The sequence below is a fragment of the Anopheles arabiensis genome, chromosome 2, assembly GCF_016920715.1.
Source record: "Anopheles arabiensis isolate DONGOLA chromosome 2, AaraD3, whole genome shotgun sequence".
Taxonomy (NCBI): Eukaryota; Metazoa; Arthropoda; class Insecta; order Diptera; family Culicidae; genus Anopheles; species Anopheles arabiensis.
In genome coordinates this window covers 23,393,258-23,531,128 of record NC_053517.1, presented here as the reverse complement: position 1 = coordinate 23,531,128, position 137,871 = coordinate 23,393,258, and the positions used below count along the sequence as shown (strand labels likewise).

Genomic DNA, 137,871 nt, shown 5'->3' with positions numbered 1-137,871 from the left:
TTGCGTTCTGGAATCTGCAGACGGTGTCCGTTTTCGTGCTGACCAACGACTGCAATGGTGACTCTCACGGTTGCTCGCTACCACGCCGAGTCAGCAGATTCCCGACGATGGTCACCGCGTCTGTGGCCAAATTACTTATACATTAAAATGGGTAGAGTAGTCCTGTGAGGGACAACTTCATAGACTTCCCCTCATCCCCGTTAATAACAAAAAATGGTATCATTTTTACGGATAAGCAAGGCCGGATGCAATCGTTTCAACCTCCAAACACCGCCTTCCCCCCCCCCATTTCCTCTTCATCCATGGCTTGTTGTGTGCGGTTCTTATTCACAATAATGGAATTGTCTATCTTATGCTTCTTTCATTAGAATAAAAATCAACACTTTTAGTACATGTTTAATGCTTTTTTTCTAATTTATTCAGCGGTGTATATTCCAGCTAGTCTGCTGAGTTATTTTGGCACAAAAGAAAATGCTTTCGTGAGCATGGAAGTAACCATCGGAATTTGTTTTACCACTTTACCTTGCTTAGTTTGGCCCGATCGGATGGACACAAGGTAGGATACATGAGTCAGCAAAGCCAGAAGTTCCGTCTTGGCAATGTTGGCACCCAGCACTTGGCAAAGCGACTGTATGAACCAGGATCCGTTAGGGAAACGCATCGAAACGTGATGTTCGTAGCATGAGTACATCACTAAAAGATCGGCATACATTGGTATTTTGACATCAACCGGTTCCTCCAGACCGGGCCTCGCATCTGCTGTGGCTGTCGATGCTCCGTAGACATGTTTTCCACCGCGGCACGCTTGAATGAACACAAGTTTCGGTTTTCCAATCAGCGAAGGACACTTGTTTCCAACAAAATTTGTCCACAGTTCGTCAATATGCAAATAACCGTCGTCGAAATCGATCCTATCATTGCATCCGTGCGCCATCGCAATAATTGCCAGACAATCGTTGTTGGAGTGGTCCTCTTCGGACACATCTTTAAGAGCTTGTCTGATTTCAACGGTCGTTTTATCGCTTAAGAGACGCACATCAAACTGTAGGTGCTTGAATACGGCCTGTAATGCTTCCACATCTTTTTCTGAGCCTTTTCGATTCCTGTTATTATTGATAATCACTGCAATGCCGCGCTTCGGATGCGCCATGTTGTACGACTGCAGTTCCAGCTCTAGTGTTGACTCCATTGTTTCCAATGAGCTGTGGTTATTGTTGATATATGTGGTGTCTGTCACTTTATCACTTTATCTTACTGGCTTTTGCTTCCGCTCTTCTCGGCTTCTGGAACAATTCTGCAAGCTCTCGATCGAGCTACGCACTGTCGATGCTCGATGGATTTAGAGTGTTAGGGGCCCTAAGCGGTAAAAGGAGTTGAGGCTCCCTTTGCCTTAATCCGGTGTCCGGTGAAATGAATAAAATATTCTCTTTAAATGCGTCGGTCGTTAACTCGTTAATAAATTAAAATCAAAGTGATTAGACCATGTATTGAATTGCCTTGTCATAGCGAGCAATGGCTCATTGTATCCATATAAAGTACGCCTGCTCTCATTAACAAGCAAGTTACGAGAGCGAAGAGGACTCGAAGGCACGTAGAAGAAGAACAAATACACATTTGTTTACCTTAAAACGGTGCTCGATCGTCTGTAGGCCAAGCAGAAGGTAATGTGAGCGATAACTTGGCATGGTTGTGAGTCCTTTGAATTGGTCGCATTTTAAAGCAAGTCTTGTAAACTTCCGTTGTATTGCCTCCATTGTGTTAATCATCGTAGTGCAATTCGGGAACCAAAGTACTGAGCAGTACTTCACCCCCGTGCGCACAAGACCAGTAAACAACGACATAAGACTTAAGACATGACTTCTTCTTCATTGGCACAACAACCGTTGTCGGTCAAGGCCTGCCTGTACCCACTAGTGAAGTGAGCTTGGCTTTCAGTGACCATAGCAGGATAGTCAGACCTACGTGTGGGAGCACGGTCTATTCGAGGCTTGAACCCATGACGGGCATGTTGTTAATTCGTACGAGTTGACGACTGTACCACCAGACCGGCCCATGACTACATTATCGGAATTATCGAAAGATAAAACCTAGCATCTTATATGCCTTGTTAACAGTGTTGTCAACGTGTAAACGGAAATTTAAACTAGAGTCCAGTGTAACGCCTAGATCACAAACTTCTTGACGACGATCTAAAGACGTCTTTACTGATTGAAGGTTTTATTGCAACTAACCAATCCTTAACTACGTTCATAGACTACTGTGATCTACAACGATTGCTAGATTACAACACGATCTAACACACTGCCTAACAACGAATTACGAATTATACTTGATCGTTTTCTTTGAAACGATATAGTAAAAAAGCAAGGGCTAGCTCGATATCATTTTTAGACACCATGTACCAAACACCAAGTATGAGTTTCTTCGTCCATGGATCACAAAAGTTCTCGATGAGACTATTGTACACATTGTTGTATATGCTGGAATTACCATCCACGGGGCCCCTAAATAGACGGGGCCCTCCGTGGCCGCTCAGTCTGCGTACCGTTAAATCCGCCACTGCAGGGGTCTGAGGCAAGATGACGGACTTTCCTGTCTGCTCATTAATATCGCCCTGGAAGGTGTCATTCGAGGCGCAGGCTAGACAACGACATCCGTGACACGATCCTCTACCGGTCTCTCCAATTTATTGGCTTCGCGGATGACATCGATATCATCGGCAGGACAACAGCGAAGGTGTGTGAGGCGTACACCCTTCGAACAACGACATCAGCAGCGAAATCCGGAGACGCATTCTGTAGGGGAATCGTGCATACTATGTACTTCACAGGCTGGTGAGATCTAGAAGACTTGGAGCCCGCGATGGTCCTCTATCGACACGAGTCCGGAACCATCCGAGCGGAGGATGTAAACGCTCTGGGCGTGTTTGAACGATGCATCCTCCGGATCATCTTTCGCAGCGTGTTCGAGCATACGGAGCGTGCAGGGCAAGGATGAACCACGAGTTTGCTGAGCTGTACGCCTAACCGAGCATCCTAACGGAGGCGATGGCTGGGGCATGTCATGAAGATGCCGGACTCATGCCCCACCAAGAAGGTGTTCGACAGCAATCGCCAGTTCGGCATGCGACTTATGCGCAGCACAGCTAATTCGATGCCTGGATCAGGCAAAGCGAGACCTGTCGGTGATCGTGTGAAGTCTACATGGATAGGAGGCTGCAACCGGGGACCGAGCATCATGGAGAATGATTGTTGACCGGGCCATGTCACACCGACGTGCTCTATCGTAAGCAGGCCAACAACAGACAGAGAGTGCGAGCGAGAGAGAAAAGTTAGGCATTACGCTTTAAAATACCTAATCAATCGACACCTTCGAATGGAAACTGAATGATAGTGGGAAATGAAAGATGGTACCACGTAGTGTAAGATAAAACAATCCAATTGGAAGGTGCTTTTCGAGAAAAATAATAATCTTTAGAACAATATTTCGCTTTTCTGGATGATTATAACATTATTGTTGTTCGACAGGATTATTGTATCGAACCAACTGAATTCCTTTCTTTCTGTTCACTCCTGAACATATGAATGCAGTTCAGTTGAATTATAATTTCGAGACGAGGAACTCATACATTTTTATCTCTGACGCTGGATTTGTTTCAAGAAACTACAACTCAAATCTAACATCTTCTTGTTTGATTTAGACCTACCCATCCAACAGCACCGAAAGAGTAGATATCGCCTATGGTTGTCTTCCCAAAAGGATATTCATCGACACTCTCCTAAGCAGGCTGCAAGGAGCACAATTATCTACAAAGCTTCACAACACGGCTGCCGACTATTCTGCAGAACTACATCTGAGTTTGCGAGATTTAACTAATGCTAAAGGGGTGCTAATGCAATAGAATACACCATAAAACTTGAACAATGTTATCGCTCTTGGAACGCTGAATGCTCTTGGAAACTAGGAAGAGTGGTTATTTGAAGTATAATAGCGTAAACTTTTAGGCAAGATGGCGTGGAGGTGTCCGCCATTATTAGGCCGGGATAACCGACTGGCAGACGAATGCGCTAGACCGCGAGCGGTTTCAGACACTCCTGAGGCAGGCCAAGACCGTAAAGTAGTTGTAGCGCCGGATAAGTAAGTAGAAGTAGTGTAAACATTTAGGAGTTACATTGAACGTGGAATAAGAATAGAATAGAAAAACAAATCATATCCAACCGATAAAAAACTGCAATTCACTAAGACTTTTAGAATGCATGGAGCAAAGTTGCTGGAGAGTTTATTCCGAATCTATCCTCTCGAACGGAAGCATTGGTATGCTTTGTCAGAGAAGAAGTAGATTGGAATGAGGCGTTTGATGAAAATTAGAAGAAAGAAGACGGTTACGGAAAGAGTTAACAGAGGAGTCGAAGTCAAAGAGATAGTAAAAGTAGTTAAACAACCTGAAACAGGATAGGAGAGAATCATTGAAAGTATAGAGAGTATGAGGTGTTTCAATTGACAGAGGATCACGTGGACGAAGAGAATGAGAGGGAACATACAGCGAGATGGAAGAGAGTAAATCAGGAGCATCAGTAGCAGAAAGTAACAAGCCACCAATAAAACATGCCTGAAACACTTGGCGGCGGAAGCTTAAAGAGTGAAGATTGAATAACTGCAATCGCATTTCATAGGGAGGTAGTGAGACAGAACCAAACAAACGACGAAAAGCAATCCTGGTAAAGAGGCGCTGAATGCTTTCAATTCCCGAACAGCCATCGTTAGTGGGAGGATTCTAAATGATGCTAACATATTCAAGAAGAGGCCTTACCAAAGCACAGTAAATGTTTCTAGGCAGCTTTAATCTCCAAAAATAGAGGTAAAACGTAAAATAAACCCAAGGGTAACGTAACGATTAGCTTTTAGTAGAACCTCACCAAGCTGCAGTTTAAAGTTAAGACGGCTGTCAAGTATAACAGCAAGGGCACAGATAGACATAACACGAGAGAGGGACGAGTTAGAAACAGTATAGTTAAATAAAATTGGAGAAAGAGAGTGAGAGAAAGAAGTAACAGAACACTTTTCAGGACACAGGCGAAGTAAATTGGATAAACACCAATGCACAAATGCATTGAGGTAATGCTGAAGTCTCAAACAATCAGAAGAAGAAGACACAGGTAAAAAGATTTTGATATCATCCGCATAAAGGAGATGACCATCAGGAGGTAAGACATTACAAACATTATTGATGAACAAAGAAAACAGAAGTGGATTTGGCACACAACCCTGAGGGACACCTGACGTACAAAAAAACTCTTCAGCTAAGTACGACCCGGTTTTAACCCTGCAAGATCAATTACTTAAGTATGAGAACAGCCAGCTAATAATGCCATCATCAAAACCAAGTTTAGACAATTTAGCTAATAATAAAAAGTGAGGTAAACTATCAAAATGCAGCATGAAAGTCAGTGTATGTTGCATCAAGTTGGGTACCGGCCTCAAAAGGTCTAAAAATATTGGAAACAAAAGACAAGAGATTAGTTGAAGTAGACCTACCAGGCATAAACCCATGATGTTTTGGGCTAATAGCGGAACTACAAGTATGAAATATTGTTGGAAACATACATAGCTCGAAAGCTTTAGCTGTGGCGCAAGTTTGGGTTATCGCACGATAGTTAGAAACAACGCTACGGCATCCCTTTTTGTGCACTGGAAAAAGCCAACAGGATTTCCCAAAAGCAGGAAAGACCCCGACAGCAAGTGAAAGGTTGAAAATTTTAGCAAGGTGTGGAGCAAGAACGTCCTTTCAGTTTACTAAAAGTGAGGCAGGAATTCTATCTGGACCAGGAGTAACGTTTCAACCTAAATAACACCTATACGACTTTTTCAACGCTAACCGAAATATTAGAGAGATTAATTAAATTATCTAGCAGGTGGCTCAAACATTTGGGAAAAATGAGTAGAGAAGAGATCACAAATCTCTACAGGAGTAGAGGCAGTTTGAGAATCAAGTACCATTTCATTAGGTAACGGATTGCACCCTCTTCGTGACCTAACAAATTGCCAGAATGCTGGATCTGAACGGAAACGCAATTGCAGTCTACTCATATTGGCCTGAAAACGAGCACTGTTATATAATCGATGCACAGGAAACCACGTATTGGAATAAACATATTGTTTATGTATGGATCTGTCATCGAAAATCATCGAATGTAATCGAATTTGGCTTCACGTTTCACGGTGCGACGCTATTTGGCGGAATGTCTCGTTGCACGGTAACAAACAGACAAACTTTTACAGTGTTCGAACAATTCATAACACGCATATCCCAATTAATCTCCTACAGACAATATTGTCCTTTTTGAATTTGATCATCCGCCATGATTGTTTAAATTTATTTCATACACGTTGACATTCCAACTCACACATTCAAATTAGCCAACGGTAAACCGCTAGCGTACATTCGCACAACAGCCACTCACGATCACTCGCGAGAAAAAGATCGAGAGCGATGCATAGTGGTGGTGATCGAGACACCACAATGAAATATTTCAATTTTTTATGGACGGTATGTGTTTTTTGCGATTGGGAGGCCATTATTTCGATGGTTCAGATCCTCTGGGGAAGCGAGGACGCCGTCTGCTTTGGTGGAGTACGATGCCGTCTTCGTAATCCGGCAATAGTGTCACCATCAGAAAAACCATCCCATAAATAAGATACACTGTTCAGTGTTAATACAAGCACAGACGCATTTGAAAAAATAAACCGCTTGGTTTCTTCAAACGAAATAGTATGTAATCTTCCCCGTCGCACACCCTTCCACTATTTATTTATTTATTAGTCAAATTCAATCGACCATTAAAAGGTCACCTTCAAGAAACGAGGATGATCGCTCAGCACGAACCTATTAAAAAAAATATAGAAGAATGCAGAACGCAGAACGTGCTAGGTTCGTAACGATCTCATTAAACTCACCCCACATAGCAAAAATGAATTAGTGGAACCAAAAGAAAGGTGGCTAACCGCGATCCGCTGATCGAACCGGATCCTCTGCCAATTCTTCGATTCTTCTGCTTGTTTTGCGTAATTTGCGACAGTTTGCGTAATTACGTATTCACGACCGCGCAATGGTGGGCAATGCGATGCAGTATGGTTGTGAACCTGCAAAACCAAAAATCTTTTTATTAATGATCACCTTTGTGATTTAATGTGTCAAAGAAAGGAACAAACAAATATAACGTTTTTCCAAAGTTATATGAAAGTTTTTTTTGTGTTCTTAAAACCATGTCATTAAAGTTATTTTCAGTTCTTTTTTTACCTAGTTTTAGTTGTTAGGAAAAAATGTGCAAAAATTTATATTTTTCTCAGCTGCAATCAAAGCGGGCGTCGCGCACTCCTAACCACAAAATGTCATTTACAGTCCGAGCTCACTGGTTGAACTTCGATTCCCCGCCAACTATTGAATATGTGCTTTTTAGTTGGCACGTTTTTCCATACAAGAAATTACTGAAACTTTTCTCAGCAGGCCATGGGATTTTTCAAAAATCGGGTTTTCCATACAAACGCATGCTTTTTAATTGAACTGTCAGCCAACTATCGAGCGTTCAACTCAAAGTCTATATCAAAGTCTATATAATACAGAGGTCGAGTCGTCCAGAACATTTGATCAAAAAGCGTGGGAAAGTTTTGACAGCTGGATGAAAAAGCTTCAATAGTTTAATCGTAGCATACATTGAGGTTTTAGTTGTTGTGCATGCATTGATCTGATTGCATTTTCGGTCATTTTTACATCGTTTGTTCGTAATATTGTACATAAAAAACTTGATGAATATCAAGAAAAGATAGAATTTAGACAATTATTGATTATAACAAGATTAGTGCCCAAAATTAGGACGAAATCATGTGCAGCTCAAGAGAACCAAAGCTAATAGGTTTGTTTCCTGATTTTATTCGTTTTAAAGTGATGAATTAGTGAAAAACTTCTCCATGCCACGTAAATGAGAAGGAAATGTATAGTTCGACTAGATTTTGTGCAGAAAAAGCACAATTGGCCCTAAAAAGTGTTTGGTTGTGTGGAATCGTTCACAAACTTTTTCATCTAACTGTCAAAAACAAGCTTTCAAAATGGTGGACCAAAATCGAGCTATGCATCGACCTCTGTATTATATAGACTTTGCTCTGTATTATATAGACTTTGATATAGACTTTGAGTTGAACGCTCGATAGTTGGCTGACAGTTCAATTAAAAAGCATGCGTTTGTATGGAAAACCCGGTTTTTGAAAAATCCCATGGCCTGCTGAGAAAAGTTTCAGTAATTTCTTGTATGGAAAAACGTGCCAACTAAAAAGCACATATTCAATAGTTGGCGGGGAATCGAAGTTCAACCAGTGAGTTCAGACTGTATTGAATATGTGCTTTTTAGTTGGCACGTTCTTCCATAGAAAATGTTTCAAAATTTTGAGATTTTTGTGAATTTGTCAAAAGCCGGTATTTCCATACAAACGCATGCTTTTTAATTGAACTTTCAGCCAATTATCGAGCGTTCAACTAAAAAGTACTTCCTTATCCGGCGCTACAACCGCTTTGCGGTCTTGGCCTGCCTCAGGAGTGTCCGAAACCGCTCACGGTCTCGCGCCTTCGTCTTCCAGTCCGTTATCCCGGCCTTAATGGCGGACGCCTCCACGCCATCTTGCCACCTCAATTTGGGCCTACCACGCCTCCCCTGTCCTAGTGGACGGCCTAAAAAGACTTTACGGGCTGGGTCGTCCGTTTCCATGCGTACAACATGGCCAGCCCACCGGAGCCTGGCGAGCTTAATACGCTGTACGACAGTGAGGTCACCGTACATCTCGTACAGCTCGTCATTATAGCAGCTCCTCCATTGTCCATTGTCCAACTAAAAAGTATGCCAACTAAAAAGCGTTCAACTATTGAATTCTGACTATATACATAGCCTAGAAAACGTCAAAAGTTCTCTGTCATGTCATGTCATGTGTCAACGTTTACCACGTGCCTGCAAACTCTGATTATGGCTCCGTATAACGGAAACCATAGGAAAAAATCCTATCAAACCTACTAAGAAGATGAACAAAATTTGGTATTGAAAGTGAAATCTTAAATGGCTGGCTTAACGGTACGCAAATTAGGCGGCCATCACAGGCCCCGTCAATTGGGTTGCGTTCTGGAATCTGCAGACGGTGTCCGTTTTCGTGCTGACCAACGACTGCAATGGTGACTCTCACGGTTGCTCGCCACCACGCCGAGTCAGCAGATTCCCGACGATGGTCACCGCGTCTGTGGCCAAATTACTTATACATTAAAATGGGTAGAGTAGTCCTGTGAGGGGCAACTTCATAGACTTCCCCTCATCCCTGTTAATAACAAAAATGGTATCATTTTTACGGATAAGCAAGGCCGGATGCAATCGTTTCAACCTCCAAACACCGCCTTCCCCCCCCCCCCCATTTCCTCTTCATCCATGGCTTGTTGTGTGCGGTTCTTATTCACAATAATGGAATTGTCTATCTTATGCTTCTTTCATTAGAATAAAAATCAACACTTTTAGTACATGTTTAATGCTTTTTTTCTAATTTATTCGGCGGTGTATATTCCAGCTAGTCTGCTGAGTTATTTTGGCACAAAAGAAAATGCTTTCGTGAGCATGGAAGTAACCATCGGAATTTGTTTTACCACTTTACCTTGCTTAGTTTGGCCCGATCGGATGGACACAAGGTAGGATACATGAGTCAGCAAAGCCAGAAGTTCCGTCTTGGCAATGTTGGCACCCAGCACTTGGCAAAGCGACTGTATGAACCAGGATCCGTTAGGGAAACGCATCGAAACGTGATGTTCGTAGCATGAGTACATCACTAAAAGATCGGCATACATTGGTATTTTAACATCAACCGGTTCCTCCAGACCGGGCCTCGCATCTGCTGTGGCTGTCGATGCTCCGTAGTCATGTTTTCCACCGCGGCACGCTTGAATGAACACAAGTTTCGGTTTTCCAATCAGCGAAGGACACTTGTTTCCAACAAAATTTGTCCACAGTTCGTCAATATGCAAATAACCGTCGTCGAAATCGATCCTATCATTGCATCCGTGCGCCATCGCAATAATTGCCAGACAATCGTTGTTGGAGTGGTCCTCTTCGGACACATCTTTAAGAGCTTGTCTGATTTCAACGGTCGTTTTATCGCTTAAGAGACGCACATCAAACTGTAGGTGCTTGAATACGGCCTGTAATGCTTCCACATCTTTTTCTGAGCCTTTTCGATTCCTGTTATTATTGATAATCACTGCAATGCCGCGCTTCGGATGCGCCATGTTGTACGACTGCAGTTCCAGCTCTAGTGTTGACTCCATTGTTTCTAATGAGCTGTGGTTATTGTTGATATATGTGGTGTCTGTCACTTTATCACTTTATCTTACTGGCTTTTGCTTCCGCTCTTCTCGGCTTCTGGAACAATTCTGCAAGCTCTCGATCGAGCTACGCACTGTCGATGCTCGATGGATTTAGGGTGTTAGGGGCCCTAAGCGGTAAAAGGAGTTGAGGCTCCCTTTGCCTTAATCCGGTGTCCGGTGAAATGAATAAAATATTCTCTTTAAATGCGTCGGTCGTTAACTCGTTAATAAATTAAAAGCAAAGTGATTAGACCATGTATTGAATTGCCTTGTCATAGCGAGCAATGGCTCATTGTATCCATATAAAGTACGCCTGCTCTCATTAACAAGCAAGTTACGAGAGCGAAGAGGACTCGAAGGCACGTAGAAGAAGAACAAATACACATTTGTTTACCTTAAAACGGTGCTCGATCGTCTGTAGGCCAAGCAGAAGGTAATGTGAGCGATAACTTGGCATGGTTGTGAGTCCTTTGAATTGGTCACATTTTAAAGCAAGTCTTGTAAACTTCCGTTGTATTGCCTCTATTGTGTTAATCATCGTAGTGCAATTCGGGAACCAAAGTACTGAGCAGTACTTCACCCCCGTGCGCACAAGACCAGTAAACAACGACATAAGACTTAAGACATGACTTCTTCTTCATTGGCACAACAACCGTTGTCGGTCAAGGCCTGCCTGTACCCACTAGTGAAGTGAGCTTGGCTTTCAGTGACCATAGCAGGATAGTCAGATCTACGTATGGGAGCACGGTCTATTCGAGGCTTGAACCCATGACGGGCATGTTGTTAAGTCGTACGAGTTGACGACTGTACTACGAGACCGTTCGAGAGGATAGATTCGGAATAAACTCTCCAGCAACTTTGCTCCATGCATTCTAAAAGTCTTAGTGAATTGCAGTATTTTATCGGTTGGGTATGTTTTTTTTTCTATTCTATTCTTATTCCACGTTCAATGTAACTCCTAAATGTTTACACTACTTCTACTTACTTATCCGGCGCTACAACTACTTTACGGTCTTGGCCTGCCTCAGGAGTGTCTGAAACCGCTCGCGGTCTCGCGCATTCGTCTGCCAGTCGGTTATCCCGGCCTAATAATGGCGGACGCCTCCACGCCATCTTGCCTAAAAGTTAACGCTATTATACTTCAAATAACCACTCTTCCTAGTTTCCAAGAGCATTCAGCGTTCCAAGAGCGATAACATTGTTCAAGTTTTATGGTGTATTCTATTACATTAGCACCCCTTTAGCATTAGTTAAATCTCGCAAACTCAGATGTAGTTCTGCAGAATAGTCGGCAGCCGTGTTGTCAAGCTTAGTAGATAATTGTGCTCCTTGCAGCCTGCTTAGGAGAGTGTCGATGAATATCCTTTTGGGAAGACAACCATAGGCGATATCTACTCTTTCGATGCTGTTGGATGGGTAGGTCTAAATCAAACAAGAAGATGTTAGATTTGAGTTGTAGTTTCTTGTAATATATTCAGCGTCAGATATAAAAATGTCTGTATATCCCCAAAAATGTCTGAATATTTCCAAATAGACCGCGCCGCCATACGTAGGACTGACTATCCTGCTATGGGAGGGGGGGGGGGGATATCAAGACACTATACACATTGGCATGAAACATCTACTATGCGATTTCAAAGTGATACATATTGCAGGAACGAGCGTCATTTCCGACATTTTGTTTGGATTATTTCCCCAATCTGATGAGTTCACCTTAAAAAAAGATGTAATCTTAAAGGGACTACATCTTAGAGAGATTTTACTGTATTACCATCGAGAAAATTTGGTGTCTGGCAGAACAAGACGATGCCTTGAAGCAATTAGTACAATCTATAGACATACAACAATGGTCACTAGAATTATATCCTTATCAAGCTTTCGCGAAATAACTGTCCGAAAAATGACTTGCTGAGATATTTCAAGTACCTCTGGAAGTCTTTGATGTTTCTGTGCAGGGTATTAATCGACACTAGGCGTACCACATAGACTTCCAAACATCCGAAAAAAGAATAGAAAGAAAGCTCTAATAGAATAGTCAATGCAAATAGCAAGAGAAAAAACAGGACTGTATTTATTCAAGATAGGAACAAGCAGGAATCTCACCAGGACCAGATGATAGTGGCTGTTTAATTTGCGATAATGCACAAACGGTGCTGGTACTAACTCCCATACAGTCAATTATTAATATGTTATCGGTTGTATAGACTAGCCCATGAGTATATGCGATAGCTAGATACGATGCCCTGGCTATCAATTCCTAGCAGTTATATCCTATACCCAAACTTATTTATGAATAGCATCTAGAAATGATCCAGTTTCTCGCAGTCATGTTATCGCAAACCGCAGTACCGAATATCGTCAACGTAGTCGAGCGTCATTCCGCAGTGTCATGGCATTGACTCACAACGAATCGCCTATGTGTCCCATGGTCTTGAGTATAATCGCGTGACGTTGTTAAGAACCTATACTGAATTTTATACTTATACTTATACTTTACTTTTTAGTAAAATATTAACTTTACTTGAGCCTCTTCTACATTTAGCAAATAATTGAATTAGATCCTACCATGAGCTTTAGCCAAGACATAATCCAAAGCTAGCACGAGCGAGGCGATCAGCGCCATCTAGTAGGAACGTGAAGGAAGCTTGCCTGGAATTTTGCATCTCTTAGCGGTTGGGTCTGTTTTTTTCACGATTTTGATTAACGAATCAGCACATGTACAAATAGTGAAAAGAATAAAGAAAAAATATCGTAGTTTGAAGGTTAGTGCATTGTACCTTGAAACTATAAAAGTTCTGTATTTGTTTGTAAAGTATAAACACCAACAATTACTTTCTCCTATCAGCATTTTAAGCAATATACAAAAACACATTTAGCACCTCGCGGCAGACGCAGAGGCAACCGGCTGACGAATAAATCAATGCGACCATCCCTTCGCGCGCAGCGCATTTCGGTGTAAAGCGATGCCGTAAGCATCTGCAATCGAACCCTAATCGAACACCTCGCGGGAGCAATAAACAATCACGAAGCATCCCACCGCGACACACACACACACACACGTGCTGCCCGCACAAGGTGTGCACGTTCATGCGCAGCCGAAACAACAACAAAAACAAAAGAAATAAACCAAAAGAAAACATTCCGCGTAACTTTCACTCCAATCGCTGACGTTCGACACACGAAAGTAATCAATAGAACCGGAAAATGGACGTGTTACTACTTTTACAGCCCTGCTCCCTCTTCCCCCCCCGCACTCACTCACATGCTGTGACAGGGCAGGGAAGGTCCTAACGCGGCCCCGATTAACTATTACGAAACGTGTAACGGTGTTAGCCCGTGGCCGTGGGGAAGAATAATTATCGAACGAACGAATATGCGTGAGAAATATGTGGTACACGCCGGGATCGTCCGATCGGGTTCGTCGCTGTTCGTCGGAAACGATTTTGCTCCCTCGGGGTCCGGGGTCGGTACGACAAAGTCAACAAACCTGCGCGACCCGGGTCCGTTTATCCTTCGGGCGGTCGGCATGATCGTAGGCAGATCTGTCCATCGGTTCGATGTGTGTATGTGTGTATGAGCATTTTAGTTTGACGCGCTCAAACAGTCATAGTCCAATTGCCAATGGCCTCGCGATCAGTCCGCTGCCGGCATCTCCCGTTTGATGGGCATGGGCGTTGAAAGGTGCTCATTAGTGGGAGCCGCCTTAGCGCGGTCGTAATGGGATTACTCGTTTCATTGCGGCACGAAAATGCAGCACGCGTTCGGAAAAATGCAACGGCACCACAAACGCGTCCTAAACGAAGCGTAAAGTCGGAATTGAACGATCAGCCGCAGGGTTCGCGCTCTGGCATTTTCCAACGAGGCGGCTCAAGCGTTTTAAGTAAATTATGTCAAAAATAACACCCGCGATGGATTCCCTGAGAGATTGTTTGTGTTTGTTTTTACGTACGATCATTACGTAGCTCACGGGCGACACATTTCCTAGGCGTTGATCTTAATGGAACACGCGCGCGCACACACAATGATGCAATTGTGCAGTGTGCAAAAACACAATAGCCTCGAGCAGCCCGTCCTGCAGGCATTATGTCGGTCACAGTCCTTTAACAGAAATGTCCCCTCTTCAACTCGAACAGCAGAGTGGCGGGTCCACGGAACACACCGACCCCGCGTGCGACATTATGCTTTATGCTTCGGATGGCACAGCGAGTGCAGCCAGATTTTTGCCACTGTTTTTGCTTACTGAAGGGTATCATAGCATCGTTTATGCCTTTATAAAATCCCTTGTAACGCAACTCGCTGCTCTTAATCGCAAAGTGACAGCGGCAGACACGGGAACGCGTATTGCAGTGCTTCACAGTGGAAATGTTCTAAAGGCAGTGGATTTGTGTGAAAATGACGCATAGTGTACTATCCTTGCCCGTGGCTTCCGTGCTGTTGGTGTGTGCGTGTTTGTTCGTGCCCTTCGTCCGAACGATTGAGGTGCACGAAGATGTCAACGAAGGTCCCACGATCGGTGCCCATCTGCGCGCGGTAAACGCGTCCATTCCGCATACCAACGCAACCGCTGGCCCGCCGGTTGTTGAACGCAATGTAAATGACCTACCGCCGCCGTCCGCGCCACCTCTGCTGCACCGGCCGCGCGAACAAATCGCCACCGCCAACGCCAGCCCCACCGCCAGTGAGCCAAGCGCGGGAGAGCAGCCAGCGCTGGTTGCAAATAATTTCACCGCATTTCCCAGCAATCATAAACAGCATTCCGGGGCGAGCACGGTGCACGGCCAAACGTCATCGCCATTAACGACGGAAGTGGCTGCAATCGCTGGCATAACTTCCGTCTTGTCGCCCGCCACCCCAACGCCCCCGGTCGCCGCCGCGGTCGGCGGGTTGTCGTCCTTTCGAGCAGCGTACGTATGCAAAACTAATACCCCGCGGAAAACAGAAATCCGCCCCAACAGCACAATGGTTGCCCATGCAGCAGGCGGCAGGTTAAAGTGTGTGAATTTTAAACAGGGTAGAAATAGAGGGTGAGAGATAGAGGGGGGGAAACACACACACACACGCATGCACATATCGCGCATTAATATGCGGATCTAACACGCGCACGGTTCGTCTATTATTACAACCATACGAGCTGCAGACGACGGACAGAGGGACTGGGGGAACACCTGCGGAGAGCTGTGATCCGGAATCCGGGATGTTTTGTGTTTTGTGCGATCAGTCGAGATTGATTTCGGCTCAATGTGTGTGACGCTTCACTTTGTTAATGTTGTTTCTTCACCGTTTTGTCTGCACTCTTACGGAACTAGAGATGGGTAACGCTGATTCAGATTCATTTGGATGAATCTTTAAAGTGAATCAATGAATCTAAAGCTCACATTTTGAGGTACAAAAATCTTTTATATTTTTTAGTTTCTGAAGATTTCTGAAATTCCTAATGATTTATGAGTATCAGAAGATTCGTAAATCTCTTAAAGATTGATGGATATATTCATTATCTATGTCACAACATTTTTGTTGCTCCAACTTTCCTAAACGATTTCTGAGTTCCACGTTATGGCAAACCTATCCTTGGTGTGAAGATCACACGTGAACATCCTTGTTCGTAGATCAAATGTAGTACACGATGTGTACTGACATTTTTATCATTTTTTCAAGATACTAGATTTAAAAAAATCATTTTCAAATCACGAATCTTTAAATATTAATCACAATTTAGAGATTCCTAACTCTTTGGACGTTCTTGAATGTCCTTGAAGATGTATGTAAGATATGAATCTTTAAAGATATATGTTTTTTTTTGCGAAATATTCCCGAAGCACAACCCTATACTGGACAATATTGCTGTGATCGTCTTGGAAGATCGCCAAACAAACAAAACAAAACAAAACAAAAAAAGCAGCAGAAGAAACCAAACACGTGATCGATTCGTGCACATGTTGCGAAACGGATGACCGAACAGGCAATCGAAGTTGTGGTAAATTACACTCACTGACCACCACCTTACAAAGCGGTAGAGAAAGGGGCGGTACAAGGGGAAAGACAATTCACTGCATGATCGCGGAAGATCCACCAAACCACAACCGGCCGGTGTTAAATGGATTGCGTGTACCAGTGCGTGTGTTGTACGTGGCTTTTGGCGATGGAGCGAGGGGACGAGTGTCGCGGTGCGCAAGGCAGGTACACAGCAGCGCACGGCCCGAAGAAAGACATCATCAAGCCGTAAAGAAAGTGATACACTTTCACTGTTATCGCAGCTCGGAGCCGCGGAGGGTGCGTCGACGTGCGGGCAGTGCCGTATTGCGGCCTGGCTGTTTGGCCGTTCGTTTGGACAGCCAGTAGCCGGTACGACGGTTTGCATGAAGCATGATTATGTCTTTAGGATCTCTTTTAATGCCGGTTCGTCCAGCTAAGCTAACTAATTTGTGACACATAACTTAAAAAAGGCTCAAGCTATTATCGCCAGCCATGAGGTGAAGTTTTGACCAGCTGGACGACTCAAACGACCCACAACTAGCACAGTGCAGGGGGGTTTTCGTAACACTTTCCTTAAAGCCTGGACGGTCATCAAGTCGTAAGGGGCTGCAATTTTATTTCCATATCCAAGCCTGGATCTTCACAGTCAAAACTGTTGCGTGCTGGAATGCAAAACTGTTGCCACGACCCGTGCCGCATTGATGCAAAAATGTATAACTTTTTTGTGTGCTTGTTTGTGTTTCTCTCCTCTTTCTTAACCGCTTCGCCGACGCAGCAACGGTCGTTTGTATCCAGCGCGGGGCACCTCGTCGATCGTGAACGATCGTACAGTGCAGCACCAGATCTCGAGCTACCGGAAGCGACAGCTTTACGCAAGTGCAGCACCGCGCCGAAATGTCACTGGCAGGTAGGTCGCACATAAATGGCATCACCATCGCGCCAGCCATTACGGCAGATCTAGATTTGCGTCCCTTACGCCCTGACTTTCTTTTTTCTTTCTTCCCAGCTCCTCCAAAGGACAGTTTACCAAGGAGTTCGTCCCATCGCCCGAGGTGGTGCCGTTTTTCAATGAAGACACCTCGGCACCGGGCAGTCCCGCAGCGGGCACAGTGGATGCACCCTACCCGACCGGACATTCCGACGCTGACTCACGCTGGTATGCCGGTGGGATTGGCCTATCCGGGCACGGGACGTACGCTAAAGCGGCTCCCGGTGGGGGTGGTGGCTCATCGGAAGAGTCGGGAAGGTGGCAGCATAAGTATGGTTGGACCACTCCTCAGACCCATCAGCGCCATCAGCCCACGGTGCAGATAAAGTTCCCGCAGGATCCAACGCCACACTTCCCCACGCCCAAGGGCAAGTGGAAGTGGATACCGGAGGAGGAGGAGGAGGAGACGGAATCAGCGCAAGCGGCCAAAGCGGAACGTCCACGTCCAGCAGAGACCCCGTTCTCGTCGCCGCTCGGTTCGTTCGAGGAGCAGCATTTCGGGCGCCCTCAGCTCGCGTATCCCGTACCGACTACGGTGAAAAGTCATCCGTACAGCTTCGATCGGTCCCCGCTAGAGGGTACCTTCAGCATTGAACCGGTGCTAATAGCCAACCATAGTAGTGCAGGTGGCGGTGTTGGTGGTGGCAGCAGTACCGGTGGAAGTGCTGCTGGGACGGAAATTAATGAAGCTGCCGGTGGAATCGGAGGCACGACCGACGTTAAGCTGGCGGGCAAGGAGGATGCACATCTCAAAGGGTAAACGCTTAGTAACCTGTCGCATTGTTTTTGTGCCGATTGTGCAAATGCCACACTAATTACTCGCTGTTTCTCTCTCTCTCTCTCTCTCTCTCTCTCTCTTCGCAGTGTTTCACCGTGGAAGAAAATCATACATGTTCTGAGTGCAGCCATTCCGATCGGGTTGCTAATATCGGCGCTCACGCCACAGGTCGTTTACATCAACCCGAATGCCACGCAGTAAGTGAGCGCGGGTTCGGGGGGCTTTAAACTTTTGAACCACGGCCGGTTCCAATGTCGTAATTGTCAGAGTCAGGGATCAGGGTTGGGGAAGGAGAGAATGAAACCCCCGCCACAAACCATTGTCTTGTTCCGTTGGGAGCGCCCTCTCTCCCTCCATCCCCGCTGTACTATTATTTTTGGCGTGCAACGAAAAATGGGCTCCAAGCCAATTTTCGCCAACTTTCGTGGCGTAATTTCCCTCCCGCGACCAGAGCACCAAATGAGCTGCGTACACACACACACACACACACGGGCGCGCGTTGGCGAATAAACCGAAAACGAGATTATGTAGCTGCATTGCTGCGTGAAAGAAGAAAGGTGAAAATTGTGAACACAACAACAATGCAGCAACGACGAAGCCAAAACGAGGCGAAGAAGCGAGCCGTGCAGTGCTAGAAGCCATCGCAGCAGCCTACTTTAAGACGTCCACACACACGCACGCTGTAGTACACACGTTGCCGGTGTGGGTCTCCGCGCGCGACAGCGCGTCTTTTGATGCCGCGGGCTAGTTAGGGGTGGTGGGGGCTCTTAGTTCGACGAAAGTGAAAACGTGTTTCCAAAGTGCTGCGTGCTGCGTGCTTGCTGCTGCTGCCGTTGTTGTTGCTGATGTTGTTGCTACTCCACATTTCTCTTCCTTCCTTCCTTCCGTTCGGAAGGGGGGCGTTTTTTTTCTGCATCACTGGCCCGAGAGAGGAACGGGGAGAAAGGTTTCAAGATTTTTCGCCTTTTTTCTCGTTTTACCTCACACACTGCCCGGTCGTGGTGGTGGTTTCTTCGTCTGCGTGCCCTGTCCGCCTTTGGCATGTTACATCAGTTATGAAAGATGAATGAACCGCGGTTAGAGTGGTGCGCGAGCGCGTACGGCCACCGCGCGGCGTGACGACGATGCGCTTCGATGCAATGGCGCGTGGAGACTGCCACCTGTTGGAGGGTCCCAGTTGGAGCTGCGATCCCACGATCCCACGTGTGGCTAATCGCAATTTGTGGCCCGCGTGTGGCGGTCAGGGCAAAGGAAGCTGAAGCGGTTAGCTGTTGTGCTGATGCTGCCTGTCCAAGCGTAGTAGGCCACGTAGGTTGTCGCTGAAGATACGGTGGGAGATTGATTACGGATCGAAGGGCAGCTACATTCAACGCAGCATCCGATGTTTGACAAAAATGCTCGAGAGACTCTGGCAACAAGAGACTAACCTTACCAATAAGTGTTTTTAATACAAAACACGCAAAAAGTTTACCAATGGCTGAAAATTTGCTTGGTAGATGCAAACTATTTCACCAATATTTCTCTCCCCCCCCCCCCGCCTGTCTAGACCTCCCATCCAGCTGCAAACGCCGACCCCGGTCGGTGGTAGCGCTCTGTCCAGCACGCCAACGCGTCAGCGCAGCCTCGGACAGGATGTGCCACGGTTTCTGCTAGCCCAGCGCGGTCTCGGTGCGGATCCGGAGGCGCTGGTCCGGCTGCTGCGCAAGCTGAACGCGCTCGAGCAGCGCGAAACGCCAGCGCACGACAATGACGACGGCAAGGGCACGAACCGCCTAAGTGACAGCACAGCTGCAAGGCTGCAGGGATGCGACTGGAAGCTGCTCTGCCAGCTCGCCCGCCAAGGAATGTCCGGCATGGGCACGGACGCACTGCACAAGACGCTGTGGAAGATTGTCAGCGAGTAAGTGTAGTTGTTCTCTCACGTTCCATTGGAAGAAGTCGGGGTTGTTGGGGGGGGGGGGGGAGGGAGGCTCATCGCATGCATCATCACTTTCACTGTCCGACACCTTTCCTCCAGGACCTCCCCATCGGAATGGCAGGCGGCGGACGGGCTCGGGCTGGACGAAACGTTCCGCCTCATACGGGACGGTGATTGCGATCGGCTGCAGCGCACCTGCGACCAGGACACTTGAGGACGCGGCTGCGAAGACGTGGTAAAACAAAGGCCCACCACCCAACACGAAGGAAGGAGAAGGCCCCGGAGCGAGCAGGGAGGACAGCAAGGGGTCATCGTTTTAACAAAGCGAAAGTCGATAAAGTGCATCTTCGGCCCCACCGGGTGGTTATACAGTGTGCAGCCCGCGGCGCAATAAAACGCGATGGATGGAGAAAATAATTGTTTATCTGTATGTAATTTGTTAAGCTACAATGCTTGCCTGTGTGTGCGTGTGTGTTTGCTTGTGGCTGCTGAAGATGCATTAACAGCTGCAGCATTGTTGGTTTTATCTGAGGAAATTTGTATGTTTACGATATAAATGCGTTTCCGTTTATGTTTCCAAAAAAAACCCCATTTTAACTGACAGCTGTCACAAAGTAGTAGGCGCTGCAAAATGAGGAAGATTGTAGGGTGCGGAAGTGCATCCGTGTAATTATTCAAAACATCCATCATCAGCACCACAACAAGAAGCAATAAATAATTAATTACACATTTGTTAATCGATAACAATCCACCCCGGCCCCTGTTCGTTTAGGGAAGCAGTTTTTCAAGAAAATTTATAACATTCACCCATTCCGAAATGGGGGGAGGGGGGTCCATTTTTCTTGGCTCATCTCACCCATAATTACTGCGTGAAATCTCGGCTTTAGCTCGCCCTAAAGCAGTCGAAATGATTTATACATTAAGGCCAAGCGCGCGAACAAATATGGAAACTACTTATCTTCTACTACTGCTGCCTCTGTCTGCCTGTCTGCCGGTGGATGCCACCTGAGTGTCCCCGATTAGGAAGTGTGATTTTTCGGCTGTTTTCCCCTCATCACACGCGCAACTTCTCGCTAATGGAGGGCGATAGGGGAGGGGGGGGACAGATGAGCGCGCGTGCCGCTTCCGGTACCGGTGCCGCGTTCGAAACATTCCAATCATTATGAAACCTGCTTTCGGGTTGTTTGAGCAGCAAACGCGTAAATGATATTACATTACCCAATGCAGTGGCAAAACCGTGTGCGCAGGCCGTTATCATCCGTTCGGACTGGGCATAGCTTTCTTCGCTGCCCAGAAAGCGGGGAGGGTAAACGGGGGCCCATCAATCGTCATCGAATGAACACGATGCGCCTTTTGCATTACAATGGCGTAACGTTGCATAATTCGATCAGGTGTGCAGAGCGGCCACCGATCGGTTTGTGGGCCGCCGGCGGAAGTGGACGGAACCACGGACCAGTGGTCGTGCGGAAGACACACACACAGGCACCGCGCACAAGATGTCGAAAGAGCAATAGAGCACACCGACCGATAGGCCGGATCGGAAATGGCAGTTTGTTGTGCGCTTTACTTTCAACACAATCTCCTCCGGTTTGGCCCGTGTATGTGTGCCCCCTTCCCCTCGAGCGAGGAAGGACGGTAGGAGGAGAAGGTAAGGCTTTTCGATGGCAGAAATGGCAACTTTCTTTCGCGCTCGCGCGCGCCACTCGATGCCACCGGGCCGCAACCGCCGGGTGCGCATGTGTGTGAAACAGGGAAGGCTTTCATCCGTCGTTCCACCGCGGGTCCGCTGCGGACGCGCTTTCTCCACCGCCCCGGCGGACGGCTGTTTCGGGCCAACAAGCACCAAAGCAGCAGCTTCCCTCCCCCCCCCTCTTCACCCCGTTTTCCCCACTCTCACACCCTTGATTTGGGAGGCTGGAGTTGCTGGGGTGCCACACGATCACACGATCACGCGGATCGCTCTCTCCTCTCTCTCGCTCTTTCGCTTGCGCTCACGCTTTCTTCCTGCAATCCGGCCCGTTCGACTCGCAAAGATGCACTTCCAGCGCGCTATTACGTTATTCAATCTTTGCGGCCCGGTTTCGCGCGGCCACGGGAGGCAGGAAGAGCGGCACGATCGGGTGCGCCGATCTCGGATCTTCGCGTTGCGACTTTTGAGACTTTTAATTTCCCTTCGCAGCCGTTGGAGAGGGAGAGAGAGGGAACAGTAGTGGAAGGGAGCTGGAAAGGTAGCAGCCACGGTATGGCTCCCCACTCCGAAAACAAGACACTCCGGTGAGGTGGCGAAACAAATCCCGTCGGGTCGGTCCGACCGGTGCGCACTACGAATCAGTATCAATCTGAGCGCTGAACGTGACGCACGCGACGAACCCGAAACAAACGCAATAGGAATTCCGGTCCGGATTCGATCCAGCCACATTCGAACGGATCTCCGACTCCTACAGTTTACAGTGTCAACTAATAAAGCAAAAAAGAAACCCCCATAGCTACACCCCGAACAGTGTTACCCGAAACAAAATAGTGTTATTTTTGTACCAGTGAAAAATACTCTACACCTATATTGGGCGGAAAACTTCTTAGTATATCTAATAGTACATCAGTTAAACAGTGAACAGAGGCAGCAAGTGTTTCTGCTTCACAACCAAAACTAACCAAACCGAGTTTGTTGTGTATGTGTGTGTGTGGTTGTTGGTGGCCGTAAAAAGAAGTATGTTTTATAGTTTTATTTCAGTAATCAAATGTAGTGGCTTGTCTAAGTGTTATTAGTGATAATGTGGGTCCTAATGTATGCCAAATGACACGTGATCGTGATCGATCGTGGAGACGTTCGGTCAGTCTTCTTCCAGCAAAGGAGAGATAGCGTTACGTAAAAAAGCCATTCAAACATTTGAAAAGACAACCGTTAATATCACGTGGTCCTTGCAGATCCTTGGGAGGGAACTGACTCAACCGTCCGTAATCTCAAGAGTGTGGGTGAGAGTAATGCGCGAATGCCCATTACAGCTGCATCTGACGCTCGTCTTATTCTTTGGTCGCCGTAACGGTCGAGCATGTGGCGTGAATGGAACGCCACAAACAGCACAAACAGCAGCAAAAATAGAGAAAGTGAAATAATACCCAACCGAGGGACCGAGAACAACGCCGAACGGACTCCAAAATGACGGGGGCGCTTCCCACTTCCACTCTTCCCCAACATTCCCATCTCGGGAGTGAATAATTACGGCATCGAATCGTGCCCCGTGGTGGAAAGGAAATGCTCAATCGATCGCATTTCACGTTCGAGCGGCATCATTGGATGCAGATTACAGTCGTTTTGGTTGCTGTTGTTGATGCTATTGCTGAATGGGAAAGGAATGTGCTTTTTTTCAACGTTTTCTGTGTCTGTGTGTTTGTGTGTGCCCAAGGGGAGGTTTGTGTCGAATATTGAAATGCACAGCGAGCGATGGCGCAATAGGGGTTAGCTCTTTTTTTGTTGTTTTGTTTATTACAGACAGACGGTTCGAAATCAGGGAGTGTTGGTGAAATGGCACTTTAAACGAGATGCAACTTGGGCGTGCGCGCGCACGCTCGCTCAGGCTAGACGGACGGTGCACGAATGCCAGGAGCGTATTGGAATGGGGTGGGAAAGTTTGGCTCGTTAGCTTCCGACCAGACCGACCGGAGACCGGCGTATGTGTGTGTGTACCTGTGTGTGTGTATGTGTGTGCACGACTCCAATACGGGAAAGTACATTTAAAAGGCAGATCACTCGAGCCGCGGTGTGAGGTGAATTGGGAATTTTCGGTTTGCAGAGTGATTAATTTGCTGCACTTACGAAGGTTCCGTTTCCGCGTCAACGTTGACGCAGCACAAGTCCACTAGCAAACAAATGCATATTTTATGCGTTTTAGAAAATCGGCTTTCATATGTCTTTGCGGTCTGTTTGATCACAATGTTAACGAACGCCGATTCCATAAATGAATTCATTTTCACCCGACTCGAGAGTGGGTTTGTTATCATGGTTTGATAAAGAGCGAAATTTGCAACCGATGAATTAAGCAATTTCGCTCTGCAAATCGGTTGTTGTCGCCCTGTTTGGGGGACTTAAGCCAACTCCGTCGTAAAGTTCGTCGCCTTTACCACCACGCAGGTCACCGGCGTTGAAGTTGCTCCACTTTAGTTAAAAGGATCCGCAGTGACCACCACTCAACGCGCTTATCACTGCGCAAATGTTATGCATCCCCCTGTACGCCTCTCGCTTGCTTACCCCCTTCCTTTCCCTTCCCGTTTGTGGGTCAGTGTCTGGCGTAGTAATGCGCGACGCAATAGCGGCCTCCGGGGGGTGCTGGTGAGTGGACATTGCAGAGGCTAAAAGAAAGCCCCCGAGGCACATTCCCCAAATGCACACACACGCACACATACGCGCTCCGGTGGGCTCTACACACATGGGGCAGCGAAAAATGTCTCGCAGAAGAAAAGGAGTAAAGGAAGGAAGAGGGGGGATGGGGGGAGTCCGTCAGGTTCATCACTTTCACGTGCCCGCACCATGTGTGTGTGCGCGTGTGTCAGTGTGTGGATCGAAGGTGCCGAAGATAGCTGCATAACGTAACAGTTGAGTGGCGGTGTCGGTAAAGTAGATATTACATGGTCAGCGACAGCGAAGAAGCACAGCAAGAAGAGGGAAAAAAGAGCCACACACACATACACGTATGGCTGGTGAATCGGTTGGTGGAGAAATGCCGGCTCCAATCAGCCTTTGCCAAACGAGATGACGGGCTTGGGAAGGGGTAATCGAGAAAGGGGTGCTAGGTAAGGGAGAGGGAGGGGGGCAGTTTGGAACGCGACCCAGCGCGCGCGCGCAGCACACACTACAACACACTGCGCCGCGCTGGAATGCGCTGGAAAACGGTGCGCTTGGAAAAGCAAAATAAGATAAATAAATGAATTCAAGGCGATACTTTCCAAATAAAAGTGAAATTCAACAAAACCTCGGCACGAGCGTCTCGGCATCGTTTGCGCATTTGCGCAATGGATGCTTCTCAGTGCGCGAAGAGGGGGGGGGGGGTAAAGGGAGAAAAGAAGAGAGAGAGAGATTTTGCACCGACTAAAACACTAGGCTGGATGATCGTTGAAGGATAAGGGAGGAATGGAGATGGAAGTTGACGTTTTGCGAAAGCACCTCCAGTACACCACCCACCCGCTCCATCGGGAGGGCAAAACCGATAACAATTAGATTGTAACGGTAACGGGAGATTGGCAATGTGGCGCGCGCCAGCGCCCGCACACGCTTTATCGAATCGCTTTCCCTCTTCTTACCGCTTAGCTTATCCGTTGTTTTTTTCTTTTTCATTCCTCCTACCCCCCATGATCGGACCGGACCAACCACCCACCCAGAAGGAAGGAAGGAACCCCCCGCCCGCTTTGCCAGCGCAAACATGCCGTCGGTTTTCCAGCCTCTGCAAAGATGACCATTTCGCCGGGGAACTGGAGAAGAGATCCGATTACAGCAAGGCGCCTGTAGTAACCTCCCCACATCTACGAGTGTGCGTGTGAGTGTGTGTGTCCGTATGTGTGGTTTTATCAGTGACGAGTAGAGGGAGCAGAGCAGCCCAGTGTACGTGTGCATAGTTTAGACGAAATTAGAAATCGAACATCGAGGAGCCGGACCGAAGAAAAGCCCTGTTCACTCTCTCGCTCTCTCACACTCCCTGTGCCACCTGCCTCGTCTCCGGTGTGCCGAAGGAGTGGAAAAGCCCGAAAAAAGCAGCATTCGTACGTAGGCTATCAGCGCTACCAATAATTAACCAAGCGAAGCTGAAACTGGAGCTGTGGTGCGGGCGCGAAGCCAACCGAAACCGGTGACAAGCGAGGAAACAATCAATCCCCGTGTGTTGTTGCCCAGTGTGTGTGTTTTATCGAACAATCAGAGCTTGACGTTTTATCTTCACCGGTAACGACTAAGAAGCGACACTCGACGACGACCGACCGGCGAAGTTCGTTTTCACCCGTTGATTTCTAAAAACGATCGTGCGAGGAAAAGCAAACGCGAAATTTCACCAAACCCTCTGGAAGACACTGTCGATTTTCACCGTTCTGCCTGGCTGCCTTCTGTTAGCATTTCCACCATCACGCACACATAGAAATGGTAAGTTCAAGCCCCTTCCTACGTCCTAGGTGTACCCCAGTAAAGCTCCACTCTGGACATTCTTTCATCACCAATTTCAATTAACGTTCTAAACCAACACATTGAACACAGCTGCATAACATGCCGGAAACGATAAGGGGATTTGTGACCATTGACGATCGATCAACAGCGGGCGCACGAATACAGAGCACACTCGATGACAGTTGGGCCGGAAACCGCCGAACAGATCTCGATCGTGGCTCGTCGAATCGATCATCGCTCAAATTGCGGCCGTCGCCAGTGGCGATTGACTTTATCGCAATCGGGAGAAAATTCATCGAATTGCGTAAGACCCGCTACCGTTGCCGGAAAGTGGCGGTGGTGGTCGGGTCCACCCGCCCGACCCCCTTCCCGTTCACTTTGATCGGAATTCGCGGCCACCGATCGGTCGGTGACGGTGGTAGCTCGGCAGTAACTGGCCTAGGCCGAGGAAGGCAACACAACTTTCACGTAAAAGCCATTGCCACGGGCATACAAACACTAGCCAGTGCGCGCGAGCTGAGGTTCGACCGGCAGTTGCGCTGCAGCTGATTAGTGATTATTTTCGCTCGCCTCCGTTCGACGTCTGTTTTCCGTTTGTTCGCCTTCGAGGGCCGGCCGGTCCGGTCGGAGTCCGGTTGGTCCAACCGAAAGGAGGCGGTGGCGGTACATCAACCCGCTCCGGCTCTGTGCGGCGTGGGTAAATAACATCGACCGGCATTGCTCGAAATAAGACATTATCGGTAAAATGATAGGGATGGAAAATGCCGGACCTGCTTCAGCCACCAGTCTACCATGCTTTCGTAGCGCTTTCGGTATCGGAGCTCACAGTTGTACCGGGGGGCAGGATGAATGGATTTGCAGGGGAAAAGTATGTGTTTTTCCCGAAACAGTTGTATGCTGTGTTACGTTAGTTAATTGGATTTATTGTTTTGAATTTCTCAACAAATGCAGCTAATTGGAGGGGTTTAAGATGTGATTTCTTTGCTTTTTTTGTTGTTGGCCGTATTAGGAACGACCCTTTTTAATGCAAAACAGTTGAATGGTTAATGCAATAATGAAGTAAGACAGTTTTGATAATCCAGAAAACAAAAGAGGCATATTTAGAGGCGATTATTTGGTGCCATGACCAGGATTACTAATCATTCGCTATTCAAGTTCGACATTGTCTAGGATACAGACAACAATCCTTTGCATGCAGGCCTTTCTTTCCGTCATAACAATCTCGTTGGCTGGCATATAGCCATGAGCTACCAAATTATCGTACAACACAACTAAAACAAACTCAACCAAATAAGGTTGAACTGTAGTACATTCTATGTGTATAGTGACCTAATAGAAAATAAAAATAAATAATAACTTCCAGTTTATGGAAGTTTTTATTATGGCTTATGGAAAGGACACTGTCACTACCGATTCAATTGTTCTTTATGAAGGGAAAAAGAGCTCCTTTATAAAACAAACGTAATAAATTGAATTAAAATACATCAATAATACTATCAATCACCTTTACTTACTTTTTCGAATTGCAAGAGAGATACAGTTTTAACCGTTATTGATCGATTTATTTGATAGAAAGGAACTTCCAAATTAGAGGGAAATTTATAGATCCATCCATCGCACACCTTAAATACATGTTCCCTACTGCGAAATAATAGCGGAAACATACACGTAAACTGATCAGTGCCCTTTCCGTCTCTCTCTGTCTCCTTCTCTCTCTTCCAGACGTCCTACCTGTTAACCCTGGCCACCGTTGGCCTTCTGCTTGCCGCCACGCTGGCAAACAGTGACACACAATCGAGCGGTGTGGGAACGGCTGTCTTTACCAAGCTCGACCCAGCACCGCCAACGGCCCGCAATGCATCCGCTCCGGCGGAGCGAACCAATCGCACCACCCCGGAGGAAGTGGCGAAAGTGCGCCCGGCCTACACCCGAACCGAGCTGAAGGTTTCCCGCAGCCTCAACCCGGACCGCGTCCAGAAGCTGAACGTGCGCTCCAACAACGGGCGCATGGTGCAGATCATCGTTAAGAAGCGCAACGGAATGGAGTTACCGGCCAGCGGAAGCGTGACATCCACCCCGAGCTCTACCACCGGCACCACCGGCCAGTGGGTTTCCCATTCCTTCTCACCGTCGCCCGCCCACAGCCCGCAGGTGACGCCGGCCCGGATCGCCGGTAACTACCGTCTGTCGGCTGACTCAGCGCCCGAATCGGTGGACATCATCAACGCTTTCCTCGAGCACGTCAACCGTATCGAGCGGCCGCCCCGATCCTCGTTCTACGACGAGGAGCACGGTGCGATGAAGAACGATCGCCGCCCGGTGCGCATTAAGGTGAGCGACGAGACGGTGCAGGAGAGTCGTGTACCGCCGCCCGTTGTCATCAGCTCGGATCCGGTGTACATGAAGGACGGTGGAGCGGTCAAGACGACGCACAAGCGCGGTCGATCGATGCAGGAGATTGGGGCGGACGGAATTCCGGTGGTGCACGGGATCCGCGTGCCGGACGACGAGTCGGACAAGCGGCAGGTGTGGCGCAATGCTCGCGTCATCAACGGGGAGCTGGTACCGTACGAGAAGGGGCACGTGCCGACGAGGCTGGAAAACAATGGAGACATCTACGGACAGCTGATCTTTGCCAAACCGATCGGCAGTGGGGGAGCTCGATCAAGCCCAGGCGCCCGTCAGCGTAGCATCGGCCCGTTCACGACCGCCGACAACTTCCAGCCGAACGATGGGCTGGCCAAGAGCTTCGGACCATTCAGTGTGGAGGACAACCTACACTCGGGCGCCTCGATTGCGGTGAACTCGGCCCCACCCAGAGTGACGGGCAACATTGGACCGTTCTCGCGAGCGGACAATGGACGTCCCGTACCGAACGGGCGGCTGGTGGAGTATCTGCGCAAAATCAACGAGGAGGAAAGTCGCAAACACTATCCGCAGATTGTGAGCCGCGCCAACTTCAAGGAGGACGCGCTGGCCGACCAACCACCCAAGATTCAGCGCCGAATGCTGCAGAACCCGGGCAATCCGACCTATCCCGTGTCGCAGCTGTACTCGATCAATGGACCAGCGGCCGCGACAAACCAGGAAACCCAAGAGCTGGAAGACACTCGACAGCCGGTTCTTCAGTACGCCCATCCCGAGCTCGGTGTGCAGCCGGCCAAATCCATCCCGCCGGAGCGCAAACCGACGAAAGCGATGAAGAAGATCATGAACGTGCAGGACTACTACAGCAAGGCGGCCCACAACGACCACTCGCCGTACGCGATCGAGCCGGCCATGGGCAGCAAGGACTACTACGATCCGCCCCAGCCTCAGCATGTCAAGATGCCGCGCCCGCCACAGTACGAAAACTTCAAAGGCCCATCCACCTACCCGTACAACTACGGGTACATCCGGCGCGTCAAGCACGAGCGGCCATTTTGGGCCAAAATCACCGACCAGATGCGGGAGGGACTCCAGAGTGGGATCTCCACCGTGCAGGAGTTCACCAAGCCCGTCCTGGAGCCCATCGTCGAGGCCGGACAGAAAATCTCCAAAAACCTCGGACTGGTACGAAAGGCTGACGAGGCTCAGGACAAGGTTGGCGTGGTGGTGGCACCAGCTACAAATTCAATTATACTCCCGGCTCTAGGGCTGATGGCGGGCGGAGCAGCGCTCGGGCTCGGGGCCGTAGCCGTGGGCCGTTTTTTCGACATGGGCCTGCTGCGCCGATCCGGCAGTGAGCTGTTGCCGTTCGATCTGGATGATCTCGAGCACAAGCGGGCACTGGAAGCGATCCACCAGCAGCAGCAATATTACGAGCAGTACGACGCCATGCGCATGAACACCGGCGATGACTACGCGAGACGCTCGAAGCGTTCGATTGCGCGGAACCCGTTCGAGGAGCAGGGCCTGCAGGATGTGGGCCGTGAGTCGACCAGCTCGTCCCGGGCCCGGTTCGAGCAGCAGCTGCGCGAAACTGACTGGAAGAATCCTTCCTGTGCCAAGCTCACCTTCTGCCGGGTGATGATCCAGCAGGGCGCCGACGATATCGTGCTGATGGAGAAGAAGATGTACACCATGCTGGATATGTAAGTAACGTTTCTTTGGCGATTTCATGAGTGAGCAACCTCTATATTGTGGTTTGTTTGTGATTCGTATCTTTATAGGATGCACCCAGCACTAGCTGCCACTCTTACCGATCATCTGTCGGAGGTGACTGACGCCATCAGACAGAACGACTGCACACGGTTTGTGTGCCAGCAGCAAACCCGATCGTAAAGCACTTCAAACAACCCCCTTCCGGACCGAAACTGACACACGGATGCGGCATGGTTCTTGCATTTCGACACTAGTTGATGTTTAGTAAAATTTTCGGCCCGAGTGTATGCGAGTGACATAGAAAGAGGTAGAGAGAGAGAGAGAGCGCGAGAAAGAGTAGTACATGGAAACTCCATCCAATGCAAAATCCTATTAGTTGTAACATAAAGAAGGCCAAGGAGGATGTGCCTGCCTGGTGGACACGGGATCTTTCGGAGCATCCAGGCAGGCCACCGCCTCCCGCTCTAAACGGAATGATTATGTGTGTTTTAGACCATGTCTGTATTTTATATTAAAATAGTAAGCATCGATAGTAGGCGATAGCGACATATTTACAGTGCAACCCCTGTGCTGATCCCGACGGTGACTGGCTCAGCGCACCGAGGGAGTAGTACGAAGAAGCCGCACTTTAGTGAAAGTGAAAATTATGTTACCCTTATCTGTCTGTGGCACTGCGCCAAACGGTGCACAGTGGAAAGAGAGGAAGAGGAAGCTAGTATAGACACGAATTACCCTTCTAGCCAGAATCTTGTTTAAAGAAATCTCGGTTTTACTGCTACTAACATTATAACTAATATTACTACTACTACGACACACCCAACACTCAAATTCCCCCCCCCCTCCCTCCCCAATATATCTTACGTAGGAACGCTAGGAAGAGATTCGATTTCGTGTTTGTGTCTAAACTTGTACATACACAAGAGCATCATATGCCAAAGGAGAAAGGGAAATACTAGGAAGTAACAGCAATCGATCATCGGTTCGAAAAAATCGAGCAAACACACGATGTCAATCGTTGGTCGAGCAGATTTCGTTCGAGCAAATCGCGCAAACAATTCTACGGTGCGCCAATGTACCGTGGACGAGATTCTATTGATTTTTTGTTGTTGATGTAGTTGATTCTATTGACATTAAGGTAGGAAGACGCGGATAGGTGAATAGTGAAAGTATGTTATCGTTTGCATTGGAGAGGATTTTATTGTATGCAAGAATTTATTTAATAAATTATTTACTTTATGAGTTTGATAAAACAAAGATCGTGAACTCTTCAGTCATACAAGGTTTTGCCATTTGAATCGTAATTTGTGGTAAGTTCAAAAGTTTAAAGTCTAGCAGATAGACAAAAATGGAGATTGCACCTTGTGTTCAATACTTGTTCCGTGGTACCTAAACAACTACAGAGTAATATTACCTTTATATCAAATAGATACATAGTCATGGAATGAAATGAAATCTTAACCTACTTTAAGTAAGTAACTTTTTTGTGTGCAAGATTCTGACGAAGGTTTCCAATTTCTCTTATCCACTATATAAACATTACTTCAAAACTTTAAGTCACCCAATTTACAGCAAAGACAACTCTCACATAACAATATCACCCCGAAACCCACTTCTTTCGCCGTTTGATCGGGAAGATTGAAAGCGAAACCCTAGCAACAGCCACTCTTAAGATCATCACTCCAAAACTTTCTACCCATCGTCTCGGCGCACAAGATCACGATCTCGTTCGGCTCATTTAACGTGCGCATTATGCAATCATTGTATCTGTGGAGTGTGCTTCACTCTTCAGGCTTCTCACTGGGAGCAATTTGTACTAAATTGTCATTGTCTTGTAGCCCCTTAAGCACATCACTTATCGGATAAATGATTTAATGCCAAAAGCGGTGAAATTTACTTCACCGAACGATAACGTCTCCTCACGGAGAGGTGGATCGTTTTTCCTTACTGATATGAAACCTTTGCTATTACATGATCTTCTTACCCTTTTTTTGAAAAATATGGTTTCTGTTTAAAGCAAAAAAAAAACCTGCCTAATCCAACCAGTGTATGACAGTTCTTGGCAAGCAGCGGCGAAGGTCAAGATGTAACAAAAGGAATTAACGGAAGTTAACTCCGATAAGAGGTGCTGCCATTGGACACTCACATCCAGGGAATGCGACAGCGAGAGGTTCGCCAGGAGACGCTTCGCCCAAATACCCTCGGCCCGCTTGCTGGACAGTAAGGCTGAAAGCTGAAACTATTGCCACTGCCATTGTTACAAGGTTTTTCCATTGTGAGCTTCAAAATCGTTTCCAGCGTGTTCACCGCACCGATGAGCGTACAAGGAAGTACGGGGATGGAACAGATCGGTACACAGGCTAGAGGAAGGTTGAATCATGAAGACATGTAAGCAAAGAAGAGACAAAAAATAATAACAAAAACATGACAAACTCAGCTCCAGTGTACCAGAGGGCTTCCTTCGGGTGCCGTCGACGTTTAGGATGAAGCGTAGCGAGGAAAATTGTGTCTCATTGTCTTTCTACCTGGCCTAGCTGTGGTGCCGCACCAGCGACCCACACCCTTGGTCCTCAGCTTAGCTTACCTGCGTCGCCAGAGGATATTTATGTTAGTTCGACAGCGGCCCAAGGCTCAGTGTTTCGTGCAACCTGTGCACAGTGTGGTCTTCTGCTCCGCCCGTAAGGATCCTGCTGTCTGTTAGTGAAACGTGCCAGTGTCAGTACCTCTAGCGTGCTCAACTAAAGCGTGTGTGTAACAGAGTTTTTGACATTTTGCAACCATGAAATCGGCACTACTGCTCGGTACTGCATTTCTGGTGCTGATACTGGTGCTTGTGATACCGGAAACGTACGGCAATGTGCACGATTTCGATGGGAATGAGCTGCACACGCCACCGTACGATCGGCGTCGTCCAACAGGCCGCGAACAGGCCCCGGTTGGACGTGGGTTTACCGACAGTGCGCGCGATATTCTGGCCAGCCCGGCCGGTCAGCTAGCAGCGTACGTTGCCAAAGAGATGATCAGCCGCTCGGCAGGCAATAGTCAGGTGTGTACAGACGTGTGTTTGTTGCTGTGTTTATGTCCTACCTGCAAGTGAAAAATGATACAAGTTTTCCGTACTACATCACATTTTATGTAATGAAATTATTCGCATTTAGTGTTTAATTGAAGTAATAATGTCGTTACGAAACATGAGAACTGCAACTATTGACATACACCGCCCTCATCGCCCGTTCTGAAACAATCCAATCGCCTGCGTCAACTCGCCAAACGTTTAACTTTTGCTTTTGAACTTTTACTTTCGCACTCGCGCAGTGAAAGTGGGAAAACTTCTTTCCACCGACCGCAGTCGAAAAGTAAAACTAACTAATTAATCGTTCCATAATGGATGCGTTTTTCTTTCTCGCTCTCTCTCTATCCCACTTTTCACCTCGTTCCCGCTTCCATATTCGCTCCTCATCCGTACAGGTGCTCAGCTTGAACTTGACGAATCTGCTGATTCTGTTTCTACTGAAGGCGCTCATCTTTGCCGCTGGTCTGATCGGTGCCGGCAACTGGAGCCAGTATGCGCGAGGCCGCAGCGAAGAAGGTAAGAAAGAGTATACCACCACCACCACCATCATCATCATCATTACTGGACGCATCGCCCCGGAACACCCCAGTGTTTGCTTCATGCAGCGATTGTCCTCTCCGCTCCCTGATGCGCGAACAAAACACCGGAAACGGCACATAAACCCAGGGGCCCGCACACCCGTACCCGAAATAGTGTGTTGCCTCTGCCGCAACTACTGCGACAATAGCAACAATAGACTCCCTGGCGCAACGCGCTAATGAGTTCTCCTCTTTGCACCTTCTAAGCAAACGGGCTAAATGTATTTTTCCTTCTTTTCCACGCGTTCGACGCAATTGTAGGTGCTGGCAGTGGAGGCTTTTTGCTGCCAGGTGAAGCGAACCTCATCATCGGCTATCTGGCGGCGGAAGGTTCCGGCCAGGACGGGTGCCTGATGCGTTCGGCCTGCCGGGCGCCTCGCACCGCCGACGAGTACGCCCGGGCGGCCCATGCCCTCGTCAAGGGAGCGGAAATGTTCAGCCCGGAGGTGGCGGAAAACTACAACTACAAGCGCCTGCTGACCAACCTGGATCGGGCGGCCATGGAGGGGCTGCAGGGAGCGCCGTGCGAAATGATTTATCCCTGTCATATTTGAGCCCGCCGATCGATCGCGGCTTCTGCCACCTTAGATAAGTGTTTAGAGCTGTGCCGAGTCGGAGCAGCAGTTTAGCTGACAGTGACGTTTTGATGAATGAAAACCACCCTCTTTTACAAATAAATAAAATACATAAACTGAGCAGTGCACGTTTTAAGTGGAATGATGCAAAACAACAGCAATAAAGGTAGTTAATAAATCTGTACAATATTGCTATTTAATGGGCAAATTTGATAATTGACAATATAAAAACATAAAAGAAACGAAAACCAATCCACAAACCAAGATATCCCCCACTAAAAGAGCGGTTTGCTTTGGTTGGGTGAATTAATTCGTATCTCATCGGAATCGAGTGCGAGAGCTTTTAAGGTAAGATAATCAGCATCATGTTACAGCATCATCCACCCTTTTTCAACCCTTTTTGTTCGCTCAAGCAAAGATCTCACGTCTAAGATAGTGAATGATATAGGAGTGAGAGCCTCTGGCGCACAGATCTATCAACGCTCAACTGTTGCTCTGTTGCGGCCAGCACAAAACATCACAAGGAGAGGAAAGCCTCATCCCGAAGCTGTCATCAAGCAGTTCTACGCCTCCGTAATCTGTTTCGTACGCAAAGGGCAAGACTCTATTCCCTCTAATGATGCTGAATAGAAGCAGCAACAGCAGCAGCAGCAGCAGCAGCAGGTACCCTTCTATTAGGACCCGTTTCCATCTTCCCTCCCTGCTGCATATCGCTGCTGGCATTACAATTGATCAATTCAAAGCCTACTGCGCGCCGTGTCCGAGGGTGCGATTGGTAGGACGAGACAATAATAATCATTCGGGGACATTTGAGCATTGTAACTCAACACCCATATGCTGTCGGAATAGTGTGCCAGGCAAGTGGAAAATGTATAATGCACATGCTGAGCTATGAAAGAGAGAGAGAGAGAGAGAGAGAGAGAGAGAGAACGGGAGAAAAAACCCATGGAGGAAAATACTCATTCAAAATCGAACAACCCTGTGGAGAATACGGGATGCCCTAGCCGTACCAGTGCCGTACCCGGTGGGTGGGTTGCCGACGGGATCCGGGCACCCGGCTGTGAAAAACAACTGTTTAAATCCACTTTGGATTTCCGAGCAATTTACATTCAAAAGCACTTACGCTTCACGTTTACCTAACGCTACAGTTGAGCTTCGGGCTGCTGGAGAGGGTGTCGGCGATACGCAAAAAAAGGGGGAAACACAGGGGAAAAATGGACACCCCCGCATGGTCGTGGGTTGACTTTCGATGGGTTGAGTTTTTCTCCATGCAGACCGATAAGACATGAATGGCGGGATCCGGCGTGGAGCTTGCATGTATCATTGTTTGGCCTGGCTTGTTCGCTTCCCGGAATGCCGGATGAAATGGAAAAGAATGTAAATGCATAGAACATCGCTTGGATGACAATTGATCTCTGTTGGTAAAAGAGAGCACAGTTTAGGGGAAGGATAGGAAAAACAAAAAGAACGCCCATCATCATTCCTTCGTTCGAATCGAAGGGAAAAACTGACGAAAGAGCCACTGACGTCACAGTACGGTTCCCTGAATTCTTTCCGCCCTAGAATTCCTCTTCGCGTCTGTCCTATTAAGTGAGATTAATTTAAATTAGGAATGACAAGCGACACACTTCGAACTATGTCTATGTCACGCCCAGCGCAGGCGATGGGGCCAAAATGTCACCAAGACGGTGTTGGTGGCCAGTCGGTGACCTTTCTGCAACTCTCTAGTGGGACGAGCCGAGTTTTGTGACTAATTGTGAGCGAATCCATTGACCACTTTCGGGGTCACTTGGTTGCGATGTAACCCAGGTTGAAGGGTTGGAGCAAAGCATAGCAACAGCACTTGACTTGAATGGCAAAAAATTGCATTTTTTGCTAAAACATGGAAAGTTCTTAAGTGTTGAAGAAGTTATGTTTGGTAAATTCAAAATTCTTCTATTCATATTCCGTGAAGCATTGATAAACGACAAAAAGATAGAGACAGACACTCAATCTGTGGCAAATGACAAATTGTACAAGATACAATTATACAATTTCAGATAAAAACTAGCAAAATATCCAAAACCAACCCAATCAACCCCTCGTCCGTGCAGAATCATCCTCCAGTGGGCTGCAGTTGAACGAATGAGGAATTATCAGGACCACTTCCCGCTTCCGATGCATCAAGTGCGCCTTCCTGGGCCGTACAATTATCCGTACATCGTCCACCCATCTACCGGCCACCCCGACCACCTCCACAAAGCTGAATTCGAAACGAAGTGGCCAGGTGGTACCGGCCATCCCGAACAGGCTATCCCAGAGCGCCAGCCACCAGCGTCCAGGCAGACGAGAGATGGAAAAGTGTCGTGCGGCTAGGAAACCTGCTCTTCGGGCCCACCTCCCAGCGTGTTGGATGCCCTCGGGGCATACATATGTCGGAATTGAAATAGAATTCAATTCCCGACCCCGACTCACGCACTCTCTCAGAATGTCGGCCCCTTTTTCTCCGCATCCGCAGCACCACCCGGTTTAGCTATTGTTTGAGCCTGCCGAGCCGCATAGACGAAATGTTGCGACCAGGCCCGGGTTCACTATCACTGCTGCGTGAATGCGGCTGCGTATGAAAATTACTAATTCACCCAGGACGCAATCGTAGCGACGTGTGTGTCCGGGTCGAAACAAAAACCCGATAATTATGCTCCTGCTATTATCGGCAACCTGATCAAACGGTACCATACAGGCCGTTGGGCCATCGGGAGACAGTTCCGTTTTCGGAATGGCTCTTGCCGTACCGTTTCCGTTTGATGTTTGAAGGACGGGGCGAAGGCGGATGGCGGACACAGGACACAATCGCATTGCTAAATGAACGATCTCGTTCGAAATAGTTGCATCGAGTGCTGCTGGGGCGGAGGTTTTGCTGCAGAATCGTAATTAATATTTCGATAGGACACGCAAATCCACAAAGTATGGTACATTGTTCGGGCAAAGCCGATCTTCATCACCAGTTCATCACATTGGAACCATATAAATCTCCTCTCCCACACAGAACATCCGGACACCGAGGCAACACCCCGCACGGTGGAAGCGAAATATATCCCCCACACTCTCAAACACCAAAACGCCTAAAGCTATGCCGCACTACAAACCGAGACGGACCGACAACGGAGCAGAGAACCAAGCGTGGTGGCAGCTATTCGCTTCGGCACAAGAAATTATGCTCATCATCATGGCCGGAGCGCGCCAGGAGTTGCTTCGAACGTTGCGCACCCTGCTGGGACGATAAGAAACGCTATCGACGATGCGATCCGTCTCCGCCGCTGACGCTGGTGACCGCCGCCTGTGCCGCGTATCGCTTCGGGCGCTCACGGTGTCCGGGTCCCGCTCAGAACGGTGTTTGGTCCTGTGCCGGGGAAAAAGTCACGTCACACATCACAGGCGAAGCGCAAAATTGGAAAAAAGAAATCGCACCCACACGGGCCGCGCAAGATGCCGTGCGGACGGAGCCACGGCGATGTTTTGCTCCGGGTTTTCCTCCAGTCAGCTCTTTCGTTCTGTTACTTTAAGTTGTTCCTTTTCTTTCTTTTTTTCGAAAGAGAAACCACTCTACTGTGAACTCCGTGTTTCGTTTCCCTGTTCCGTGGAATGGATTATTGGAAACGAAATGGAAAACCCACACATAGTGCCTCCCAGCTCCCTATCACGCCTAGGGAAGATGGTGAAATCGGTCCAGCGTGACCTTAGCCGTGTGTGGAAGTTTGCACTGGCTTCGCCCTGCAGAAAAAGGGATCAGCTTGATGGGAGGAATACGCAGATATGCCAACAAACATCGGCACCGAAACGGCCCGGCAAACGCCAATCCCGGGGGCAGACGGGAGATACTTGACGGGGAGTGACGAGGGACATCAAGAAAATGAGAATTTCGTTCCTGCACACCCCAACGAAATGGTAGAGGTTGATCGTTGTTGTGGCAAGTTGATTCCTTGCGCCCTGTCCTTACCTACCCTCGGCTATAGTTCCACCCCAAGGAGGGAAAAGCAAAAAAAGGCCAGTGGGAATGGGATGAGGAAAACCCGGCCATCATCAAGCCCCACCATGCACCCCAGATGCCAGAGTTTGGAAACGCTTTTCCCAAAGCCGAGCAAACTTCCCCTTGTTCCTTCGTATTCGCACAACAGACACACACACACACGCATAACGCCACAGCACCGGTATCTCATCCAGTTATCTATCTAAATAGAAAACATGCGCTTTTTTGCTCGCTTCCATTAAAAAGTCATTAAACATCCTCTTCTCTGTTGCGAAAATTATTAAACACGCTCTCGCATCAAAGTTTGTGTAAGTGTGTATGTGTGTGTGTGTGCTGTGTTGTGTTAGAGAGCAATGGGGAGCAAGGGGATGTCGGGGAAACATTTTCACATCAATTCCCTCCACCTTCCCCTTTTCTGCACCATCCCTAACCAGCCTTTTCAGCGTGTGCTTTATTTTTATATCGCGTTGTTTTTCCGGTCTCCATCCCTCTCCATTGTCCCGGTAGTAGTCCGCGATGCTAGAAGAAGGCTTATTGTTGTAGTTTCAGTCTGTTATCTAGCCCCCGCTTTGTTTCGGCGTACGATGGGACAGATATTTCCCCGCTGCCCCGTGCCGCACCGGAGCCGGGTGAAGCAAATTGAGCTAGCGGATGTGGTATTTTCCGTTGCTTGGGTGAGATGAACAATATGCCCCCGGAATGATACTGCCAGCACTTCCGAGAAGTTCCGACGAAGCGGACGGCAGTCGAGGATTTAAAGCTTTAATCGCCACGGTTTCAGGTGGTAAGGATTTGTTGTATGTACTAGGATAAACTACTCTATTTTACTAGTACACTAGTACATAAACTAATGCCCTTTGTCAGTTTGCAGTTTCTTTAATCGAAGGAGGCGTTGAAGTTCTTTATTTGTATCGCACGATCAACACTTTTGATATTGCTTTTGATTTATTTACGAACATTAACTATAAAAACTTAAATAAAAATTAGAGAAAATGTTATCTGTTCTTCTTCTTCTTTTTGGCAAAACAACCGCTGCCGGTCAAGGCCTGCCTCTGTACCCACCCACTAGTGAAGTGGGCTTAGCTTTCAGTGACTTTTTGTTACCGTAGCAGGATAGTCAGTCCTACGTATGGGGGCACGGTCTATTCGAGGCTTGAACCCATGAACGGGCATGTTGTTGTTAAGTCGTTCGAGTTGACGACTGTACCACCAGACCGGCCCCAGTTGTCAGTTACTTCATCAATAAGTATTAAATAACCTAATTTCTCCTCGTTTCATTACTTATGGCAAATTAATAATGCGGAAGCTATCACATTTGTTACATTTGTTGTCTATTTTAAGGAATGTGGAATATTTTAGCCCTGATAAAGTGTGAAAAGATTATTTATTTTTGGACATTTAAAATATCATCTATTGTCATAAGTGTCGCAAGTAGACACGATAAAATGTTGAAAATAATATTTAAAACAATCCTTGACTTTCAGAGTTTTCCTCTTGAAACCCTGGCTGGGAGTGCGCTATGTGTTGTCCCAAAAAAAAGCTTCCCCAATTTCCAGGCATCTCTAGTTGTGACGCGCAAGGCAACGAATAAGGCGAACACTTTTGAGATGAAATTTTCCTTTTTTTGGTAAGAAATAAGAGCTCTATTTCCATGCGTTTCTCAACGCGACTTTGGGCAGAATATTGATCGGCATGTAGACATGGGAACATGCTTCGCAGAACGACGAACAATGTACGGGATATGTGGCTTTAAAGCAAAGAATTTAGCAGCGAACACACACACACGCAAACTCACAGAAATCGAGCCAAATACGCCACACAACAAAAAAAAGTGCAGGAATATAATCCCTCCCGCTTCAAACGCCATCCATCCGAGAATAAAAAGGCCAGAATCAACGAAAAGTGGAAGCAACAACTCGAAAAAAAATAAGGAAAGGTTCGCTTCCACTCTCCACCATTTTTCGGTTTCAGCTCTTATTAGTGTTTATCCTGCCGAAAATGAGACAAAAACGGTTTCGCCTTTTTAATGCTTATTGAAAATACATTTAAATGCCTTTTTGGTCCGTTGGAGCAGCAACAAAAAAAAACAACAACAGCAACAACATGGAACGCAAAACCGTACCGGGGTACGCATGTGAGCCATGTGTTTCCCGAGGCTCGTTTCGTAATAATTTACCGTCGTCGTCGGATGGGGTACGGGAAAATGAATGGATGCTGACGAGTTGGGGCGCGGAAAATTGAACGGAATGGGGGCCAGCAAAGGAGGGGTTTTTGGTAGGGGATTTTGGCTTACGGCTGAAATCGAAAATTGAACGATGGAAAGCTGAAGCGGGTGGGTCCGTTCGTGGGCGCATGAAAATCATCATCAACCGTCAGCAACATCGATATCCCCCGCAACGCGGGCACCGTGCAAACGCTTTCGGCTGCGTCCGGAGGGATACGCAGCAGCACCCGCACCTGGCTGCTGGCTGCGTTCTTTCCTCCAAGCGCCATAAATCGTGGCCACTATCGGGACCCGTGAGGGGGATGATTTTGAAATTGAGCAGCAATGAAAGAAACCCGCGCAAACGGAACCGACACGAGAGAGGCAGTGGCAGAGAGGATGGCAAAGCGCTGCATACACATGAAGGGAAGCCGAGCGAGAGAGAGAGGGAAAGAGAGAGAGATAAATGAAGAGACAGACAGGACTATTTCATCCCAAGGGCGAGCCTGGAAGGAGCAGCGAAACGAAAGTGTGCACGTACATTAAGCTTTTTATGCTTGCCGTAGATAAAAGGAATCATGTTTTTTTAATTACGATCGTTTACGCTTTTTTCTGTATTGCTCTCGTCGTCCTCGTCCTCGTCGTCGTTGTTGTTGTTGTTGCTACAGCACGTTTTCCATTTGCACCGTCCCACAGCCACCCACTACCCCGGCCGCCTCGTTGCCCTTCCCATAGCCGCGACTACCTTTTTTCGCCTCGAAGGCACGGGAAAAACGTTTTAGTAACTGTCCGTAAAACGGTTTTCGCGAAATTGGCTAATGTATCCCGCATAAAATATACAATCTCTTGCTATCATCGCTGCCAGCGACCGGCCGCCGATTGGTGGGCGTGTGGGTCGGTGGTAGGATGATGCTTCTGGATGTATGTGCGATCGGGAGGGGGGATTGCATGCTGGTTGGCGCTCTTCGGTAAAGAAAAACCGTGCGATGGCGGTTAAAATGGACGCCAGCCGGCGGTGCGTGGATGGTGAAACAGAGAGTCTGGCGATACTGGCGGCCTTCGTTACTTACAGGCGGAAGAGAGGGGAAAGCGATTTTCGAAAACTCATCATCGATTCGTGGCATTTTTGGCTTTCGGAGGGGTTTTTGGCGCTGGGAGTTGTTCCGGGGAACCGTGAGCAAATGCTATACGCTGAGCGATTTGATTATGCGTTTCGTGCAGCTTGCTTGGTTCGCGTTAGCATAATTTTCGTTCTACAACGCACAAATAACGCGATTGTGAATGTGGTTTCTGCTGTTAGACGGTCGCGTATGTAGTGATGGACTTTTAACGATACCCGCTCAGCGACGGCTTCACAGTGGTTGAGGTAAATGCTCAGTTTTAGTATACCAAGAACCATGGGTTCAATTCTCGTCCCGTGCGGTCCCGGGAGAAACTTTGATGGTGTGCTTGTGCTTGTGTTGTTATAATAAAAAAGACCTCAAAATCTCTAAGCAAAACCATTTTTAAAATGGAAATGTGTAAAGAAAAGTACACAAAAGCTCACTCACAGTAGAGAGGTGAAAATGAAAAAAAAAACTGTGTAAAAGCCCCTGTTTTTTAGAATGTTGTAGAGAAACTAAGGACTAGCAGGGAAAAACAACTTGGCGGTTCGATTTTTAATAAAAGCGTACGTACCATTCACTGGAAAACTACAATATTCCTCTCTTTTTTTGTATCACACACACAGCGCACAGCGATCGTTTCTCAAAACGCCAAGGGAACGATCCAAAGGATGCACTGATGCCGTCGTCAAAAAACACAAAAAAAAAAACACTGGAAGACTCATCGTGCTTCCTTTGAAGTAAGTTTACTTCCACTTTGCCATCGACTGTTGTGGGCTAGTGCTTTCCGGTAACTCGTGATGTGTTTCCTTACTGTCAACATGTCGTTCTCGGTGGCACAGTGCACAGGCACTACACAAGGACAGGAAACCCACAAACCGTTCAAAAAATGAGTGAGATTGAACACATGAGCACATGACACACACACACACACAAAAAAAACGCCCGTTTGATGGTTTTGTTTTATGTTTAAGTAATTTGGCCAAAGTTTATTTCCCAATTTTTGGACAAACCACCACCACCACCACTCCGCAACACATGGCGGGGGAGGTGGGGTCACGATTCCGAGACACCATCTGCCGTGCTGCCCTCCCTTCCCCCTGGTACGCAAAAGTGTGTCCACTCCACGTCGTTTGATCCGCCACGGAAGAAGAGAGTTCAGCAATTAGATTTGGTTTAGTGCATTACCGTGCATTACCAGCCGGAATCGCTGGTTCTTACGTCTCTCTTTGTGTGTGTGTGTGTTCCTTCACTTGGTTGCTTCTGCTGCTGTTGTTTCTTTTCCATTTAGTCGAGTGGATGTGTGTATGTCTCCTCCATCTCTCCCTGCTTATCGTTGTTGTTGGCACGTTCTATTTTACTTCTTCTCGAGCACTCGCACGAAAAATGCTTTCTATTTCCAGCATTTCCAACCCACCCATTTACCTCTCCGGTGGTGTCGCGGCTTATCGTTTGCCTCGCCGCGGTGTATGTGTGTGAGTGTGAGTGTGTGTGTGTCAAGCTGTCCCTAATGCATTTCGGGGCTTTGCTACTTGACACTTTGGGCAACTCGTCCTGCTGGCGTACGCCTTTTTACAAGAATGTGTCCCTTTTATTTTCTTTCGCCCAAGCCAAGCTGGTGACTTCTTCGTGGCCCTATGCTCATACGTGTGCGTGTGTTTGTGGCCTAAATAAAGAACGGTCACCAAGGCGTGCCCACCGAGGCCACGTGTCAGAACAATTCGCCCGAGATTGGTGAGGCAAACAATCTCGGAGCACCCTTTTCTCGAGTGAGAGTGTGTATAAAAATGTATAAAGCTTATTTTCGCCCTATGTGGCCTCGGCACACTCCGGCTTTGTGTATGATTAATTCTGGACTATTTAAAAAAAACCCAACTGCGAAACTGCGAACCGTCCTACCGCTGCTGTTTCCATTCTAGTTCAGAGGGGAAGGACAGTCGAGCGCGAAAGTGGTCGGTGCCACCCGATAATTAGCGGAAACGGTACCGACCGGAAGTGTAAATATTGTGACACAGTAAGTGAGGCCACGTGTTGTTACTTTGGCTTTCCCGTACGCCCGTGCGTAACCTAACGCCCCCCAATTAAGAGTCGAATTATTTCTGTACCAGTACGGGTCAGAAGGGTATTTAAAAAAAATAAACCACTTTTCAATAAAGTTCTATTTTCGAGCAAGGTGAGAAAAAAAACAACTCCCAACAATATTTCACCACAACAGCTCAAGTTTCGTGTGACCAGCTCGATTAGGTTCGACATTAAAGCAGCAAAATCGAACGTCGCTTCCCATGCCAACGATCACGGTTCTATTCGATGGACCGTTGCCTTCCTCCCCATTCGCAGGCAGGATCATGTATCATGTATAAATTGATTCGCTGCCGGGGCCAGGGTGTAGAAGGAGAGCTTCCGACTCCGCTAGTTCCTCCATTCCCGGGACCCTAGAGCCCTCTGCTTGCGGTACCGCTCCAACCGTAAGCAGCAGTAGTAGTAGTATTGGTAGTATGGCGAAAACATAATTACATTTGCTAAACTTTATTTCCACAAATGTCATCCACCCGCTGGGGTAAAGATAGCTTTAAAGCGAAACAGATCTGCCAACAACGGGGGCATGGAGGCACCGGCAAAAAAGAAGAAGGTTCAATCGATTACCGTTTATCGAGTAATCATTATCCAGCAGAGACCGACCAACGCGGAATTGACCGGATTGATACTGAGCGAGGTTTTACTGCTTTAATGTTGGTCCGAGTTGAGGGAAAAATTGAATTGTCAAAAATCCAGCAACGTATGTGAATATTTGCTTTATTTAGCGCTCCTCTTCGTTCTTAAAAACCCATTATCGTATCGTAAGGACTCCACCAAGCATTTCTAACAGTCACACGGACAGTATCATAAACCTGCTGCTGTCGTGAGTTTATTTTCAATCTATTTAAATACATCCACACAGCAACACAGGAAAAAAGGAAACCCACAACCAGCGCCAAGTATCTGGCCAGCTGGGTGGAAAAGTGCAAAAAAAGACCTCTCCGCCAAAACCAAAATTCCCTCTCGCCCTCCGACGGATGTTGTTCTTTTCCAATCAACTACGGTACGGACCTCCCACACCCTTCCCATGCCCGATTCCCCGATGGCCAGATGGCCGACTGTCGGGGCACGCCACTATGCATGATAGGTGTATCCCGAGATATCCCGGACACTCCAAAACAAAGACATCTTTGCAGTACGACGGCATGAGCGTGAAATAAAAAATAAATAAAGCTGTACAAGGAAAATGAAACTACAACTTCATCTCAGCTGACCCCAATCCATCCAATGCCCCGCCACAGAACATCGGTTCGTCGCAGGATCTAATCCGACGGGGGACAACCATTTTGTAGCGGCTCTCAGTGCCCCGTGCGCACTGCCCAAGTGCTGTGCCATGCGACGCACAATACCAAAAGTCGCCGTCGACCAAACACAGCTTTGCGTACAGTCGCAAACCCACACACTGACGAGCTCGGACGCAAACGGAAAAACGGGACAGCCAGGATAGCACCCATCACTAGCGCAACGGCGCTAGTTATCCTTGTTGCACCACCAGCACTGTACGGCGTTGCCGTAGAAACGTGCACCGAAAACATTAGCTCGAAATGATTGGTCAATTTTTTTTGCCCATCTTGCGTGGGAGCGAAGCAATGCGGCTGGTCGCTGCTGCCGTCCCGCTTCATCCAGTCGGGCGATGGCGCGTGTTCGTGCACCGAACACGCAAACATGGACATGCGCACATCCTTCGGTGAGGATGGTGGGTATCCCTCTACAGAAATTGGTAGCTTGCGGATCGGCAGGCCCGTTGTCTTGTTGTCTCGCTCGTGCAGCCATCTGCTGTGGCAGTCACAGTGGCCTTCTGTTTCTGTTCACCCCCGCCCTTAACGCACACCCTTCCCGAGCGTGCCTTTTTGTGTTCGTCCCCCTTGTTTCGGTAGGGCTACGTTTTTGGCAGCACTGTTTCTATCAAACACACACACTGACTACACTATGCGAAGTATCCGTGAAATTGCACAGTTGATAGAATCCTGAACTCCCTTTCCCTGTTTCACCCGCCCGGTCACACCGCCGCAGGGAAACGATTCCTTTGCTCGCGCGAAAAGGACCTTGTTACACGCGCGGGTACACGGTGCCGACAGAAGCGGGCCAAGAGGCAGAGCACACAGAAGGGAGCATCATCCGAACAACAACCAGCAACAAAAAAAGCCCTCTGTCGGGCCAGCCCCTGGATCCGGTCGAAGCGGGGACATCAGATGATATTAATTTTGTTACTTTCCAGCATTTCCATTTCGCAGTCCGAACGTCGCTGATGCACCGTTGCGGGCTCTGCACCCCACCTAGGACACTCGGGCTCGGAACTACCGACGAACGTACGGCACCGGTGGCGGACCCTGGCAGCGTGAGTAGCGTGTCGGTATCCCGCTGTAGCGCTGTACCGATTAGCGCGGTTTGCCAAGTTTTGCGGTTAACGGTGGCAATTGGACCTAGTGTGAACAGCATTTTGCAACCAGCAAACCCCCCACAGTGCGTCGAGAAGATGGTAAAAAGGTGATAGAAAAAGTGAAGTACTGGAGCGTGCGAGGTTGTCCAAGTTGTGTGATTTTATTGCCGAGAAAGCAGATGTAGGTAGTGTCGCAGTGTTCGTGCGTGTTTTGGGGCGAAGTTTGAGCGAAAAAACGATCCAGAAGTAAGCGTAAGCGTGAGTAGTAAGTGTTGTGTAGCGACGGAAGAACGGCAGAAGAACAACCGTGCTTAAGGAAGAATAGAAAGACGAAGAGTGTGATTAGTTACTCATGCATAGTTCATTCCACTTCGTTAAACCGTAAGGTTATGAAAATAATTTCAAGTTTAAGTGTATCGCAGTCTTGCTGGAAAAGGATTCAACACATACGTACGTAAAGTAGCAACGGATGTGTCGTGTGTAATAGTTTAATCTTCCCTCAGTTCGATATCAAACCCCATCCAAGAGTGCCAAGCGCCTAGAAGCAATAGTCCCCCAGTTGGCATGGAAATGTTCGATTCCCTTGCGAGCCGCGAAAGAAACGATTTGTCCTACCGTTTGTAGCTTCCGTTTGAAGTGTCCGCGCTTGAGTGTCTTTTTTGGCTAGTGTTCCGCCGCTAACTAAGACCGCCCCGGGGAATTTAGCGCCCACCCAGTTTGGTTTACGCGCAACTTCAAGCTGTATCTGCCGACGGATTACTGCTGCCTGCCTGCGCCGGTGGTGAATGCCGAGCTCGCCGATCCATCGCTGTCGAACGCCGGCCGCACCCGCTGCCAAGACAGCCACGGCCCCACGGTGGAGTTCAAAACCAACTGCGCGGCAACCGGCCCCGTCGGCGGTGTTCTAGGAGGAGCAGCATCGAGCGTACCGGGCAGCAGTGCGGGCGGCATCGGCGGTCTTGGTTGCCTCGGCGGCGGTGGAGGCGTCAGTGGAGCGGGACCGGACGGAGTAGCAGCGAACGGGACACCGCTCGGGCTCAGCCCGACCAGTGCGGCGGACTCGCAGCAGTTCAACATCTTTCCGGCCATCTTTAGCCGGCAGCTAAACTTCAACACCGCCACCGCCGGGTCCTGCAGCCAGTCGAAGCTGATGGACGATCTGCGGCCGAACCTGGTCGGCGGTCTGCTCGGCCTGCAGCAGGGCCTGCTGGACGATCATGCGGCCCTCGCGCACGGCGGCAACCTGGCCGCCCAGCACAATGCCGGCCAGGACAGCAAGTTCATGGCGCTGCAGGACAACCGGCTGATGGGCATCGGGGCGCACGAGAACCGGCTGCTCGGGCTGGGCGGCCAGGACCACGGCCGAGGCGGTCTAGGCGGCCCGGGCGGCGGTGCGAACGGGGACAAGTCCCTCGGTCAGCATCGGAAGTGTAGCAGCACACCGGAGGACTTCAGCGCACTGTACGGGGGACTGTCCGGTACGCCCATCAGTGACCATCACCATCACCACACGCCAGCCCACACCCCTCCGAACCGGCTGTCGGACAATGGGTCCGTTACGGGTAAGGTTCCATTCTCGTCCACACTACCACTCAAACCGCAGATGTCGTTTGTCCCGGGGTCTATTCGTACCACTGTTTTGACCACCGTCGGCACACGCTCACACACCGTTCAGAAGGGAACCCCTTTCTTAGGCAGAGACACACCTTCGTGTCAGTCCGTTGAATCGGTCCGTTCGCCACGTGGCCAGGATTAGCGCACTGTGAAAGGGATCGCTCAGGAGGATAATCCGGCCCATTATTGATGCGACGCTAAATGGCGCGGTGCAATAGCTTTCTAATGGGATTGTGTTGACGTTTCCGACACCCGACGGTGTCCGGCGGTAGTTGGTTGGGCCTTTTTTACGGCAGATCGAACATCCGACGGTGTTTGTCGTTCGATGTTGTGGTCTCACGGGTAAGAATAATTGCTCGCATGAGTTGAACGAACCGAAAATCGCACTCCATGTGGGATGCTAACGGTTGTGTTTGTTGCTGTCTCTTTGACAGCTGCGGCATCTTCTGCCGACGGGATTTCAACACAGACCGGTGCGGTGCCGTCGGGAGTTACTTTTCACGGACATCGTAGCTGGCGTTGCAAGGATATTTGGATTTAATTGCCTTATTGACAGCTGTTTTACTGTCCAATATCTGCAGAATATTGCTAGGAATGCACATTAATGCCTTATTTTGATTATTCGATTCGAGTAACACCATAACAATCGAATAGTACAGCAAGAATCAATGATGATTAGGAATCTGCAGTTTGTGTAGTGCTTGTATAACCAAACAACAATATTGGTATTGGCCACCGGCATCTATAAAGCAAATATTTTTCCACCAACTTCCCGGTTGACTTTCACTCCCCCCTTAAAACCGGAACCATCCATACCCGGGATTTGTAATCTCAAATCTGGTAAACACCTATCGATGGCAACGTGTAGCTAAAACCTAATGCACCCACCATCCCGTGACCACCAATATTGTACTCTAATGATGACAATAGTAATAGTAATAGCAGGTTGAATGCAAAATCCCAACGCCAAGGGCTGATACAACACACCCGGGGAAGACGGCCCTAGGCCGAGGGTGATCGTAGATAGAACTCGGGGACCATCCAGCGCCCGGTACGGGGGAGGAGAGTGCAAACAAATGGTTACATTTCTGGTAAGAGGACACCGGAACAAATGTTATTCCCGCTTAAGCTTCACACTTCACTCGCACCGCCGTTTCCCGGGGCAAACTGACTACGGCCGTAGGTGATTGTCGTTCCGGCGAGCGGTCATTAGCATTGAAAAGCCCGACAAATTCACCAAACTACACATACACACACACACACGCTGATTACAAAGCAATTGAGTCGGTTTCCGTACACGTCTGTACACGGAACTAGAACATCACCGGTTTTTTGCCCGGCAAACCTCCTCTCCTTTGTGGACTATAAACGCACCCCGCAAGGAGTGGATGGCAATCGCAACCCTCCTCGGATTTTGCATTATGTTGCTCGTGGCCCGTGGCTTTTCCCCCTTACACTGAGGTTTGTCGTACACCCGGGACATCAGAGCAAACCCGTCAATCTGCCAACGCGAGAGGACCCTCTCGCACCAGCGAGTGCATCAAATAAAATAATTGTCAAAAGGGGAATTAGAGAGCGAGAGCAATCGAAAGGTGTTGACATACTTGTCGTAAGCTGCACTTCATTATAGTTGCTTTCTTTCGTGAATGAACGTCAAACGCGGCACGGTGTAAAATCGCATCGTACGGGCAAAGCTGGTGTCCGGCCATATGGTTGGTGTAGAATTAGAGCCCAGCGTGACAGGGCTTTTAGCGTGACATGCACACATACACACAGAGACGATGCGCTCGGGATCGGCACTAAATAGGATTTCCATCAAAGGATAAACGAGACACGGGGTTGAGCCCCCGACGGTCCGGAGGTTGGAGGTAGATTGAGTGTTTGTTCCGCTCGAACGGAAAGACACAAGTACTTATCGGTTTGTGGTGGTTGATTAGTGAATCATCTTCTTCCCCCAAGAACGAGAATACCGCAGTGAAGTAGAGTTAGCACTGACCGCAAGCTGGATCTTCCCGCGAGAACATTCTACCGTGGTCCACGCCGTGAACCGAGGAGTGCCGACGGTACTTTCTTGCGGAATTAAAATAGCTCTTTGCACGAGGCCCCTACCTGGCCCAAAGGCTTCCCCAAAAACCGTTACGTAGCGTTGCTGCGGCACAGTATCAATTATGTAGATGGGCTAATTAAAGGTAAACGTGGGTGTCATTTAACTAATTAATCGCTTTTCCTTCCTTCCATCGGGAAGCCCTCGGGGAAGCACAGCAATGCCCCGGCCTGGGGAGTTGACCAGAACAAGGCACCGCAAGCCCTCCGGAACGGGGCAGATGGATGTGGATGGGGCTGAGAGGTCTTCTTTGCTTGGGACGTGGGCGACGGCGCGTGATTCGCGAAACCAACAACGGTTATTAATGAATTATTTATTTTTGTAAATTATGTTAATGCGCTAGTGACTGCGAACGATACCTTTGCCCCAGTGTCCTGACGATGCACTGCCTGGGACGGTACGCATCTTTCCACTGACCAGGGCTGGTTAAAATTCGTCCATCTTTACTATTACCAGTCAACGTCAAAGGATAGCACTGATAAACCTAGCGGCAAATTCTAAGCCACTTGGCACTAGCACATCCAGTCGTAGACGGGTTTAAAGGCTCAGCAGGCACAGAACACAACCAACTGAGGAGAAGTTGCTGTTGACGTGTTGTGTTTCCTGCAAACTGGGCATGAAATAGCACCGGCAGGTCACAACTTTACGGTAGTTACGGTTTGATAATTTACATTTTCTCCGTAGGTCGCACGGCGCATACAGCACAGCGACAGCACAATTATGCGCATCTATCATCATTACGTGTACTGATGACGTTGTGGACGGGCATGATGAAAGTGATGTCGGTAATGTTTTTTTCTGTCTCTTGATTTTCACACCTTTTGCTCACATTGATGGGCGCTACCGGCCGAATGCGTCACGAAGGACACGTGATGTGCAAGGCTCACTGTCAGCTCGGACTGACGGTCAGAAACTAGCAGCGCCCACGGGTTGGCAATGGGCAAACATCGAGCCACACATTCATCACACTTTGTCACCCAGGCCCACTGCATTCCGATCGGTGTCCAACGGCAAACGCGTTGCTGCCATTGCTTTGTGTGACACACGCCACTGGAACTGGAGGAGCTTTTTTAAGCGCCAGCCAACCAGGCTTGGGAGCCTTTGGCCAGCCCGAACCGAACCAGGCCGTCCCCATGCCATTTGGGCTGGGATTCCGTAGACATTGCGACATAATTTATTCATTTCCATCATGGAATTATACCATTTGCATACTAAAAAGCCTTTCGTCCCGGGCAATGAAAGGCCTCGTTTGCTGCATCGCCTCTGCGTGGCCACATCCGTTTCGCAACCGTGTTACTGGCAAACAGTTCTACATTCAGCAGTACCTACACGCTCGCACGTGCTGTGTGAAAGTCGAATGCCAACAACGAATCGTTAAAGGTGGAACTGCCAGCCTGTTGGCCAGCATCTGCTAATGAGCAAACTGCTTTGAGAGCAGCCAGTTGGGGAGAATGAGCCGGCGGAGGGTACATTGGAAAGTGGGAGGTTTTACTTGCCGGGTTTTGGTGGCCATAGACTGTGTGATATGGCGGGAAATTTGCTGTTGAATTTTCAAATGGCAAAACTAGTTTCTTGTCAGGGCTTAGAACGTAACATAGGCCTACGCCTTTAGTGATTATAACATTCAAATTTGAAGTGCTTTATGATGATTGTGCGTGAAATGCAAGGAGCCTAGAGAAGGGCTATTTTGTAAGGAGCTTCTTTGGATGAGCCTATAAAATCATCATCGAGGAACTAACAAAAATGCCATAAAAGGTCATTTTATACGTCTTATTATTATTTTAGGTTTTGCTTGGTTTGGGCGCTTGAATGCTTTATTTCTGTAGATATTTTGAACTTATTGATCTCATTGTGTTCTTCTGTGTTTCGCTCTTGAAATTAGTACCATTATATTTGTGCCACTAGTGCGCCTTAAAGTATGCAATCTTATATACAAAACGCATTCTTTAACCACAACGTTTGCATTTAAAAGCTTGTGACTCATTTGCAAGTCCTTCATTCATGTGTATTTTTTTTCAAATGACTTACTTGCTGCTTATCCGACGCTACAACCGCTTTGCGATCTTGGCCTCCCTCAGGAGTGTCCCAAACCGCTCACGGTCTCGTGCCTTCGTCTGCCCTTAGTAAATATTGTTAAAATTAGTACCTCCTAATTTTCATTAGTTTACCTCCTAAAGTTAGTGGCATGATGATTGATACACTATCGTGCCTTAAAGTATGCAATTTTCCATACAATTTTCCCGCTTTAACAGTTATGTTTACATTTAAAAGCATGTCGCTCACGTTGCAAGTCCTTCATTCATTTTTACATATTTTTATTAATATTAATACCTCTCAACTCATTAGTTTGTTTGTTACAGTTAGAACCACGGTGCTTGAAACACTAGAGCGCCTTAAAGTATGCAATTTTATGTACAAATTCCCCTCTTTAGCAGCCATGTGTGAATTTGGAGGGTTATCGCTCGCGTTGCGAGTCCTTCATCCATTTTTATTTATTTTTTATGAGCTGCAATGAAGTCTACATCATCGCTTCGCTTATTACTGCCATCACAAAGGCCCCTCAATATGTATCACCACCACCATTCAACAGTACAGTTCACTCTTCGGGGGACTGTTGCGTTTATTGCGCTAAAAAAACGACCGCACTCTTTGATGTGGACACTTGCTAGTCGATGCGATTGAACAACATCGTTTGACAGCTTAGCTGGTTTTTAACTAACAGAGCCGTTACAGGCTACATCCTTCAAGCGTTCATTACCAATCTAGCTGCAAACAACCGAGTATAGAGAGGGATAAAAAAAAGAATATCATCCTGCGATGGGACCGTGACACAATGTGTCCTCTATGCAAAATCAATATCCTGATCCGTTGACGACCGACGCCAACTTTGACGAGCTCATCATGCACGCGTGTGGAGGAGGTCCGTGTCTGTGTGTACGTGTGCATGGCTGTGTTTTTGCAGCAGTGTCAAAGGCACCCCGTGCTCACGGTATTGAATTTAGGTTTAGCCCATTACTTTGTAATTATCGGCTCTATAATTATCAATTTAATTACAATCAATTTATTAATTAGTATTATTTAAATGGATACCACCAATTTGTTGGCTCATTATATGGCTCGCTTTCGTCGACCGGGATACGTGAGTGTATATGTGTGTGTGTGCGTTCGAGTGCATTGTATGTGTGATTCGTGTCGATCGTGGTGAGCATCGCCGCTAAACTAAACGCCACATTGCCACCACTTGCCTTCTCGCACCGTTTCACCCTTACACCAGCAGTGCATTGTTTTTCGCCAGCAACCCCGTCAACAAATTTGCTGACGTCAGTGTTTAGTGGTGGTCTTTTTTATGTTTTTTGGCTGCTTATATGGTGATTATAATGGTGCTGCTGAGGTGATAGTGTGCGTCGTGTTGGTGTGTGCATAATGTTGGCTAGCGCGTTTATCGCCATCGAGGTTCGCCTCCCGTCGGCTCGAACGCCTCAAATCAAATTGTGATAAACCGCCACGCGACGGGACGCGCGGCACCACCACCCACCCGCCCATGATGCCCCCTATGTATTGGTGGGAAATTAGCACTTTTTGTTTCCAGTGTGTGTGTGTGTTTTTTTTCTCCAACAATTGCTAATTAAAATAATCGAAGGTACGTGCATCGTTTAGCGATCTCCATCTGGTGGACATTGGAGTAGATGACGCCCGCGACAAAGTGTGTTCGCGCACACTGGTCATATCCTTAGCGGCTAATAATGTTCTATCTCGTTCATCATCCAACACAATTGTTTAAAATTGAGCTAGTGATACTGCTAGCGAAAGAGAATGGGTTTTTTTCTGCCTGAAGTTTCTCAAATCAGTTCCATCTTATCAGCTTGAAATCTCCACCAGAATGCTGCTCTACAGCAGTGAGCAAATGCGTCTTCACTGTAGCAAAACCGTACCCTCCGGTGGCCCAGTTTTTCAATTTATTATTTATCGTACATATGGTAGCTCTATTATTAATCCATTTCCTGTGCCCTGTTGAGAGCCCTCCTGAGTTTTGATGACAGTTTCAAGCGTACCTTTCCCCTGGGGTGGTGTACCCCTGGCAGCTAAGAGTGGGATGTTGGCCGGCCGGGAACATGGTGCACACTTGACTCGTGCACACCACCTTTCCTCCCTTCCCTGGTTGGCTTTTCACTTATCGAGTCTTATCGTGGGGACGAATCAGCCCAGTAGCCCACGTATCAGTGTGATTGCATCTGCAAACCAACCCGACCGAAGCCAGCTTCCCTTCACAATCATCCCCAGTTCTCTTGCCAACTAAAAACCCGAGAGAGCGACAGGGAAGGACCGTGGGTATAAGGCAAAAAAGTGCATTCTAAATCTGATAATTTCCTTTACATTTTATTCTTTCCCACATCTGCCCATCTCGTGCGGCTTACGTCTCGGTACTACACAAAAAAAAAACCAGCGGAAGGTGCATTTAAAAAACTAAAACCCGAACCAAACAGCGGCCCGCTCGGTTCCTCCGTCCCGGGTGGCATTTCGTCGCCCGGAAGCGGCATCTCAGGGTTGCCCCAGCATGCTGGCCACACGCCCACCACAGCATCCTGCCCGACACCGGCCCGAAGGCGACACCGAACTACCTTCACTCAGGTGAGTAACGAAAAACGCAACGAAGCCGTCCGGCGCCCGATACATCCGTTACTAATTCCCACATACCCCCTCCTCCACCTCTTTTCCTCCCGCAGGAACAATTAGCAGAATTAGAGGCGGCCTTTGCGAAATCACACTATCCGGATATCTACTGCCGGGAGGAGCTAGCGCGTACCACTAAGCTGAACGAAGCCAGGATACAGGTAGGTTGACCGTAGTTGGGCTGTGGCCCATAGGAAACATCGTGTTGATGTGACACTGTGACGCGTCGGTATTGTGTTTTTTTTTCTTCTGGTGAGGACAATAACACCGTAACGCGTGCTACAACTTCACACACACACACACACAAACGTCATGGCTCTAGGCTCGACTCGGCACACAATTTGGTATGCTAATTGACGAAAGTGAAAATTGAAATTTTCATTCAAACTTGACGGCAACAATCGAAGACGTAGCGTACAGTGATACAGGAAAAACACACACAGACAGATGGGGAAAGCGTTGCAAAACGGCGTCTCCGGGTGGGAGGCTGGAACGGCACCGGAATTACGGTGCCATCTATTATGCTAATTTGCACGTCGTTCTACTTTCCACATTTACTTCCTTCTATTTTTATTCGCGCCTTCACACCCTTGGCACGGCATCAATGCCGCGGGTTTTTGTTTTGCTGGCGGCATATCTGCTGGCATTCTATCGTTGGCATCGTTCTCGCCGTACGGCTTTGTGTGTCCTTTTCGCCACTGTGTCGGCTGTCGAAGGATGATTAATATTCCACGATCGACGCGTTCGATCGACCGTCGGTATTAGAATATTGCCCTCCGCGGAACCCGTGTGTGCCCTTCGCAGGGTATCGGAATTTCTGTTCACGTGCTACGTTGCACATTTGATTTGGTTGTTAGGTGTATGGTGAGGATGAATGCAGAGTGGTGAAGTAGTACACAGTAATACGCTTATGTTGAATATTTGTAAAAAGGAACATGTTGGAAAGTGAAGCATATGAAGGACTCGTTGTTTTCTTGCTGTAAGGTTAATTTTTAAAGTTGCGACTGTTTGGTTCACATGAAAGCATTTGCTTGGAAAGAAATATCAGAAGATAAGGCAGCTTCTCTATGGCAGCTATCTGACTGAACCTAAGACTGGAACAAACGTTTAGAGCTCTATGGAGATGCACGATCAGACGTTGTTGAGCAAACAGAACGAACATCAGTTCGAGCAAACCCGTATGTTTTGGAATTTGAAGTTCGATATCCAGCTATGCTGTGCGTAGTCAATAGTACGCTACAATTTTTTGCAGGTTTTTTTTGTAAATATCGTAGCCAGTTCTCAAGCTAAACTAAAAAGGTTGATACCATTCTATACAGAATTTTTCTGAACATCGATGCGAATTTTAAAATGGAAGATTATCATACTTTTTCTGTCCTATTCTGGGCAGTGCTGCAAAATGTCATGAGTATCACGAGATTTTCACCAACGAAAACAATGAAAATATCCGTGGTAGCTTGATGCTCATTGCTGATAGTCAATAAAAGTGCGCCATGACATGCTGAACACGACATGTGAATACTTGAGTCCAACGCAATACTCTGACAGGCAAGCTTAGCTTAATGCCGGCGCAAGCATTATCATGATTTTTTTTTCTGGCTGTGAACAGTGCTGCCAAATGCCACTGTTTCAATCATCAACACTCATGACTGAAACGAAGCTCATATCAGATCACGTACACAACTGAGATGATCAGTGACTATACTCAAACAGTTGGAGAATCAATCACATGCTTGGTGACATTTAGTTTAGCACCCAACTTTTGATCACTCACTGGGTCACGACATTGTTGTCGGCGATAATCGCGACATTCTTGGAATATACTTGGCGCGTAGGCTCTAGCAACAAAATGAGCATGCTTTCTCCCTCTATCTGTTTTGATTATCTGTTGGGTCAAACAGAGCGAGAAAACATGCTCATTTTGTTTCTTGGAACCACTCGCACGCAATGCATATCTCCCGTGACCATCGCGATGATCACCGACTGCAAATGTCGCGACCAAGTGATTGAACACGAGTTGGTTGCACACAATGTCACCAAGCATGCGATGGTCGCACCAACTGTTTGAGGCTCGCCTCTGATGTTCGCAGTAGAGCTCGTGACGCTGAGATGATTTTGTTTCAGCCAGAATTTGTCATGGCTATGTCAGTGACATTTTGCAAAATTGATCACAGCAAAAAAAGTCGTGATATAGTGACTGACCAAGCGATGGTCGCAAACATGTCATGAGCATGTATTAGTCACACCAATCGTTCTGAGTATCACCTCTAATTGTCACGATTGAGTACATGACGCTGATATGGATTTTGTTTCAGTCAGATTTTGTTATGACATTGATAGTGACATTTTGCAGCACTGATTCTGGGTAATGTGTTCATAAGCACCGTAACTAGAAGTCAAACCATTGATCGTACACCAACGATGAAAGGGATAAAAGTGCAACAAATGTGATCATAATTTAGACAGAGACAGAGTCATAAGAAGACAGAGTACCTTTTCGAACAGAGCCTTGTCGGTTGATCCTGTTCAATAGCTGACAGAGCACAGCGCTAGAATAATCAACATCCCAAAACACACCACGCACAAACGAAATGCATGCTATCGTAAAAAGGAGAAACAAAACTGTTGCCAACACAACCTTCAAATGTCGAATTGTGCGAAAAGTGCTTGCCCCCCCCAGGTCAAACCCTACCGGAATGCCGATCCTCGACGCACCTCTGACGAACCGACGATACTCCATGCATGCTCGAGAGCGTGGCGCGCAAAATTTAGTCACGACCAGCCGGCGCTCAAATGACGAAATAATACTTATTGATTGCATCAATAATTCAATGAAGATCTCGCACGAGCACCGTGTGTGTGTGTGTGTGTGTGTGCCTTCTTCTCGCCAGCCGTTTCGGATCCAGGAGCCCCGGGAGTTCGGGTGGCGTCTGGTGGCGCAATCGTTTGCGGGCTAATGCTTGCCAGCCAGAGGCTCCACGGTGTAGGCTCATAAAACAGTCACAGTCCTCACCATCGGCGTCGGTCTTGTGTCGACAATGCGCTATGCTGTGCAATGTGCGTGAGCTGCATCGATTCCGGTTGTACGCGTTTGAACCAGTACGAGCCTGGTCTCATCGCGCAAAATACCTAAAAGGTGCCGTTCCTTGTGCGTTCTGAAACTTTCGAGCGATTTGTTTTTGCTGCTACTGCTTTGATCGATTTTTGGGCGGGCATGTTCGGGAATTTGTTTTCCGACGGACACACCAAATTCACCCGGACTGTCTCTCTCTCCCCCATCATCGGAGTACGGTAGGAATGATTGTGCAGTGAACATAAAGGACGTCCTTGTGCGCACACCGATGGGATTGATTCGCTCCACCGGTACTGGATTCACTCTTATCAAAGGCTGGAATGCCATTGCCGTGGATCTCGTGGTGAACAAAGATGAAAACCATTTTCAGCAAAAACTCTTTGCTCGGTTTTTGGGCCACCCCCTTCTGCCAACGGACGCTGTGAATTTATTATTATTCTCTACACACTGCACACCGTTTCATACGCGGAAGCAGTCGGTCCCCGGTCCGTGCAATTATTTTGGGATATTCGAACCCTGCGTTGTCCGACCCCGACCAACCCTCCTCCATTCCCCAGGTTTGGCGATTGTTTGGGACTGTTTCATCGTCGTTGTACAACAAAATAATCAATCTCCAGGGATGGAGAGAAAGGAGCTTGGGAGAGGAATAGCCAATAAAGCGAGCCAAACTAACTCATCGCATATTAACAGCTCGCGCCACTGATAGGCCGGCCAGGTAGACGGGGACCACTGTTATGGCAGGATTGGGGTTTGGGTCTTTTCTGGCACTGTCCTAGCCCCTTGGTGTTCGTGACTTGCAAGCAGCCCTAGTCCAGTGTGACGGATCGACATGAAAGCTACCGGACGGATCACGGACGACACGGAATCCACACTCATCATCATCAGCAGCAGGTTCGTCCTCGTCGTCGTCACCGGCCATCCACGTTTAGGCATCGAATCGGTACCAATTCTTCCCGCTCGCTAACGCCTAATCAGAAACATATTTTCAAACAACATCCCACCCGCTATGTGCTACATACACACATACACACTGCATGCGACTTTTTCTTCCCCACACAGCACATTAGCTTACGGCTCAGTGGATCATCATCCACAGGAAGGTAGCGGGAGTCGGTTCATCCTTTTATCTTTTAGCTGGACACTGTTGGTTCCGTTGATGGACTCCGGTGCGCTGAAATGAGCCTTCAGCGACGGCCACGGCAGGTGTATTGTCGCATTTCGTCGCAACCGGACACCGGCAAAGAAGCGGTGGTCCGTTTTAACGGTTTGGGGCTGAAGCTTCTCGCTGCATAATGCAATTGCGATAGCCATGCCAAGCTATCTGTTGTGGTTTTTGGGAAGGGTGGCCGATGCAGCATTCCGTGGCATGCTGCGACTGGTACGGGCTTGATTAGAAAGCTAAATTGTAATTTGTTTTAGAATGCTAGCTAGCTGCGCAAAATCGGAACCACTTCGAGTCACACATGTGACTCCAGCTAGCGCAAACTAACGCAAAACCATTAGAAGAAGCTAAACCATCCCCAACCATCACCACCACCACCACCAGCCAGCCAGCTGTATTTCCCTCCATAAATAATCCATCTCTTGACGTTGGCGCCCGCGTTCGAAGAAGGTTGCTCTCGAAAGAAAAACAAGCAAGCATTAGAAAAGAAACGTGCAAGAAAACTCCACAGCTCCAGCCAACAAAGCAGGCGCAGGCAGTGGGCAACCAAAAAAGAAAACGAACACGTTCAGCTGAACAGCAACTCAGTGGAGCGTTCGGGCGAGTTGAAGTTTAAAGTAACGCAAGAAACCCGTTTCCGTTCCCTTCGTTCGCTCTCTCTCTCTCTCCCTCTAAGCTGGTAAAACTTCGAACCCATCAAAGCATCGCCATCATCATCATCATCATCCTCGTCGTCGTTGCCGTCATCTTCATCTTAAGGACATCGTTCGCAAGGATGGTCTCGTCCGTCTTCTTGACTGACGGCAACTTTCACCCCAGCTTCATTCGATGCTAAAGCATGGCGCCCGCAGAGCGAGCAAGAAACGTGTATATCGTTTCGGGCAAAAGAACAGTGCCAAGAAAATTACCTACCCAAGCAAGGATATGAGGGGGGGGGTCGGATTGACGGACGGAATGGGAGCTGCGGAGGGGGGGGGAGGGTGCGCGGCACGCGGCATTCCCGTTTGCTGTTAGTGTGTAATCTACAACATCAAATGGATCCTTAATTCAATTACTCCGCCTTCTTGGAAATTCCTCCATTACGGTCCCCCCTTCGACCGGCGCCGGCGTCTTGCCTGCTGCCGCTCTCGGCTCGCTACAAAATTCCTCGCTTCCGAACCGGTCGCGGGCAAAACCCCAGCTAAACCAGAAAAGGGCCCAAAGCCATAAGACACACAGGAGAGCGTCCACCCCAACCCCCCCGTGGATGGTACACTCCCTCGAGGACACTTTTCCGTCCCGATGTTCCCCAGCTTCTCGCGTAGTTTATTTACGAGTTCAATTTCGACTCGACCACCGCTCCTCCGTCCTCCAACTCACCCACTCTGCCGCTGTTTGCTTCCCTTGTGTGTTTCCTCCCTTTGCCCTTACCCTTGACCCACGAGAACACGAAGCCATAAACTGTACACGTGAGTGTATGTGTGTGTGCTGGTGTGTGTGTATATGTGTGTGACTGTGGTGAAAGGAAAATGGCGGAACTAACCACCGCGCACGGTTTTCGTGTCCACGGTGCTACAGCAGTTCCTAAGAAATGACAGCACCAGATAAGACGGAGGGGAGGAGCACGAACGTGCCTCCCCCCTACCGTGTGCGTGTTTCTCCCTGTACGCGTACGTGTCGCGTACTTTTCTCCTCGGTTCGGCCCTACCAGCATTGCTAAACTACTGTGCTTGCTTGCTTGCTTGCTCAGGACGCTAAAAGGCAAGGACAAAACTTTGCCCTCCTCATTTCGCGCGACTTTGAACGAGAAACAGTTAGGGGCGGAAGAAGGAGCGATGCAAAAGGGACGGAGCTGACAGATGGGTACGTACAAAGGTACGGGAACAGCAGCGGGAGCGGAGCGGTAATGGAAAGGGGCGTTCCGGTGGAGGGAAGGCGGCGATGATTTCGAATAGCGGTATACACATTTAATTTAAATAGAAGACAGCAACACTCCACCCTCCGACAGTCCCATTCTAGAGGGTTGGGATGGTAGGGCAGCCCATCTTCTATCAGCATTCAAGGCGCAGAAGGGGAGACAAAGGGCTGGGGCAAGGAGAGAAAGAAAATAAGAAAGGCAACAACAACAAAAAAAAACAAGCAATAAATGAAATAAGGATAACGTCACCATCAGCGAAAGCAACCAGCAAGGGCACCATCGACAACGGCGGTATCGTTTTCGTCCCATTTTGTCCCATCGCCACTTGTGCTCGGAAACGTCGTTATTGCAAGTCAGTTGCTATTGCTGGAAGTTGCTCTCAGCATCTCAGCATTTCGCTTGATGCGGAAAGGTTTCTCAGGATGGTGAGTTCCGCCCGCGAGCTGCACACTATTAACACGGTCGATTCGTGCTGAAGTATTATAATCCGTTGTCAACTAAGGTTTCGAAGAAGACCAGTTTATATTTTCCATTTACTCCATATTGTCTTTGCTTACTGCGAAACAACAACACAACAGTAAGATACACAAGAAATAGTACGAGGCACGCATATGGCGAGGTGAAGAGTAGTAGCCATTGGGGATTGCCCTAGCGCACGCTCAACAAAGCCCGGTGACGGTGATGGTAGTAGTGGTGATGGAGCGTTCTAAAAGCGAACGTGAACGAACGGAACGACAGGCTCACACTAACACATGCTTAGCCACGTGCACGAACGCGTACGAAAAAGGGGGAAGAACCCGAACGTCCCCGGTAGGACGAGCGGACGCGGCGAATGGTGTATATGGCGAATCGAGAGCAATACACACGGGGTTCGATTCAATAACATCCCTTTTTCCTTTGCCTTTGCCTGCCTGCCTGCCTGCCTGGGGACCTACTTTCTCTAGGCCAGGCGCCGAACCACCATGATGCCGACATTTAAACCCCGGTCGAACGGTTGGTTCGCACAGCAAACGCATAGCAAATGCGCGTAACGTCCGCCATTTTACCGACGGCAGTAGAACACAGCAGAATAGAAATGGTAGCGATTAAAATGTTTTGGGTTAGGAAATGTATTGTGCAATCTCTTCTACACTATTCTACGCTTTTAAAATCAATGAAATAAAACCGTGAACATGGGGCACAGGTACAACAAAAACGAGCCAATCAAATTGCCCAATAACTACTCCAACAGCGACGCGACAGGCCAACCGTTGGCGGTTCAAACACGCCAAAACGCTCGAAACACAGTTTTCTCCTCCTCTTGCTCACCGCCACTGTTTTCCCACCTTTTCCCACCCAAACAGGTTTGGTTTCAGAATCGAAGAGCAAAGTACCGAAAGCAGGAGAAGCAGCTACAGAAGGCGCTCGCCCCCTCGGTCATACCGTCCTGCAATGGCATGATGCGCAACATCCAGGGCTACAGCGTTTCGAGAGGTTATCAACCGTATCCACATCCAAATTCAATCAACCGGTATCCCCAGGTATGCGAATGCGAGCAACGCGAGTAGCAAGAGCAAGAAGAAAAAAAACAGGAAACATCCAGCGCCACACACACACACACACACAAACACACAGCAAGAGGCACATGCATAAGGACCATTTTCCCATCAGCCTGCCCATGGCCTGCCTTGTTTGCGCGTTTGGGGTTGTGTGAGCGGCGCTCGATGGAAGATTGAGAGTATTGATTTGTACTTTACCATTATTTTTTTCCTCCCTGCACCTGCTCTTCTCTTCCCTTCCGGTTGCGTTCCTGCTGCTGCTCCTGCTGCCGTCTTCTTCTTCTCCCTCCCGTTTGTACTCCGTCAACCATCGCACCAGGACCTGTTCCAAATGGGAGCCTCATCCTATCCGGGCATGACGCAGCCATTCTCGATGACGCACGGTTCCAATATGGGTGCCGTTGGCGTTCGCCAGGACTCGATGGGTAAGTGTTTTTTTTTGCACAGTGTTTCATTTTTTCTCTCTCGCGCACGATCCACCCCTCACTCTGCCCTATCTTCACCCAATTTCCCAACCGGAAAACGCGTGACAGCGTGTTGCTGCTTCGCTGGAGAACGGGTAGTAAGCGCAGGGACGGCAGGACGAAATAGTAAACTGAAGTCGGAAATGGTTCGACACTGTTCTGTAAACGTTGGACAAGCAAAATATAGCCACACACACACATACACAGCTGCTCGCTAGCTAGCTCGTGGCACGGTTGGAGGCGTTAAACGAATCGCAGCAACCACAGCACGGCCCTTTGACAGCGCCCTCGCATGCTTTGATATTTAGATATAAATAAATAAATGCCCACCACATGCCCGGTGGGGTCGCCTCCCACTCCCGGAGAAGCGTGCTCAGCGGGAAAAGCAACGGAAAAGCCTGCATCTTGCAAGGAAATTTGCTATTTTCACCTCGCAAATGGTGAAAGCGATTTGGTGAAGGTGTTCTGGGCCGAAGCAGGGCATCGAGCACACGCCGGCAACATCCGGCAGCAAAAGTGAGCCTGTTTGGAAAGGCGTGAAAAAGCGCACAAACACACACACACACACATGCGACCGTTTCGTCTTCGCTCACGGGGCGCACGTCTTTGGAAAATTTGTCATTTCCGCCGGGCGGTAATGATCAATAATGTTTCATCGTGTTTCTTCGTTTTTTTTTTCTGTGTTGCCGTTGCTGCAAGTTCTTTGCACAGCACGCCCGGGTTGTTTCTTGAAGACGTTTTTTTTTGCATTCCGACATGAAAAGTGGAACTGTGAAGCAATACACAACAACTGTAACGTTCTGCGCTTACGGTTTTTGCACCATCGATGCTCTAGATTCGTTTTAGGTTGTATACATCCGCCTCGTATTTAAGTGTTGTCGCATTTGAACCTTTTTCTTGCATTGCATTTTAATTCACAAACTCTTTTCTTATCTCTTCCCACCCACATCGCACCCACAGGAATGACGGCCGAGGACGAATGGTACAACAAAAGCTTATCGGCACTGCGAATGAACAGCTCCCATCATCCGAATCTGTCCGCACCGATGCTGCAATACCAAACATAATTAATGTAGATCAAATGAATACCAAACAGTAGAACACACCCACAGGCACACACCCACACACATCCAGCCACAAACTTCCGCTCTGCGCTGCGTCGAGCCATCAAACCCCTCCCACCCATAAGGAAACAGGACAACAGCACATCGGAACCAGGCGGGGTGGTGGTGGGTGCATCAGAAACCTGCCCCGTTTAACCGAGTGTCATCATGCTGCAACGAGCAGCGAAAATGCATCGAACTGCAACGGGACAATGCAGTTGCTCACCAACCCACCATTCTTGCCTAAACCCCATCATTCCCGGGGCTCGAGTTTTGTGGGTAAGCCCCCAGCGCCATGTTGCCGAACGCCATCTACCCTTCCTCATTCGCCAGCACCTAACGTCGACACGCACATCACTCAGTGCCAACATGGCCCGGAAATAGCCATTATTTTTCTGGCTCACCCTTTGCTTCGTCCTGTCAACACTGATCCTCGCAAAAACAAAATGAATTCCAATTCACTTTTATGTTTCATTGTTATTGATGATGGAGATTTTTCATCATCAGGCTACGCGCCCACCCCCACACACATTTTGCCTATTATTGACCAATGAACGTTAAACAGAACGAGAGACAAAGAAAGACGGCGAGAGAAAGAGAAAAAAGGGAAAAAACTCCGGAAAACCGTTTAGTGTCCCGGCTGGTCGGAAAATGCTAATTTGATTTAATTTATTGCGTGCGGCAACGAAACAGCACTCGCTTGTGCGTCTCGGTGTGCGTATAGAAAGGATGTGAGGAAAAAGCACAACAAAAGCCTATCAACTCTGCAATTGTTGGTGGCGTTCATCGTGCGTGTAACGTTTTTGCGCAACAAAACTCACCATAATTGGCGCTCATCACATGCCGTCTATGGCCGATGCCGAAGGAACTTGGAATGAGTGGGGACCTGGTTACAGGCACTACAACAATGAAAAAGACACCATGGATGCGGTCGGTTGACAGCGGAGAAGACACAACTATCACATACTATCGTCTAATGCACCTTATGAAAAATCAAAACTAACTTCCCCGTTTACACGCGAGGATGCAACAGGAACAGGAGGGAACCTGGCAAGACAAGCAGACAAGGAATGATGGCGGTACGTTGCACGTTGTCCCGTGTTCACTTCAGTCATTCCACTTTTCATCCGTACCTCATCATCCAAAAAGAAGAAAGTGAAAGGTGGTGGTCATTTTCTAACCTAAGCAATTCATTCATAAACCAGAATACACACAAAAACATACACAAAAAGGTCGAAAAGGAGGTATTTAAAGAGAATGATCTTCACTCGGCGGAAATGGGGAGAAACACAGACCCAAAAGCGCAACAAATCAATAGACCCTTCCGATTTGCTATCCGAACGTGTGTCCCACAGACCACAAGGCCCATCGTTCGATCTAAGCGTATGAAAATGAAAACATAGCTAAATTATTTTATTTAACACAGTGCACGAAAATTAATGCAGCAAGCAGGTATGCGCGTGCCACGTGCCAAGCAGTACCGCGAAGGAAAACACTACCAGCGATCTAGTTGACCGTGATGGCCGTGGTGGTTGCCATGGATATTACGGTGTTGGAAGGGTTGGAATGGATTGACTGGTAGGAAGGAAACAGTGTGGTATGTGTGTCACCTTCGAGCACACTGCATTCCCGCACACACACACAGCACATACAATCTGCCAATGCTGCAACCATACTTGTACATAGAACAATAACGTGTAGTAAGGAATATTGCGGATAAAAGAAGAAGAAGAAACTCCACGAATACTATAAACCAGGGCTAATACCAGCTGCTGCTAGTATTGTAATGCTCAGTATAACTAATGGGAAATATGTGGGAATAGCGGGATAAGCAAAGCACAAAGCATGAGCAATGAGCAACACAAATCCAAAAGCACCCCCAGCCAGCAAGCATGGGGATAGGCACGGCGGCAAAGATAGAGAGAGAGAGCGAAGGGGGAAAACACACACATACACACACAAAACAATCCAGAAAAGCGTTTGAATTTTATGTAGATGTAAATATTATAAGGATACATTAAAATTAATACAATCGTCAAGTAAAGCGCGCTGTTTGGTTGCGTGTGTTTGCGTCCGTTCTTCGTTGCGTTGTCTGTGAGAAACGAACCCTACCTGCGCTGAAGATATGCAGTCCGCAGCGCTAAAGCTGCTTATTGCCGTTCCATGAAGCCGTTAATCTATGTGTGGTTTGGTGGCAAAATTATAAGGTAGGTATTATTGTATCATTTTAAAGGGCGTTATGGACTTGAGTAGGTTTTAGAAAGATTTTCTAATGTTTAGGAAAAAATGCCTTAATTTTTTCCCCTTATTCTGATTAAATTCGTCCCACGATGATTAGGCCTCATCGCATCGTGTTGGAAAGAAAATTTGAAAAAAATGGAAAAAAGTCAAAATATCGAGCAACTGATTCAAAAATATGTGAAAAACAGTGAATAAATCGTGAGACTAAATAAAAACAATTCGACAAAAACGTCCCAACCCACTTTCGGATGCATTTATGCAATTGCAACTGCCACGTCGTCACCCGGCCGCCCGGATGTGTGTTGAATTGGTTATTGATTTTTATTCTCTGCACTAAACCGGTTGTTGTTTTGTTTTGTCTCGCTTAGTTAAATATTTATCGATAGCATTCATTCATAGTCGCATAATGAAACGTTATAAAATCGCACCTCCTGTGTGCCGCTTAACGATCAAACCTGTTGCTGTTACTTTGTCTCTCCTGTCTGTCGTACCCCTTTACTTCTGTGCACGTGTTATCTGCTTGGGTATGTCCTGATCATCGTCATTATCATTTCAAAACTGAACATTGCTCCTCTCTCTCTCGTGCTAGGGCGTAGCTAGTGAGTGTGTTTGGCTCTCAAATATGCTCTATTACATTATCGCTATACAAAGGGTTTAAAAGAAAACACTGCACATCTCACTGTTTTCGTTTTTCTTCTGTATTACGCTCCACTGTCACGTTCTACCTACTGAGTAGGGCCGATCGTTGTTGCTTTTTCCGTCCTTTTCTCTGTTTTATTACATTGTCATTTGCGTTTCAGCAGCAGTAACAGCATCCCACTCGCTCCTGAAGCCCTCTTCCTGTCACTTCCAAGAAGAGGCACTTCTCACAAGTCTGCATATGTATCTGCTGCTTCGGCCTAGCTCTAGTTAGGTTTTTTGATTTTTTTTTAATCATTCCCACACACAGGACGAATGTGTCTCTCCGATGGCATTTTTATAGCAATGCTACGTATGTGTATACATATAGATGTGTGTATGGGTGTAAAGATGTGGACGTGTAAAAAGAATCAAGGATAAGCTTGACCAACCCGCGACAATCAAAACAAGGCCCAAAAAGGGGGGAACGAATCAATAGTCACTTGCCAATAGTGTCGCCGATATGTGAAGCCTCAACTGACCGGAGCGGAGCAGCGAAATAAAGCTAACTCTAGGCCTACTACCATCGTTGATGATCAAAATTGGAACCCGAGCATCTAACCTTCAAGTGGTGGCCCTTACAGGCGAACACATTGCTATTTTGACGTTACTTCGTGTGTATGCGCGTCTTTTTGTTTCAGGTTTTATTCAAACATGCATTTCGATCAGTGCTTTTTCCGAGTTTTTGAGTGCATGAATTATTCTGTTTTAAATGACCGAAGGAGAAAAAAGAAGAAGCATTAACTCGTCTCCTGCTCATGGCCTGCAGTGGCGCGCACACGCGCGTTCACCGGCAGTCGAACCGTAAACTGTTCGACAACAATAATTACTAGGTCTTAAAAAGGCATACTTATATGAAAATACGTAATCTTTTCGTCCAGTTTCCCATTTTCCATTTTCGCTCCGCCAGCAGGCAAACGATATGCATATTATATAGGGGGCGGTGAGCTTCACAAACTTCAAACCCGAAACAGTACATTCGTCTGCGTATATCAACGTATCAAAACTTTGGCAAAAGTGCATACCGATGCGAAAAGATAACCGCGCACTGAAATGGAAGGGACGGACCTTACTATCTCGATAGAAAACAACAGCTCCTAACTAACTTTTTTTCTTTTCTTGTCACTCACTCACTCTTTCACTGTATATACGTGTGCCGCCCTGTATGCCCGCGGGGCGGCCCGGCTATGGCGGAACGAAAAGGGAAACATGGGTAAATTCCTCTCCATCTCAACTAATCACTAAGCGTTAAACAGGAGCAAAACAAAAATACTACACAGGCGAACACACTAGGAAACACTAGCGCCAGCAAAAACACGATTCCCAACAAGCAAATTTAAAAATGTGTCTTAGTGTGTAGCACGTCTGTTTCAGTGTGTGTGTGCGAATGTGTGTAACAGTGAATACTCGCGTCACGCGTCTTGCCAATTATTTTAGAATTCCTATATCCGCCTTCGCCCGGTGGAAAGAAAGATAGAAAGAAAGAAAGAGAACAAAAGCAACCTCAGCAACACACACGTACACCACCTTCTTGTATCATACAGTCTAGTATATCGTTAGTAAGGGTGCATGTTAAATGTAATGATAGGAAATTGCTTTTATTCTACCTAAGCTGTAGCTTCACTCCACTCCCGGGAAAGCTGTGTTCCTTCTACTTTCTTCCTTTCTAGATCTCTCTTTCGCGTCGTTTCCCCGAGGCGTTAGTTCTCCCATTGTTAGTTCTCTTCAACGGCCTACCGTGTGTCCTTACAAACTACCACTACTATCAATGCATTCCTAATGTTCTGTAGCTCCATTTACCGTGCGTTTAGAGCTGTTTGCTTACGATCATGCAGAGCCAAAGGCTTTCCAGGAGTGTTTTGTTTATTTTTGTTTTAATGTTTGGGCATCAAATGATAATGGTGTAAATTCCTTCAATGAGAGATGTACCGTTTCTGGTACCGTATCTTCATGGGGTGTGTATCCTCCCTTTCCCTGTTCGCTCTTTCTTACGACCCGCTCGCGTCTGGGGTAATTCTACTGAATAATGACAGTATTGGACGCGTCGGCAGCATCATTGCCCTTGATGTTGGGCGTGATCGTCACCTCATCCACGTCCATCGACAAACTACTGTCGAGCGTGATTGCTGCGGACAGCGAGTTCACGGAGACCGACTCCATGTTGTTGATCGAGGTATCGTCGTCGATCATGTTATTACTGCTGATCAGTACCGAATCGGTCGGCTCCTTTGATTTACCGTTCGCCGTCGCAGTTACCCTGTTGTTGTCGTCATCGACAAGATCAATCTGAAAGGATCGTTATCACAAGTCCGTGCATATAGTATGGTCATGTTTTGCTAGGCTTCAATTTCATCCACTCATTTTTATCAATTTATTAGAAGAGAAATATAGAGAGAGAGAGCGAGAGTGCGAAAGAATATTAGGGACAGAGAACGGGGACAACGAATGAGGTCCATGTTTATCATTTCATCCTCTGTGGTACCAGCTGCTTTCCCATCATTTACATCCTAACTTATACTAACGAAAATGCACTACGAAACCAATTCTACTCGCCCAGCTGGACTCCCCGAACATATGGTTAGAATGTCCGTTTCGCTCCGTTCCAGTGGCTGTGACTGGTTGTGATGGTTCGATTTCTGTGTTTCTTCATTTCACTTCCATTATTTCCACATCTCCGCCCGGCGACACCGATTTCTCTTGCTTGTCCTTATCGACGGAATGGTCTTGTCTGTTCGGTGGCTCGGCGGTCCCTTCGGTGTCACCGCCAGTGCTTGCAGCAGCCGGAGCACCAGTCGCACCACCATTACTACCACCGGTAGCGTCCGACGTCATCTCGGTGGAATCTTTCGACTGGTCTAGCGATTCTTTCGTGCTGCCCAGCACCTCTTGCGTTTGTTTCGAGTTAGTGGCTTCAAATTCCTTCAGCACAGCGTCCAGATTAAATCGGCGCCGATAGTTCATGAAAAAAGTGCGCACTTGCGTTTCGGTTTTCGAACCGAGTGTGTCCGCAATGGCCTGGCCGTGCACAGGTTTACGGGGGATGGGGTAGTAATGGAAACCCAACCAGAGAACCCGGGTGACCATGTGTGCGCAGTACGCGGATGATTTCCAACCGACCAATCAATAAAAAGAGAAAAGAAAGAAAGAAAAATCCAGTCAGAGATATGCGTCGGAAACACACAAACCTTAGAAGGGTTGTTGGTAGAGTTCTCGCATGGTTTGAATGACCATTGCTTTTGGGGGAAAGTTTCGATCGTTACCTGGAAATCTCGCCCGTACATTCGAACACCTTGCACCGCTAGCATTAGCTCCTCGTTGTTCCAACGGGAGTTTAAACGGACGGAGCTCACTTCCGGTGGCTTCAGTTCCTCCAGCACATCGTCTATCTTGCGCTTGAGTCCACTGGACTTTTGTTTGTTGTTCTGAATCTGAGATGAGGAGGAACGGGGAACACATGGTCCGAGATCAGTGTTTGAAGTGTAAGATTGACAAGCACACACACACGAGCTCACACAGGGGGAAAAACGCATCCGACGAAGCGCATATTGCAACTGTGTATTACGAATTTCATTCCATACATTATTGTTGAGTGAGCAACACATGAGGGCATCAAGCTGCGTTTAGTTCATTAAAAAATTACAAAAACCTGTCGCAATATTCACTGCTTTGGCGGATTGTTTTTATTTTCTCTCTCTGCACTGAGACTAGCGTGGTATTTTAAGTGTGGTGCAAGGGAGCTAACGTAACATCCAAAATGGCTATGCACCGACAGCCACTAGCAGCTATCGGTGTGGTTGTGATGTGGTTCGCTTACTTGAGTCAAGAGTGAAACGATTTCCCGATCCATGCTGGCCAACAGGTCGTTATTTTGGACAACCTTCTTAACGCCACCGTGACTGCCAACGGTACCACCTTCGTTGTTCTGGGCAGAGCTGGCAAGCTTCACGATGTCGTCGTGGTTAATGTACATGCCCTTGGGCGGGCGGCGCTTGTGGCTGTCGCCACTTTTGCCCAGGATGTTCGAGCCCCGTGTACGTTTGTTCATAAAGGACGGTCCGGTCGTTGGACGTAGCACGCCGGTGCGTCTAGCATGATCAGAGTGGAGAAGCGAAAGGATCAAAATGATGGGGGAGGTGTTCGTACATCAGCCAACAGAAAACACTATCAGTAAGGGGAGCTTCAACGTTCGGAACTTGTAACCGGGGTAACAACACAAGCGTCACTCTACAATACGACACAGAATCCATGTTAGGTGGTTTATGGGCAACATCTCGTACGTGAAAAGCTTTACGAATAACCGTAACTTTTTGCAACTAATTAGCACTAACAGCGGTACACTAAAAACACATTGATCAATTAAAAACACACGATGATGCCAAGTGTGTTGCTTCGGTGTGTTTGAGCGTGCCGTTACACTTTGGATTAAGTTAAATGCTGTGCGGTCAAACCATAGTGAACAAGTCTGCAACTTGTGCCGCCGAACTTGCGGACATATTTTAGCAAAGAAATTAGAACGAATTCAAATTAAACAAGACACAAAAACAAAAGTAAATGATCAACACACTCAAAGTACACACAAAATATTATCTAGTTGGATTGTGGTGAAGTAGTATTGTAAAGTGACGGAGATGGTAAAAGCAACAAAAAACAGGGAAATGTAATGTGGAATTTGTACAACGGAAAATGCTTTGATAACTCGGTTGCGTACTAGGATTTAGGGATGAAAACCGTACCTCCAGTGATGGTGGCAACTGCCACAGAGCTTGCCATGCGATGACGCATGCAATTCGCTGCACGTCACCCCGCATCCGGCGCAGTTGAGTGACCCCTCGTTGGTCGCTCCACCAGCGGCAGGGCCGGAACTACTGCCATTGGTTTCGTTCTCGGCATCATTGCTTTTGCCACTACCACCACCCGCACCACTGTTAGGAGTGTTCGGGTTGTTATTCCCGGCGCTGCCACTGTTCGTTCCCGCTGCCGAACTGTTCGACGAAGGCTGCGAGCGGAAGTTTTTTTGTTTTTTTTGGGACCGCACGGAGCCCATACAAGTCCCGTCGGATTTCAGATGGACACGCGAGGGCGGACGAACGCATAGGAAAAAGAAAGCGAAAGATGGTTTAAATTCAACTGGTTCAAATTCAAGCGATCCGATCGGATCAATCCAAGGCGCAGCATTGCCAATGCAGCTACTGCACGATCATATGTGCCTACAAAGTAAAATATAGAATTTCGTTCTCTTCCGTCCCGTTGAACATCCGCTTCTTCCTCGTTCTCTCACTTTGCACCCCGTCTATTCTCGCCCTCTCACTCTCTTTCTCTCTCTTTATGTTTCGTCTTGTATTAGTTCTTGGTAGGAACGCACGGTATTGATTGTGTACGGTTCCTTGATCCGAGATCTTCTGTTTTAAAATGCAGTTAACACTTACCTTGTCCTCATTGTCTGACTCTTCGTTGCTTCCGTGGTCACTGCCATTCTCCGAGCTGTCGTTCTTTTTCATTTTTTCCTGCCGATCCATAACGCTCGTTCGGCTACGGGTCTTTTTCCATGAGTAGTAAAACTTCACTAAACTTGCAATTGATTTATCGGGAAGCTACGTTTATAGGGGAGAGACAAATAACGTTACAACCTGTACTCATGGCCAATTAAAAAAAAAGTCAATCGGAATGCATGCGTACCATCTGCCGGATGCGATGAAAGCTCTTCCCGTGGAACTGGAACGCTTGCTCAAACAGAACCCGATCCTCGGCGGACCACTCGTCCGGGAAGGGTGTAAAGTTGGCCAAGTCCAGGACGGCTCGCTCGAGGTCATGCTTGTGCCAGAACAGCATCCCCAGGGCCTGCTCACCGTTGTATCCATACTTTTCTTTAGCGACGGTGATATATTCTTCCACTGGGAGGGTTAAATATAAAGCGCAAAATAGGAGCACAAAATGATGGTGTTTAGTCGAGATCGGAAAACGTAACGCAGCGACCAATCAAAGCAACCACCTACATTTGTTGTCAGGAATTTCCTTTGTCGGGGACCATACAAGCAGCGCTCGATCGTTCAGCTGTTCCGGTTTGCGCTCGTTCGGCGCTACAAGCTCAGGGCAGACGGCCTGATAGTCACGGCCTACGCGGATTTTCTCTGCGAAACCGGATGGGGTTTGGGAAATGCAATGTCAGAAACGTCAATCTAGTGTATCGGATAATTCAAATTTCCTCCTCTTACGAAACACCCATCCAGCTGGCCACCACCCCAGCCTGGACGGGAGACGTGGGTAGGAACGAGAACCAGACGCGTACACGACTCATGCAGAATCCTGCGTATCGTACGGAACGGTAACCCGAACGCCCTGTGACCTCGCCACACGATTGAAACTGGCTCACCCTGTGCCGCGCACCGTACGTTCCAACTACAACTTACCTTCGTATTCGCTTTTGGTCTTTGTTGCCTTCGAAGAGTTGCCATTTTTGCGAGCTGTGGTCGAAAAAAGGAAGCAAAATACCATTTATTCGAGACGATCGTGCCGGACGGAACAGAACGGAGGGACCACCTTCCGTTCTGCGTCTCGCACCCCTAGAGCTGAAGGGCGCTCACGAGGAGGAAAGTGACACAAACGTCGTCGTCGTCGTCGTTACTTACAGTTTTCGTCGTCCGAGCTGGAGTCGGTAGCGCCACCGGCCGCGCCGGAAGTGCTGACCACCGCGGCACCCGCATGACCGTTAGGGCTTGGGCCTCGCGATCGCTTCCCATTCCGCACGCCTGCCTCCGCTGTTCGCTCCGCTAGAACCATCTTCACCCTCTTCGAATCCAACGCGAGTACTCCAGGAGCGCTACCCTGGTGGTGTGCTTCTTTCACAAATTCGGCCGCTTGGTGGTATTTCCTACCTTACCCCGCAGCGGACACTTGCACTCCAGGGGGAAAATCACCGATCGACGGAGGATGCACAGTTTTTCCCTTTCGAAGCGAGCGAGGAACAGTCGGTTAGTGAAGGAAAATATCAAACAAAACGGAACAAACACTGCGGCTCACTTGGTATTGCCGACCTAGCTGCACTTTTCACGCCACCGTACAATCGAGCAGCTGTCTGAATCAAAGACGCCTAAAGTCGAGCACTTCTGGCCTGGAAGCTGTCTGTCAAACGTCAAACCTTCCATGCCTGCGCCAACCTTTACCTCGCTCGCTCTAACCTTCACGCTTTCTGGTGCTGTTTCGCTCTAGTTCACGTTTGCGATCGTACTCGCTACCCAAGCGTTGGAGGGCTAAAAGCCTACAGAATTGAGAAATTCTTGCTAATACATGTCGCACAGTCCATTATTTCTGGTTTATTATCCATTTCGATTACAGTTATACGGTTTTCTTGAATTTTCTTCAACAACAGCAATAAAAAATCGGAATCAAAAGAAATGGGATGAAAGGCGACCACTGTGCAGAGCAGCTGCTGGGAAGCGCGTTGTATAATTCGACAGTTATCCAGCAGAATTGGCAAGCTAATATAATTTTATGCACCAGTTTTAATGCAAAAAACACGCACACATATAAAAAATATAACTCAACAATGTTCACAATTTATTATTAATTTTTTTGCTCATGCTTAATTTTCTGCTGGCAAGGAGAATTATTGTAAAATCGACTCGAAACATAATAATATCAAACAAAAATTGTTTTTTAAAGGTGAAACTATCAATTATCATGCTATTAATTACCTTTCGCACATCAAACGCCAGAGTTGCCCTTGAAATTTCCTCAGCCAAGAATTTAAAAATGCTAGCAAAGCCGCTTCTTTGGTAGCGGAAATTTGACAGCTGTTTGACTGCCATTTCGGGTCGCCCGCTCTTTGCAATTTCCTCATGCCGTCAGTTGTCGCTGGCCGGAGGGAAAAAATCGCCTCGAAACACCACAAAAAAGCGATGAAACTAAAAGTAGTTCGTGCTAGCGGCTAAAAGCGTCTTATTCAACGCCGTAGTTATAAGTTAAATCCAATCGTACCATGCGGCTTGGGTGAACTTGTGGTACGGTGGTGGTATGTACCTGTGCGACCTGGTGCTTAATTGTGTACGGCAGCGGTGACTGAGAATGAAAAAAAGCTCCCTCAGAGACAAGCGCAAACAGCAGCCGAAAACTCTTCGCCGTCGGAACGGAGTAGACAGTGGGTCTGATGTGGACCATGAAAATGAGAGAATGCATGTGAAGCAAGATTCCGATACGGTGAAATCCAGCTCGATAGTGAAACTTGGTGACAATTTAACCACCGCTGCTGCTGCTGCTACTACTACTCCTACGGGACTGTTGGAAAACGGTGCATCGATCAGTGGTAGTGGTGATAGTGGTGAAGCGGCGGCGCCCGTAGAGAAGAACAATTCGCCCGCACCCGACGAGCAGGACGCAGAGCGAGTGGACTCGCCGACGGACGATACCGTAAAAACGATCCGATTGGTGTCGCTAGATAAGTTGCTTCGACCCAGCCTGGTCGGAAAGGTGCCGGAGGAGGGCAAGGGGGAGCAGGAAAAGGAGCCGCACGTGTCCCGCCGTTCGTCGTCTAATCGCGCCGGAAAGAAAAATATTAGCATCATCGAACTGAGCGACGATTCGGAAGAGGAAAGTTTACAGCAGTACGTGATTGATAAATCAGCCACAAAGAGCGAGAACGATGCCGGCAAGGAAGGTGTAGTAGCAAGCCAGCCACCTCCATCTTCCGCCAGCAAAGTGAGTGGAAAAAGCGCGAAAAAAGCAGCCAGCGGTGAGGAAAGGGCGAAGTCCAGCACACTTCTCCCACCGTTGACGAAAGAGCTGAGCATTGTAGTTACGCCACTACCGGCGGATTTGAGCACTATCAAAGCTACCCACGGTTTGAAAGAGATTCGCGACCATCGTAACAACGTTATCGAAACCTTTGTGCCGAACAGTAGTCGGCTTTCGAACCGCACCCGGAAAAACAAGGCCGCGAAACGGAAAAAGATGGCCTCGCCCGAGGAAGAGCAGCAGAGCGATGCGGTGGCGCTGGAACAGGCCGACACCGGCAGCAACAGCAAGCAGCACCGACAAGAGGACGATAATGGTGGTTCGGAAAACGAGAACCAATCCGATGTCGAGGAGGGTAGCAAGCGTAATGAGAGCGATTCTGATGCACCGATCACACGGGGCCGTAACAAGTCCAAAACCAGCATTCCAAAAGAGGTGAGTACAGTTTTTTATTGCATGTAATGCAATTTGGTCATTACTTATGGTTTTGTAATTCTTTTTTTTAGAAAAAGAACACTCGCACTACCCGAAAGAGACGGGCAGTGAGCGATAGTGACGAGGAACAGGATACAGGGAAACCATCAACGCCGGTCGCTAATGGTAACACGGACAAGGACAGTGAGAGTGGTAGTGATTTTGAGTTTGCTAAACGCAACACCGCCACCAGCCGTAGCCAACGGGCGGCCGAGCGATCAAAGAGGGGAAGGGCGGGCGCTACTAAGGCAGCAGCACCATCGGCGGATGAGGCTAGTAACGACGAGGAGGCCGACAAGGAGAAGAACGATTTTCAAACGCGCAAAAAGCGTACCAGAATTCGACGAAATTCAACTTCCTCCTCGGGTGAGGATGGAAAACCGGTCTCGAAAAGGTAAGAAGCCGAACGTGGACCAATGATGACGACCGCCAACACTAACGCGCCTAACTTTCGATCCTATCTATTTCAGGAAAAAGCGCAAACAAACTAAAAAGAAAAACTCCGACAGTGAGGGCGATTCACCGAACAAGGGGCGCAAAAACATTCGCAAGCTATTGAAGAAAAGCGATCTGGAGGAAACGACCAAGAACGCGGAGCAGGAGGAGCGGGAGCGTAAGCAGCGCATTGCAGAGCGCCAAAAGCTCTACAACCAGGTGTACGACGAGAAGCCGGAAGAAGCGTGTACGCTGGACCAGCTCGTGCTCGACTTCGACGAGGAAACGAAGGAACCGCTGCTGGAGGTGGACAGGAAGCTGGTGAAGCAGCTGAAACCTCACCAAGCGAACGGTATAAAGTTTATGTTCGACGCCTGCTTCGAAAGCCTCGAGCAGATGAACCAGAGCAAAGGTTCCGGCTGCATACTGGCGCACTGTATGGGGCTGGGCAAAACGCTGCAGGTGGTTACGCTGGCGCACACGCTGCTCGCCAGCGCGGATCTAACTGGCGTCGAGCGCATCCTCGTCGTGTGCCCCCTGTCGACGGTGCTGAACTGGGCGAACGAGTTCCACATGTGGATGAAGCACGTGAAAAAGGGCACCGAGGTGGAGGTGTATGAAATATCGAAGTAAGCGCAGCTGTGTTGCTATGGTTTGATTTGTACGCTAGTACCCAACACCACCATTGAGGGGTTTTCCTCTTTTCTTATTTGCACACTCGCAGATACAAAGACAACGTCACGCGTGCCAACAAGCTCATGGAATGGCACAACGAGGGCGGTGTGATGATAATGGGCTACGATATGTTCCGCAACTTGGCTAATCCGACCGCGACCCGCATTCGCAAGAAGGTGCGCGAATCGCTGCAAACTTCGCTGATCGATCCAGGACCGGAGCTGATCGTGTGCGACGAGGGGCACTTGCTGAAAAATGAGAAAACCTCCCTGTCCCAGGCCGTCAACCGGATCTCAACGATGCGGCGAATCGTACTGACCGGTACACCGATTCAGAACAATATGAAAGAATGTGAGCAATGGCGAGGGGGGTTTGGGATGGTCGCATTTCTAAACTATTGCGTATTGCTTTGCGTTTGTTTCCGTTACAGATTACTGTATGGTTCAGTTTGTAAAGCCCAAGCTGCTCGGTACTTACACCGAGTACATGAACCGGTTCGTGAACCCCATCACGAATGGACAGTACACCGACTCGACGCCGTACGACATACAGCTGATGCGCAAGCGGGCGCACGTGCTGCACAAATTGCTTGATGGTTGCGTCCAGCGCAGGGATTATGCAGTATTAGCACCTTTCTTACCACCTAAGCTAGAGTTTGTGGTGTCGATCAAACTAACTCCACTGCAGAGCACCCTGTACAAGGTTTGTGGGCTGTGTTTGTGGATGCTACGCGCTAAGTGTTGAATAATCACGTCTCTCTTTCCCCTTGCTCTGCCCCTGCTCCAACAGTACTATATGGAAAATATGGCCGGCAAACGGAACGACGATGATCCGACGCTAAAGCGCTCCTCGATGTTGTTCAACGATTTCCAGAATCTGCAACGCATCTGGACCCATCCGAGGGTGCTGCGGTACAACAGCGATCGTTACGAAATTAAACAGCAACGGAAGGTTCGTATGATGCGCTCCGCTGCGAGATCGATACAGCTGTCCTAACCTTTGCTTTCTCTACCGGCAGCGCGATTTGGACAGTGAAAATGAATCGGAAGGCTCGATGAAGGACTTCATCGACGACGAGGATACCGCGGAATCAACGCCCGCATCGTCCGATTCCGAGTCCGACGTCCAGTCCGTGCACGATGACAGCAGTCGCGATGCCAAAAGCTCGGGCGATTCTACGAGCAACAAAAGAAAAGCTACGGTCGGAACACGCAGCACCAGGAACAATCCAAACTTCAATGGTAATTTGCTTTATCGATCGAGCTTGTCCTTCCGTTTGTTTTATTCATGTTTCTATTTCTTTCCAAAGGCGGCGATGATGACGATGTAGTAATGCAAAAGCCGGAAAATCCTACCGAATGGTGGATGCAGATGTGTCCCGAAACCGAGCTGGACAACCTCGAGCACTCCGGGAAACTGGTCGTTTTGATGGAAATTTTGAAGGAATGCGAAGCAATTGGCGACAAGCTGTACGTTTCACTGCACACGGAAGCACAGGGGTGGAAGCGCATGTTTAGCTAATGTATCTTCTCTCTTTCTGCCCTTGCAGGCTAGTTTTTTCGCAATCCTTGTATTCGCTGGATGTAATAGAGCACTTTCTCTCGCTGCTGGATGAAAACTTGCAAAAGGACGAAGATGAGCGGGACGAACAGTTGAGCAAGTATCCAGGATCTTGGTCGTTGGGTTTGGACTACTTCCGGCTCGATGGTTCAACGTCGATCGATAACCGGAACGACGCGTGTAAGGTTTTTAATGACGAGAGCAACACCCGAGCAAGGTATGTGTTTGTGGGTGTGGGTGTGTGTGTCAGACAGAACACTAAAACCGCGTCCCTTACTTGATTCTGCAGATTGTTCCTGATTTCTACGCGTGCCGGAGGTTTGGGAATCAATTTGGTAGCCGCCAATCGGGTGGTCATCTTTGACGTGTCCTGGAACCCATCGCACGACATCCAGAGCATATTCCGGGTGTACCGTTTTGGTCAGAGTAAGCCATGCTATATTTATCGTTTCATTGCAATGGTACGTAGTAGTAATAAGGGAGCGTTGAGCGTTTTGTTGGCAAGCCGTACCGTAACCGACGCCTGTTCTTACTGTTCCAACAGGGCACGATGGAGGAGAAAATCTACGAGCGGCAGGTCACGAAGCAAGCTATCTCAAAGCGTGTCATAGACGAGCAGCAGATTGACCGGCACTACAAGGAGAACGATCTGCAGGAGCTGTACCGGTACGAGGTGGAAACGAGCGAACCGCGGCCAACGCCGAACGTCCCGAAGGATCGGCTGTTTGCCGAGCTGCTCAAACGGTTCGATCCGCTGATCTACAAGTACCACGAGCACGACTCGCTGCTCGAGAACAAGGAGGAGGAAACGCTGAACGAGGAAGAGCGCAAGGCAGCCTGGGAGGAGTTCGAGCAGGAGAAGAACCGACCACCGATGCCGGCGTACGGTACCAGCGGCATGTTGGGTATTGGCGGAATGGGCGGAAGAGGAGGTAGGCAACGCAATGAAGAGCGTGGAGGGAAGAGTTTAACCGTATGACTAACGGAACTGGGGAATTGGGTTCACTTTTTCCCTTTGCAGTTAATGGACCGGTTACGTCCAGCACAACGTTCGGCTTCCGGAACGATGTGCTGCTGAAGCTGCTCCACCTGAAGGCCCGGGAGGATAATCCAACGTTCAACGATGCCACCATTAATGCTATGATACCATATTTAATGCAGCAGCTATCGCAACAAATGAGGGACGGTGAATTAACGGTAAGAAAGTGTGAAGAAGTGTACTAATTCTTCTGCCCTGTTCCGCACACTGTACATTTTCTACCTGAATTGTATCTTACGAACCCCCCCTCCCTCCACAGATGTACAAAAGCTTATGGGAACTTTACTACAAGCTGGAAGTTCCACCACAGCAAATGAACCAACAGTACACGATGGCGTACAGCAACACGATGCAGCCGGGCGGAGGCGGTATGGTGATGGGACAGATGGTACCGCAGCAACCGCTCATGGCCCAACAGCAACCAATGGCGGGAAGTGTTGTAACCGGCGGTCCCGTTGTTAATATGCAATATCAGATGAATCCATTCCCAACTGCAACGGTATGGCACAGGAGTTCATTTTTAAGCTTTCGCAAACCGCATTGTGACCGTTTCTCATCGCCCCTCTCTCACTCTCGCTCTTACAGATGCCACAGCCGGGAATCAGTGGAATGCAAACCACCGGTACTGCTGCCGGGAACGATGACGATGTCGTCGAGGTAACACCGGCAAATAGAGGCCCCATCGTGATCGATCCGGAGGTGGTTGAGCTCGATTAAAAAAGAACGCACGGACGACCCATCTCCTTGCTGTTTGATCTTCTGCTGCCCGGAACTTCGAATATTTTGCTGTGTAGGACCTGGATGGCACGATATTATTGTACTAGGTTCGCATAACGTAACCTTCAAACGGGCGTATACTCTGATGAAATTAGATTTTATTCACAACACATCTTAGCTGTTTAAATAAAGACATTTTCTAACCACACCCCCCGGTAATAACACACGCCCTCCGCTCTCTCTCTCTCCTCTTGTGTAAGTAGCCGTGCGTGCGTTCGCGCACTGGGAGATGTTTGGGCTTTTGTCTGTAGCTGATTGGTTTGATCTTTTGCTGTAACAAAAAAAATATGGTAATAGCAGTTTTCAGTCGATTTTTAAACACAGCACGCGGAACATAGGACCGAATGGTGCGACGGAAGTAGCAGCCATTGCTTTCCATATCCTTCCTTTATATGGCATCGTATGAATCCGGATCCGGTGCCCGATTCGCGACCCGGCATCCATTCTGCAGAAACTGGGCCCCATCCTGCAATGATGGAAGAGGGGAGGTTGTGGTATTAAGTGTAACCGTCTTTTGCAGCACACTTTTCAGATTTTACGAACTTACGCGCACAAGACCGGGCAGCCCGCGCCAAAAGTCCAAATGTGGAACCATCTCGATGCCACGTGCGCCCAGATACAGCGCGTTCACCGTGGCCCCGATCAGGAAGTACGACACGAAGCCGACAAACAGCATTATCAATAGTACTGTGCCGGTGCTGGGCTTGCTGAAATCTTCTATTACGATAGGACATGCGTACGGAGAGAAAAGCAACAGATGCTACACCGCCCGGAAGATGCGGAAATAAAACAAAACAAGGAAAAAATAATGATTAGTTACGATGCTGTGATGCCTGTTAGAGTGGGTTTCGAGGATTTTTTGTCTTCCTCTCCATCACCCTTCTCAACAGCGTAGCTGGCACATACCGTGGTGACATTCGTGGTGGAATCCGGGAAAAAGTACGACTTCTTATCGCTTGTACACACCAATTTTACATGTGTAATACTGAAATTGATAATCGTTACGGGTTTCAGTGAGATGACTCAGCCGCCTGGCAAGGTCCCCGGGCAGTTTTGCTTTGCTTACCTATGGTTTGGTTTGATGTAGCTGAGAAAAAGCCCTTCGTCGGATGTGAACTGGGTTTCCTTCAGCTCACCCAACCGTACCAGCTGGTGGTGTGCGGCGTCATACTTGCAAAGCTTTAAAAAGGAAGGAAAACGAGCGTTTAATCATTTTATTCCACATTTACAATGGACCGCTCATTCGCATCTGCACTTACCGTATATCCTTTTAAGCATTCATTGCTAGTTATGTTCGGTTTGTTATCATCCGCCGTGTAGTTAATGTCCTGGCAGGGGCTGAAGTAGTACGCATCGCCACTGGAATCGTTCGCGTGTAGCGGCTGGCCACCGAGATCGATGATGGGCCGCAGGTTGATACCCCTGCCGTCGTAAAACTCGCAGGAACAGTCCCCTACCCGATTGCACTCGCTCGCGTTGGTGAATGTAAGCAAACCAGCCCACCACACCAGCACTGCCACTACGACGAAGCGTTTGCCCATCTTCCTCTTTGGTATTGTATTGTGTTTCGCACTACTGGCACGGGTGTTGTGCACGGTGCCTTGAAAAGGATAGGACAGCCTAATAATAGTTACTATAATCTACGCTTTGAGCTGGGCCCAACATTCGGATGAAAGTGAAACAGCTGATTCGGTAAGCGATTTGGTCAATGGCAGACATTTACAAACAGCGCGATGATTAAGCGCATCGAAACAGCGACAACAATGCCTGCCTGTGCCCCCCCTCTCCATGGGTGTGTGTGTGTGGGCCGTCCCCCTTGTTTTCAGTCTGGCCTGCTCACTCCTACGGAGCGCACACGGGACTTGCACTGTGGGATTTTGTGCAGCTCGTGAGGACATGCCGTTTGACATACGATTATTATTTTTTGTCATTTCGTGCACTTTACAGTACGTAACAAAAAAATAAAACACAACGACCGATCCGCAGTGCCGTTTTTCGCGTGCACTTCCGTTTACAAAACAACCGCCATTTTTTGGTTTTGGTTTTTCATCAAAGTCATGGTTTATTTTACATTCATTAGTTATTCAACTCATTCAACACAAGACTTCCAACACTCACATCGAAATATAGGTTGTACGAATATCGCTTCTCAGTTGTAAAATAATCGTTGCTGCTCTGTGCTGCGACTAGTGAAATTGAAGGAGAACAGTGTTTGTATATATGTCTGTGTGTGTGTTCGTGTGTACAAGCGGGAAAACTTTTGGAAAATGGTGGAAAACGCAAGAGAAAATCACAGTAACTGTAAAACAAAACTAAAAACAGATCTTCCCTGCACACCAGGTAAGTGGGGGAAGGGGAAGGGGGATGGATAGGTGAGGGTAAGGGGAAGGGAAGGAGGGAGGGGGCATTGAATTCGCTTCGGCTTAACTTGTTCGTTCGGCTGGTTCCGTTTTTTGTGTGTTTGTTTTTTCTTCTCTTACTCGCAACTTATCTGGTTCCTTTTTCCCTTTATACAATGACTCCTAGAATGCATTTCAGTCTTTGTCCTCTTGTGTGTTTGTATTGTTTCTTTTTTTGTTTTTTTTTTAAAGGTTTTTTCAAGTTGCACTAATAAAACATGCCATTCGTTTGTCTTTGCTTGTTTTGCTTTGTCTCTTTACTTTATACACAGAACGAAAAAAATGGTTTAAATAGTTTCTGGGGGGTGCTGATGTAACACATATTATTTAACCGCTGGTATGTTCACACTTATTTATGCGTTAAAAGACGTTTCCCTTTCTCTTATCTTTCTCTGTCTCTCTTTCTTTTCCTTTATGTTGTAGATTGTGTTTTGTGGGGGGTGTTTTTGACTGAGCATAACAACCCGGAAGATACAGATCATTTTGCTTTTCTGTTTGCTTCAAATACGTAAAATAACTTTCATGATAATTGATGAGAAAATCAAAACTGAATAAATAGACAACAAAATCTATGATGGCAAGCACGCCTATATATTCCGCGCAAACAACAAAAGTGTATCGCAAAATGCATAAATAAAGATAGCTAATGGAGGGTTCATAAATAAATAAATAAAGAAATAAATAGATAAATAAATAAATAAATAAATAAATAAATCGATAAATATTTCATTCGCATCAACATGCGACCGTTCAACTTGTGAAGAAAACAAGTCGATTAGGACCGGATTAGGACCGGACTAGGACCTTAATATACAAACTAAATATAGGGACTAGCTTTGTAGGAGCCGAGGCGGCTCTGTCTCTGTCGGAGTTGGATGCGGTGGCTTTCATATAATTTAATTCGTTCGTTCGCGCACACTACGAAACGCAAAAATAAATTGCACTAAAATATCGACTTGCTTGCTTTTTTCCCTCCCATCCACCATATTTCTCTCTCTGTCTCTTTCTATTTGCGCGTACTATCCCATCGACTAAGAGGTCACCATTCACCGCGTGGATTGGATCCTCCACTTCACTGAAGTAAACAAGGATTCTTCCTCGCTGCTGCTGCTGCTGCTGCTACTAAATGCAATTATTGTTACTGTTTTGCTGAGTACTGACGATACTTAGGAGGTACAATTAAAGACTAATGATTGGATCGGCATTCCCAGCAGCGCTTTTGCACAGGCTACTACGGTGCAGATGTTACTGCTGGGCCTACCCATGTTGCACATTATTTACAGTCAATCGTGTGTGGAATGACTCTGGAGATTCGTCTTCGGTACGGGTGTGTTTTACCCACCGGGAGGGGTTTTTTTTTGTTGTGTGTGTAAAACAATCGGACTAATCATAATCTTTATAAGTTACCTAACTTCCAATGGCTTGAACATGAAATGACACGAATTTTGACTAGCAGTTTATAATTTAGAGAGAAGTTGTACGGACTAGAGAGCTTGCCCGCGGTTCACCTGCGGGAGGATACAGAGCGGGGATGAAAACGGGAGCGGGGGGGGGATTTTTTGTAGGGGGAAGGGGGAACCGCGGTCTGCGCTTATCGACTAGAAGTTTGCCTGACGCATCCATGGCTTCAAAGCTATTCTCTTTGTATAAGAAATATACCTCTATATATATATAAATACGAATTTTCTCTCTGACCTTATTAGCTTGTTACAAGTTTGCAGGGGGAGGAGGGAGGGGGTAGAAATATGATACTAAATAAATTTGCTCAATGCGATCGTAAATAGTAGCTTACACTTCTAAAACCCTTCTTACCAACCGTACACACACCGACGACCCACGATCGGGGGGCCGCGTCTGATCTGATGCCCCGTTCCGGGCACAAAACCTGTCTGTCGCGGGCTGTCTAGTGTTCGATGATGGTGGCCTCCTCGCCCTTGACGTCGGACATGGCGGCCATCGCTTTCGTCAGCACCGATGCATCCTTGAGGCTGAGCACCTGCAGGACTTGCGGTTCCGACCCGGGCGGTCCTTGGATCATCATCTGATGCATGCCGGGGCCCACGGTGATCGTTTCCATCGTTTCGCCGTTTTCGACCTAGACACGATGAGAGATGAGCAGGAGGGGAGAGAGAAAGCGTGCAAGAACAAAACCGAATAAAGTAAATTCACGCACAGATAATAGAAAGTAAAACCATATAAAAATACAAACAAAATAAAACAAAAGCATATCGATCGTTCGTTTTAGATGTACGAAAATGAAATGATCGTAGGAGAAGTGAAAAGGAGGAGAGAGAAAAAAATCCAAACAATAATGCCGCACTACGTTGGAGGAGACACAAATGTAGGTGGCAGCTTTTTCGGGCAAACTAATGCTGAACCAAACTAACAAAAAAAAAGGGTCAAACAATTAGCACTATCGCCAAATGCTACTCACTAAATCACACATCTGAAACGAAAAGAAATACAGTGAAACGTTATTCCATTGCTTGTGATAAGGGATTTGCACGCACAACAGAGTGAGTCCCTTTCCCTGTCCTGGGCCGGCTGGTCACTAACAGTAGCGGTGATGATGATGTTTGGGGTTGTACAGGAAGGTGAGAGAGTAAGGCTACAAAACAAAATCATCAAATCCATTGCACAACAGATACTTCAAACTGAAACGAACCTAAAGCACTACGAGTAAATAATTTATAATAAATGAAATAAATCAAAACTTCAAATTCAAAACAAAAACACAATATAAATTTAAAGTGGCGTTTCTTTGGACTTTGGTTTGTACAGCGCTTACAAGCTAAACTCTTTAAAAGGTAACTACTTACACGCTATTATATTGCATTACCGGGAAGGCACTTTGGTTGTTTTGGTTTTTGGCTCGTTTTTGGTATCAAATTATTACAACAATTACAATGCTATGCTTAGTATAAATAGTGTGACTTAAAGGTTGGCACCAACCTTTCACGGAAGGTAGATGCGGTCCTGTGAGACGACAGACAGACAGACCGACAGCGGACGGGTCTGCCGTGCCTCCTCCAAAAGGATTTAACTAGAACAGTTGACTGTGTGATAATAATAGGTGGATTTGGCTTGCCTCTACATGACTACATGGCGGTTGGCGATTCTTGCGATCGAATTAAAAACAAAAACACTGCTAAAACATGTTGAGATCCTTCAGAAAATGTTACCCAGCTACAATAATCTGACTGGCACATATTTACTGGGACTGACGCGGCGCACGGTACGATCGGTAAAAGACATAAATAAAATAAATAAGCTTCTTTCGTTTGCTATCCTGCTCAACAAACGCTCTCACATTCCCTCTATCGCTCTTCCCTCTTCGTTTCGTACCTTTTTGCTGGGCTTTCTTTTGTGGAACTTTAAAATGACCAACCAACCCCTTTTGCTCTTCACACTAACATCGCGAATGGCACAATCATACGGAGGGAGGGAGGTGGTGGTGGTGGTTGCCGCATTGGACTAGACACACAGAGTGCCACAAGCAAAAATGGGGCACACCAATGGTTGCGTTTTTATTGCCGTACGGGGCAGCCGGGAATTAAGCCGTAAGTAGATTAAGCACTGCGATCATCGGCGGACGGCGGCTAAGATCGAATAAATAAATTCTAACACAAGAAAACAACATTAAAATCATACCACTACTACCCACACACACACTCGCATCTCTGTGAATCGTGAGCGATCGGAGCAGAGGTCCGCTCCTGTTTGGCTAGACAAAATCAACTAATTTACATCCTAAATCTGTTACGATACTTTTGGTCAAACAGCTAAAGTACAAACGTAAAGCTAAATTGGGATCAAATCTTAAATAAAGTACACTTCAAAGGCTTAACTAAACAACGGGAAGTGGGCTGGCGTTGGGTAGGTCCAACATTGTGCTACGGAGAGCCGGGTGCTACGGTCGTGTAAGGGGAGGGAGGAAATGGGAGGGGGGTTTGTTGTTGTTTTGTCAAAACGTTTCGTCCGGTCTGGGCACTGTGCAAGCTACACGCTCTGCAGGCCAAAATGTTTCGGGTCCACCTCGGTCGTAGTGTTGCTGCCACTGCTGTTCGCCGGCTTCTGACCTATGCTCAGCGCATCGATCAAATGACTGCCGTCATTAACCGTCAGTTCAATGTTGCGTTTCAATTGTTGGTGCTGCTGCTGCTGGGAGGACTTTGCATCGGCCGTGGCAGTGAACGGGATACCGCTCAGCTGAATTACAAAGCTGGGAGTGCCGCCACCGCCACCGACGTCCGCCGTCACCGCGTCCTCTTTGTCCTCGTCCATCGGTTCAATCTTGGGTATGCAGAATTTGATCTGATTCACACCGAGCCCGGCACCACCGAAGATGGTACCGCCGCTCGGTATTACGTTCGATTTACGTTGCACGTTTAAGACGTTTTGTGACATGCTGGTGTTGTTATTATTATTGCTATTGGTCATACTTTGGTCGGATTCGTCCAGTTCCTCCGGTTGCTGCTGGTTCACGGCGGTGGCAAGATTAAAACAACCACGCTGCGAAGGAAGTATCGTATTCAGGCCAACCATCGGCACACCACCGGTCACGGCCGAAGCGCGTGACGAGGTACTGCTGTTGCCAGTATTGCTAGCACGCGACTGCTTGCCGGACGACGGCATCGGTTGCATTTGCGGTACGGTCAAAATGGTCCCATTGCTGCTCAACGCATAGTTGGCCAGCATGGTGGCGGCATGGTTCTGGCTAGATGCAGCGCCCACGTTTGTCGAGATGGTCAAGTTCTGTGTCGTGTTGCTAGCTGTGCTAACCACCGCAGCGGAAGTCTGCTGTTGCTGTTGCTGTTGAGAATGAGTGGACGCTATGTTATGTACCTGCATCGGTGTTATGCACACGGTTCCGTCCACGTTCGGCACCTGCTGTATGTTGGCCACCATCGTCTGGTACATCTGTGCGGACACCGGCACGGTGATCATGCCACTCACGTTCACTGGGTAACCTGAGGATCGATTTGACACAGGGAAAAGTGCAAACGGGATGTGTTATTAGACCGAATGCAGTCATACACGACGACGGCAAGGACGATGATGACTATACCTTGCCCATCCTCTCCGGTGATTATTAGCTGTCCATCCTGACCGAGGGTCGCCTCCGTTAGATCAACCGACATGCTTTCGCCCTGCCCATCTGATATAGTTTGGATTGCATGAACGCCTCCGTCAGCCTGTTGCTGCAGCTGTAATTGGGCCGGACAGTTTAGTGCATCATGCAGTGACACAGCTCACAAGCTCGTTGCTGCCGGTAATACTTACGGTGGCAATTCCTTGTACTTGTGCGGTAGTTCCGTCGGGTAACGTGATGATAGGATTGTTGGGATCAACCTGAATAAGTGATACGGTACCGTCGGGGTTCTGTATGGTTTGCAATACGGTATGTGTGAACTGAAAGCAGAGGAAAGGAAACATACAATAACCTTTTTAATGTTCATAATCGTTAGCTCCATCATTAGACACTACGACATCGTTAACGAAAAGTAAAACAAAACATAGGATAGCACACGAAAAAACAAAACAACATAAATGGGAAATTAATGTATTAAAAAAATAAATAAATCAATATACAACACAGCGAAACCAAATGCAGCAAAATGCAAAACCAAAACAAGTGAAAATCATACCACAACAAATAACTACAAACGCAAATGTAAAGGATCCGAGCGGAGCAAACAAACGATTGAAACAAAAGCAGAAAAATAAGGATGAAAATCACGAAATTCTTTTCACAAGGCGTGAAAGAACGAGTTCTTACAGAAGAACGAAGAAGAAAAAACAATTATAATAAAATTAAAATAAACTCAATAGCCACTCAAACAGAAAAAGTTCAATCCAAACGAAAGCGTCACGACATTAAAGTTGATTAATAGAAAATTGGTGTTAGTACGAACATCCACATCGCTTAGAGCCATCGAGTCTAAGCAAACCTGCGCGTTCAGGGTCTGCGTGGGTGAAGCCTGCTGCTGTATCTGGATCGTGCCGTCCGCGTTCTCCTTGATGATCTGACCGTTCGCGCTGGTAATCGTGGTCTGGCCATTCGATTGGACCTGCTGTTGCTGCTGCGGATGGGCCTGGTGGATGATGATCTGCTGCTGGCCGCCGGCACCGTTCGTGATGGTGGCCGTCGCTGTATTGCCGCCGCTTGCCGGACCCACCGTTACCACGCTGCCATTTTCGATCTTCATCACATCGACCTAGTTTTCCCCCAATAACGCGGTCCCACCATCCAAACCCACAGTGGTCACAGTTGCCCCAACAAAGCAAAAGAGTGAGAAAAGGGAACAGCACGTTTAGCAAAGGATTATTCGACCGGCTCGATTCGATGGTGGATAAAGGCAACACAAGTTCGCGGTGTTCAATCAGAGCAGGCCACCAGGTTGCCACTAAGATCCACCCGTCCGCACCCAATCCACAATCTGGGGGGAAACCCGCCGGGAGCAATACTTACGTTCGAGCTAGCCGTTGCTATGGCGTTCGCTTTCTCGTCCTCTTCACTGAACGCGGGCAGCAGATCTTCTCTGCCGTGGTATTTGTAACAATTTATGACAATTTTTCTCAGTGCATGTGTCCAACTTATCTGTACGTGGCCGTTTCCCGAAAGATGCGTGTTAGAAGATAGAAGGCATGGTTTAAAATTCCCGTCTCCAAGTTAGTACCCCCCACTTTGCTTGCCCTTGGACCCGCCCGCCACCAAATGCAGACGTTGGGAGTAGTTACCTTGCTTACCTTTTGCTTTTCGTCCTCCGTGCGCGCATCCATGCGGACGTTGGCCCAGGGCAGCTCCTTTGGCCACCAGGGTGGCCGGGTCGAGTCTCTGCCCCAGCCCGGCTTTCCACGCCCGGTCGAATACTTCAGCATCAGCGGGATGAACGCGCGCAGCTGTGCCTGGGTCATCTTCTCCACCGGCGTCGGTATGCCGTCGATGATGAGCGGCGGCAGCTCGAACAGCGAGGGATCGTCCTGCACGCGCGGCGGTGCCTGTGCTGCCAGTGCCTCGTCCAGCTTGTCCATCACATTGCTGCGCAGATTCTTCAGCACGTCCTCCAGCGGTTTCGCGCCGAACACTTTGTAGATGTTGTTGGGTTTGCCGGGCGTTGCGACCAGCACGACCGCCTGCTGTCCGACACGCGTAGCGTACTCGAAAATGGTTTGCTGCGGGACAGAATAGACAGAGGGATTGGTTAGGAGCGCTCGGTTGAGAAGACACTCGAATTCGGCGGGCGCCGGATCGCACGGTGAACCTACTCGTAACTTTCGCAACAGCCGGTTCTGCTGCCGCTTGCGGATGGAAGGGTTCGTTTCGAACGAGTGGGGCCTCTTTTTCTTCTTAGACGATGTGATGGCGGCGGCGGCAGCCACACCGACGACACCGGCGGCCACCAGCTGTGCTGTGACTTCGTTCTCCATGGCAACGTTGATGAGGTTCCCGTCATCGTACGCACTGCCCGGACTGCTTGGATTGTCGTCATCGTCATCGTCCGATGCGCCGGTGATGTTGTCGTCATCGATGTACTCCATCGCGTCCACCGCGTTTATGGTCAAACTCATCTTTGGTATGGTTTAATTTGCTGTAAGTATTAGTAAGTTTGTTTTTTATTAAAAAAAAACCCTGTGTTCAGTGTTCTTTCCGATCAGTTCGCCTTTTTAGTTTTAATTTCATTTCACTATCCTACAAATCAACCAAGAGTCGTATCGTGTCAAAAAGGTGATTAAATCATGGTTCATATTTTAAGCTATATTACAACACAATTAAAGGAACTCCACCAACTTTAGCCTTTAAAGAAAATTCAATTTCAAACGTTGAAAACGTATACACAAATCCTTTCGGTTGCACAATTATAAGAATAATATAACCAGTGAAAATAATATAACTTGGAACATATTATTCACGGCTGCTTTATGCTGATCACGCGATAACCCCTGCATAGATCTCCTACCAAGGGAAGTCAATTGGAGGAAGAAAAAAAACCTACACTTTTGTTAAGCACCCGTTTAAGGCCTTAAATATACAGCGTGATTATAATATTTTTGAAAAAGGATGCTAAATATCCTTTATCGTGTACACTGAGCACCAGCTAATATTATTCACACACACTCACACGCACACGCACATAATGAATGTTCAGAACGGGAAGCAACGCACAGCCATTGTTCTATCACGACCCGGCATACGCGATCCCTCCAACACATTTAAACACAACCGAAGCAAAGCATGCATCCATGCGGCCCTTTAAACCTTCGCCCTTTCCTTCGCCCTACCTTTCCCGTCCATACACTGTCGACCAACACGCTTCCCTTTGTTATACTCCAGCATGGAGGAAATCCAAGCCAACGAACCTATGCTGTGTACCCTATGCTGCCACACTGTGAATGTGTGTATGTGTGTGTGTGCCGAGTTTCCTTCCCTTCGTACCCTTTCGCACGGACCTGTGTATGCAGGGGTGTCGGCAAGAGCCGCACACATAATGATTCATTTTTTCCCCGGAGGGGTCCGGGGGCCCAACACACACCATTTTTATGACAAGCATATGGTGAGTGCAATTTTGCGTTGCTAAGAAACATTCTCTGTACGGCATGATGAGAAATTCATTTCACGTGAACGAGAGCAGAAAAAATGCTACTTTTCACTACATCCCAAAAACCACCCCACCCACCGCGGCCATAGGCACGACCAACAACATGGTGGCGATGAAAGACTTTTCTTTCACAGCGCCGCGCTGTATCGCTGCGGCGGACATTTTTCACGGCGGATGCATTTTCACGGCGAGTTCGATTGCAATTTTCTCTACCACCACACAGGACACCACAGCAGAGCCTACCGGGTTCAACGGGATGGAAGCATCTTTTTTTCGTTTGTGCTTCCTCGAACACGACTTCTCCTTTCGTACGCTCTGGCGAGCAGACGATTTTGTCACCATCTTGTCACCACCAAGCACCCGTGAAAAATGCGGACTTTTGCGGCTGCACCACATGAAAAAAAATCACTAATTTCCCGCACGGCGACTGCATTGCGACTGCGGGAGGAGACCTCGCCGTTCGGCGTTTGTTTACAGTTTTTTGCCATTCGACTCAGCTCATTTCCCAAAAAGCAAGCGCCGTTCGAGGAGGCCTCAGCGCATGAAATTTTCCCGAGTCTGCCCTTTTGCCATTTGCCCATGCACCAACCATATACACAGCACACATTATTCCTGAGCAAGCCCAGTTAAATTTTCGCGTTACGCACCTGCGTGAAGTTTACAAAAATAGATCCCGTCCACGAACGGCCGACATCAACAACAAACGCTGCCGAACGGTGGTTCCGAATCACTTTTCACGGCGCTCCGGGTGCGATATCACCGAAAATTGGGCTTATTTTGCTGGAAAAAACTCGCTTGCTACTTTTCCACGATTTCCACGGTCCACGACTCGTATTGATTTTTCCACACATCGAACACATGCAAACGCTCGCGTACACACGCGTTTACATGCATACACACATATGCACCTATACACACACACAGAGTGTACCCCGTATGTTCGAAAAACGCAGAGCGCCGCGCGGCGTGCCGTGGCGAACATCGGAAGCGCTTTTGAATGTCGAAGTTCAAATGTGCCCGTTTGACCGTTACACCGTTTGATGTGGGGAACATGTGTTTGGTACTGGTCGTTTATGATTATGAGGGCGAATATCGCTCCGGTTTGATTTTTGAATACGAAAATTTCAAATTTATTAATGTGGAAATCGTAACAAATATATTAAATATCATTTTAACCGCTCAGTTTTCAGCATTACTAGCTATAAGACAGTGAGTTGGGGCGCTAAAGAAGTGTATAGTATTAACACCATTTTCTAAAACGTATTCTGATGCCACGTGGCGTGTATCCCTATGATGTTTCAACATCGTCATTCATGCTGGCGTCGTATACATGACCATACCAATATAAGCAAGTAATTCGTAGAAGAAACCGATAAAATCCCCCAAGCACATTACTCATTCGAATGACTGGAAAAGTGTGATTAATATTATAGTGAAGGAGTAACAGTCAAATAGTAAATTTACTAAATTTTTACTAAAATTTAGGCATGAATTATAATTATTTTTTTTGTAAACCGGCAGACTTTATTTTACTTATTTTTTCCGCTCATATCCACTTTTCAAGCAAGATTTATTTCACCTGCATAAAGTATACAATAACTTTGAACCGGCACAGTACGGCAGATTATAGCACAACCTACAATGGGAGTGGATCTTGTTCGCAGTGTAAGGGTAAAGACAAAAAGATCAATATAGTTGGCGAAAGGTTTTGCATCATCTAATTGACCTCGACCTCGTTATGAAGGGAATATGTGTTCCATCCAGTTACCGCTAATGTTACTAACAACACTTGAGTGAAGATTTTTTTGGTAATATTCACAGTACAGCATTCACAGTAAATATTAAAACTATTCGAACAAACAACAAATTCGGACACTTAGCATTTTCACCTCCTTTTTGGCACTTTTTTTCTGTGAAGCTCAAGTACAATGTTGCCCTTCACTAGGCAGCTAGCTTAGTAAAATTTAGCTAGATGACCTAGTGAACGACCGAATTGTAAACTTGATGCGGTTAGACACACTTACGCACACACACACACACCCACAATACGCACCACGCGTAGTGCCGCACTAGATGATTAGCGTAACGTATCGTAAACGTAAAAGAACTTTCCATGCGATCGTTCATTCTTTTTATATGTTTTTGCTGTGCGCTACCGTTTGGCTATCGTGTTTGTCCAAAGCGATGCAGTTTTCTTCTCAATCTCGGTGACTTCGGGTGGTAGTTTGTGGCAGTATGTATGCATCGAATGGGACGGGCACGGCCAGCCTAACCCAAGCCACGGGGGGAACAGGAAATAAGGATGTGATAAAGAAATTTCCCCGCCCAGCACACAACAACACATGATGTAGCGGCAGCCGTACAGGCGAGCAAGCACTGCGAATACACAATCGTTTCGGGCCACGTTTTGATGATGACCCCCCCCCCGCGGTTCGAGACCATTTAACCATTGCGGACCGCTTTTATCGGGACCTGCTATGTTCTCATTACCATTTTTATCAGCAGCACCAGCTCACCCAGAATCTTTTTACCGAGGATTGTTTCGGACGGGTATCTCGAAGGAGTTGAATGTGCACATACGTGTTCTTTTTTCTCGGTTGTGGTACGTATTGTTTTCTCTGGAAATCACAATAGCTGATAAGCACAGCAAGCAGGCAGCAGCATGTGTTCGATGAGGATTTTAGTGAAGATTTTCTTCCCCGCACATGGCACAGCACATTCAAAACGCTCTAAAACAATGGCCAAAACGCATACGACGCACACGCGAAAACCCGCTTATTCAATAAAGATAAACATTAGCACACTGCGTAGAAGCTGCATTGGGTGGGGGAGGGATACTAGTGATTTGCACTACATCTTATGACCGCACTTACTCCGCAGTGGAGGAGGGCTCCTGCCTTCGATCACACTCACAGTCATGACTCGGTATCGCCTAGCACCAGCTCCATTAGTACCGTGCACCATTTATCGTCGTCCACACTAGAAACTTCAAAATGCTTCAAAATACTACAGCAAAATATTAGTCATCGTATGGTGAGCGTAGTGCGGACCATTGGAACGAGACTAGCGAAACAATTAAAAAAAAAGGAATACTGCACTTGGCCAAGACACAAAGTGTCGTTGCGTTTGTTTTCTTGCAATCGGGAGCGCGGGCCCCAATGCGCAGCTGCCCGAAAATGTTTGACATTGGAGTTATGCCCATGCTCGTGTTTGGAGAGGGGCTTGTCTGGTGGAGGCCGGTCGGTACTAGTAAACCCCCGGCGCCTGAATATATCGAGCAGGAAGCAGGTTCTCTTTTTTCGCATTAGGTAAAATGGTCGCCTATTGAATGCCGATCCGAGAGGTCGCAAAGTGGACGAGCCCCCAAGTGTCGCTGGCAAGAGATGAACCTACGACACGCTTTGGTATGCGGGTTTTGTGGAAGAGGGTGACCGGTTACGCAATAGGGAAAACCATTTTCATTGTTTTATTTTTCAATTATTATGACAATTTTGAATCAATATTGTGAAATAAAATTGATTAATTTCACAATGTTTTAATGTTAAGCATAACTGGAAAAGTGCTAGAATTTCGTTTAAACGCATGTATGATAGAATCGAATTCTTCTTTTGTGATTCCTTTTTTTGCTTGTTTCAGCCAATCTTTTCTGAGCTATTGAGCTGCCATACCTTTAGTTGGATATTTAAATATTTGGACCATTAAATGCTTCATGAACTAGAAATTAACGACAGCACTTAACGAAGAATGCTGCATTATGCATGTTACTAGTTGTCATCATAATCTACTAGAAACGAAGTGAGCAAACTCAACTGTGGTATATACTGTGCACTACCACAAAACAAAGGTGGAATTAGTTGGTTTGTCTGTTGCCCGGGGCGGTCCCGTAGTACAGTCGGCAGCTCGAACGACTCAATAACATGCCCGTCATGGGTTCAAGCCCGAAATGGACCGTCCCCATCGTAGCAACGATTGACTATGGCCGGCATGTCCGCGTGGGACGACGTTTACGCCAAATAGAGAAGTCTATTACGCAAAGCACACCAAAGCACATCAAAAACTTACGCAAAGCACACCAAAAACTGATAAAGATAAATAAAGATTATTTCACGATTGACTAATTTAACACAACGAAGAATTGGACAAAAAATATATCTATCGACGCAATAAACGTTAAAGTTTTCAACTAATTTTCAATACAAATTGATGCAAAATAAACATAAACAACAATGGGATTTAAACTTCCCATGGACAAATGTGTCCATGTGTTGGTGCGAGTGAAGCGTACGGTCTATCTACACGGTACAACAATGCATCGGCTAACTAAACTCAGTGACCGGGGGTGCTAATGAAGGACGAGAAACCCCGAACCTCTGCTAATTGGAGAGTATTGCTAGTTGGTGCGTTTTTGTATCATGATTATAATTCCAGTAGGATCAGTAAGTTTAGGAATAAATATGAATTTCTAACCGGTAGAAACTACGAGTACATTCGTACAATTAGAACAGGCGTACTCTAGTGCAATAACAGCTCTAGCCTATGTAAGTCCGAACCGTTAATGGATTTGCTACTTCCATAGGTTAGTTTAAGATATCCGTATAAGGCACACAAGGTTTAATTTATTCATATAACCTACGCTACCTTTAAAAGCTCTTGCTACGAGGGACGGTTCGGCTCCAAATCGAACCATGTCGGTCCGTTGCTGGAACTAATGAGTGGATCAAACCAAGTGAAGTTTGTTAAAAAATAAGACAATCTTATTAGTCCGACAGAACAGAAGATATATCGAAGAAAAAAAAACAAAAAAAAGAACCACGATCAAACTTTACGGGACAACAGATAAAATGTAATCGCAGTTCCGAGTACTCCTTCGTGTAGACAGTCCTACACCACTTCACTCTCAAAATAAACCACCCAGCATCGTGTTTTCTCGCTCTCTTTCTCTCTCGCGCTCTCGCTCCCGCTAGCTCGTCTGCCGCTGACAGACGACGCTGTACGTTGGTGTTGGTAGATGTCAAAAGCGAGAAGTTGGCCGGAGCAGCAATTTCATTGCTGGTGCTCGCGAAATTTTCCATCCAAAAACATGGAAATCGCAACCTCGGGGTGGAAAACAGTTTCCATCAAGTGCGCGGAACCAACGAAGCATTAAAAGTAAGATTCGAAGATCAAAAGGGGTGGTGTGTTTCTGTGTGGCTGTGTGTGGTGCAATTGCGATCGGGGGAGTATAAGATTGTAATGACCGTGCCCTTTGTTGCGGTCGGTGGAAAGTTATTAGTGTACGGTAGAAATGCACGGCAAGCGCGGTGTGTGAGTGCGCGGGCAGGGAAGTTTTGTGGGGAGGAGAAAGTGAATGGGAAAGAAGGAGGGGGGGGGGGGGGGGGAGGTTGGAGAAGCGGCATCCCGTTTTCCTTAATGGAAAACATGCATCCCACCCAACGGTGGTGGTCGTGGTCCCTTGGAGTGGTGACACGTCCATCATCCCATTGTCCCGCCCGGAGGGGTTCGCTGGGTGTGGACGCGAGGGGACCGAATGGGCCATTCACTAAATATTTAATGCAATCGCCTCCCCGTATCGATCCACATTTCATGCTAATAGTGCCAAACAGCCCGCAAAGCATCTCCGCAATACGCATGTGTTAATGTTTCATCTCCGGCTGCGTAGGAAGTGTGGTGGGTGGCCGTCTGGAGGGAGGGCGATACCATTCCCGACGTCCAACGCAAACGAAGCGCTCTCGACACAGTGAAGTCTCTGAAGGAATTTAAAACGAGGCCGAAGACAGAAATTGCAACCGCGTACGGCGTGGCGCAGGTGTGTGCGGACGTGCCCGATGTGCAGGAAGGCTAGGCACGATAGAAAAGTGCAATTGGAAACCTGTTCAATAATGAGAAAAATGTGTGTTTGTGTGTGGGTTTATTTATCTATGCAATGTTGAAGTGTTGTGTTGTTGTCGGTTGTGTAGTTACACATTAGCCCCAAAATGTAACTAATCCACCAATGCTCATCGTGTTCGTAGTTCGTGGGAGAACAGTTACCATTGCTGGTGGCACTGGTGGTGGTGGTGGTGATGGTGGTCTATGCAATGATGTTGCGACTGTCCTCCCCATGGCGACGAAAACGAGCTTCAGAGCACGTACAAATCTCCGTACCAAGCTCCCCACCAGCTGCAACACGCCCGGTCCCGCAGCCGACAAAAGACGGGCGACCGAATCAATTAAGCCGATTGAAAGAAGCTCGCGACGACAACGCTGAAATATAAATGTGCATCATTCATTGAGTAAAAGAGGCAATCAAACAGCCGAGCTCGGGGAGGGGCGGGAGTAGAGCGACACGTTGGTTGCCATTGCTACGGCGAGCATTTCAAAAGCATACTTTTTTTTCTCCCCCTCCTTAGTCGCCGTTATGCCCCGTGCTGCATGTGTTTGTGTGTGATTGTTTGAGGAGTGAAGGAGGTTGGGGGAATGTGGTTACCATCTCCCGTCTTCGCTGTCGAACCGAAACCAAATAATAAAGCAAGGTCTGCTTTGCTTGGGTGCTCTTATCGAAAGTTAAAAAAAACTCGGCTGTCTCAACACGCACACACACACACACACATGCAGCAAAACGGGTAAGACGCGCGCGTGAATCAGACGGCGCTGGAATTTCTTCTTAAACGTGTGTGATGCATCATCCACATGATCACCCAACACGCACCGGAGGGCATGTTTGCGCGACAGGGAAGATAAAAATAAAAAAAATAACCAATCAAACGCGTTGTTTACATACGTATGCTGCCATGGAATGCATGTGCCATACCCGCGCTGCAATTGGGCAGACCGATCATATTTGGGGAATTCCATTCGCGTCGCTTGAAAACGGTTCGGCGCAAAGCAAGCGCGTGTTCAAGAGGGCGCGCGCACAAATCGTTGTCGCGTTGGGGGTTTAATCCGTCCGATGCACTTACGTTTGCTTTTCCCTATCGCAGGAACGCATGTGTGTATGTTTACTCGCTGGACGAGCGGTGGGAGGTAGAGTAGAGTGGTGAGCAACGATCGAGACACCCGGTTTTTTTTTGTTTGCCGTTGTTGGACGTCCGAGTTTGTGCGTGCCCGTGTGTGTGTGTTTGGTTGGTGAGCAGTGATGGAATCGGAAACGGACGACAACTGCTACGAGCGGAAGGACATCCCGGTGGACAGCTTTGGCGGGGATTTCTACCACAGCCGAGACGTCACCACCCGTCAGCTGAACCGGAATCTCCTGACGCACGGTGGCTCCGATCTGTCACCGGCGGCGGCGGCAGCGGCCCTTGGACGCCCGATTTCACTGCCCGCGAAGCTGCCCAATCCCGATGGCGGTGCAGCGGGCAATGGACGCGATCAGCTCGACAGTGGGGACTGCTCGACGCTGATTCGACGATACGCCGAGGTGACCAAGTTCAAGCAGGAAACCACATCCGGGAACAGCGCGAACAACGGAAATCGGCTTTCGAAAGGGTAAGTTGGTATGGTTTGTGGATGCGTGTTCAGCGTCGCTCAGCTTGCAAACTTGCGCCTAACGCTCCTCCTCTTCGGCAGACCTCCAGAATCCTCCCTAGCATTGGCAAAGAAGCGGCTCAGCGCTTTGCACACGAGCGTACAGCAGCATGAGGTGGAAACGATGGACGACGATATGATGCCGCTGCTGTCGAGCAATCGCGAACTCTCGCAGGAGGAGCTGTACGAGGTAGGCACTCGAAGAGCGCTGTAAATCGTGTAACTTAATCGTTTAATGCGGCGTTTGTTTGGCATTTCCGCAGTCCCACACATCACTGGTATCGAGCTCGGAGGGTGGCATTATGGCGGAGGGCGAGGAAACTTCCAGCGACGAGTCGCAGGAATCGAACAGTTCGGCCAATCACACGGCGATCGTCATGAGCCTGCTGGAGCGGTTGCTTCGCTCGCACCCCGTCTGGTTCCTGCCGGGCATTCAACGGTCCGGCGCAATCCATCTGCTCCAGGGGAAGGAGGAAGGGGTAGGACACGGTCGCGTTCAAACTTTTTGGGTGTTACCGTATGTACATGTAATGCTTTTTTTGTTTGTTTCTTCTTCTAGACCTTCATCGTGCGCGGTTCTAGTCAGTCGAAAACGATGGCCGTTTCGGTGCGTTTGCCGGCGAACGCAGGACCGTACATCGAACACTATCTGATCCAGTCGAACAATGGGCAGCTGAGCCTGGAAAGCTCCCGCTTCAAGTTCGACTCCATACCCGCCCTGATTGCGCACTACACGCAGTGCTGCGACGAGCTGCCCGTACAGCTCTGCCTTCCGGTTGCGTTGCGGGAGGCGAAGAACCGCCAGCAGCTGTCGTCGCTGGCCCTGCTGGGTCAGGAGTTTTGGCGCTACCCGATGGCCAGCTCCCCGAAACCGAAACCAATCACCGGGCCGGCACCACCCGGCACAACACCGTCCGCCACCTCTAGTCACATGAACACCCCGTCCGAGGCGACACACTCGAGCGGGCTCGGCATATCCGTACTTAATCACACCCCGGTCGGACATGCGGCGTCGGTCGGGACCGGTGGCACCTCGCTCGGCACCGGCGGCATGGTGAATGCGTTCGGCGAAACGCCCACCGACACGTTCTCGACGCTGAGCAGCTTCACGGTAAGCAACGGGCAGACGCTGCTCAGTCCAGAATCGATCGACAGTGCCATCATGATGTCGCCGATGGACCCGCACCAGCACCAGACGGGCATCATCGGGAAGACGAGCACGTTCAAGGCACGCAAGCAGCAAATCGTTTCGCCCACGGCGGCACAGCACGAGGTGGAAAAGCAGATCGAGCTGTTCAACGCTAACATACTGGGGCACAGTAGCGGTGCCGGTCATTCGAACGGTGAAGCCACGGGCGGTGAGATGACCAGCTCCACCTCGTCGTCCATGGAGAGCCGGCCGGATGATGCGCTCAACGCTACCGGCACGCTGGAAAGGAAACCGCGGGCACCAAGGCCCACGCCACCGAACACGCTCAACATTAAGCCGATCAGGTATGGCGTACTGTTCGGGATGCTTCAGATACGAACTGGACGATGGTGTAGTAATATCTTTCCCACTTGCAGGAGTCCACCGGCACCACCAGCGAGACGTATTAAGCTGCAAATAGCAGAGCACAGTCCGACGGTCGAGAGAACTACCTTTACGTTCCAAAAAGATACCGACTTTACACCGACGACGGGATTTCCTACCAGAGACACATCATTCCAGCGCAGAGAGCCGGCAGTGTTGCCGGCCAGCATTTCCACCATTGCGGTATGCAAACCACGGTTCTTAGTTCTCGTTTCAGATGACAATAACCAATGTGTTTCTTGATCTTGAATGTGCAGGGTTCGCAGGTTAGCAACACTGTGTGGTATTGTGACAGCGACAATGTAGCCGACAATGGTGTGGAAAAGCAGGCCACGACACAGTCCAACGATCAACACCAGGAGCACGACCATCCTAGCTTCAGCGTACCGACGAGCACTCGCGTCAGCCGCCGCAACAAACGAAAAGAGTCAAAGCATTATCAGGTTCGTGTTGTATCTGCTATTTTACGCTGCGGTGTATATAATATTGCTTTTTTGTGTTTGCTTTTGCTAGGAATCGGACATTTTGGAATCACCTTCCGTTTACTGCAGAAGTACGCTGGTGGATAAAATAAGTGACTATGAGGACATTTGGTCACAGGACGCTACCAAAAGCGATCGCCGGTCACTGCTGGGCCAGCGCCATGGGATATTTGGGCACGAGGACTTAAGTATGTGTCTTTTCACAAACAGGTTTCCGAAAACAGATGTAAAATTTAAGTCATTAATCTTTGTTTTTCCTGGTTCAGCTCTCAAAGGACTCGTTTCACCATCAATAGAGTCGATGAGTTACAGACAGGGCAAGCTCACCTCTTACCGTGGCCCGGCCGCACACGGTGCGCACACGTACTCCGTGGACAATCTTGCCGTGGGCATGGGCGGGCACGATTCGGCAAGCGATCGGGCCAGCACCCCGACCGATCGGCACGGTGCCCGTCCACCGGTTGCGCTGAAAACGTTTTCCCCAATACCGAAGGATGACGGCCGGTTCGGTCGGTCGGTGCTGACCGATGTGCGGCAACGTTCGTGCATGAACATTTCTCACACCACGCCCGTGGGCACACCGGTAACGCTGGAGGATGCGTTGGGTGGTGCGGGCCAGGAGCAAAAGCAAACCAGCCCGTTCTATGCCGATCCTGCCGACATTCTGAGCACCATCATCCGGCGCAGTCCGCTAAATCGTTTGGCTTCGTCCAACAGTAGTCAGCGCCACTCGGAACCACCAAAGCAGCTGTTTGGCAATGACGATGCGTTACCTTCGGCGGGCCATCCATGGGGCAACGGGAACGGATACAATGTGAATGTGAGTAACGTGCGCGCATTCTTGAGAATGAGCTGGAGCGGAGTTGTTTTTGCTTATACGACATTCAACATTTTCAGAACAACTTTGCCGCCTCTCTGGACGAGCTGGCGCTGGAGAAGAACGACTCAATGTTGTCGGGCGTGCGCATGCATGCGCTGAGCATCGCGGGCGGCAGCAGCGGACAAGGGACGAACGATTACGATTCCGACATCCGGTGGAAAACACCCACCGCGTCGCTGAAAACCATTGAGCCGGCCGCGAAATCGCTGCAAAAAAGTACCGACAGTCTCATGGGCATGGGCCGACCGGTCACGATACACCAGATAATCGCCAAGAAGCTTCCTGCCTTGAAGCTATCGGAAAGATTGCTGGAAGGTTTGCTGGCGAACGATAGCGGCATCGGTGCGAATGGTGAGTCAGGGTTCGGCACCCTAGGACACCGAGGGCAACGGAAGTCGGCGTACGATAATGTGGAGAAGCAGGCTAATGGTATGTAACGGTAGCGGAAGGTATTATTACGCATCAATCATCGTTTTTCTTACTTTGTGTGCGTTTGTTAATTTCATTCACTACCAAAAAAAAGCCTATGCGTCATCTGCAATCAATAGTGCGCACTCGGACGATGGGACCGTCTTTTCGGAACCGTGGGACAGCTCCCAGTGGGACTCATTCCTTCCCAACGAACGTAAGTGGTGTTTGGTTTCGGTGCGTGGCAGTGCGAACCTAGCTGTAACTGTTACTGTGTTCGCAGAATCTTCGATGGAAGCACCGGGCAATAGTAGCTACGACCACTGCGGCTCGACGGCCAAAGACACTCGCTACCGAAAGGACGGGCAGCAGCACCAGTTACCACAGTCGCAGCAAAAAGTAGCTACAATATTGCGATCGCGTAGCTGCCGAGATCGGGAAATTTTATGTAAGTACATTCGATATAAAGTGAGTACACAGTGCAGAATGTAGAAAGGGGCTGTGCTTGTCAGAAACTGTAAAACCAGGAGTCAGGAGGAGCTGTTCAACCACACGGGACAGGAAAAGAAAAACAAAAGAAATGGGACAAGAAAAGGACAGCTTTTCAAGCTATCGCATTTGGGCACGATTAGGCAGTTTGGGAATTTTCCATAAACTTAGGTGAATGTGTTCCGGACAGGGGGTAAAACCCGTGCCAATACTCTACCTGGACTTGAATGCCCAAAATGGTAGTTTGTTTAGGAGCATGCGGGCGGCTGGGACGGGTAGTGCGGGTGTGTCGTGCATTAAACTGCTACCCGTGCATGTTGTGCGATGGTGGGACGCTTCTCATGCATTGCCGGATGCTGTAAGGGGTTGGCAATGTTGCTTTACCGTAACCTACATAATCCACCGACTGGCTGTTGAATTCAGCGGGTTTATTGCGTCAGCCACCTCGCATCCTTTGACGAATCGGTGGTCGGTGTCTGACATACATTGTAATGAGATCAACACGGCGCATCGGTGGTGGCCGAGAGTAATGGTGCCCGATAAGTGACGAAGCCTTCGGGGCCCCGGCCGAGCATACCAGGCCAGCAGCGGTCGGGGAGGTCGGGTGTTTGTGTGTGTGTGTGTGTGCTACCATATTATTCATGCTCTTCCGCTATCTTTTGCTGTGCGGCTGCTAGCGCTGTCCCGGAACGCTACACTCATCGAAGCGTCTGATAAGTGGCACTGGCTCTGTTTGCACAATGATTACTTAGCAGGGCGGTGGGCGGCTGAGGCGTGTGCAGCATGGGTGCTACTGCTGCTGGAGTGGGTCGGTTTGTTTATTTGCCTTGACTTGCCTTGAAACGTGTAAAATAATGCACTATTTGCATGGGGTTTATTGCGTATCGGGTCGGGCGTGGGTGGGGCCTTGAAGCAGCCACCTATTTCGGGACCTGCTTCTAGAATAGATCCGGCTGTGCGTTTGCAATGTTAGGAATGGTTGTCGTGCAACGGGGAAGGGGCAGGATGGCCAGCGAATGAAAAGGGCAAACGAACGGTAAATGTATGCAGGCGGATGCGTAATTTATTGTGAACTTGATGAGTCGCTCTTTACTCATCGTGCTCTCGTGCGTATCGGCCCCGGGATGATCGGCGCCCTTCCGTGCGTATTTGTGTGCGTGCGGCGGCGGCGGCGTCGGCTCCGGCGGTTAAAGTGAAGACTTTGACACTTTCTTTCTTTCCCTACGCACGATAAGGACAAGGACACATGGCACACGGCGGAGAGGGGGAAACAAAAAGCCGAAGAGCGAGAAAGCATTGTAGTGGAAGCTGATGCGCGTCAGGCTCAGTTCGATTGTAGTGCTCATGGGAAGCGGTTCGATCGATCACGGTGCGATTAGTGCGATCGGGCGCACGGAAATAGCGTAGCCTTTTGTGGGCATTTGCGCGTGGACACGCACCCAACGGCCACAGACCGCTGTGTCCCGTTTGACGAAGCGGAATCCCATCCTTCCGAAAAAGGGAGAGACGAGGCACGCGCTCGTCTCTTCGCCAGTCTAATGAGAAACTATCGTTTCCGCCGTTTCGTGCAGTCGGGCAAAAATCGTTTCTCTATCTGCCATGCGGTGGTGCAGAAGGTGGTCACATGCAAGATACGTGAACCGGAATGAAGCTACCGTGATGAATTGCATCTTCGTCGAAGGGGCTGCCGTGTCGCCCTCGTCGTCGAGTGGATGCGGATACGGATCTCGAGCCATGCGGGCAGGTAAACGAGGCAGGGCGTCGGCCGACAGTGATGGATCTGGTCCCAAAGCCTCGGCAAACATCGTTCACGGGCCAGCAGCAGCAGCGCAGGGGATAGTTGTTGCCGTTGCGTCAACGCCATTACGCCACGAAGGTGAATGCCGACAGCCGAAAGCGGGCTTAGCTAGTGCTGCTAGGTCCGATAACGGGGCAGTCGCCGCGAACGGCGTCGGCAAACAGCGGCACCAACTAGAAAACCCCGCCCGGGTTGAGTGGCAGTCGCATGCACGCGCTGCACGAAAGCGTCCAGCCACCGAAGATGTGAAGTGTTGGCAGGCGAGCCACAGTTTGCAGGCTCTAAGCTACAGCACCGTCGGTAGTGGTGGTGGCGGCCGGTTAGATCGACTGTTGGGTGGAACGTTCGGCGTGCAGGACGGGCTGCCGGTGCCGGAGTGTGACTATCCGTGCAAGCGGGCACCACCGATCGCCGCAGCTGATGGCAAGTTTTGCTCCGTGCTGCTGCTGGACGGTTGGTGTCGCGTTGAGTATGACGAGTGTGGTTCGTCCTCGTCGCTTTCCGACTATACGATCATGATCGACGAGTGTAGTGGCGCCCCGCTCGACCCGAACGTGCCGCACGATGCGGACGTGGAGCAGCTGTTCGGTTTGGACGAGCAGGGCAACATCATCATCAACGTGGGCCACATCGAGGAGGAGCGCGGTCGGGCGCTGTTGGTGAAGAAGCGGCGATATCGCAAGATATTTAGCCGGCTGGATCAGGGCAAAGAAATTAACGAAACGACACGATTCGATGGCATGTGGCAAAAGCTGGTACATAAGCTGTTCACTTGCTGCGAAGAGAAGCTTGTTCGAGGTATATATTTTCTATTGGTGGCGGGATGGGAAATAGGCGTAGAGTGGTTTAATTCGTTGATACTAACTTCATCTAATCTTTTCTATTCCATGCGCTCCCATCTTTTTCTCTCTTCCAGGTCATCCACGCAACAGATCGTCCCACAGTGGTCCGGGCGAATCGATTGCCACGTACGCCTTCTACCTAGCGAACAAGCCGGACTCAACGTTCTCGCGCAACATAAGCAACTTTATCGCCTGCACCAAGGAATCGAAAGCGGCCCCCCATCCGCAGGTGGTGATGCGCAACATGCGCCAGTTCATGTCCGGCATGAAGAATTACCTCGTGAAGCACGGCGAGGGCGACTTCGCGGGCGAGGTGCAGAAAGCGCGGGCTCAGCTAAAGCCGGACGAGTTCCTTAACCTGGACTCGATACTGGAGGAGGTGATGCACCGGCTGGTGATACTGCCGCTGCGCGAGCATCTGTACAGTTTGTTCGTGGATTACTACAGCCAGTCGGGCGATATACAGCTGATTGTGGAGAAGGTGCGCTCTACGGCGGGCCGCGGTCCGCTTGCTTTCGGGATCAAGGTAAGTAGAACGATCCGCGGATGGTGAAGGGCGCCCGTTGGTGTAGCCCGTTGCTGACGCTTTTCGAATCTCGATTATTAGGGCAATGTGATACCGCCGAGTCCGACAGCGATGCGACAAATTGCCACGCTCTTTGTGCGTCTGCAGGAGGCGGAGCTGCCCCTGGCCAAGCTGGACCTGCTGCTTGCCGCAGTGTCGACCATCTTCGAAGCGACGACGTGCTGCAACGGGCAGCAGCTGAGCGCGGACGACTTCCTGCCGGTGCTGGTGATGGTCGTGGCACACTGTGGCTTCATCGGTGCTGAAATTGAGGCCGAGTACATGTGGGGTCTGCTGCAGCCGTCGCTGCTGAGCGGCGAGGCTGGCTACTACTTAACGGCCCTGTGCAGTGCGGTCCACGTGCTTAAGAACTTTAGCCTCAGCGAGCAGGAAGGAACATCGACATTAGATGTAAGTGTTTGTTGTGTACCACCTTGCAAGTGTCTTACTATTGATTGCATGCTTTCTTACGTGCAGTGGGATTCCTCTACGATGCCAAACTGCTCCTCGGTGCTACGCGTAATCATTCCGGATGAGTACAACGGTTCTATCCAGACGCGAACGCTACCAATCAGACCGCATACCACGACAAAGGAAGTCTGTCGGATAATTGCTCACAAGGCGAGGATAACGAATGCCCAAGATTATGGACTATTTAAGCTGATCGACGGTGAAGGTAAGCTGGATCAGCGCAGCATGCAGCTAACTTCAACTCGCACTAGCGCTTTTTACAATATATTTGTATTTGCTTGAATTTTTTCCGGTTTTTCGACAGAAACTCTTCTACATGACACCGAATGTCCGCAGGATGTCCGGATGACGGCGAAAGGGAAACACTTTATGATAGCATACAAACGGATCGACGCAAAGATAGCGTGGCCTACCGTGATGCCAAATAATGCTGCTAGCAACAACAACACTATGACCGCTAGCACTACTAATAACGCTGCTAACAATGCTATCAATACTATCACTACCACTACTACTACTATTACTGCGAGTGATAATCATCTAAAAGTATAAGCAAACAATGAATTAAGCTTCCATCGTTAAACAATTAAGTCTGATATACTCTTTGGTCGTAAGGTTGTACTATTTTTGCCGTGGTGTAACAAGCCCCACTTGTCCCCTCTTTTAATCGCTCACCTCATTTCTGTTGAAGTAGCTCCCGCGGGGTGCGATGTGCGGGCGCTGCTAGACAGCAGTTGTAATTGTATTAACGCAAATAGTATACACCATATAATCATATACAAACCATCATATATATACAACCGTTATATAAAGTCAGTGACGGGCAACGGCGTGGTGTAGCGCGTGGCCGTCAACGCTTCTTGCCCTAGGGAAACCTCACTATCGATTCTCGTACACAAATGCAATGCAATTCTACTCTGGATGAGTTTAGATTTTAATTCACCAATTAACGCATATAATCCCCCTTTAATCTGTAGCATTTTCTTCTTATCTGTAGGCGGAAGAAGTGAAGATAATTTTAACCCACTAATGGCTAGAACAAAGAGAAATCGTGAGAGAGGGTTAGCGTGGACGCACTCCGCGGACACTAGGTTTTGGTAAGCTGAAGCATACCTTCCTGAGCTGTAGATTGTTGTTTTAGAGGACCGAAAAGAGCGTAGTAGTAGTAGTAGTAGAAGCGAAAGATCCGTGAAGTTAGGACGTATAATGCCATTCTCTGTGATGAAGTGCGTAAAACAGAAGCATGCCTCGTGCTCACCATCGAACCCCCCGCCCGTGTCCCGGTTTGCAACCAAAACCTCCGCCTCTCACGATCGTGTCTGTGTAAGAACAGTTGTTTTAAGCGTTTTTTTTTAAATTGATTTGTTAACAATGTTTTTTTTACAAGCAAAAAAAAAAAAAGAAAAGGGTCACCAACGATGGAGCGTATGGAGCTTTTCATTGTACCATTTATATCTCTCTTACCTCTCGTGTGCACTGCGTGTCGTTAACTCCTCCATACTGTACTCCATTTCCGGCCCGTCATCAAATGACAACGTGTGTTTGGCCCGTCAGAGTTTTTTGTAGAACAGGTTTGTCCTTAGTTTCAGTCAACAAAATTGATAAACAGTCCACAATGTGAGCACATCGAATGGCGGACAGTGGTCTCGCCACCAGGAGCTTCCATCTGAAAAAGGACTAGTCAGGTCAAAGGTCACAAGTAGTTTTGTTGTTGTAGTCGTCCCTCCTGTTGCGTTGTGCATCGGTGTTTGTGTTTGCAGTTAATGCATCTGAGAAGGCACGCTTTTCGTGATATCGTTTTACGAGACAATAGAAATCTAACTTATCTTTCATGCCCCTTTTTCCCTCATCTATATCTGCCTTTCTTTTTCACGCGCTTGTGCGATTTAGGCCCCATTTGCTCCCAGACTGGGCTCCGCTGGGCTGTGCTGGGTTGAATTGCTTTCGCGTTCGCAAACGACAATGAATTAAGAGTGAAAACATGTTTATCTACACTTTAGACGTTTCTTGCTACTACTGCATCTAATGTTACTACTGTAAAGCAATTAAGTAATTACTAATCTCATTATTCTTGTTCCCCCACTGGGATGGTGGGGTGTAGTTTCTTCCCCTCAATCTCCCCCTGCTTGGGTGCCCAGGACTTTGTATCGAGTTTTTGAGTGTGTGTGTGTGTGCGTGTGTGACAGTTTTTTTCTTCTTGCGTGTGTTTGAATGTGTGTGCGTGTGATTGTTTGTGTGTGTTTGTTCACCTTTTTAATGAAAACACATACACACTTACCCCAACCAACCAATCAACTATATGTATATTTAACATAAACTACAAAAAAAAACTCTTTTTTCTTCCTCAACTATTTGCCAAAACAAGAAACCCCCTCTTTATCTAAGAAAACAAAACACTAATAACTTTACCTTAATTGCTCATAATGCTCGTGATTCGATGAAAAGTGTGAAAAGTGCAGAAAAGAAAGGAACAAAAAGGAAAACTGGTTACAGAGAATACAAAATGAAGGAATGAAAGTGAAATAGTAAAACAACACCACACAAACCAGGCACTGTCGAAACGAATTGCTCATCAAAAAACAAAAAAAAGGATAACAAAAAAGGAAAAAGAAAGTGAAACACAATAGACATGTTCTTATCATACATAATGCATTTACAAAGCGCGTGAAACAAAGCAAGCCATCATGCACATGCAGTACTAGTTGCAGAGTGGAAATGGATTTCGAAACAAGAGATACAAACGTAGTAGGCCAGGGTGCAGTTAGTAGGTAGAAAAGCAGCTGTGGTTGTGTTTGTTGGGTGGGAGGGGGTTGGAGGCTCAGGAATATGAATGATAACTCTTATACTCTATTTTTGATATCTATCTATCTTTTCCTCCCAAAAACGATCCGTCGATCGTCCCCTAATCCCCAATAGTAGTGAGAGTGCAATGGGCAAAAGAACAGAGAACAGAGCAGAAGAAAACAAGAAATCACAAGCGCACTTTAACAAAGCAACCAGTAAACAGTATTAAATGCATTGAATTAATAGCAACAGATAGCAACAGAAGCCACCTCCTCCACTCCCCCCACTTCTGCTCCCCTTGCTGATCGTAGAGCAGCACACACACTAGAAACTGTAGAAGAGCTGTGTGTGATGTAGTGCGTGAGTGCAGATGCATAGATGCAATGAAGTCCTACTAACCATTTCTGCAAACATTCGATTCGTAGGCAAAAACACACACAAAAAAACGATAGAAACTGCTGCCACATTAACTAACAATGCAAAAAAATAAAACTAACAGAACGTAACGGAAAGCGCATTAATTGTGAAAGTGGAAAACAAAACACTGAATGGAAATGATGCGAAAGGAACATTTAAGGCCGAACTCATACTCGGCACACCGGCGCTACGGAAAATATCTTGCCAAAATAGGTATAGGAAGTTTTTTGGAAACATCTATTTTTACACCACAAGCGTATTTATTGCAGATAACTATAAAATAAACTCTCTCTATATATATACATACATACATACATACGTACACAAACCTGTCGCCGTTGTAAAAGAGACTATTTGAAAGAAATTATATTTTTAAAAATCTATGAAAAATCAACAAATAACGCTTTTGCACACACAAACAACACATCTTGAAGCTTTTTATTTTTGGGGGGATTATAGTTTTCGAATACTTTATTTGTTCCATTTTCATAATTGTTAGGTTGCCATGTTTCATGTAAAGTTACAATATACCATTATACATTATAGTGCTTCGTTTCATTATTCTGTGTATATCGGTATATATATATTCATTCTGGTTCGATATATATATATATATACATACACACATATCTAGAGCGTTAGGACCACAACCATTATTTTCGCTTGTCAGTTGGAAATACTGCGCATTGTTTTATATTTTATGTTTTGTTTTGTTTTCTTGTCCCACTTCTCATACCAACCAATATACTATGTTATACCAAAAAAAAAAAAAAACGGAAACGATCTCTCATATTGTAGTGTATTACCCTTCCCCATATTCTTTTATATTTACTATTATAATGTTTTTTTGTTTCTCTCTCTTTCTTTCTTTCTCTATCTCTCCCTTTCTCTTTCTTTCTCTTTCCTTCTCTCTGTTTTGCATTTACCGCAATTCGGTTTGCATGTTCTTTTTCGCTGTTGTATAATAATACCTCTTTGTTTATAAAAAAACTGTCTTTCTTGTTTTGTTTTTTTTCCCCTTCTTTGCTCACTCTTCGTTCATTTAGCATTTGCATTTTTTGTCGTTCGTTTGTTTGCTTTCGTTTCGTTTTCTTGTTTGTATGAAAAATAAAACCTCTCAAATGATACTTCACAACCAACTTCGGTTCCCGCTTTTAGCTTTTCCTTGTTTTGTTTTCCTTCTTTGTTTCTTCCTCTTTTTCTTATTCTTTTTTATTACATTCGTATAAATCGATACAATTAGCTATCCTCTTTCACTCACTTATCTCATCTACTTCTAATGGGCTCACTCATATGGTTTTGTTATTTGTTTGTTTTTATGTATTTTGTTGCTGCACTAGCATTTTGGGGGCCGTAGGAGGGGGAAAAGGGAGAACAGGGAGAGGGTGAAATGCCTATGGCACTCTCCATTCTCCCCTCAACCTCCCTTCCCCACTCCTTACCTATCAGGGAGGGGAAGAGAACGGACGCAATAGAAAAGCAGTCCCCACGCAAGACGCCCGACCCGACGAAGTGGACGCAAAGTGTGATTTTCATTGGCAACTTTCTTCTCTGTTCGTCACCGTTTCGCTCATGTTGCGATGTTCGCGATGTGTCTTTCCCTTTCTGCACAACCTGGTTGAGTTCGTGTATTTAGTGTTTTTGTTTTGTTAGTTTATTTGTTTTGGTTTTTTTGTTGTTGTTTATTTGTAGCAAGGATTAAGTATAGCGGGACACATTGCCCATTCCGTGTGTACGAATTATTGCTTCGGTGTACGAAGCACAGCTATTAAAACACGGCTAGTTGTACATATTGCACACACGTCAGTGGTATTCAGTGTGTGTAAATGGTGTGTTTCGTGTCTGTGCGGAGTATTTGCTACCTTAACACTAAGACGTTATTTTTTCTTTTTAAAAGATAACAAATATATTCTCTTACATGCTAAATTTCACTCGAATTTCCAGTTAATAAGCGCCATATTAGTTGTGTGTGTGTTTTTATGGGGAATCTCTGTTTGTATTTTTTTTTTTAGCGTGTGTTCGGAAATTGTGGGTATTTTACGTTCTCGTTCTGTTTCGTTCTTTCCCCATCAACCCACGCCACGCTTTCTGCAGAGATGCATATTTCGCTTCTGCTCATCACTCTATATTACCACAACCATCGGTCTATCCAACGACGTATGTATGTATCTTTCACCTTCTTCTGCACGAGTTTCGTAATACTGTTTCATCAAAAAACCAGGACAACACTTAGTGGTTAGCGATTAGTGGTTGATAAATATATGTATATAGTGGAGTGTGTTTGTAGTTATCGATAGTTTTTTTTTACAAATTAGTTACGTCCAATTCGTTGCTTGAGCCGCCCTCCCCCCTTGACTGGCGCAGCCTTCTTAGCTTAGCCAATAATGATCCCGTTGGACGTAATGTTTTGTTGTTGTTTTTTTTTTTGCATGTGCAAAACAGACGCCGCCCGTAACCTAGCGACAGCACATAGAGCTATGCGAAATTGGGATATGCTTGTACGGTTTATAGAAGGTTTAGTGCACATTGAGTTTAGCAAAATATAGGAGAAAAGAGGGAAGGGTGGGAAGTGTGGAGTACCGATGGGATATAAAGTGTTTTTTTGTTTGTTTTTGTTTAAAGACTCAAAGAAACCATCACGTGCACTACACGAGCGACAGGACTCCAGGCATTGGGTTTTCACACACACACACACACACTCACACAAACACAGAGAGAAGACACACCGACTTATCTTTCCCTACCTAAACGTTGTCCTTCTGCAGCCTATCCTCACCTCCTAATCCTCCCCCCACCCTCACATTACCCGCTAATATATATGTAGATGAACATTTATAAATCGGCATTTTACATCAATAATTTGTATGAATTTTTGTGGGTAAAAGGGGAATGGGAAGGTGAGGGTGGGGGAGAGGGATGCTTTATCTATGCTTCGCACGCATTAAGTCTAATCACAACCGAAGACTGATATTATTATTATTATTATTATTATTACGCTAAACATGTGGTACGATTAGTTTTGCGCAACTGGGCAATTTCCCAGTTGCGCAAATGGTTAGTTAACGAGTGGGGGAAAATAGTTTTGCGTGTGTACAAATATATTGCTGCTGTGTGGTTAGATAGTTTGCATCATTGTGATGTTTTGTATGCTTTCCGCTTTACTTCTTCCTTTTTTGGGGCGTGTGTGTCTTCTAACATTGCCCCTTTCATTCGCGCGCTTCCTGATCGCAATTGTGTTGGTTTGTTTTTGATCCTCATTTTCACACACCCGCCACCCGGTGGATGTTTCACATCCATTTAATCACAACCTTTTCTAACAAATGCTGTTTGTTGTTGAGCACGTGCATTGGTTTTTTGGGGTACAAACGGTCCCTCTTTCTTTGGCCGCTCCGTCGAAGCCGACGACTTTGTGACGAATATAAATATATTATAGTTATGTATGAATGAATGGTTTCCCTTTCGTTCTCCTTCTGACTGTCCCTTCTTATGTATCTACAACCACAAACTACACCCACCAGCTGGGTGTGATGCCTGTGCAGCTGGGAATAGCACGTGTGCTGCTACCAATACCCATGCACTGCGTATCAAAACTTATCAAACTTGCTTATCAGCTAGTACAACCATGGACCGACAGTGTGTAACAACTGTCGCATTGAATTGCTAATCTACTGTTGCCGAAGTACGAGCATAGTATGTGCATAGAGCGTGTGCAAGTAAACAAGTCCTGAATAGGCAGAATGTACGAAGAAGGTGGAAAAGGGTGTTTCCCCGTCAGCTGCTGGGACCGGGTAGAATGAAGCGAATGCAATCGCTGCAACTGCATTCGTGTGCATTGATATGTTAGGGTCAGGGGGGGGGGAGTGGAGAGGGGGGATATTACATCGGTTTAGTAGCATGCGGTGGCTTTAGTTGCCGCTTTGCTCGGTTGGGGATAATTCCATCTCCGCTCTGGATCGTCTCCATTGGCAAAGCGAAGAAACATTGAGTTTGATGTGACGGAAACAGGGGTAAGCTTTAACGAAAATGTGGAAAAAAGAGACACAGGGGGTGGGAGTTTTATGCTTCCGAAGTCGACAGTCACCGGACAGTGTTGAGGCAGAGCAACAGCAGCTGGACGAACATGATGAGACCGGCCAACGGTTGCCACTGGGGACCGCTGCCATGCTGCATTGCGGCAGGATTTTCACCTAGAAACGGATAGTGAACCCCACGTTAAACGAGAGAAATAACACCCAAACAATTCTACCTACCGTTGAGCACGTGTACCGATACCGTGGCCTGAGCAATGTCGGCCAGGGCACATGTGTAGTTGCCCGTATCGTGCCGATTGGCGTTGGCAATGTAGAGCCGGCTCATCGCACCACCGGGTAGCAGGTCGGTCTTGACGCTGGAAGTAGACAGATGCAATTCGAGAGCGCATTATTTCACCCGGTGATAATGCAACACAGATGGAACGCGCGAAGAATGAGAATGAGTGGTCGCTATTTTTAGAAGGGATTTTATTATAAAGAATGGATGGATCCACTGCAGGAGGAAACTGGTGCACAACATAGTTGTGTGCGGCCCGGTTGTCGATCCAGAGAATCGTATATTTGAGGGTTCTGATAATTTTGGAATACTAACGTGATTCTTTATTACGCGAAGTTATCCTTTTGTAATGGGAATTGAACTCTACGACACTCTCTTGGGATAGGCTGATTTGAAATCCAATTGGATTTTTCTAAGGGTACCGTAGAATCCAATTCCCGTCACATAAAAAGTAGTGATGGGCATTTCGGAGCGCACCACCGGCTCCGGAGCCGGTTGGAGCCATCACTTAATAAAGAGGCGAATGAAGGCTTTTTACTCAATGTTTCAATACAAAAAATCCCGTCACATAAAGCTCACTTCCTTTAAGAAAGAGTCAAAAACCCAGCTCGTTCATATTAAAGAACTGAACGGCAGTTCTTTCGTTCTTTTAGTTTTGGGTGTTGTCTGTTCTTTCAGAAACAACTCGTATCTTTGTCTCTTTCGTTCAAAACAGTACATCAACAGTTCAATAGTTCGTCCGTTCATTCATTTAGCCATGTCACGAGAAGTTCATAAAATCTGCCGACAACCTTCAGCGTTCTCCTGTTCAAGAGGCAATTTACATAAACTGACTGGTGAACTGAACTACTTGGTCAACGCAGTTCGCTCATTAGCTTGAAATAATTGAACGAAATGACCGAATTCCGTTCGTTATTTCCATATCTACAGGCAGAATTTAATGCTGTAAGAACCACCCCTTACCTGATGCCACCTCGGCTGGTGTCGTAGTTGAGCATTCGCATGCCGTGCTTCCACGTGACGTAGCTCGTCGGTTGCGGCACCCGGCTGATGATGCACTTCAGCTCGATCGTGCTGCCCGGTTTGTAGAACTTGTCCAACGTGGCCTGGCCCCGCTCGTCTATGATCTCCACCCGTGGCACTGCGAAAAGACCGGCAACAGTTTGCCATTTAGCTCTCACCCAATGCTTGCAAGCGGTCACTCTGTATGTATGTGTGTAGCCGTGGACGAAACACTTACCAACTACGAGCAAGTACACCAGGTAGACGAGCGGCGGATAGGACGAGATCTGGCACTCGTAGTGGCCCTCGTCCCGCTCGTTCGAGTACTGGATCAGCAGCTGCCAATCGTTCGGTGGTTGGTACTGGAGCGAGTAGCGCGAGTCGCTACTGTACGTCTGCCGGCCGACGGTGATCAGATGTATCTCGTCACCCTTCCGCCGCACCCAGCTGACCGTTCGCTCGCGCAAATCGTTCACCCGGCAGTGCAGATACACGTCCGCCCCGAGCTGGGTGGTGACGTTCGCGGTCATGTTGGCATCGTCGAAGAACGGGTACGGATCGTGCGTGGTACTTTCGGCCGACTCGTCCTCCTGCTCGTCGTCATCGCTCGGCAGATCGGTGTACGGTACGGAGATTTCCTGCCAAAAGTTGCGCGGCAAACTCATAAACGGACTGCTCGACTGGAGGGCGGAAGATTCTGCAGAGAAACACAGCACAGGAGAGAGGGAAAAAAGAATCAACATGAAGATGCGTTTCAGTAAAAGAAAAAAACCAGAAAAAACACTCACTCAGCACCGATCCTGACACGCAGTGCAGCAAAAGGTAGATTGCCGCTACTCCATTGGCCGGCAGCTTCATAGCAGCATACTATGTTGTTCGACTCTTTCCCAAGTGTGTCAATTCGTGTCCTTTTCACTATTGGTGAAGGCTTCTTGGACCTTTTTCGTCACTTTTGCTTTTCCAATGTCAGTCGGTGCTGCCCGTGGTCGGTGCTGTCGAACGCCGTTCACATCGCCTACTTTTCCAACACTAGCAGCTCCCGGCGATGGTTTCGATGGTGCGCCATCGGTGAAGGGTGGAAAAATATGCTGCAAATGCGTGCGAACCTGTTATTACCCTAGACGGGAAGCGGAGAAGAATCGTTCTCCGACGGTAGACATTTAGCCGATGGATGCATCCAACCGTGCATATGTAATCAATCGCAAACGGCAACACAAACGGACCCGCGGACGTGCCACAATGCACTAATCAATAATTCCGCAGTGTTGGATTTGGTCCACACCAGGACAAGGGGACCGGGACACGCCGTAGGAGCTCGGGAGTGCATTTATTCTCCAGTGGATTAAGCGTGTGCAACGTTTGCCTACCGCAGCATCCACTGGGTCTACTTACCTAAAGCTAGGATGGTTTAGCACAGCATCATGCAGAGCAAATTACGCATTTTCTCTACAGTTGGCCCCGCAGGCAGGCAACATCAGCGAGGAAAGAGTTTCGCTTTGCTTTGGTTGCTTGGACCCGTGATGTTTTCCGGTTTACTTTTTGCCTCGTTTCACCAAATCACACAAACACACACGCACACATTTATCGACCCACTGTACTGCTGCGGGTTCCCGTTTTTCTTTCACAGAAGCACCGAATTTTTGGCACGACACGAATGTAAATGGTCACCACCCACACACCTCCCTGCACCGTCCGTCACAGCCACTGCGGTCCGAGCAAGTGTAACATGTTGTGTGTTTGTGTGTTTGTGTGTGTGGCTATGCCACCTAGGTTACTCTAGGAGGCCATGAAGGCAGAAAACATGATGGCGCACTCTTGCTTCAGGGCGCTGCGATGAAAAGACGAAGAAAGGGACGCGCTATCGCCACGCGGGAAAAAACAGGGAAAAAGGCGGACAAGATACACACGCGAAAAACTTGCTGTGCACACTACTGCTTACCCCCACCAAGTGGTCCACTGTCTTCCCAGTGTCCTTTCTTTGTGTCCTCGTTCGCCTGCACCTGCATCACTGGGGCCAAACCAAAGAGGAGGGCAACCAGTGGAATGAAGGTATTTGACACGTTTTTCTCACCACACACAACAGCACAGTTCCAGCGTGGAATTAAAGCGCTTCTATTGCTATTAGATTCTACTTTTGGCGTACAGATTCGAGGGGCAGAAATTTGGTTAGAAGCTTTCCGAAGGAAGAAAAAGCAACACTGCTCTACGCTGCTCGAGATGATGCTGTGAGCAAGTGAGGGCTGCGCGTGTGTCTGTGCATTGTGCACGTGTGTGTTAGTACACTGTACCTGCAGGAAACGAAAGTTTTTCGTGATGGGGGATTAGGGGGGGAGAGTAAGACGGTAAAAGGGGAGGTGTTGGAAAAGTTTGAGCGCGCTACAAAAGGCCTCCCTAATATTGCTCCCGTGCGAGAGCTTTCCGGTGCCGTGGTCCGGAGCATACACGGGAGCAAGTTTGCAAACCGCCGAGAGCCGCCGAGAATCGTGCACGGCGTGCGGAGTCACACGCATGGAGACGCGCGAATGCGCCGAATCAGTTGCGTGCGGAAAGTGTGCGTGTTCGGCGTGCTGGTGGAGTACTAGATGGGAATGTTTCAAATGTGACCAGTACTCGTTTTACCGTTCTCGGGAGATCAAAAGAACAAATTTGAACATAAAAAGATGAAAAGATGGATTATCAATAATTTTTCAATCGTACACCGAAAAAACAACACAACCCCCTTTTCATGTACCGCTTGGGTCGTGTAGCGATACAAAAAGAACAGACTATTTATATCCGAACAAAGAGCATTGTGCTCCAACAAGCATCGCAAGCATCTCACATCATCAATATCGTCGCCTACTATCTTAGCATGGAGGCATACGCGACAACACCTCTATTTATGTGGCGCGATGCAGCGGGACAAAAATAAATTGCCCGCCACTGCTCAGCGGGAGGTTCGGGTCTGGGCACGGTTGGGATCCGGACCATCGGAGCATTAAACTAAAAAATCAGTTCCTCCATCAGAACGGCTACACCCGGCCGAGGGCAGGTTCATTTAGTGTCAAGTGCTAACCGTGTACGGACATGGTCGGGATGAACGACCGGTGTATCTAGGTGGGAAGCGCGATTCTCGTTGCAGTCTTACGTCGGGGTCTCTTGGTTCATCCCAAGCTCAGCGGGATAGGATGATGCAATTGCAGCAACCGGGGCTGGTAGCGGATTGTGTGCAGTTTTTAAAATGTAAGGTGCTTCCTATCGCTGTGATGTGTGTTGTTTTGTTAACCTTTTGTTTGTGTGTTTGTGTGTGATTGTTTCGTTTCTGTTCCTTTAGCCGTTAAACGCTATCTGTGTGAAGAGTGCGAGGGTCCAACGGCGGATGATGCAACCCGGAACACCGACGAGCTAGCCGATGAGGAGACGTATTTGAATGTGTTGCAAAGCAAACGGTCACTTCCCGGTGTACGGGCCCGATTGATAGCGGAGTGTGACGATTTGTTGGAACGGTTGGAAACCGGTGCCGTAAGTACGCCGAGTTTGGTTGAACTGAAACATGTGAAAGAGGCGGATGACGCTTACGAAAAGCCACTAAATGATGAGGAGGATGATTCGTACATTGATATGAGTGGAGCGAACACTCTGAAAGCAGCAAACACTAGCTCGTCCAATGTTAGTATGGTCGAGCTAAAGGACGACCTAACCGCAGATCCCGATGAACCAAACGAAGACGAAACAGACGAGGTACCGTTCGGCCAGGTAGAAGAAAACTCGTACGACCTCACCACCGATCAGATCCTGTACGACGAGTGCATGCAGGAGGTTGGCCACGAAGGACAGGAAGTCCTCGCTTCTACACCAACTCCTCGCACACCGACGCCGGAAAATGCAGCGTCCGATAGCCAGTGCCCGTACGGGGGGCTTCCGGCATCGCATCTGCGCCTGCAGCAGTCACCCAAGCACGGCACACTGTTCAAGCAGGAGAAGCGGCTGTTTTTCGACCAGTTCAAGAAGTACTACGTGGGGCTGATCGGCAAGTGGCTGCTGGTGTACGGCAGCCACAACGATCTGAAGCCGCTGCAGACGATCTACATCAAGTGCATCAAGCTGGACCTGAGCCTGAACGAGCAGATCAACGAGAAGCACCTGTTCCAGATCATTACACAAACCGACTCGAAGGTACACTTCCTGTCGCCCAGCTTCCAAGACCTGAACGAATGGATCGTTGCGATCGAGAATAATCTGATCGAACGGGTGGCTGATCGGCCGGTGGAGGAATGCGCCGCCTTGCAAGCGTGCCGTAAACTACCCTTACCACCCTGTCCCGTGCCAGTGGGCGACGGGAAGGATGAGCCGGATCAGCGTGCGGCGAACCAGGTGGAGGATGGAATTTACGAGGAACCATCGTTGTGTCTCCAGACGGAAGCCATCGCGAAGGCTAAGGCGCACGGTTACGATACACCCAAGCCGTGCTGCGGCAAGGTGGCAGAGAATGTGCCCGTTGGTACCAAAGGTGGAGTTTGCAGTAAAGAAAGTGTAAGTAACTCACCTGCAAGCAGTAAAAAGCCTGATTTGCCAGCGAAAAGTCCCGACACGGCTGGAGGAACAACTGCTGCACCCACGCCCGTGAAGAGTTGGCTCAGGAATCGTTTCAACCGATCGGCCCCGGAACCGGGGGAGGTGAAGCTGTCCAAGAAAGCGCTGAAAAAGCTATCGTTTGAAGAGCTGCCCACGTCGGAGGGTAGCGCCGGCAGTGTCGAGCCGAAGTCGCCTTCGAAGTCGCCAGTGCAGCCGGCGCCGCCTTCGCCCAAATTCACCATCACCACTACGCCCACCAGCAAGGGTACGAAAATAAACATGATCATTAGTCAGCTGGAGGCGAACGGGCAGCTGAACCTGCTTTCCAAACGGCTGAACGACACGACCAAACGGTACACGTGGGTAACGGACGGTGTCACCGGTTGATGGAGCGTCGGCACAGTGCTGTTTCATTTTAAGTTTTATCTTTTTCGAATAAACGAAGTGCAATGTGATCTTAGCTGAGCAATAAAACCAAATTCAATGTGAAGCACATCTCAGGGGTGGGGAAATATTTTCCTTTCTCTGTTCTTTGAGCAAAATTCCATAGAAAACTTCCCTTTGAAAATTTAACTGGAAATGTCAAACGAAAACATAGAGCTGTCAAAACGGTGCTAGGGGCGCAAAAAAACATCGCATGCCAGATGTAAACAAACGTCTGCCCGAAACAACAGCAGGCTCTGTGCGAAATAGTTTCCTTTCCTTCCGAAAACACCTCAAGCAGGAAAATGAATATTATTTAATAGAAATAAAACCTTCCAGACTTCCAGTACGGTAAGTGTATTATCTCGCCGAAGACAGTAAATTGTGCCAATCGCTGCAGCTTACCCGCTTATCACACCTCACAGTCTACTTCCGTCGTTCTACCGATCGGCTGGCAACTTTGATGGGATCGGCGGAACCGCGGTCCCGTGCCTGGACTGGCGGCGAGCAATGGAGCATGACCCAAACCTGAGATCGGAACATTCGGTGCTGCGGTCGTTTTTGCTGTTTCGCAACACCACCGAGCGGACGGTGGACGTGTACTGGGTGAACTACTCCTCCCGGTTCATCCACTACACGACCCTCAAACCGAAGACGGGCTGCATGGTTAACACGTACGTTACGCACCCGTGGGTGTTCAAGGACCGACAGTCGGACGAGCGGATGCACGTACGGCACCAGCCCGTCTACCTGCCCGAACCGTGGTACACAAACTTCAACAGTGCCGGGCGGCTGACGAGAAAGGAGGTGAACATTCACTTTCCCGTGCGCACACTGATGGACAACTGTCTGTGGCGCATCGTGGCCCTGCTAGCGAACAAGGAGGAAAGTGCACTGCACGAACTGGAGATACCACGCGTGCTCAAGCAGGAACTGGCGGAGAAGCGAAACAATAAAGTAAGGAAAAAATGAAAACACTAACCACTGGCAGCAATCCTTCCGCGCATCGATCGGATAATTGTTCGAGAAAGACAGAGAGAGAAAGAAACGAACGTTGAAAAACTCCACGCCGTAAGTAACCATGCCGATTTTGAAATGATCATGTTCCATTTATTGTTTTTCCATTGCACACAACTAGGTATATTGCCCCTTTCTTTTTGCGCGTGGTGTCCAGGTTTACACATTAACATGCTTCACTCTACGTTTAGCGTTACTGTAGCACGACGAACGCAGCACCGGTTGCGCCAACTAATCAAGAGTTACCGGTTGCGACCGGAACAGCCGCGAGAACTATCATCATACTTTCTTATTCATTTTATTTAACGACCGATTCCGAGACGATTGGAATACATACATTCACAAAAATTGGGGTGCAGAATATGCTAGAGCTTCTTTACTGTTTCCTTTTCGCTTTCATTTTCTTTTCTCTAACAACAAATGATCGCTACTATCATGTTTAAAAGGTTTTTTTTTCTCTACTGGCAATAGGTACACCATATCTAACTGAAATAGAACATATTTCTCATACACTTGCCGCACACGCTATACCCACACTTCCGGCTGCCAAAGCGCACGTTGTGCCTATGTGTCTGTGTGTGAGTGTGTATGTTGATATATTTTTGTGTGGTTTGCCTAATAGTGTCCATTAAAAATTGTTTGTTCATTTTGTACTCTTTTTTGTAGTCGCTTTTCCATTCGCAACATCCCACAATTGTCCGTTACTATTCTCTTAATGATGTGCCGTCGAAATATTTCTAACTTTCTGCCCTACAGAAGTGTCGCCTAAATCGTCGGGGAAAGGATCTCTTGACACCGGTTCAATGTATCCGTTACCCTGTCTCTCTCTCTCTATTTCTCTTTATACGAATACTATATCTTATCTGTTCGACTATCGCGGGTTTATTACATTTTGTACAGCATAATGTGTTACCGTTTTGTTTTTTTCTGTTTTCCATAGACTAAAACGACCATTGGGTTTGTGACTTGATAAATGGATGTACCGAGCAGCACACTGCCCTATCCGATCCTAGCTGAACGTATACTAAAACATAATCCTACTCATAATATGTGGTACGCGACTGAAATGCTTTCCAAACCACTTTTCAAGTGATTTGCGTTTCGAAGGCATGCTTCCAGCTGCTATGCTTTCTGTATGGCGCATGAGAGCTTCGCAAGAACCGTGTCGGCATTGGTAATCATAACCGGCACACTTGACCTTTGTTTTTTGTTTTGTTTTGCTTCTTTGCCCATTTCCCCGGCGCTACAGCACACCTCGGTTCGGTCCCCTTTTAGCTGTGGAACTTCTCAATGTGCCGCGACAAGGTTTGGGGCGTCTTGAAGACGTTATAGCAGTAGGTGCAGATCAGCTTCGGCTGCACGTTGAAGGTGTTGTTCAGCGTGTTCGAGATGCCGAACAGGTTTTGCGTCTGGGCCAGCATGTTGGCCTGCAGCTCCGTCTTAATTCTATTGAAATTGCTCATTTTGTCCTGCGGAAAGAGAACGATGGGGATTTTGTTTGGTTACAATTTATGTAAGCTCAGTAGGGGAAAACAAGGTTTAAAAAAGCAGGAAAGAACAGAAAATCACAAACACACAGGTGGACCGATGAAACATAGGTAGATGAAATAACAGGCAAGGCAACGAATCAATAACATATAAAAAAAGCAAAACTGAAAACTTTATCCAAAAAGATCATTTAAGCAGTAGATGAATGATCTTTTAAGTACAGTTGTTCTAGAAAAGCAGTTAAAGAAAACAAATAATTCAATAATCTAACAAAAACACAACAAGAAGAGAAGACAGAAGAAAGAAAGAAAAAAGGGTCCCCCACATATAAACAAAAGCAGAGCACTAGGTGAACTACTATGCAAACAAGCAGGAAAGAAAGGCAAAAAAACCCCTGGAGTGGGTGTGTTATTAAATTATTTCCGAAAGTAAATGAAACATAAGAAAAGGTTAGCAAAATAAGATAAAACTATTTATTCGGATTTGCGCTTTACGTCAAGGTTTTGATCGATGTCGACTTTCATGGCCATGTCTGGTCGTTGCTGTAAGTGTAGTTGCTGCTGCTGTTGTTGCTGCTGCTGTTGATGTAGATGTTGTTGTTGCTGTTGTTGTTGCTGTTGTTGTTGTTGCTGCTGCTGCTGATGTGATTGCACTTGTTGTTGCTGTTGGTTCAGCTGCTCGCTTATATTGAGCAAATCGGATACCTGCACCGCAAGGGGCGTGGAAAAAAACAAACAAAAAGCCAGCATTACTTGTCTGATATGCCGCCATGAAAAGGCTGTGTAGCAAAACGGTAGGGACAGCGCAAAACGAAAAAACAAGGTACGAATTACGTGCAAAGCGGGCATGCAAAACTAAAAAACGGGGACAAAAGCTAACCAACTCACGGATAGAACCTTTAGCTTGCCGTCCCCGTTGCCGTTCGCCAGCTGCTGGTTGGCCTGGTTGATCTGGTTCTGATATGACTGGAAGCTGGCATTCATCACCGAGGCGGTGGGATGCAGCTGCGAGTGGAGCAGATGCGGTGGCACCGACGGTGGTGGTGGCGTTTCGATCCCCCCGTTCAGTCCGTGCAGCCCGTGCTGGATCAGCTTCTTGTCGTCCACCGGCAGCGACAGTGGGAGGGCGATCGGTAACCCGTGCGCCATCCGCAAATGGTTGCTCAACCCGTCCGCCGTGTCGAACGAATCGTTGCAGTTGTGATAGTGGCAGAAGTGCTTCGGCGCCTTGTTTCCGTCGGGCAGAGCGCCCAGCTTCTTGAGATCGACGGCGGGATGGTGCATCTGCATGTGCTTCGTGAGGTGGTTCTTCATGGTGAAACCTTCGCTGCAGCTAATCACCGGGCAGGTTAGGTATCTGGGAGTGTGCGAAGAAAAAAAAAAACAGTACAAAAACTGATTAAGAACATTGGTTGTGGAAAGAGCTACGTGTTCGGTTCCCTCGAAAAAACGGGATATCCCTCTTTAATCAATTGCTGATGAAGTTGAAACTGCCGTACAACGATGAACACGAATCGTGACGCAACGCAACGCTCGGGAAAGGCAACACCGCAGAGAAGCCGCCGGATCGAGTGGAAAACCGGCACGTCCGGGGGTGCCCCTATGCCGCCCCCCGCCTAGCCTTCTTACCTCCCGTCGACGTGCCTCTGCACGTGCTTCTTCAACAGCACCTCGTCGTTAAATGTCATCGAGCACATGGTGCAGGCGTAATCGCCGTGCTGCTTCATGTGCAGCAGCAGGTGCGACTCTTGTATAAACTTTTCCTCACACTTGGTGCACGAGTAGCCGAAATTGGTCCCGTGAATTTTCATGTGCTGCTGCAGATGCGACTGCTGCTTGAACGACTTATCGGGGCACTGCGGACAGAAAAACCCTCTAGTCGAACTGTGGTTGGTAATTAAATGAAGGTTCAATTGAGTAACTTGGCTAAACTTGCGCGGACACTGATTGCATACGTACAGGGTGGTTTTGTGGTGCGTTTTCATATGGTTGTTTAAGTTTGTGACCTGCAAATGGGGACAAAAGGAAGGGGGATCGTTTTATTACTGTGACTTCCGTCCACCGCATTGGCTGGCTTCTCAAGGGCTTCTTCCTTACCTGAGCAAATGAGCGGCCACAGTTTGATTCTATACAAACGTACGGTCTTTCGCCCGTATGCAATCGTCGATGATTGTTCAGATTGGTAATCTAAAGAGTAGTAGTGGGAGGTGAAATTAAGAACACAAAAAGATATTTTAAATTCAGGTTCTGACCACGCCATCGTTTTCTATAAACGAACACTCACCTGAGTAAAGGCTTTTCCACAGTCGACGCACACGTATGGTCGTTCGTTGGTGTGTATGCGAACGTGGTTGCGCAGATTAGCTTGCTGGGTGAAACCTACCGAACATCCAAGCGTATCATAAGCAATCACGATTAAAAAAACTTTAACCGAGTTGTTCCTACCTTTTTGGCAAAACTCGCACACATATTTCTTTTCCGCCGAGTGATTCCGGATGTGATTGAGCAGGGAAGTTTTCCGGCTGAAAGTCTTGTTGCAGATTGGGCAGCTTCCTTCCTCTCCATCGAGCACTTCGTTCTGCAATCAAAGCAAGCACACGCATACAGATTAGCTAAACGATGTTTAACCAGGAAGATCCTTAACGGCCGTTCAAAACCAAGCTCCTTACATCGATGGTCTGCAGAGTTGCCTCGAGATCGAAGTGTGCCTGTGACGAGAATGAAACCAATGGAAACGAATCACAAACAAGCTTTCGCACTCAAATTGTGGCTTCACAACTTACCAGCTTCTTCGAGTTTGGATCCCCTTGATTGACCTGTTCGAGGGGGAGAAGAAAGGATTCACGAAATAATAACGAACCAACTCCGCGTGGCTGTGTGCACGCTGCCTGAAAAACTACTCACGGTATTGCCCAGCAGCACCGGCAGGTTGGAGCCGGTGGGTACCATCGTGGGACGGGAGCCATCGTAGAAGTTGGGCATCATCCCTTTGGAGATTCCTTTAAAACGTACACGATTCAATAAATACGGCCGTGTTCGGACCAACGGGGGCGGCGTTCGCGGTGAGTACTATAAAACGCAGACAGGAAAGAACCGAGATGCAATTCCGTGATTAATCTCGCTTGCACTACGCTGCCTTAGGAAAGATGTGTTCTGTTTCTGAAAGCCCGTTGTTTCGTTTCGGGTTTGCTGCTATAAATATCTTCGCCCTCCCCCCTAGTTCCTTGGAGTGTGTGTGGCCACTCTCTCTTGTTCGCAACTGAAGCCGAGAACCATTTTCAGTGCCCGTGCCTGTCTGGCTCTGTCCATTTGCTACGCACTGGATTGTGAGTTTGTGTGGATTTACCTGCCGTGCCGTGCCTAGCAAAGCATTTTCGCTGCCGTCGAATTGTTGTTTTTGTGTGTTTTTTTTTTCTAGCGATGCAAGCGATTTGTTCTTAAGTAAACACAATTGTAATGAAAAAAATTGTTTGACAGTGGGCAAAGCGTATTTTACACCGATCGCTTTTTTTACTCTCTCTCTCTCTTTACTTTGGGATATTTTTTCTATGTTTAACGGGCTGTCAAAACGGCGCGAAGGGTTTTTTTGGCTGCGGAATTTCATCGAAAATATCCCTCCGGCATTGGTGTGCGGTCTGAGCGTGCACGCTGCACCATGATGTATGATAATGGTTTATTTATGATTTTTGAATTATTTATAAAGAGGAACTATTTTTTGTAGCTCATACTTAATAAGCTCCGCAAACACACGAAGTAAAACTGTGTGAAAGTTCACCATGTTCTGATACGATTTTTAGATATTAGTTTTACGCAGCGCGATACTTGCTAGAGCACAGCCTCAGTCCAGACCAACGCACAGTGGGCACAGAAGGGTGCGACAACGGCTAAACATTTTGAATTTTGAATCATTCATCATCGAAACGTGTTCAATGCGGGGTCGTGTTACAAAACCTATAAAGCTTCCAGGCATTGCTCTATTAAATGAGAATTGCGAATAGACTCGTTTAACGAACTCCGTGTTTAAGGTTACACGAACACAAAACAACATTTCTGTAATTGAAAATTCTGTGAATTATTAAACGTGATAGTTTTGCTTCAATCTTTGGGGCGGTTCTGTGGCACAGTCGTCAATTCGTACGACTTAACAACATGCCCGGCATGGGGTCAAGCCTCTAATTGATCGTTCGAAAGCCAAGTAGAGTTTTGCTTAAAGTAAACAACGCAAGAACGTGTTGAAACTATTACAGATGCAAATTTTACATCCATTTGACCTATAGATGTATTTTCATAAGGATTGAGTATCTTGGCTTGCAATATTATGGTTTTTGAATGACTAAAACTGAATTTGATTGCCATTTCGAGAACGAGGAGCATTAAGAAGCTTTTTTGATTATGTGAAACCACACTATAATCAGAAAACTCCAGGGCATATCAATATGGTTACACAAGAGACTCGCGTTTCAGTATTAAATTACACCTTTGGAAAGTTTTCATAAATTACAAGTTTCAATAAGTCAGCCGTAACTTATTAGAAAATTTGGTTCATTTTTCAACCATTCTGTTGCAACGAAATTGTAAAACCACAATCTTGGCAATGCGATTTGATCGTTGTACATTAAAATGCTACTACAATTCATACAATTTATACAGAGCTTAAAATTGATTACTTAAAATCAGTTACTAAATAGACTATCTATCAATTCAATCTTAAGTCGAAAAACCTAAACCCAAAACAACTCCAAGGAACTTCCTGCCGATACGAAACTTTGCCTGCGTTGGCACTCAGTGGGGTGGAAAGTAATAATGAAGCTGTAGACTGATGTTCCCCGTCGGAGGGTTTACGATACTTACCTTACCTTGCTTCAGCAAAAGAAGGAGTTGCAGATATAGAGTGTCAATGTCCATATAAGAGCATTCAATGTTCCTGTTGTCCTTTAGGTTAAAATTAAACAACCGTTTATGATTAGTATTGGAGCATTAGTATTGGAGAGAAAATCCAACCAATAGAAGAAAATCTGAGAAAATAAACGAAGGACGAACGAAACACACACAAAACAAAAACACAGGACGATAAACAGAAAAAGGTCTTTTGTGAGAAATGCATGACGAATGTAATAATTGTATGCGGATATGAATTATGAAACCGAAAAAGCAAAACCATAGCTGGCTGCGTGCCGCGTGAGCATGGGCAAAGCGGAAGTGCCAAACCGTTGTTTAATAGAAACGTGCGCTGCCAGCAACAACAAGTAGTTTCCAAAACAGTTTTCCGCCACCGGGAGCATGCAACACACACACATATGTACGCGTGTCAGCCCCGCAAGGTGGGTGGGAGAGGGGAGGTTTGGGTTGTGTGTTATTTTGATAAACTTTGCCAATCCCCTCGGTATGCCGGTACCCCCAACATACATACATCCACACACTCACACACCGATACAGATGTTCGGATTTGCTGGAGCTGGAAAATACATAGCCTCTGCCAGGCTGCCGTCGGAGCACATGGTGCGCTCGCGAAAAACCCGACCCGACGCACGGCGCGCTCGTTCGGCATATCAGTTTATGCTGCAAGCCACCGCGCGCGCCACCACCAACCCAAACCGGGGCCCGATATATAGCCGATCGTCCACCGGAAGGAAAAGCGCAATCCTATGTATGCATACACGCATACACACCGAACATATGTGTGTGTGCGCTACCAACACACGGAACACGCGTTAGCCCTGACTCTACGCCACCGCTCCTTGGCGCTGGTCGAATTGCGGAAGCTATTTCTGACTGGTTGCTTCTGGCGTACCATACGGCACGGGCTCGTTTTTGCGCACACCAAGCTGCAGGCTCCAGCAAACATTACGTTCATTGATGATTTCAATGCCTACTGCTACTGCTGCTACTGGTGCAATCATCTGCTGTGGAAGTTTTTCCCCCGACACACGAACACGAACCTGTTGTCGATTGGGGGGGATGTTTTACTGTTTTGGGACATTAGTGACGCTAGGACGGTTGGAAGCGTGACTGCAGCGTGTGTGTGTGTGTAGCGTGTATTAAGGTCCGAATGATGGCGATCTGTGTAAGTGTATTTATTATTAGTTTTTAGTTCAATTTCTAACAGATTTAGTTCCTTTTTCATGTGTCCAATCAACCGTAGAAGATAAAAAAGCACACATACACACACAAACACACCTATTCCTCGGTTCATTGACTCTCAACAAAGCACAAAACATTGCATTGGTAGTGTTGTTTAATGAAAAATTTGCTCACTTTTAGCTCTCCTTCTGCGTTGGGGGCAAGCAAACATAAAAAAACACACACAAACACACACACAAACACAAAAAGACACTTTACGTGCGGCCGTTTTAAGACACCCCTTTGCTCCACGTGTCCGAAAGTGAAGACTCTCTCCTCCTGTGTCCCACACACACACACACCTGTGCCGCTGTATACTTTCCACAAGTAAGAGTTCCGTGATTCCGAGATGAACATGGCGCCACATAGCCGCCTTTTACTGCGATGCCACCACGTCTTGGACCCTTCTCCCACTTTCCTTCACTTTCCTAATGAAAAAGGAAACCGACCCGAGCACCGTTGCTCCTTTGCCGTACCGTTTTTTTGGGGTAAAAGATGTTGTGCCGAAGGGAGAGAAAGGGGAAGAATAAGAAGTGAGAAAACCCGGTGGTGTGGGGGAGGGAGGATAGCGGGTGTGTTGGGTCTGCAGTTATCATATGACGGTTGTTTAAATGAAGGTTGTTTAACTTTTTTTCCACGCTCCTGGCAAGTGGTTCGCTCTTCATTGTTGCGCAAGTGAGCGAGACAGGGCATAATTTGCTCATACGGGGAGGTGGGGAAAGGGGAGTTGGAATAGAAGAGTTGTTCCACCACCACCATCACCCGCACCGGCACAGGGGAGAAGAATTAAACACGAACCACGGAATGTATGTAATGAATCGGGGCACGGGATGTGTTTTGTAATGTTCCGTTGCGGCTCTCCGGCGAGCGGTTGGGCTTTTTGAGTGTTTGCGGGTGTTTTGCCGTGAGCACACACACACACGATTTATTGTCCATAAAGTACGGCATTGGTTTGATGGCACACCGGATTTTTGAGATTGTTCTTTTGTTACTCCAGTTCGTTTACGATTAACATTATTTAACACAGTTCTCACACGTTTATAACTCATTGGAATGTATGATAAGATAAGGGAGGAAAAAATACAAATATTTTTATAACTGAAACACACAATTTCACAAAAAATAAAAAAAAAACACACACAATGAAACAAACACATGCAAATAAGTGCATTTAGATACCCAAAAAGAAGAGCTATTCGATCACGGCAAGCTTCCGGCTAGTCAATCACAGGCAAATTGCACCGTAGAGTAATCACTTTTTAATCGGTCTGTTATTAAGATTTCCCAGCACTCTTTCAGCCTCTTTCACTCCCCTGTTGGCTTCCTTGCGCCCGAATCTCGCGCGCGCACTCGAGTCACAACGGCGCGACGGTAGACCGATTTGTATTAATTATTAAAACACCTCTAAACGTTGGATAATTGAAAAACTTTTGCCACTGCACTCGGGTCACAAGCTTTCGAAGGGGGATGGAGAAATTTGCTCCCCACCAATAGCCCAATAGCGCGCGCGCCGAACCAACTTCTTCGGTCACCGAGAAAGCGCGTTCAACTGACTGACCGACTCAAGACGCAGTGCTGCTGCTGGTGCTGCTGGTGCTAGTGCTGCTGCCTGTACTACCGCTGCTGGCAAATTGAATAATAAGACTGAGAATTCATCAAAATTTTAAAAATCTTCCAACCTGTACCACCGACACCGACCCGAGAGTGCGCGCGCGACCCGACCGGGGCGCTTTGCGAGGGTGGCCCCGAAATTCACCAAGACACACGCCGAAAATGCCGAAAATACCCTCCCTATCGCATTCCCTTCCCCGCCTTCGCTCGCACACACACACAGAAACACGCCTTTACAACACAGCGCAGGAAGCGCGTCCCGCACACACTCACACACCATTCATTTTCCTGTACCGGTGGGGGAAGGACAACCCTTGGGTCGACGATCGTCGTCGTCGTCGTCGTCGTCCTGAGGAAAACCCATTCGGCGCAAGAGACAGGACGGCTTTTAAAACGGGCGGGTGAGCTGGCAAATGGAGGGTGGCGAGCGACGCGCAAAAGCGTTGTATATATCACCATTAGCGTCGTCTTCTTATTTACTTAAGACGCATACCGTGAAGATAGCGAACCCGGTGAGAGACAGAGCAAAGCAATACAAAACAAAAAACTCGTGCCTGTCCCGGGAGAAAAACAAAAGCAAAAGCGATCCAAGAAGGCTAGCACGCGACCAGTGGGCTGAACAGCAGAAGGGGGGGGGAGGGGTGAAAGGGGGTGGTTTATGGTGGTTCTGGCGAGGGTGCGAGGTTGCAAGAGCCATACGAAAATGATAAAAAGGGAAGGAAAAGCAGCAACAACAACAACAACAACAATAATGCACACACACACACACATACAATTTTCTTATTCCGTTGTATGGTGTTGCCGTGCAGCATCTCCTCCCTGTCCACTGGAAATTACTTTTTTCCACCCCATTTTCGGAAGGGTGGTTTCCCTTCCTAACTCTTTCGCAATAATTCCTTGGCCAGTCGATGTAAGGAGTAGAGGTTTAAAATTAAAAAAAAACACACACACACACAGTCGTACAGAATCTTTTAATTTCCCTGCATGTTTGGTGTTCCAACCCCTTTCGGCTCGTTTTTTTTCTTCTAATTTTCATTTTTATATTTGTTTTCCTCCCTTTGCTACAGTTTTCTTTGTCTCCCTCTCTCTCTCTCTCTCTGTCTTTCCAACAATCTTACATTCTTACACGGCTGTAGCAGTAAACAATTTTCACACTTTACAGGCGCGTTCGTCCACAAAATGGCCCAACGGAGCGTGTGTGTGCGTGCGTGCGTCGCGGATCAGGCGCCTCCATGGCGGGCGGCCCTCCGGCGGGCTGATGCGCCAAAAACGAGCGTAATAAAAATATATACATGACAAAACCACCTCCCAACCGCCCACCACTTCCTCCCTTTTCACCCTTTTTTACGTAAAGATTTTCTTCTTGCCTTGAAGCCCCCGGGATAGCGAGTGGAATGGTGAGGGACGCGCAAAGGAGAAGCAGTAGGAGTAGGAGGAACAATCCGTCCAGCCAAATACCATAATATTCCGCCCGAGCAAACAGTGGCGGCTGTGAGTGTGAGAATAGGGAGCAGTAATAATACTTTTAAAAAAATACACCCCTCAAACTCACATACAAACACACTGAACTGCACGATCTCCAAAAAAAAACACACGCACACAGTCGAAGAAAGCCACCGCCACCGTAAGGCAGAGGTGGCCATCGTCGCTCCTTGCAGGGCGAAGGAGGCCGCGCTTCGAAGAAAACAGCGTTGCTGTTTGCGAGGGGGTAAAAAGGACTCAAGCAACAAAGCTGTGTGTGAGAGAGAGATAGCACGAGAAAGCAATAGTGCGATAGAGAGCAAGACGAAAGGCGTTTAAAAAGGAAACGTCTCTCTCTCTCTCTCGTTCGTTCTTCTCGAGAAGCGGAGCTCGCTTTTCTTCGCTGCTCGCCCTTAACTTCTTCCACCCCATTGCTTCCCTTCTCTCCCAGCCTCTACTGACCTATCCCTTTTTCTTCACACTTTCAATCGTCCGTCTCGTTCGCTCCTTTTGCAGCTATCCTTTTTTAAAACAAAATCGTCCAACCGTCTTTCGCCTCCGCTGGTTTGGTCGAATTGGCACGTTTTTTTTGCTCATCTTTTGCTTTTTCTTTCAAGCACACGGAAGGCGATGATGGGGGAGGGAAAAAATGGTGGAGGTGAATGCCGAGGAACAACCCTCCCTTATCGTGAAAACAAAAGTGACTATAAATTTTTCGCCCCCAAAAAAGGGAAAGGAGACCTATCTTTGGCACCGTCTACATCGGTGTATGTGTGTGTGTGTGCGCGCCTTTTGAGTAGGGGTGAAGACACAGAAGCAAAACAAAAAAAAATAGTAACAGGAGGGAAAAATATAAAATGAAATAGCACAAGAAAACGAGACCTCGATGCTGGGGGAGGCGGTGAAAAAATAAAACATAAAAAAATGTATATATATGCGCACTCCACCGCCATGCTGGCCGCCATTTGCTGCAGCAGCAGTGGGGTGGGAAGTGAGCGAATTTGGGGTGGGTTTTTGGCAGAAACGGGTGGAAGGGCGCCAGAAGGAAGAAGGAAAAAAAAGCCACGCAAACACCGACACCGGCCCACGGAATCGACCAACCACACGGGAGCTGCGAGGTGCGTAGGATTTTACGTATTCTTTTTTTGTTCACCCTCTTGTTCTATCTCCGTCTATCTCTCTCTCGCGCTGCTTTCGGTGGTTCGGTGGCGTGCGGCGCGAAGGGCTGAAGTTGAAGAAGCGAAATAAAACCGATAGGGCGACCGGAGAAGAGAATTATTAACGAACTTGGAACGAAACAACAATAAAAAAAGGAAAACTCAACACATACACACACACACACGCACAGCGAACGACATTGAAAGGGGTGGTGGTATAGGGTGGGTGCTGTTTTCTTCGCTTGCAGCGCCGTGCGGCGTCGGGCCAGAGAGGGAGGAGACCTTCTGTCCTGTGCGTGTTGCGTTGGTAGTGGTCGCTTGGGATGCTGACGAGGGGGGGGAGGGGGTGGGAAGAGTTGAAGAGCAAGGAGGGCGGTTATTATCTCGGACGATGGCTTGGCGGGAAAAAAAGAAAATGGAAGTTTTCTTTGCCGAATGCGTCAGGCTTGCGGCAACAGAGAGGAACTCCCGTTTTCGCGGATGGAAATAAATCTCCATCACTGAGTGGGAGGGTGATGGAGAGGGTGAGTGGGGGGGGGAATTGAAGAAAAAACAGAAGAATATGAAAATGATGCCCACTCGCTCCCCTTCTTTTTATCTTCCAAGGTACTAATCAACCACCCGCTCCCCTTCCCTCTTCAACCACCCATCATCCTTCTTATGTCAGCCATCATCTTTTCCACTCGCCCGCTACACAGCCTGCTGTTGTTTTCCCTTTTTTCCTTTGCCCACATCAATCCGTTCCTGTTTTTTCCGTTATTATTTAAAAAAGAAGAACAAACGACGAACCCCCTACTGCTATCCCTTTCCCCCGACCTTCTTTTTGTTCTTCTCTCCCCCCACCCCTCCCACCTCCCCTCATGGCCACCGAAGTTAAGACGAATTCGAGTTTGGGATTGTTTTTCCGGGCGCTTCACTGTTTCGCACGGGGTGGCCTTCGCCTTCGCCATTAATTTACCCCGCCTCGCTGACTCCTTCTCCTTTCATCTTACCTCTTCCTTCCTTTTTTTTGTCGTTATTGCTGTGGCAGGGCTATCAGCAACCCAAAGAAAACAAAGAACGGCTCCATCTTGGGGGGGGGGGGGCAGCAGCAACAACGCAAAGTACGGCTTCTTTTCTTTGCCAAACGGCGAAACCCTTTCGCCATTGGAGGGATGATTTTGCTTTTCCTCGAGCCCCACTTATTGCTCCGCCAGTTTGTTGGACTTTGGTGGTACCTTTTTTTTTATTTCGGTTCGTTCGCGAACATTTCTTGGCCATTTTTTGCTTGGGTTTTGTTTTGTTTTTGTATGTGTGTGTGCGTGTGTATTGTGATGTGCGTTGGTGCGATCTGCGTCCTTCACTGGATGGCCTACTCTAGATGGATGCTGGGGATGCTCTCTCTCTCTCGCTCTCGCTCTCTTTTGCTCTCTTTTGCTCTATGGCAAGTAGTGGTTTTCTTTTTCACTTGCTCTTGTTTTTTTTCCTCAACCCTTTCACATCCCAACCAACCAACTCACCACATTCGCTGGTCCACTCTCTGGCCTCGGGTTTGCTTTGCTTCGACTTGTCTTCGGTGGTTCCGTCTTGAAATGGAAATGAGTTTTTTGTTTTCGCTGTTGTTGTTGTTGTTTCTTTCATCAAGTTAGCCTTGCTCTTGCCCATCGTACCCCCCGCCCTCCCACAATCACCCAGCCCAGCTAGCCGGAGGCGTTGTTATCAATTTAAATGTCCAGGCCGTCGTTATCTCTGTATATTGAAAATGGTACCTATATGCTCCAGTTTCTTTAGCGCAACCGTTTCTTTTTCATTTTGTTTTTTTTCTTCTTTTCCTTCCAGCTACGGGCTATGTGCTATTGTGGGCTACGCTACGCTAGTGTCTGTGTGGTTGTGTGATTCACAGTTTTCACTTTCTTTTCCCCGACCAGTACATAAGCGGAGCAGGGTTTGCGCGCAACGATGGGTTAGGGTGCCACAGGGAAGGAAGAAAAGTCTTTTCCGAAGGTTGATGATGGCCACTTCAGCAGGATAGCCTCGCCAGACACACAGACACACAGACACACACACACACACACTTTCAAACCGGCTTCCATCGTAGCTGGCCCTTGGGCTATCACAGTTCAGTTAAAAAAAAACCCACCCACCACCCTCGCAGGGGGTTTCTTCAGCACATCGATCATCGAACGTGCGGTGTGGTGCGCTGGTTGGAGGGGTACATTTCGATTACAGACGATTATCGGCTCTGTGTCGTCGGGAGAGTTCTTTTTCTTCCGGCCCTCCTGATAAGTTTGAGATATTACGTCAGTGGAAGGAGCGGAACCTTTTTATTTGCTTTTACTTTGCGAGGCTTTATGTAAACAAATGAGAGAAGGGCAAAAAACTGAACAATAAAACGAAGAAAATGCAAATTATACAAAAGTAAATAAGGAAAGTTGTGACGTAAAAATAAAACCAAACGAATTGATTTAGCTTCAAATCATAATGTAACGTATATTTCTGATTTAAAAAAGTATATACAAAAGATAATAATATTCACGTAAATTACAATTGAATTAAAATTAACATAAATAAAATGATTAATAACATAAATATAGTTAATAACTCGTTTTGGTAACGCATCGCAATCACTACTTCTTCGTGTCGCAACACTAAATTTTCTTCACCAGATAGTCTTCTTCAAATGTATACATTTTTGTTACCAATTTCTTTTGCAGTTTAAATTAATATTTTTTGGTTAAGCAATACGGCAGAAGCTGTTCCTTCTGAATAAAAAAAACTAATACTTTTTAATAACCAATAGTTAATGAGTATCAAATGAAGGTATTCGTTGTGTACTAGCGTAGCAGAGCCTTATTTTTAATTAATTCTTTTGAGATCATTTTGGCATTAAACTTTGGAAAAATGTAGGCTTAATACGTGACAAATTAAACCGTACCTTTTCTTTACAAGGTGAAAAGATGGTTATACTTATGGTTAAGTAAGGAATATACTTTTTCGAATAATTTGTAACTATAAAATGTTGCATTTGTTGGTATGGTATTTTGGTAATATTTCTTTAAAAATATCCTGATTTGTTATGTATAATGCACCAAATGAAAGGTAATTTAGTGTTCTTCTTGATAGATATTATGTTGTATCAAACTAACATTTATTTATAAATATTTTTTGTTATTTCCTTAATGAACTTGGAACAAAAAAACAACAAATGTTGCAAACAAACTATAATAGAAAAATGCTTGGATACGGATAAAACATATAGAAGAAGTTTCATTGAGCTGAAAATTGAGTTCATTCATTGAGCAATTAAATTACCTATTGTTTGATGCATTATTCGTAATATTTAAGCAGTTATGTATAAACAATGTGTTAAAAATTAACAAAACAAAAATCTTTGAAATATTCACGATATACTATATCTAATCAATGTTTCGTATCAAAATCTTACTGTTGGACGTGTATTCTTTAAGATAATATTTCTATCTTTTGCGTAGCAATGCCGCAACAGGAATATTTTCAGCATAACAAACGTTCATTTTAAATAAACACAAAACACTAACATCAAATCTCCTTTCCACTTAAATGCTTGCCTAATGTAGCTTCTTTTAAACAACACCACCGCAGAGATATGAAAAAACAAAAACTGTTCGGGCGCGCGGTGCACAACATTAAACACGCTCCTCCGTTTGCAAACAGTTCCGACATTTGCAGCACGCATTCAAACAAATCAAACCAAAAGTGGTGCGTTGTTTAAATTTTTCCTGCCTTTAACGTTAGGCGAACGTTATGTTCTGGCTTCAACAATCGCACAAGTCACTAATCGCACGCACGCGGGGGATACAGCACCACGCATAGAGGCAAGGGAAGACGGTAAAGTCATTAAACAATAAACACACGCTCACACAAATGATTGTAGCAATAATTTACAGAAACCAAGCAATATTGTTGTAATATAGATTTAAACAACGCAAAGACACACAAACACAAGCAGTTCAGGCAGGGAACATAATACTAACAAAAAAACACACACACACACACATTCAGTAAAAGTGTAAGATTTACTATTTCTAGCTGTCGTCGGTGATCGTCGTCGATCATTTGCGGATCGTTCCGAGATGAAAAATCGAGGTTTTTTGTTCAAACAAATTTGAAGTAACTGGATCTTAGGAGTCTGTGGAGTTTTTGCTATTGCACTGTCACACGATTGTCACCGTTCCGCATTGCACTTTACACGGATGCATTGGCGTACCCAGCAGAACCTTGAGGAAGCTAAAGAACGCGTCCTACCTTTTGCCACCGTTCGAGTGGACTAATTTCCGCACGCTGACCTTCAGAGGCTTCTTGTTGTCGTGTACGACATGCCGCCTGACCACGACACACATGGAATGGACCGACCGACACACACACACACACACGATGAAACGATACAGTGGTGTGTTGCAGAGGGCAACGGGCGGAGCCGGTTTGAAGGTCCAGCATAAGGGTTTACACTTTGAATTTCGCTTATGTAAATCGGTCTAAGCACAGCGGATCCCGAAGGGTCACCCCTTTCCAATGCGCTCACTCTCTCTCTCTCTCGCTCTGTGTTTTTGTCGTGTATCAGGCAACCGAGCCGCATGGAACGCACAAGGGAGAAGTACTACGCAAGGGGTTAGAGCGTCGGGGCCAGCACGCGGTATAGATGCAGCGCGCAAATGGAAATGCATCTCACCCTTGCAGTCGTGACGATGGTGCGGGTCGTTTACGCTGTCCTCGAGCGGTGTGTGTGTGTGTGTGTATGTGTCCCTTTCTGCTTTTGCACGCCCGCCAACCCACCACCGAGGGAGGGTGTTGGTGTTGTTACATCGTTCGTTCGTTCGTTTGGCGGTCGCAAATGAGCTCGAAATGGCGGCCGTATGCGTACACGCAAACCGAGCGCAATGGCGGACCCGGGCGGGTGGGATGATGAGCTCTCTCACTGGTGTGTGCATGGTGCATCATTTCCGTGAAGCAATCCCGATGCACCGTTGCACCGCCACGTTGAGTGCAGTGCTGTGCAGGCTCGAGAGA

The 137,871-nt window shown here is 47.7% G+C and overlaps 15 protein-coding genes across 31 annotated transcripts; 8 read left to right on the top strand and 7 right to left on the bottom strand.

Annotated features, from left to right (window-relative positions):
* Positions 1 to 407: 407 nt before the first annotated feature.
* Positions 408 to 1,270, bottom strand: LOC120895798 (caspase-like). Its single transcript, XM_040299446.1, has one exon. It carries the CDS (start codon positions 1,187 to 1,189, stop codon positions 452 to 454), a length of 738 nt encoding a protein of 245 aa, XP_040155380.1. The 5' UTR covers positions 1,190 to 1,270; the 3' UTR covers positions 408 to 451.
* An 8,317-nt stretch (positions 1,271 to 9,587) lies between these two features.
* Positions 9,588 to 10,380, bottom strand: LOC120895331 (caspase-like). The gene has a single exon (XM_040298592.1). It carries the CDS (start codon positions 10,343 to 10,345, stop codon positions 9,608 to 9,610), a length of 738 nt encoding a protein of 245 aa, XP_040154526.1. The 5' UTR covers positions 10,346 to 10,380; the 3' UTR covers positions 9,588 to 9,607.
* A 4,393-nt stretch (positions 10,381 to 14,773) lies between these two features.
* On the top strand, positions 14,774 to 20,788 carry LOC120895206. The gene is made up of 6 exons (XM_040298340.1): positions 14,774 to 15,288; positions 17,133 to 17,264; positions 17,364 to 18,101; positions 18,210 to 18,320; positions 19,670 to 20,023; positions 20,141 to 20,788. Exons 1-6 carry the CDS (start codon positions 14,777 to 14,779, stop codon positions 20,253 to 20,255), a joined length of 1,962 nt encoding a protein of 653 aa, XP_040154274.1. The 5' UTR covers positions 14,774 to 14,776; the 3' UTR covers positions 20,256 to 20,788.
* Positions 20,789 to 22,391: 1,603 nt separating this feature from the next.
* LOC120896821 lies at positions 22,392 to 31,523 on the top strand. The gene is made up of 4 exons (XM_040301275.1): positions 22,392 to 22,748; positions 25,415 to 26,165; positions 27,909 to 30,259; positions 30,338 to 31,523. The coding sequence occupies exons 2-4, from the start codon at positions 26,163 to 26,165 to the stop codon at positions 30,447 to 30,449; spliced, it is 2,466 nt and encodes an 821-aa protein (XP_040157209.1). The 5' UTR covers positions 22,392 to 22,748; positions 25,415 to 26,162; the 3' UTR covers positions 30,450 to 31,523.
* A 1,338-nt stretch (positions 31,524 to 32,861) lies between these two features.
* Positions 32,862 to 34,574, top strand: LOC120896822. The gene is made up of 3 exons (XM_040301276.1): positions 32,862 to 33,312; positions 33,735 to 33,852; positions 34,188 to 34,574. The coding sequence occupies exons 1-3, from the start codon at positions 33,046 to 33,048 to the stop codon at positions 34,469 to 34,471; spliced, it is 669 nt and encodes a 222-aa protein (XP_040157210.1). The 5' UTR covers positions 32,862 to 33,045; the 3' UTR covers positions 34,472 to 34,574.
* A 12,836-nt stretch (positions 34,575 to 47,410) lies between these two features.
* Positions 47,411 to 65,930, top strand: LOC120896786 (pituitary homeobox 2). The gene is made up of 6 exons (XM_040301217.1): positions 47,411 to 47,822; positions 54,423 to 54,607; positions 54,703 to 54,810; positions 62,125 to 62,301; positions 62,639 to 62,744; positions 63,744 to 65,930. The coding sequence occupies exons 1-6, from the start codon at positions 47,411 to 47,413 to the stop codon at positions 63,848 to 63,850; spliced, it is 1,095 nt and encodes a 364-aa protein (XP_040157151.1). The 3' UTR covers positions 63,851 to 65,930.
* A 3,217-nt stretch (positions 65,931 to 69,147) lies between these two features.
* On the bottom strand, positions 69,148 to 73,873 carry LOC120898773 (REST corepressor 3-like). Its single transcript, XM_040305093.1, has 9 exons — positions 73,432 to 73,873; positions 73,213 to 73,266; positions 72,799 to 72,933; positions 72,482 to 72,696; positions 72,232 to 72,396; positions 71,539 to 71,801; positions 70,620 to 70,890; positions 70,066 to 70,233; positions 69,148 to 69,820 (listed from the first exon to the last, which is right to left on the bottom strand). The coding sequence occupies exons 1-9, from the start codon at positions 73,580 to 73,582 to the stop codon at positions 69,452 to 69,454; spliced, it is 1,791 nt and encodes a 596-aa protein (XP_040161027.1). The 5' UTR covers positions 73,583 to 73,873; the 3' UTR covers positions 69,148 to 69,451.
* Positions 73,874 to 74,602: 729 nt separating this feature from the next.
* On the top strand, positions 74,603 to 80,640 carry LOC120898772 (transcriptional regulator ATRX homolog). The gene is made up of 14 exons (XM_040305092.1): positions 74,603 to 75,967; positions 76,039 to 76,400; positions 76,477 to 77,070; positions 77,166 to 77,467; positions 77,547 to 77,818; positions 77,906 to 78,067; positions 78,135 to 78,357; positions 78,426 to 78,585; positions 78,666 to 78,893; positions 78,966 to 79,137; positions 79,221 to 79,608; positions 79,698 to 79,873; positions 79,975 to 80,214; positions 80,301 to 80,640. The coding sequence occupies exons 1-14, from the start codon at positions 74,867 to 74,869 to the stop codon at positions 80,430 to 80,432; spliced, it is 4,512 nt and encodes a 1,503-aa protein (XP_040161026.1). The 5' UTR covers positions 74,603 to 74,866; the 3' UTR covers positions 80,433 to 80,640.
* Positions 80,571 to 82,285, bottom strand: LOC120898774. Its single transcript, XM_040305094.1, has 5 exons — positions 81,752 to 82,285; positions 81,559 to 81,671; positions 81,399 to 81,477; positions 81,040 to 81,252; positions 80,571 to 80,958 (listed from the first exon to the last, which is right to left on the bottom strand). Exons 1-5 carry the CDS (start codon positions 82,031 to 82,033, stop codon positions 80,881 to 80,883), a joined length of 765 nt encoding a protein of 254 aa, XP_040161028.1. The 5' UTR covers positions 82,034 to 82,285; the 3' UTR covers positions 80,571 to 80,880.
* Positions 82,286 to 82,997: 712 nt separating this feature from the next.
* LOC120894741 (DNA-binding protein Ewg) lies at positions 82,998 to 92,377 on the bottom strand. 10 transcript variants are annotated; one of them, XM_040297523.1, is made up of 10 exons: positions 92,139 to 92,373; positions 90,161 to 90,483; positions 89,633 to 90,067; positions 89,364 to 89,492; positions 88,807 to 89,109; positions 88,175 to 88,303; positions 87,960 to 88,098; positions 87,737 to 87,861; positions 85,326 to 85,337; positions 82,998 to 84,986 (listed from the first exon to the last, which is right to left on the bottom strand). In XM_040297523.1, exons 2-10 carry the CDS (start codon positions 90,461 to 90,463, stop codon positions 84,795 to 84,797), a joined length of 1,767 nt encoding a protein of 588 aa, XP_040153457.1. In that variant the 5' UTR covers positions 90,464 to 90,483; positions 92,139 to 92,373; the 3' UTR covers positions 82,998 to 84,794. The 10 variants fall into 10 exon arrangements, with proteins under 10 accessions (XP_040153457.1, XP_040153458.1, XP_040153459.1 ...); XM_040297524.1 differs by lacking the exon at positions 85,326 to 85,337; XM_040297525.1 differs by lacking the exon at positions 85,326 to 85,337 and having other exon boundaries at positions 89,642 to 90,067; positions 92,139 to 92,372.
* A 6,116-nt stretch (positions 92,378 to 98,493) lies between these two features.
* LOC120896836 (protein sprint) lies at positions 98,494 to 110,020 on the top strand. 2 transcript variants are annotated; one of them, XM_040301313.1, is made up of 14 exons: positions 98,494 to 98,958; positions 99,040 to 99,187; positions 99,261 to 99,476; positions 99,557 to 100,491; positions 100,564 to 100,753; positions 100,828 to 101,013; positions 101,084 to 101,240; positions 101,319 to 101,872; positions 101,950 to 102,361; positions 102,456 to 102,557; positions 102,624 to 102,788; positions 105,544 to 105,995; positions 106,077 to 106,710; positions 106,810 to 110,020. In XM_040301313.1, the coding sequence occupies exons 1-14, from the start codon at positions 98,606 to 98,608 to the stop codon at positions 107,055 to 107,057; spliced, it is 4,752 nt and encodes a 1,583-aa protein (XP_040157247.1). In that variant the 5' UTR covers positions 98,494 to 98,605; the 3' UTR covers positions 107,058 to 110,020. The 2 variants fall into 2 exon arrangements, with proteins under 2 accessions (XP_040157247.1, XP_040157245.1); XM_040301311.1 differs by having other exon boundaries at positions 102,456 to 102,788; positions 106,077 to 106,445; positions 106,512 to 106,710.
* Positions 110,021 to 111,599: 1,579 nt separating this feature from the next.
* LOC120896839 (zwei Ig domain protein zig-8) lies at positions 111,600 to 117,366 on the bottom strand. 2 transcript variants are annotated; one of them, XM_040301322.1, is made up of 6 exons: positions 116,409 to 117,366; positions 115,805 to 116,104; positions 115,255 to 115,713; positions 114,978 to 115,155; positions 113,957 to 114,093; positions 111,600 to 113,893 (listed from the first exon to the last, which is right to left on the bottom strand). In XM_040301322.1, the coding sequence occupies exons 2-6, from the start codon at positions 115,872 to 115,874 to the stop codon at positions 113,784 to 113,786; spliced, it is 954 nt and encodes a 317-aa protein (XP_040157256.1). In that variant the 5' UTR covers positions 115,875 to 116,104; positions 116,409 to 117,366; the 3' UTR covers positions 111,600 to 113,783. The 2 variants fall into 2 exon arrangements, with proteins under 2 accessions (XP_040157256.1, XP_040157257.1); XM_040301323.1 differs by having other exon boundaries at positions 116,956 to 117,366.
* A 112-nt stretch (positions 117,367 to 117,478) lies between these two features.
* On the top strand, positions 117,479 to 120,060 carry LOC120896838. Its single transcript, XM_040301320.1, has 2 exons — positions 117,479 to 118,238; positions 118,330 to 120,060. Exons 1-2 carry the CDS (start codon positions 118,184 to 118,186, stop codon positions 119,955 to 119,957), a joined length of 1,683 nt encoding a protein of 560 aa, XP_040157254.1. The 5' UTR covers positions 117,479 to 118,183; the 3' UTR covers positions 119,958 to 120,060.
* A 31-nt stretch (positions 120,061 to 120,091) lies between these two features.
* LOC120896840 (protein Vhl) lies at positions 120,092 to 120,974 on the top strand. Its single transcript, XM_040301324.1, has 2 exons — positions 120,092 to 120,344; positions 120,419 to 120,974. Exons 1-2 carry the CDS (start codon positions 120,208 to 120,210, stop codon positions 120,963 to 120,965), a joined length of 684 nt encoding a protein of 227 aa, XP_040157258.1. The 5' UTR covers positions 120,092 to 120,207; the 3' UTR covers positions 120,966 to 120,974.
* A 112-nt stretch (positions 120,975 to 121,086) lies between these two features.
* On the bottom strand, positions 121,087 to 137,119 carry LOC120896837 (gastrula zinc finger protein XlCGF26.1). Of its 6 annotated transcripts, XM_040301317.1 has the most exons (13): positions 136,885 to 137,119; positions 127,354 to 127,429; positions 125,402 to 125,496; positions 125,281 to 125,313; positions 125,167 to 125,205; positions 124,943 to 125,075; positions 124,782 to 124,876; positions 124,595 to 124,684; positions 124,457 to 124,503; positions 124,127 to 124,381; positions 123,386 to 123,854; positions 122,993 to 123,202; positions 121,087 to 122,479 (listed from the first exon to the last, which is right to left on the bottom strand). In XM_040301317.1, exons 1-13 carry the CDS (start codon positions 136,918 to 136,920, stop codon positions 122,282 to 122,284), a joined length of 1,776 nt encoding a protein of 591 aa, XP_040157251.1. In that variant the 5' UTR covers positions 136,921 to 137,119; the 3' UTR covers positions 121,087 to 122,281. The 6 variants fall into 6 exon arrangements, with proteins under 6 accessions (XP_040157251.1, XP_040157248.1, XP_040157249.1 ...); XM_040301314.1 differs by having other exon boundaries at positions 124,127 to 124,503; XM_040301315.1 differs by having other exon boundaries at positions 123,395 to 123,854; positions 124,127 to 124,503.
* Between the last annotated feature and the right edge of the window lie 752 nt (positions 137,120 to 137,871).

Coding starts and splice junctions, on each gene's coding strand:
- LOC120896837 (XM_040301314.1), bottom strand. CDS start 136,920: ATGATCGACGACGATCACCGACGACAGCTAGAAATA. Junction 123,203..123,385: donor GCAAGCTAAAGGTTCTATCC/GTGAGTTGGTTA, acceptor CTTGCGGTGCAG/GTATCCGATTTGCTCAATAT. Junction 122,480..122,992: donor ACATCGATCAAAACCTTGAC/GTAAAGCGCAAA, acceptor CTCTTTCCGCAG/GACAAAATGAGCAATTTCAA.
- LOC120898774 (XM_040305094.1), bottom strand. CDS start 82,033: ATGGGCAAACGCTTCGTCGTAGTGGCAGTGCTGGTGTGGTGGGCTGGT. Junction 81,478..81,558: donor TACATCAAACCAAACCATAG/GTAAGCAAAGCA, acceptor TATCAATTTCAG/TATTACACATGTAAAATTGG. Junction 81,253..81,398: donor CCACCACGAATGTCACCACG/GTATGTGCCAGC, acceptor CGGGCGGTGTAG/CATCTGTTGCTTTTCTCTCC.
- LOC120896839 (XM_040301322.1), bottom strand. CDS start 115,874: ATGAAGCTGCCGGCCAATGGAGTAGCGGCAATCTACCTTTTGCTGCAC. Junction 115,714..115,804: donor CGTGTCAGGATCGGTGCTGA/GTGAGTGTTTTT, acceptor GTTTCTCTGCAG/AATCTTCCGCCCTCCAGTCG. Junction 113,894..113,956: donor ATCGGTACACGTGCTCAACG/GTAGGTAGAATT, acceptor ATCCGTTTCTAG/GTGAAAATCCTGCCGCAATG.
- LOC120895331 (XM_040298592.1), bottom strand. CDS start 10,345: ATGGAGTCAACACTAGAGCTGGAACTGCAGTCGTACAACATGGCGCAT.
- LOC120895206 (XM_040298340.1), top strand. CDS start 14,777: ATGACGCATAGTGTACTATCCTTGCCCGTGGCTTCCGTGCTGTTGGTG. Junction 18,102..18,209: donor GAGGATGCACATCTCAAAGG/GTAAACGCTTAG, acceptor CTCTCTTCGCAG/TGTTTCACCGTGGAAGAAAA. Junction 18,321..19,669: donor ATCAACCCGAATGCCACGCA/GTAAGTGAGCGC, acceptor CCGCCTGTCTAG/ACCTCCCATCCAGCTGCAAA.
- LOC120898773 (XM_040305093.1), bottom strand. CDS start 73,582: ATGGTTCTAGCGGAGCGAACAGCGGAGGCAGGCGTGCGGAATGGGAAG. Junction 73,267..73,431: donor CAGCTCGGACGACGAAAACT/GTAAGTAACGAC, acceptor TTTCGACCACAG/CTCGCAAAAATGGCAACTCT. Junction 71,802..72,231: donor AGTCAGACAATGAGGACAAG/GTAAGTGTTAAC, acceptor TTCCGCTCGCAG/CCTTCGTCGAACAGTTCGGC.
- LOC120895798 (XM_040299446.1), bottom strand. CDS start 1,189: ATGGAGTCAACACTAGAGCTGGAACTGCAGTCGTACAACATGGCGCAT.
- LOC120896786 (XM_040301217.1), top strand. CDS start 47,411: ATGGACGATCTGCGGCCGAACCTGGTCGGCGGTCTGCTCGGCCTGCAG. Junction 47,823..54,422: donor GGACAATGGGTCCGTTACGG/GTAAGGTTCCAT, acceptor AAAAAAAACCAG/CGGAAGGTGCATTTAAAAAA. Junction 62,745..63,743: donor CGTTCGCCAGGACTCGATGG/GTAAGTGTTTTT, acceptor TCGCACCCACAG/GAATGACGGCCGAGGACGAA.
- LOC120896822 (XM_040301276.1), top strand. CDS start 33,046: ATGAAATCGGCACTACTGCTCGGTACTGCATTTCTGGTGCTGATACTG. Junction 33,313..33,734: donor GCTCGGCAGGCAATAGTCAG/GTGTGTACAGAC, acceptor TCATCCGTACAG/GTGCTCAGCTTGAACTTGAC. Junction 33,853..34,187: donor TGCGCGAGGCCGCAGCGAAG/AAGGTAAGAAAG, acceptor TAGGTGCTGGCA/GTGGAGGCTTTTTGCTGCCA.
- LOC120896840 (XM_040301324.1), top strand. CDS start 120,208: ATGCCAGATGTAAACAAACGTCTGCCCGAAACAACAGCAGGCTCTGTG. Junction 120,345..120,418: donor CCTTCCAGACTTCCAGTACG/GTAAGTGTATTA, acceptor CACACCTCACAG/TCTACTTCCGTCGTTCTACC.
- LOC120898772 (XM_040305092.1), top strand. CDS start 74,867: ATGAAAAAAAGCTCCCTCAGAGACAAGCGCAAACAGCAGCCGAAAACT. Junction 76,401..76,476: donor GGAAAACCGGTCTCGAAAAG/GTAAGAAGCCGA, acceptor TATCTATTTCAG/GAAAAAGCGCAAACAAACTA. Junction 79,874..79,974: donor TGAGGGACGGTGAATTAACG/GTAAGAAAGTGT, acceptor CTCCCTCCACAG/ATGTACAAAAGCTTATGGGA.
- LOC120896821 (XM_040301275.1), top strand. Junction 30,260..30,337: donor ATGTACACCATGCTGGATAT/GTAAGTAACGTT, acceptor GTATCTTTATAG/GATGCACCCAGCACTAGCTG.
- LOC120896838 (XM_040301320.1), top strand. CDS start 118,184: ATGATGCAATTGCAGCAACCGGGGCTGGTAGCGGATTGTGTGCAGTTT. Junction 118,239..118,329: donor TTGTGTGCAGTTTTTAAAAT/GTAAGGTGCTTC, acceptor CTGTTCCTTTAG/CCGTTAAACGCTATCTGTGT.
- LOC120896836 (XM_040301313.1), top strand. CDS start 98,606: ATGGAATCGGAAACGGACGACAACTGCTACGAGCGGAAGGACATCCCG. Junction 101,873..101,949: donor GGAACGGATACAATGTGAAT/GTGAGTAACGTG, acceptor CAACATTTTCAG/AACAACTTTGCCGCCTCTCT. Junction 102,789..105,543: donor CCGAGATCGGGAAATTTTAT/GTAAGTACATTC, acceptor TCTCTCTTCCAG/GTCATCCACGCAACAGATCG.
- LOC120894741 (XM_040297516.1), bottom strand. CDS start 90,463: ATGAGTTTGACCATAAACGCGGTGGACGCGATGGAGTACATCGATGAC. Junction 90,068..90,160: donor GGCTGTTGCGAAAGTTACGA/GTAGGTTCACCG, acceptor TCTGTCCCGCAG/CAAACCATTTTCGAGTACGC. Junction 87,862..87,959: donor CACCGGAGAGGATGGGCAAG/GTATAGTCATCA, acceptor ATCGATCCTCAG/GTTACCCAGTGAACGTGAGT.